This window comes from Bos mutus, chromosome 14 (genome assembly GCF_027580195.1).
Source record: "Bos mutus isolate GX-2022 chromosome 14, NWIPB_WYAK_1.1, whole genome shotgun sequence".
Lineage (NCBI taxonomy): Eukaryota > Metazoa > Chordata > Mammalia > Artiodactyla > Bovidae > Bos > Bos mutus.
In genome coordinates this window covers 20,668,524-20,812,702 of record NC_091630.1, presented here as the reverse complement: position 1 = coordinate 20,812,702, position 144,179 = coordinate 20,668,524, and the positions used below count along the sequence as shown (strand labels likewise).

The window sequence follows — 144,179 nt, the reverse complement described above, 5'->3', positions numbered from 1 at the left end:
ATCCCGGCAGTTACTAATCTCTGTTACCTCACTGTCCCTGCTTTGCTCCTCTAACCCTTCCAATACTTTGTGACTCTTCCTTTTATTAAATTCCCTGTATGAAATATCAAGAATGTTTCTGACTAGATTTTGATTCTAAGTTCTTAACTTAAGCTATGGTAGAAAGGAAATGAGGATAGAGAATGATTAGTGCATCTCCCAGATGGCACTAGTGTTAAAGAACCCATCTGCCAATGCAGGAGACATAAGAGACACAGGTTTGATTCCTGAGTCAGGAAGCTCCCCTGGAGGAGGGCATAACAACCCACTCCAGTATTCTTTCCTGGAGAATCTCATAGACAGAGGAGCCTGAAGGGCTACAGTCCATAGGGTCACACAGACACGACTGAAGCAACTTAGCACAGGAGCACATAGAATGATTACTATCTAGACTAAAACTAGAGTGATTACTAACTAAAGTGAGTGCTTACACTATGAAAAATAATTTGCCTGAGAAGGGAAGATTTAGGTTTTTTTCCTACGATAAGTGTCATTACTTACATTATTTTAAAACATTTAAAACTTTAGTTGACTCATTGGAAAAGACTCTGTTGCTGGGAGGGATTGGGGGCAGGAGAAGAAGGGGACAACAGAGGATGAGATGGCTGGATGGCATCGCTGACTCGATGGATGTGAGTCTGAGTGAACTCTGGGAGTTGGTGATGGACACAGAGGCCTGGCGTGCTGCGATTCATGGGGTCGCAAAGTGTTGGACACGACTGAGCGACTGAACTGAACTGAACTGAACTGAAAGTTTATAGATCTGCCCTTGAATTTAACTCTTACCCTCAACTTATTTACCAAAAACTAAAACCGGATTCTTAGGAGTGGTAAAACAACTAATTAGGCTAATTCTGTGATGAATCAGTTAATCTTAGCCCCAACAACAACATCCACAACCTACACCTACTGCAGTTAATATATTCAAAGTTAACACTACTCCCTAGTGATCGAATGGGCTGGGGGTACAGAAGGTGTGAAGTCTTAAAATGTGTCCCTATTATTTATAAGTCCCTACCGTACTACCGAGGCCAGGGGCTGTGGCCGGGAGGACCAACCCCATGTCCAAGGAGCCGTGGCTGTGCGGGCACAGGAGGGCCTAGAGGAGCTGTCCCACATTGAAGGCCAGGAAGGGCGGCGGTGAGGAGATACCCCTTGTCCAAGGTAAGGAGCAATGGCTGCACCTAGCTGGAGCAGCCGTGAAGAGATACCCCACGCCCAAGGTAAGAGAAACCCAAGTAGGACGGTAGGTGTTGCAAGAGGGCATCAGAGGGCAAACACACTGAAACCATACTCACAGAAAACTAGTCAATCTAATCACACTAGGACCACAGCCTTGTCTAACTCAATGAAACTAAGCCATGCCCGTGGGGCAACCCAAGACGGGCGGGTCATGGTGGAGAGATTTGACAGAATGTGGTCCACTGGAGAAGGCAATGGCAAACCACTTCAGTATTCTTGCCTTGAGAACCCCATGAACAGTACGAAAAGGCAAAATGATAGGATACTGAAAGAGAAACTCCCCAGGTCAGTAGGTGCCCAATATGCTACTGGAGATCAGTGGAGAAATAACTCAAGAAAGAATGAAGGGATGGAGCCAAAGCAAAAACAATACCCAGCTGTGGATGTGACTGGTGATAGAAGCAAGGTCCGATGCTGTAAAGAGCAATATTGCATAAGAACCTGGAATGTCAGGTCCATGAATCAAGGCAAATTGGAAGTGGTCAAACAAGAGATGGCAAGAGTGAATGTCAACATTCTAGGAATCAGTGAACTAAAATGGACTGGAATGGGTGAATTTCACTCAGATGACCGTTATATCTACTACTGCAGGCAGGAATCCCTCAGAAGAAATGGAGTGGCCATCATGGTCAACAAAAGAGTCCAAAATGCAGTACTTGGATGCAATCTCAAAAACGACAGAATGATCTCTGTTCGTTTCCAAGGCAAACCATTCAATATCACAGTAATCCAAGTCTATGCCCCAACCAGTAACGCTGAAGAAGCTGAAGCTGAATGGTTCTATGAAGACCTACAAACCTTTTAGAACTAACACCCAAAAAAGATATCCTTTTCATTATAGGGGACTGGAATTCAAAAGTAGGAAGTCAAGAAACACCTGGAGTAACAGGCAAATTTGGCCTTGGAATACGGAATGAAGCAGGGCAAAGACTAATAGAGTTTTGCCAAGAAAATGCACTGGTCATAGCAAACACCCTCTTCCAACAACACAAGAGAAGACTCTATACATGGACATCACCAGATGGTCAACACCAAAATCAGATTAATTATATTCTTTGCAGCCAAAGACGGAGAAGCTCTATACAGTCAGCAAAAACAAGACCAGGAGCTGACTGTGGCTCAGACCATGAACTCCTTATTGCCAAATTCAGACTGAAATTGAAGAAAGTAGGGAAAACCACTAGACCATTCAGGTATGATCTAAATCAAATCCCTTATGATTATACAGTGGAAGTGAGAAATAGATTTAAGGGCCTAGATCTGATAGATAGAGTGCCTGATGAACTATGGAATGAGGTTCGTGACATTGTACAGGAGACAGGGATCAAAATCATCCCCATAGAAAAGAAATGCAAAAAAGCAAAATGGCTGTCTGGGGAGGCCTTACAAATCGCTGTGAAAAGAAGAGAAGCGAAAAGCAAAGGAGAAAAGGAAAGATATAAACATCTGAATGCAGAGTTCCAAAGAATAGCAAGAAGAGATAAGAAAGCCTTCCTCAGGGATCAATGCAAAGAAATAGAGGAAAACAACAGAATGGGAAAGACTAGGGATCTCTTCAAGAAAATCAGAGATACCAAAGGAATATTTCATGCAAAGATGGGCTCGATAAAGGACAGAAATGGTATAGACCTAACAGAAGCCGAAGATATTAAGAAGAGATGGCAAGAATACACAGAAGAACTGTACAAAAAAGATCTTCAGAACCCAGATAATCACAGTGGTGTGATCACTGACCTAGAGCCAGACATCCTGGAATGTGAAGTCAAGTGGGCCTTAGAAAGCATCACTACGAACAAAGCTAGTGGAGGTGATGGAATTCCAGTTGAACTATTCCAAATCCTGAAAGATGATGCTGTGAAAGTGCTGTACTCAATATGCCAGCAAATTTGGAAAACTCAGCAGTGGCCACAGGACTGGCAAAGGTCAGTTTTCATTCCAATCCCAAAGAAAGGCAATGCCAAAGAATGCTCAAACTACCGCACAATTGCACTCATCTCACATGCTAGTAAAGTAATGCTCAAAATTCTCCAAGCCAGGCTTCAGCAATATGTGAACCGTGAACTTCCTGATGTTCAAGCTGGTTTTAGAAAAGGTAGAGGAACCAGAGATCAAATTGCCAACATCTGCTGGATCATAGAAAAAGCAAGAGAGTTCCAGAAAAACATTTATTTCTGCTTTATTGACTATGCCAAAGCCTTTGACTGTGTGGATCACAATACACTGTGGAAAATTCTGAAAGAGATGGGAATACCAGACCACCTGATTTGCCTCTTGAGAAATTTGTATGCAGGTCAGGAAGCAACAGTTAGAACTGGACATAGAACAACAGACTGGTTCCAAATAGGAAAAGGAGTTCGTCAAGGCTATATATTGTCACCCTGTTTATTTAACTTCTATGCAGAGTACATCAAGAGAAACGCTGGACTGGAAGAAACACAAGCTGGAATCAAGATTGCCGGGAGAAATATCAATAACCTCAGATATGCAGATGACACCACCCTTATGGCAGGAAGTGAAGAGGAACTCAAAAGCCTCTTGATGAAAGTGAAAGTGGAGAGTGAAAAAGTTGGCTTAAAGCTCAACATTCAGAGAACGAAGATCACGGCATCCGGTCCCACCACTTCATGGGAAATAGATGGGGAAACAGTGTCAGACTTTAGTTTTCTGGGTTCCAAAATCACTGCAGATGGTGACTGCAGCCATGAAATTAAAAGACGCTTACTCCTTGGAAGGAAAGTTATGACCAACCTAGATAGCATATTCAAAAGCAGAGACATTACTTTGCCAACAAAGGTCAGTCTAGTCAAGGCTATGGTTTTTCCTGTGGTCATGTATGGATGTGAGAGTTGGACTGTGAAGAAGGCTGAGTGCCAAAGAATTGATGCTTTTGAACTGTGGTGTTGGAGAAGACTCTTGAGAGTCCCTTGGACTGCAAGGAGATCCAACCTGTCCATTCTGAAGGAGATCAGCCCTGGGATATCTTTGGAAGGAATGATGCTAAAGCTGAAACTCCAGTACTTTGGCCACCTCATGTGAAGAGTTGACTCATTGGAAAAGACTCTGATGCTGAGAGGGATTGGGGGCAGGAGGAGAAGGGGACGACAGAGGATGAGATGGCTGGATGGCATCGCTGACTTGATGGACGTGAGTCTGAGTGAACTCCAGGAGTTGGTGATGGACAGGGAGGCCTGGCGTGCTGCGATTCATGGGGTTGCAAAGAGTTGGACAAGACTGAGTGACTGATCTGATCTGATCTGATTATTATTGGGCTTCCTGCAGTAGCTCAAACAGTAAAGAATCTGCCTGCAATGCGTGAGATCTGGGGTGGATCACTGGGTTGGGAAGATCCCCTGGAGAAGGGAATGGCAACCCACTCCAGTATTCTTGCCTGGAGAATCCCATGGACAGAGGATCCTGATAAGCTGCAGTCCATGGGGTCACAAAAAGTCGGACACGATGAGCGACTAACACTTATTATTTGCTCAAGAGAACCTTTACACAAAGGGAAGACATTTGACCACCAACTGCCTATTTACCCATGGTCCTCCCACCAGTGCCTGTTAAGGGATGAAAAAATGAGAAGGGAGCCCAAGGCTCCCAAAATTATTATTCCAAAATAATAGATTAAGGAGCTCTGAAGACCCTTTCCCAAGGGAAGCAACAATATCACTGGTAGTTCAAAGCAATAACCCGATTGTTAATATACCCTGTACTTGCTAATTTTTAAATAATATGGACAATAGTCAAAAGAGAATACCAAAAGAAAAAAAAATCAAGTACAAAATTGTATATATAGAATGATTTCAGTCGTATGCACATGTGGCTCAGTGATTAAGAGTCTGCCTGCAATGCTGGAAATGAGGGTTCAATCTCTGGGTCATGAAGATCCCCTGGAGAAGGAAACGGCAACCGACTCTGCTATTCTTGCCTGGGAAATCCCATGAATAGAGGTCCCCGGAGGGCTATAGTCTGTGGAGTCACAAAGAGTTGGACGTTTAGTGACTAACAACAAATGTACACATAGACACATATCTATAGAAATATGGAAGGAAAGATACCAAATGTTTACAGTGGCTATTTCTGGGTTTGATAATTATCTTAATTTTTCAATTTGTCCAAGGTACACTGTACCGCTAATGATTAACAAATCATTATATGTTAGTTTAGATGCTTATAAAATACTTTGCTTTCATTTCTGTTAAATTTACCTTATCACAGCGTAAAGTAATAGTTCTCAAAGAATGGTCCCTGGACCAGCAGTATCAGCGACACTGGGTAACTTGTTGGAAATGCAAACTATGAGACCCACCCAGGACCTCCTGAGGGCAGGGCCCAGTAGATCTGTGTTTTCAGAAGCCCCACAGGTGGTACTGACGCACACTGAAGTTTTCGTTCATGCGTGCCAAGTCACTTCATTCGTGTAGCCTGCCAGGCTCCTCTGTCCATGGGATTCTCCAGGCAAGAACACTGGAGTGGGTTGTTATACCCTCTTCCAGGGGATCTTCCCCACCCAGGGATCAAACCTGTGTCTCTTATGTCTCCTTCATTGGCAGATGGGTTCTTTAATTCTAGCACCATCTGGGAAGCCCTGAAGTTTGCCTAGAAATTGAAAGTAAAAGTGTTAGTCGTTCAGTCATGTCTGACTCTCTGTAATCCATGGACTATAGTCCACCAGGCTCCTCTGTCCATGGTATTCTCCAGGCAAGAACACTGAAGTGAGCTGCCATGCCCTTCTCCAGGTTACCACCCATCTAAAGACAACTTCTGTTACTCGTACCTGTAAATCCCCCTAGTGTTTCATAAGTGAAGTCCAAAACCTTCAGTCATTTAAAGTGCAAGATTGCATTATTGTGGGATTAAGGAACTGATTGGGGTGAGCCTGCTGATGAGAATGAAAACTGATAGAGTTGTGCTGTCTGAATTCATTGTGGGGCAAATTATGCTGGGATTTTATGAAAAATGTCAGCCTAGAGAGTGCCCTCTATATTGAAATCCATGGTGCCTTTCATAGATAAAATGTTAGACTGATTTAAATAGAACTCAAGTTCATGGAGGCCACTTGACATCTGCGATATTTTACAGAATTGGAATAAATTAAAAAAAAAATTCCTATCTCTGCTTGTCTGATGGTTTCACCTTCTCAAGTTTGATTTCCCCCCCCAATAATTCTTCCTTCTCTCCTCCACCTGTACAAAGATAGCTGATTTCCTCGTTTTGTGGGAAAGATCCATTGGCCTCCTGGATTGGAGAGGTTCCTATCTCACCTCCCCCATGGAGTCTTTGTTTAGCCCAATGTGTTACATTTAGTTGCTTGTGGATCTGTCATCCCCCCACTAAATGGAGGACCTGAACCCTTGTGAGAAGAGATAGTTACTTGCCCCTCCCTACATCTCTAGTTTTTTTTTAGTCACAGGGCCTGGCAGACAGCCAGAGCCCAAAAAGATGGTTCAATGAATGAAGCTATGAATAGAATGTTACAATTTATGAAATATACCCATCTATTCAACATCAAATGTTTTGCATAGCAAATTTTAATATAAGAAATGCAGGCCAGGAATTTTACCTACATTAATTTTAGTCTGGAAGGAATACATGTAGTACTTAAAATATATGTACTGTGCTGCTCATCTGATTCATCTTAACCTCATCAATTTTTCAGGAACTTCCAGCAGATGGCACCAATAAATACTGTCAGGGGACTGAATTGGAAATTGGTTGATATTTTTCAACATGAGCTTTAAAAAAGCAAGATAAACACAATTTCTTTAGTTCAACTGATAATAACTAGCATCTGTTTAGTATTCTCCAGTTAGCAAAGTGCTTTCATATCCTTGTCTCAATTCTGTCTCAGATTCTGTCAAGGTACTGAGAAAATTTTATTATGTACTTTAGATTTTTGTTGACATGTCGTTTAGTCACAGTAGCAGGATAATTTATGCCAGTTAATGACTCCATTAGTAGTTTATATTTATAACACACACCAGTCTTTTAAAGATCAAAATTTTCTTAGGAAAAAAATAAGTTCTTTGGAATATTTGGGCATGATCCTACTCATGAGAACTGAACAGTAATCCAGACCACTAATAATTTAGTGAACTGTTTCCCTGGCTCATTAAACAGTAATGATTCCTTTCATTTATATGGTATACTGTGAATAAAAGCACTTGCTTACACATAGATTCTTTGATCCCTGCAACAGCTGTATGATGTGATCCAAGCAAGTATTATTTTGTAGGTGAACAGACAGTAGTTCTCTTCCCCTCCTTCTTTCCCATTCCTCATCCCTCCTCCTGGGCCCCATTGCTGCCGTTCCCAGCTTGACCAGCTCAGGCTTAACATGTCATAAACCCAGTGATGCATGAATTGCATATAACATTAGCTTCCCTTATGTGAATGGACCTAGAGTCTGTCACCCAGAGTGAAGGAAATCAGAAAGAGAAAAACAAATATTGTATATTAACGTATGTATATGTAGCCTAGAAAACTGGTACAGATGAACCTATTTGCAGGGCAGGAATAGGGACGCAGGCATAGACGATGGACATGCGGACACAGAGCAGGAAGGGCAGGGTGGAGTTGAGAGTGTAGCACTGACATACGTGTCCTACCATGTGTAAACCAGGTAGCTAGTGGGAGGCTGCTGTGTAGCACAGGGAGCTCAGCTTGATGCTCTCTGATGGCCTAGAAGGGTGGGATGGGAGGGAGGCTCATGAGGGAGGGAATATATGTATACTGACAGCTGATTCACTTTGTTGTACAGCAGAAACTAACAACATTGTAAAGCAATTATATTCCAATTACAAAAAAACACATTAGCTTCACTTAGAAAATCTCAAGGAAATACTTAGAAAGGTTAAAACTCGGTTTGGTGTTTTAAGGATAATCCACTATATGGGAAAAAATAGGAAACAAAATAGGAGTCACAGAGTCTTTATAGTGTGAGTAAACACTTATACGGGAGACTCCAGTTTGATCCCTGGGTTGGGAAGATCCCCTGGAGAAGGAAATGGCAACCCACACCAGTATTCTCACCTGGGAAATTCCATGGACAGGGGAGCCTGGCGGTCTACAGTCCATGGGGTCTCAGAGTCATATACAACTTAGCAACTAAACAACAACAGCAACAATCACGCATAAACTTGAGATGTGTATTAGTTCAGGCTACCATAACTAAATATCATAGACTAGGTAGCTTAAACAACAAAAGTCCATATCTCACAGTCTGGAGGTTGGGAAGTCCAAGATCAAGGTGCTGACTGATGCAGTTTCTGGTAAGAGTGCTCTTCTTGGCTTGCAGACTGTGTTACTCACATGACCTTTTCTCAGTGCACGTGCTGAGTGAGAGAAGGAGGAGGGGAGGGGGGTTCCCAGGATACCCCCTGGGAAACAAGCTCTCTCATGTTTCCGTTTATAAGTTTCAAGGGCACCAATCCCATCATGAAGGCCCCACCCTCATGACCTCATTTAATTTTTTTTACTTCCCAAAGGCCACATCTCCAAATATCATCCCACTGGGAGTTAGGGCTTTAACATATGAATTTGGGGATGCTACAAACATTCAGTCTAACAAGATACAAACATTCCATCTAACATTCAACCCGTAACAAGGTATTACTGACTTTAAGACAGACAAGGGCTGATTTGGAATCCACAGATTCTCCCCCATTATTTTCCCTTGTCCCTTTAATACTCAACTGTTTTCTTCCTGGTGAGCTTGTTCTGCAGAGTATTCCTCTCATTTTAGAAATGGACCACTTTCTCTTTCACACTAATTACAAAACCAGGACCATAAAGTCACCTGACAGGAAACACAGCCCTTAGTAGAGCATTATCTGTGCCATATTTTGAAGTCACACAGTTCAGACCTAGTGCACACCCAGGCCCTGGAGTATTACTGATTGTTTATTGATTACAGATACAGCACGTACTCACAAATTCCAGAAGTAGAATGAAACCGCTCACCCAGGAAGACTTTGCGTGCTGTAAAAGAGGTAGAGCCAGCTGTTTATCATGTTACATAATTTTACACACCCTCTCCCCTCTTGTTACCTGAAGCAATTTGGAGCCTAACAGACCTCAGTTCAAATCCTAAGTCTGAATCTTAGCCCTTATGTGGCTTATGTAAACTCTTCAAGTCCCACATTCTACCAATATAAAATGGAGACAATTCTCAACTTTGTGGACCTTTGAAAGATTAGATGAGCTGACACAGGCCAAGTGTTTAGTAGAATGCCTAGTCACTTAGCCAGGGTTTAATAAATGAAGTTGTTTTAAGTTATTTTTCTCTTTCTCCTTCAATATTAATTGTTTCCTCTATGTACCAAACATACACTAAACGTAAGTGATGAACAAAGCAGATGTCTCCTTTCCCAACAGAGTTTAAAGGTCAGTGGGAAAGACAGACACAAAAGTTATAAAACAAGTTATCCGTTACAAATAGTCCTCAGCATGCAGAAAGAAAAGACCCTGGAGCATGGGGGCCGACTGAGACCAAGTGAAGGGGCTTTTCTGAGGAGGAGCCAGTTAAGCCTAAAAGACTAGAGGGAACCACCTGGAAGAAAGGGAGGGAGCAGTTGGGAGGAATGTTCTGAAATGGGAAAGAGCTTGACGTTCTGGAGTGCGGATGCAGCGTATGAAGGAGGGAGAAGGTGGCTGAGGCGAAGGACAGAACCCAGAAAGCGCTGTCACGTGAGAGGAAGAGGGTGAGGAGGGAGGGGAAGGATGGCTGAGATTCACGGGCACTACATGTGTGCAGAGTTCTTTTGTTTGTTTGTTTCTTCATTTTTTTAAAAAATTAAAATCTTTTTGGAGTATAGTTGTTTTAAGCACAATTCTAAGTTTTACAATGATTAACTTACAAAACTGTAGAGAAAGGTCTGATATTATAGACCACATAAAGGAGTTTGTTTTAATTTTGAGTGTGATGGAAAACCCACTGAGAGATTCTAAGCAGGAAAGATATGATCAGATTTAAATTTCACAAAGGCTCTCCTGCTATATTGAGGAAGGATCAGAGATGTGCAGGAGTAGAAGCAAGTCATTAAATATCCACCCACCCAAAATTTTGCTCTTCCCCCATACCTTAATGAGCTGTTGTATATAAAGTGCCTTCCAAAGGATGGGTAAAATTATCATAGGAAGTTTACTGCTAGTACAGCAGAAAAGTAGAAGTAAAAATGTAAAAAACTGCAACATACGATAATTTTATTACCTTCTATACAGCCCTGTGGGTGAAAAGTTGCTATTGGGATAAGAAGCCAAGTTTTGAGAGGGTGAAAAAGAGGATGATGTGAATTCTTTGGTCTTCTAAGAATGCGACCTTACAGAATAGTAATCACATTTACATAAAGAGGCTGAATTGTACTTCTTTTGCAAGTCAGAAAAGAATTTTTAAAATGAATCAAAACTGGTGGTATAAAGTACCTACAAAGGCATGAGAATCAGGTTAATGAAATATACAGAATTTCCAGGATCTCATGTATACAGCATTATGCCTATAGTTAACACTATTGTATTGTATACTTGAAAGTTGCTATGAGAGTACTACTACTACTAAGTCACTTCAGTCGTGTTTGACTCTGTGCGACCCCATAGACGGCAACCCACCAGGCTCCTCCATCCCTGGGATTCTCCAGGCAAGAACACTGGAGTGAGTTGCCATTTCCTTCTCCAATGCATGAAAGTGAAAAGTGAAAAGTGAAAGTGAAGTCGCTCAGTCATGTCCGACTCTTAGCAACCCCATGGACTGCACCCTACCAGGCTCCTCCATCCATGGGATTTTCCAGGCAAGAGTACTGGAGTGGGGTGCCATTGCCTTCTCCGAGTAGATAGACCTTAAATATTCTCACCACACCCACACAAAATAGTAATTATATAAAGTGATGGAGGTGTTCACTAAATTTATTGTGGTCATTTTGCAATATGTATAGGTGTATCAAATTATCACATTGTACACCTTAAACTGACACAGTGTTGTATGTCAGTCATATCTCAATAAAGCTGGAAAATAAAATTTTAAAATAAATAAAATGGAAGAAACAATGTGTGGCACTTCCCCACGAGTGTCCATGCCACTGCCAGAGGCTGGGGCTTATCAGTGTGTGCTAACCAGCGTACTGAGTCTTAGCAGAAGTGCTGCTAAATCAGGAGAAATATTCACTTTAATATCTAACACTGGTTCCTTACACATGCATAATCCAATTTAAAGAATTTAATGGGCATGTCTGAGTTCACATCAAGGGCTGCCTACACTGAGATTTCATGGTTTACTTTCCTCCCTCCATGCTTGATTTAGCAAATTAGTGACCTTAGCCTGCCATCTCTTTTCCTTTTCTACCTTTCATAGTGAATTAATTTTTAAAGGCTTAAACAAAAATCCAAAAGGAATGGCTTTGAAGTTGATTTCTTTGAAGATGCATGAGAATTTGAAGACTCCGTTCTTCTAGATTGTCTTAAACCTCTCAGTATGGCAGGACCTGGGCCTCTGATTCTAGCAATCTTCACGAGGCTCAGGTGGTTTTGCTACGTCTAGTGTTTCAGTTTGTAATCGATTAGGGTGAGACATTGTACCGGGGATGGCTAGGATGATCACCATGAGTTTAAAGTCTGTTTATTTCCATCTGTTAGAGAATCAGATTTTGCCTCTGTTGTATACAGTTAGAGCCAGGCTTATTGTTATGATGGAAAATAGGATGACATCATTTTCCTGCTGACTAGCAACTATTCAGGAATGTATTGATAGAGTTTTCTACAGTTGTTTATAAGTGTTTTGCTTGTAAATGGTTGAGGTGTACAAGAGCATCTTTGTCCAGACAGGCTTTTGCACCCATGGGAAATTTCTCCTTTTCTTTCTCTCCTGGTCCCTGAGATATGCACAGACTCTTTTCCCACTTCCTTTACCATTTCTCAAAACCTGTGATCCAGTGTCCTAGGATTTATCAGTCAGGATTCAGTTATTAGTAAACAGGACGCACTTTCATTGGCTTTAGCAGACAGGGATTTAATATTAAAAATTGGGCTTCCCTTGAGGCTCAGCTGGTAAAGAATCTGTGTGCAATGAGGGAGACCTGGGTTGGGTTTGATCCCTGGGTTGGGAAGATCCCCTGGAAAAAGGATAGGCTACCCACTCCAGTATTCTCAAGCTTCCCTGGTGGCTCAGCTGGTGAAGAATCCGCCTGTGATGTGGGAGACCTGGGTTTGATCCCTGGGTTGGGAAGATCTCCTGGAGAAGGGATAGGCTACCCACTCCAGTATTCTGGCCTGGAGAATTCCATGGACTGTATAGTCCATGGGATCGCAAAGAGTCGGACACAACTGAGTGACTTTCACTTTCAGAACTTCTGGAAGGGCTGGAAGGGTAGATTCTAGGCTAAGCCTCTCAAGGATGAGCTCTAGCTCAGAACTAACGTGGCCAGGGAATCGCTGTAAAAGAGGAGAAAAAAACTAAACTCTTGGTCAAAGCATATGCCATGAATTTATCACTGATTAAATATATGGCCCAACATGTTTTATTATGGTAACGTTGGGAAAAAAACTGACCTGACTCTTAGTACAACACGGTCCACAGACCTGTAGCATCAGATCCCTGGGAGCCTGTTACAAATGCAAAATCTTGGGCCTCAACCCCCATCCCTACTGAGTTAGAAGCTCTGGGGTAGCCCAGGAATCTTGCTTAACTCGTCCTCCGAGTGATTCTGACGCAAGGGCGACCCACCCTCCTGGTTTCCCAGGGACTACGGAAAGGATTCCCAGGACACAGGACTGCTATTGCTAAAACCCAAAGAACCCTGGGCAAGCCAGGACACACTGGTCACCTTCGATGCCAGCTCACATTTGAGAAATACATCTCAGGCCATCTGTGGAGCCACTTGTAGACGGGGGATGGGGAGGGTGTTTGTGAGTCATAGATAGGAGCCACAGTATAACAATGTGGCATTGAAGCAGTGTAACAGCAAAATCCTGCTCTCTCAAAATAACTTCAGTTGAAACAGCAAAGCACTCCTTTGTCACTACTTTTCAGGCACGGATGAAGAAACAAGGTGCCAAATTTCTGAGCTGAACGACTGCCGAGAGCGAGACATGCAAACTGAGAACGCGTGTGGCAGATGAATTTTCACAAGTCATACACTCATTTCTTTTTTTATAACTGAGCTTAATTTTCATCTCATGTCCCCATTCTGCCTGACAGCAGAAAGTAATCCTCACCGTTTTAAAGACAGACTTAGTCAGATCGGAGTTTTCTCATTCAAAGCAGGTGTTTTTCAGTCAGTTCGTGGTTTTCCCCACCACCCCATTCCCTGGATTCAGTCTAAATTCTGGAGACCGTTCACAGAGCCACAGTGTTGGGAGGAGGGGAGGCATAGGTTCCTGCTGGCATCTATAGAGATGTACCTCATCCCTGCAGGAAATATCTAGGACATCTGGGTTCTCCATCTGGTTTCTGGTGGTTGGTCCAGGAAGGTCACCCTGAATCCCTCTCATCAAAGTCTCAAAGCATCTTCAGGCCTGCTGGCCTCCCTCAGGTGTTCCTCCCCTCATCACCCAGTCCAAAGGAGGTTTCATCTCATCTGGGGTGAGAAAAACTCATTTCTGCATAATCAAGGTCCATTCTCTATTTAGATTTATGGTTTCAACTTTACACCTTGAGTTCTTCAGGAATGTGGCAGAGATTTCTATTTGCAAGCTTTTATCCATTCTCCCTTTCTACTTCCCTAACAGTGTTATTTTATTTAGGTCAGTTTTGTGCCCTACAAAAGATTATATTTTTCCAGGGTCCCTTGCAGCTAAGCATGGCCATGTGATTAAATTCTGACAGTGATATATAAGCCTAAGAGTTGCGTGGGACTTCTGAGATGGTTTGTGAGTTGACTCAGTGGGAAGGAATATTCTTTGCCTTTCCCTAGTTCCTATTTCCTCACATGTGGATATAATGGTTGGAACTCTATCAACCATCTTGTACCAGGAGGTAATCCTGCAACTGCAAGGAACAAGGACTAGGAGGGAACTAAAACATAGATGAAGTCTGAGAATCTGATAACAGTACCAGTCTTACACTATCAGACTGGTTTTATAAGAGAGAAATAAATTTCTATATTTACAATGTTTTATTTTTTATTTCATGTAGCTTAACTAACTCTAACAAGGGACTTGGTTTTTATTCTTGAAAACCCTTTTCAAGCTGTTTTCTCTGTCATGCATTTCAAAGGTCTATATAGCTAAGCTAAAATCAGATTCCTTTTGCTTCTTTGCATTTATCTTGTAACAATCTTTTCCTAAGAGCCATGCAGAGGACATCTTGCTGCCTGAAGGAATAGAAAGAAAGAAGCAAATGTTAATAATATTTCCAAATGTTACCTTCATACATGAAATTTATCCAAATAGCTACCATGCCTTGGGTTAAAGCCTATAATTTAGAGCTTTATGGATCTAAGAGATGCCATAGAGAGAGATGAAAGATTTTCAATAAATTTGACAATGTCTGAAACTTTTTCAATAAATTTGACAGTGTCCATCTCTACAGGAGTTTGGTTGAAAACACGTGTCTGCAGATAGCATATTCTGAGCTTTCACTTGCAGCTGCTGCTACTCAAGCCTAAGAGTTATCCCCTCAAGAGTTGAAGAGTCAATATCTGTATCATATTTCTTTGTATCTCCTGCAGAATTTCACAGTAAACCCTTAGTTAACTTTTTAAAATTGATCTGGGGCCTGTCAGGTTGTCCCTTCAGTGAATGGCACCAACCTCATGAATAACTCTTGAATAACTGCTGCTCCTCTGTGTTGATGAGTGTAGCAAATTCTGTGCCTTCTTAAGGAAGTAATGGTTATTCCACCATGGTTAACTAAATTAAGTTTCCTGAAATAGATATGTATCACAGAGCATGTCTGTCATTCTTAATTTTATTTTCCTGCAAGGTTGTAATTAATTTGGTTAACTAAGTTGATAGAATGGATGTTGATTTAGCGCAGGAATCTAGAGAAGTAGAATTAATTCCAATAGATATTCAATTTGTACTAGGATATAATCAAATAAAAGTAAAGATGTTTATGTTTCATCACCAAGAATACATTCCCCTTTGAAGATCTACTCCCTTTCCTTTTATTAGATATTTATAAGACCTAACTTCAAGTTTTTTGTGTGGTGTTTCATTTTTATTATTTATTTGTTTTTTAAATTATCATTATTATTTATTTTTGACTACACCCCTCGGCATGCAGGATCTCAGTTCCCCGACCAGGGATCGAACTTGTGCCTTCTACAGTGGAAGTGTGGAGTCTTAACCACTGGACCACCAGGGAAGTCCTCACTTTAAATTTTATACTATCAATTTATATGAATTAACTTGATTCTTTGATCAGGCACCTGTACTGTGACCATGTAGACAAGGTGGCCACGTGATATATTTTTTCAGGGCAGTCCTGATTTTTGTTTAATTATTATACATTCTGCCCCAGTCCACAAAGAATATGACACCACTCACAAGAATGTACACAATATTACCAATAAAATTCAAATACAGAATCAGGATCAAGGAAAATAAGGAGAAAAATCAAGATCAGATAAAAGAAAACTTAAACATATAAAACCCAGGGTCCTGAGCCAGCAATTGTCCCTTTTGTCTTTGAGCTTCCGGAAAGGCAAAGCTAAAGAAAAGGCACAGTAAGTCAATAATCCTCATTATTAGAAAAAAGGAAGCAGACAACTTCCTCAGGAGGTGCATATTTTATCCTGGAACCAGATTCTCAGAGAAATTTATCTTTGGGAATTTTTTAAGGGGCCCTGAGTTGCATGATGGACAAAACCCTCAACAGTATTCACAAAGTAACAAATTGTTTATGACTCACTTTGTTTTACTTTAAATCAAAGCTGAGGAAATAGTTAAAATTCTGCAAATGACCTCCTGAATTGATATTCTAGGGAGCAATGTTCTGAGGATATTAGTAGGAATGTCACTTAAAAAAAAATGTGTCCAGGCTCAAACAAGTTAATCAAAGTCAAGTCGATCTTTTTGTTGCAGAATTTCTTGCAAACTTTGATATGTAGATATGCAATGTGAGTCTCAAAAACAAAACAAAACAAAAAAGAATACACAATATAGCAGCTCTCATTTTTGGAAGCTTTTCTTTTGAGGTTCACTTTAGCTCTGTGCGTCCAAGTTCTGTGATGTGTGGTTTGGAAGTAAACTGATAGAAATCCAATGATGCGAGGGTAAGGCAGTTACTTTTGCGATTAAGAGCATGTGCTTTGATGTTGGGCAGATTTGGGTACAAATCCTGTCTCTGACACCTACTGGTTGTATGACTTTGAAAAAGTTACCCAAACCCACTGCATTTTAGTTTCCTCATTTATCTTAACCCTAACAAGTGCATAATTAGAAATACGTTTGGCTACATGAACAAAAAACATTTGTCAGAGTTACTAGGTATTTATTTTTCTGATCTAACAACTCCAGGATTGGACCATCCAAGAGCCAGTAAAGCTATTAAAGAGTGTTGTCTGGGTTCAGGCTCACTCTGTCGTTCTGCTTTGATATCGTTAGCATGAAGGCCTTTGTCTTCGTGCTTGTTGCCTCATGGTTGCAAAACAGCTGCTGTACCCTCATCCTCAAACCAGCATTTCCCTCATGGAAAACAAAGGGATGTAAATTACTTTGGAGTAGCCATTCCATAGTGTCAGCCATAGGGAGATAATAAGACTCTCCCTCAAAGAATTATTTTGAGAAGTGAGATAATGAGTGTAGCATGCTTATATAGTGCCTGGCACTAGTTAGTGCTCAATAAACATCCGTTATTAATATTCATATATAGCCTTGGAATATATAATGAATATATGAATATATAATATTCATTTTTCACCTTCAAGGTGATACAATTCTAGCAATTAGAGTTCTGAGAAGGTTGAAGAACACATACTTCAGCCAGTGATGAGGGGTCATCTCTTTTCTCAGTGGGGCTTAACTAGAAGCAAAAGATCAGACTGACACTATTCTCATAAAGCTCTGGATTACTGGCAGGTACAGAGGCTGTTTGAGAGCAGATACTCTAGGAATTAGACAAGTAGGAGGAAAGCAGGCATCCGACTGCACAAATAAGGAATCTACAAGGACTTTCTTCAAGGCTGTGTCAGGTCTTAGTTACAGCACCCAGACAGGTGGGATCTTTCTTTGCAGGGCACAGATTCTCTAGTTGTGGTGTGAGGACTCAGTAGGTCTGAGGCAAATGGAAACTTACTTCCCTGACCAGGGATTCGAACCTGAGTCATTCGAATGATGTAATCCATCATTACAAAATGGATGCTTAATCACTGGACCGCCATGGAAGTCCCTCCAGCTAAAGGCACCTTATGTGGTTCCTAGGGCAGAATTTGATTACAAAGCAATTTTGATGACAAAGCTTGGTGGTGGTTTAGTTGCTAAGTCATGTCCAATTCTTGCAACCTCATGAACTGTAGTCCACCAGGCTCCTTTGTCCATGGACTTCTCCAGGCAAGAATACTGGAGTGTGTTGCCATTTCCTTCTTCAGGGGATCTTCCCAACCCAGGAATCAAACCCTGGTCTCCTGCACTGCAGTCAGATTCTTTACTGACAAGGGAGACTTGACAAAGCTTGGTCACGTCCAATAACTACCTAAAGCACAGTATGTAATCAGGATGATTTTGGGACATCTCAGTTCTAAATGTTCTGGCCCATTGTCAGATCATGTTTATAATGATGTATCCTGACTTTTGGGTCACAAAATACAGTAACTGTAGAGATAAGATTTTGAAATGTTAACTGACAATTATGTATTGAGTATTTACTGTGAATCCAATGTTGTCTCATGGTCACGGAACTGATGAATATTTTTTGAACCATTTAGGGAAATATTGGGATAAATATAATACCTATTAGAAGAAACTCATTGGCAATTGGAGGGAAAAGTAAGAAAAGCACCATAGGAATGGCTTAACTTGGGACTAAACATTGTCATAGGTAATGAAATCCAAGCTAGTAGAATGGTGAGGAGGAGGCTGAAGACCGTGATCACAGCGAAGGCTTAATCAGCAACTATTATGAGTCAGACACTGTTCTTAGTGCTTTGCTTTCCATATGTCATCAATTCTAAATGTGCAATTTTCTTCACATTTGAAACATCAATAACTCACTTGGAGTGTCCAGCACCAGCATTTTATCCATACATCAAATCTATGATGTGGATTTGCATAATTATCACATGACTGGATTTATCTCAAGCATCGAATCATACTCTTTCTTTCCATCTCTCTTCCCCAACCTGCTCTTCCTCAGTCCTCTGCCCACTGAATTCTTTATCCCTACTGCCAAGGAATCCTCAAAAATGTAGGTATCGTGGAAGGTGAGTTATATTCTTGCCTGCAAACCTTTTGTGGCTTCCTGGTGGCCTGGGTGGCAGCACCTTCCTTCACAACTTTTACTTCAAGGCATTTAGAGAGCAATTTCAGGGCCATTTCCACTTAGGTGGACAAAACAGGAGTTTAGAGCAACAACGAATAGCTGGAGTATCTTAGATACATTATCTCTTGCCAAAATAAAAAAACAAAAGTTATCTTGTTCCACTAGATATTTTCAAATATTGTTTTGTTCCTTAAATTTGTAAAATTCCTCCCCCTCTGCTGCAGCAGGGGCCCCAGTAAAGCCTTGACTGGAAAAAAAAAGTTGTAAACTTCCTACTGATAGCCACCATCCAAGAATAAGCACATAAAAAAGTACATGGAACAGAAAATCCGAGTAATTTGTGATATTGAAAAACACCTCAGAAGAACATTGTTAGATGTGTAACCTAAAATATGGATGCTCTAGCATGGTGCCAGGCTTCCCTTGTAGCTCAGTCAGTAAAGAATCAGCCTGCAATGCAGGAGACCCTGGTTTGATTCCTGGGTGAGGAAGATCCCCTGGAGAAGGAAATGGCAACCCACTCCAGTATTCTTGCCTGGAGAATCCCAAGGACAGAGGAGCCTGGCGGGCTACAGTCTATGGGGTAGCAAGAGTCAGACACGACTTAGCGACTAATCGCCACCACAGTATGGTGTCACATAGCAAATGCTCAGCAGACTGTGTTCTATGGAGCTGAGTCCCTTATGATAAAATAAGTGTCCAGACGACTTCACAGACAAGCACAGGAGCGTTTCTAACATGGATAGACTGGTTCCAGAAGCTACGGAGATAAAGCTGAGGCTCTCAGAGGAGCGAGGGATTACATTGGTTTAAGAGGATTAAAAAATTTCATTGAGGAATGAGGTAGCCCTGGAACTGACCCTCAGAAGGTAAGAAGGATTCCCGCAGCAGTGGAGAGGGAGGCTCCAGTGGAGATCTGGGTCAAAGGCGGAAGGCTAGGCATTCAGAGGGCTGCAAGCAGCCTGATGGGGAGCACACAATGTGTGCAAGTTAGTCAGAGCTGCAGACAGCCAAGGCTCTGAAAACCAGGCAGACCAAGAAGTTCATTCTGAAGTCTGGCAATGAGAGCTACTGAAAATTCAGTAGCAGGGAAGGTTCACATTGAACTAATGTTTATTTACTGAGTGCATTTTTTTACAGATGAGGCAAATGAGGCTTGGACAGATTAAATGACTTGCCCACAGTCAAATGGATTAGAAGGAGCAGACATGGGGTCTTCCCTGGTGGTCCAGTGGCTAAGACTCCATGCACCCAATGCAGGGGGCCTGGGTTCATTCCCTGGCCAGGGAACTAGATCCCACATGCTGCAACTAAGAACTGGTGCAGCCAAATAAATAACTATTTAAAAAAGAAAGAAAGTGGCAGACATGGAATTGTACCAAGTCCCCTCACTTCAGTACTTGGGACATTCACTGTGCTGCAAGGTATGAGCCAGACTAAAGCCAGGGACAGCAGCTGAGAGCAAATGAAGGATGTTTCCTCTGCATCGACCCACCGAGTCACTCCCACAAATGAAGCATCTCAAACGTAAGCTCATCATGGCCCACCTTCCCAATGAGAAGAGGCAGAAAGATTTTCTGATCTGAATGTAGAAACTGACTGAAGATGATGGAAGGAGCCAGATGTTCAAACAACTATTTAGTCAGCTTAGCTTTACTACAGTCTAAACCTTGAGGGCAGCAAGTGCTCTGATCAGACTTGCATTTTTGAAAGATAATTTTGTTAGCAGTGTAGGATCTGGATTAGAGGCAACATGGGAGGCAGAGAGGTAAGGAGACTTGCAGAGATCCAGATTTGGTGGCCTTGGGCTAAGGAGTAGAAAAGACAAATATGAAGCAGCTAGGAAGTGTACGAGACGAAATTTGACAACAGAAGGAGAGGAGATAGTCAGAAGTGACTCCAGAGTGTCTGATTTGAGCATTTGGAGAAGAGTCATCCATTGATTGTTGGATGCAAGGCACATTAATGAGGACAAATTTATAGAACTAGGAAATGGTTATTAGGAAAGGAGAAATAAAGACAAGAGGATGGGAGAGAAAAGATGTGACAGCCATACAAGCAGAAGAGTCAAAAGGAGTCACTGGTCAGAAACAGCAACTTAGCTGGGGCAGAGGCTGAGCTCTGTGTGGGGATCTTACTTCTCTTCTGCCCTCTCTCACCAGCTTAGACTTCAACATTGTCTTGAGGGTTAATCATGTGTTACCATCAGAAAGTTTCTCTTTCCTGCTCCCTAATTTCCTCTCAGGAAAAGCTAAATCTCCTTCAAAACGAATATATTCCGAATGACATAAAAAATTGAGCAAAATGAAAACAATCTTCCTTTGAAGACACAAATAAACAAAGTCCCCAGCAGTAAACACTTCTGTCACCAAAGGAGAAAACATCTGGAAGACTGTTGGTTTAGGAATAAGGTGATCAACTTGTCCCCAAATCTAGGAATCATCTTTGATCTCCTCACTTGTTCTCTGACACAAATCTAGGCCTAAAACCAAATTCTGGGAGCTCAACCTCAAAAGTGTATCCAAATCCATTTACTTCTCCAATCAGTAGCCGGGGCCGGGGGGCGGGGTGGTGGTGGGCTTTGAAAAATAACTCCCAATTTCTTACCACGGCCCATGAGGCTTTCCAGACCTGGCCCCGGCCTGGCTCTCTTATCTCATCTCATCTCCCTCCCTCGGCTCCAGTCACATCCAGAGCCTTCTCACTTGTCCTTCACTTCTCTGGACTCCTCTCTGCTCTGAGCTCCAGGAGGCTGGCTCCCTCTGATCACTCTGGTATCAGCTCAGATGTTTCCTCAGTAGAGAGACCTGCTCTGACCACGTGTCCTGTACAGGACAGATGCTGCCTGGGGAGCAAGAGCTGGACTGGAGCCTTTTGGACCCTTGCCCGGTAGAACAGCTTGGGAGGGTAATGGGCTTCAACAGAAGGCGTCTGTATGGAGGGGAGCCCTGGAATCAGGGGCAGAGAGGCGGGGAAAGGCAGCCACATAGCCCCCAGCACAAGAGTGGCAGCTGGAGAGGCCCAGCGAGGGGGTTTATGGAGACACAGAGAAGTACTCAGGTAACAAAAACAAGGAAACAAATAATAAGAATTTAGTGTTCGAAGACCCTGACAACTGGAAGCAAGCTTCTGACTGCCAAGTAAGAACTCTTGATTCCTTTTCTCTTGAAAGTGAAAGTGAAGGTCACTCAGTCATGTCCCACTCTTTGCAACCCCATGGACTCTACAGTCCATGGCATTCTCCAGGCCAGAATACAGGAGTAGGTAGCCTTTTCCTTCTCCAGGGGATCTTCTCAACCCAGGGATCGAATCCAGGTCTCTGGCATTGTAGGCAGATTCTTTACCAGCTGAGCCACCAGGGAAGCCCAAGAATACCGGGGTATCCTTTCCTCTTATTCTTCGGCAAATTCCAGAATGGAAGATGGAGGGGGTAAGCAGAGAAGGGATGGTAAGTGCTCAGAACCCCTCCCTACGGCAGGGTGGCCACTTCCTGCAGGCCCTAACAAAGGACAAGACCAGAAGAAATCTCTCTTGGAGTGCAGGCTGATGAGTTGATACATTCATAGGACTTGCCATTCTGATTTCTGAATTGAGAGATGTTGCCTGTTTGTAAACTTTCAGTGACTGCAGGGCTTTCTGCTACCTAAGAGTACTCTGAAAGATCTTAAGAGCTGCTGGAAGCATCAGGTGAAAACCTAACTTAGAGATAAAAATAAAGCCATACTGTGATCATGTCCCAGGAGCCGTGCTACCACCAAGCTGTTTACACTGACTAGCAGCCCAGCCTGGAGCTGAGCCTGGATCTGTGTGTTTCCTGGGCCCTCAGCCTGAAGCTGTAAAATGTGATCAAGTCTTCAATAGTAAGTATAGGGTGACCAGTCTCATCTACTCCATCTGTTTTGTTCAGAGGCATTCCCATGTTTTAAACATTAGCCTTGATTTTGCTCAAGAAATGGTAGATGAACTGACTCTATTCTTCTTTAAGAATTCTCAAAGCTGTTTTGGAAGGATCTTGTCATTTTTTTTTCCTTTTCTTTTAAAGGATTTGATTTTCTGTGCTCATTCAAGTGATGTATTTGAATATACACATTTCTTTGAGTCTTTCCTGTCTGAGCCATGAGAGGGTCTTAAATCAGACCCCTGGGTTTGGATCCTGATTTCACCACTTACTACTTGTGTGACCTTGGATAAGTCATTTACCCTGGTTGCCTCTTTGTGAAATGAGGCCAAGAGTATCTCATGGTGTAACCAACCAGGGTTCTTGGCCTCCTTAAAAATAGAAATTGATGAGGCCAGACAAGAAATTCAGGCAAGGCTTTATTGGGGCTCCTGCTTCAGCAGGGAGGAGTGAAAACAAATACCAGGTTGCTTTGCTCACTCCCAGAGTGAGGGCAAGCTGGTCCCTTAAATGGGGTGAGGGTGGGAATGGATTATTGGGTGGGCTTGGAGGGGTAGTTAGGTGATTGGCCCGCCCTCTTAGTGGTGGTGGTGTGTGCAGGGTGCATGCATGCTGCTGCTGCTGCTGCTAAGTCTCTTCAGTTGTGTCCGACTCTGTGCGACCCCATAGACGGCAGCCCACCAGGCTCTGCCATCCCTGGGATTCTCCAGGCAAGAATACTGGAGTGGGTTGCCACTTCCTTCTCTAATGCATGAAAGTGAAAAGTGAAAGTGACCGACTCTTAGCGACCCCATGGACTGCAGCCTACCAGGCTCCTCTGCCCATGGGATTTTCCAGGCAAGAGTACTGGAGTGGGGTGCCATTGCATGCATAGCACCCTACTTTTGCACTCAGCTCCTCAGAAGTGGCAGTTGGATGTTTTGTCTTTTTGTATCTTTTTGTACATAATTTAGGCCAATTGTGCATGCACAAAGTTATTCTTACCCTTAAAGTTTCTTTGTATCCTGTTGCTCAAGCAGACATTTGCACAGATACAAGCACTGCCGCAAGGGATCCCAGGTCCCATGTTTCAGGTCCCAACCTGACTCATGATAGCGGAAGGATTTAGTAACGATGTGTATCTAAAGTGCTTAGCACTGTGCCCAGCAATGAAGATGAACACAAGGTGGTTTGTTACTGTTGAACTGTTATCCAACCCTGAAATTTCCAGGATATGGGCAAGACTTGGCATATAAAATTCAGCTCTTAAGGGTAAATGTACCAGAGAACTGGCTTCTTACTTGAGTAATTTGTTTATGTACCACAAATATATCTTTTTTCCAAAATAAGCACTTCTTATCCAATACAGAATGTACCATGGGCACCATGAGATGAAGACAGCAACCATTCTCACGAATGATTTCTCACAAAACCTTACTAAGAAGCTTGGGCATTGGGCAGATGCATGGACTCAGGATAATGCAGAGGAAGAAAGCTTGCTTAGTTATTGATAGTTTGGGGTTCTGGAAACTTTATATTGTCCCTTTAAACATGTCTGAGATTTTGTTGGCAAATTCTCCAGAGGGTGTGTGTGTGTGTGTTAGTCACTCAGTCGTGTCTGACTCTTTGCGACTCCATGGACTGTAGCCCACCAGGCTCCTTTGTCTGTGGGATTCTCCAGGCAAGAATACTGGACTGGGTTGCCATTTCCTTCTCCAGAGGGGGGCTGTCCCCAAACTGGGGATTTTCAGAATTGCTGAGATAATTTAGGAACTCACAGCAAGGGAGACTGGGAAATACAACCCAGCTGAGAGAATCACCTGCCCCTTCAAAGAGACCCAAACAAAATTTTTCACTTCATCTTATAGTACTTTGCCAAAACCCTGTTGATCAAACAAAAAACTTAGGAATCACACTGATTTCCCCCCTTCTCTTCATTCCCTAAAACCAGTCCATGAGCAACTCTTAATGTTTCTATTTCTGAAATGTTCTCAGCATCCATTCACTTCTATCCATCTTCAAAGCCATTCCTCTGCTCCTTGCATCTCTCTCCAGGGCTGCTGCAGTGCTTCCTAAATGGTTCCTGCTTCCATTTCTGCCTCCTTCCAATCCATTCTCCTGTTAACTCCTGTCTTCTTTTCAGCATTCATCACCATCTTAAGTTACTGTGATCATTTCTTTATGTCATTATTGTCCGTTTTCTCCATTAGTACACGAGGGCACGGGACAAGTCTGTTTTATTCTTCACTGTATCTCAACTTTGAACACATGGAAGCTTCTTGAGAAATTCCTATGGAGTAAATGAAAGAGGAGGTGAATACAGAACTTTAAAAATGAAATCACGTTCGGAGTTTGCCTACTCAGAAAATTTTCCCAAGTTTGACTTCCCAGAATGGTGGGAATGCAGTAAAAGGACCTTGTATATTTTGACGACTCCTGAAAAGAACATGAAAACGATATACTGGAAACACAATTTGGAGCAAGGGTTGCAAACACAAATGTCTCAGAGCTCAAGCAGGTAACAAATGGGGAGGCTGCAATGTGTCAGCCACAGTGAGTGGTGGGGGCCCTCACAAGCTGGAGACCCCCAACTTCAGCTAACACAATCTTATCAACTCCAGCTGACTGTATGTAAGCAACAATAAGGACCCAGGGATGAAAGATCTTCCAAGTTTTCAAAGATGGGAAGTTAGTATATTATTTAGAATTAGGTTTGGCTGGGAGTAATGACCTGCAAAGCCCATCCAAGTCTTTCCCCTCCAAGTCCATCTCCTGGCCATGCTAGACCTTCTGGCTGGGAAAGCCGTCCTGTGGAAACCACTGGATCTGCAGGCAAACTTCCTCTCTTGAATCCTTGTTCTGCCACGTACTGGCTGAACAGACCATAAATACTTTTTAAACTGTAAATGGGAACAGTGTTCCCTTTACCTGTTTCATGAGGATTTGGGGAGGACTCTCAGGCATCACTTATGTAAAAGCCCATTGTTTATTTATTTTAAAAAATAATCTATTTGTTTGGCTGGGCTGGCTCTTCCTTGCTGCGTGGGGGCTTTCTCTAGTTGTGGAAAGCAGGGCCCACTCTCTCGTTGTGGCGTGAGGGCTTCTCATTGCAGTGGCTCCTCTTGTTGCACAGAACGAGCTCTAGAGCGTTCAGATTTCAGTAGTCGTGGCACGTGGGCTCAGTAGCTGTGGCTCCCAGGCTTGGTTGCTCCGAGGCATGTAGGATCTTCCCAGATCAGGGATTGAACCCAGGTCTCCTGCACTGGCAGGCAGTAGTTCATCTACCAATGAGCCACCAGGGAAGCCCAAAGCCCTTTGTTTAAAAGAAACAAGATATCTAAGCAGCTATGTACACAAATTTGCCTTTTCATACTGTTCAAGGGGTTCTCAAGGCAAGAATACTGAAGTGATTTGCCATTCCCTTCTCCAGTGGACCACATTCTGTCAGACCCCTCCACCATGACCCATCCAGATTGTTCTGGAGCAGGAAAGATCATGTAATGCCCTTTATTCCCCTCTCCTCCAGAAGTGGAAACTGTTTTTGATAAACCAGAGACATCCTCTCAAGTTAATAAATTCCAAACAACGTACAGTAGTTAAGTGATGCAAAAAACAAGGTTGCAAAGAGGAAGGGGGCTCAGCTGGCAACTGGCAGGGTTGCTGGTGCAGGAACACCTTGCACAGAAATGCAATGCATGAGCCCTTGAGTTTGCTGGGTCGATGAACACCAAGCTTTGGCAGTGGGTGGACGAACGCCAAGCTTTGGCAGTAGGTGGCTTCTGCTGAGTAATGCCAGAGGGGACGCCAGAGTCACAGGTTTTGCTTTATTATTATTTCTAAAAGTTTCAGAACCTAAAGTTCCCTAAAAGCCCTTTCTCAAAGAATCACAAAATGATAAAGACTTGGTAAAACTGTAGTTTTGTGTATGATGGAGTCTTGTAGAGTGATCGGAAGGAAGCCCAGATCTGTAGTTTGAGAGAGAAACCTAGCTTGACCATAAAAATGAGGTTACACTGCAGAACAGTTCACACCACATATATCTCAATGTCTAAAAACCAGCCTCTTAGTTATTTCACCGTGAGATTCAGGATATACAACCATGACAGTGCGGGTATGCATGCTAAGTCACTTCAGTCACGTCTGACTCTTTGTGACCCTATGGACCACAGCCTACCAGGCTCCTCTGTCCATGGGATTCTCCGGGAGAGAATACTGGAGGGGGTTGCCATTTTCTTCTCCAGGGGATCTTCCCCATCCCAGGATCGAACCCGCATCTCTTCATCTCCTGCACTGGCAAGCAGGTTCTTTACCACTAGTGCCACCTGGGAAGCCCACGGCAGTGACTGGCCAGACTCTAAATCTCTCAGCCTTACACAGGGCTGTCATTTAATGTTTAATGAATAAATATACAGTCCACTGAAGGAAGGAAGGACACTGCCCGCTTGTGTTTGAGGAATAACACAGCTGGCAGGTAACGAGGCCAAGGATCTGAATTTTTAGCCAGCTTGTGTCAATTCTCTGGACTATGTTAGATAAACATACACCATCAGACTGTGCATTTCTGCTAAACACGGAGTTTATTGGTATCATTCAGTACAACTTTAGTCCTGCCTTTCCCAACCCCAGGCATGTTGACAGTCCTTTAAAAATCAGGCTACATTATTTTGGAGGAAAATACGTCCACTTAAATGTTTAAAGAATGCTAGAAAATTTTATTCCTATCAAAAAAAATTTTTTTATTTACCCCCTCAGCTACTTGACTTCTAACAGACTGCATGTTGATCTAAAGTCCATGTGACTTCACACCAACCAGGTACTAACTTCCTAAAGGGATTTCTTTGCAGATACCAAATGACACAGTCCTGAGCTATGCAGAGAGGCCTAAGGGAAGCCGACATGTCCCAGATTTTCTCCCTCTTGTGAGCCCAGTCTTTGACTGGGCCAGAGGTCTTACTGGAGAGAAAAAATACTCAAGAAAACAAGCAAAGTGGAAAGCTGGAAAAATGCAACATCTGCAGAGCCCTGAAGGCGTCTGAAGTGACCAAAATTGTAATACCGTTGTTCAGAGGCTGATGTGGACCCCAGCCTGGGGGGATGCTGAAGACAGGTGAGAGAGAAATGGGTGTGACTGTATCACCGAGGCCTCCTTGGGACACACTAGTTGTTGGTGGGGTTAGTTCCTATAAAATTGGATCTGAATCTGTGTCATAGGGAGCTAAGGAAACAAGAGTAACAGTTTTCCTGTTTCTTGATTCCTCATTCAAGAAAGCTGGGTGAAAGCCAGCTTTTAAGTAAGCTTTGTGATAGTAGTATTTTAAAATAAAGGAATAATGAAGGAATAAGCTGGCCTGAAACAGTGCATATTGCCGTGGCCAGGAGAGCACAGAACTGACCATGACTCAGCCGGAAATCCACCCCTCCCATTTTTCTGTTTCCTAAACTGGCCCGTGGCTTTTGCTCACCATTTTTCTATCAGACCACACTGGAGGAGTTACAAGAGACAAACTGAACACACATTTGTGGTTTATTACCCTATGGGAATACTGTGCCAGTGCATTTATGTGATATACAGGAGGCTGAGAATGTCTCAACAGGCGAAGACAGCATCCCAAAGCCCTTGGCCATGCTCCCACGCAGCAAGAGCAACCTCTTCTTCAAGGTTCCTCAACAGTATCCAGAATGTGAGGGGCACCAAGGAAGTCCCTCTGCCCTTCAGCTGGTGGAACACTCTGCTAGTTGATGCAGTTCTTTGTGATTCTTCGACTTCTGTCCACCTGTCGGATGCTGTCTGCGACATTAATGGTGACTTCTTTTGCAGACATCCGCTTAGTCTCCCTTTTAGCCTGTTAAAAAGTTTAATGCAGTGAATTGAGTTACTAAGAAATATCCAAAGGTCCTCATATTGGCATTAATCTCTTGAAGTTGTTACACACACACACACATAGAGACAGGAAGAATAACTCATAAGGACACATGCACATATACTCCTTTTCATAGGCTGTTCTGTTGAATCTCTTTTACCAACCTAGTGCAGAGCTTGGTATAAGAGATGCTTGGTAAAGCAGTGTTGAAGGAATGAATGAATCAATTAGCAAAGGTCCATCAAAGGGCAATGTGAAGGATTTCACTGTTGGCTTTGGTAGAATAGCTAAGGGTTTGAGCTTTGGAGTCAGACAGACTTTGGTTCGAACACTGACTTTATAATTTCACTGTAGGCAAGTTTTTTCCTAACCTCTCTAACCCTTAGATGAGTTTCCTCATCTGTAAGATGGAAATAATAATAGTACCTAACTCATAAGGTTATTATAAGCACTGACTAAGAAAATGAATATAAGATACAATGCCTGTCACTAACCAAAATGAGGAAAAAAAAAAAAGACCTGGTAAGTATGATAAATAGAAAATAAGATAAATTGTCCACTTCTTTTTTCTTCAATTTTTTAATTAAAAGTAAGATTCTTTAAATTCCACAGTGCCTTACAATTTTTGAAAGTGTCACACACATGATTTCATATAATCCTATAATAACTATTTCCCCCCCAAAACCTTATTATTGCCTCCTCTCTCCTTACCTCTCTGCACAAGTTTGTTCTCTAAATCTGTAGATCATCCACTTCTAAGTGAAGACACACCAGTGAGATAACTCCAGGATTCATATTAAGTACTAAAGCACTGACTAAATTGCAGATTCCTCAAGCATATGTATGTGCACAACCCTGGCATTTCCCCTCAAGAGAAGACAACGTTACCCAGTCCGGGGGGGAGGGTAATTCTGCGCCTATTCTTCTCAGTGATCACGTGCTGACGTCAAGTGAGCAACAGATGGGCCTCCCAAGTCGTCGCCATCTTGGACAGAGATGTGTGTGCCCCCAACCCCCACGCCAGGGAGGCCCTCTGCCCAGATGCAGAGAGTGCAGCCATCAAACAGCCTCAAGCTGTCTCTTCAGGGCAGCCTCAGCTCCAGAAAGCCCCCTCACCCTGGGCCCTCCTTCCCTGAGGTGGCCCAACGAGAGGGTGCCACAGGGGTATACATGCCTAGCTATCTGACCCAAAGCAGGCCAGCCCTGACCAGCCATTTAGCTCCAAGGCTCCCCATGGGGTGGGGTCACTGAGGCTGTGGTCAGAGCTGCACTGTGGCTCCACTTCCTCTGCCCTACTCCTGCTTCTGGCTCCCTCTCCTGCTGACTTCCCGAAGAATATCCCACAGGATGACATCTCAGAGCCGGCTTCCTGGAAAACAAGTCTCAGAAGTGTCAGAGCATCTCTCACGGCATAAGCATCTCCCCATTCTGGGTGTGAGTCTAGTGTTGATAGAAGCCTCTTTTTCATACAACATGGTCCCTGAACATAAGCCAATGATTTCATCTGTAGTGCATCCTAAGATGTGGTAGCCTGTTGCCTCACTGGATAATAACTGCCCTGTTGTATTTAAAAAGGTGAAATGCAGGTTTCTAACAGACGCTTACTCCTTGGAAGAAAAGTTACGACCAACCTAGACAGCATATTAAAAAGCAGACATTACTTTCCCAACAAAGGTCTGTCTAGTCAAGGCTATGGTTTTTCCAGTAGTCATATATGGATGTGAGAGTTGGACTATAAAGAAAGCTGAGTGCCGAAGATTTGATGCTTTTGAATGGTGGTGTTGGAGAAGACTCTTGAGAGTCCAAGGGATCTGCCAGGAGATCCAACTAGTCCATCCTATAGGAAATCAGTCCTGAATGTTCACTGGAAGGACTGATGTTGAAGCTGAAACTCCAATACTTTGGCCACCTGATGCGAAGAACTGACTCACTTGAAAAGATCCTGATGCTAGGAAAGATTGAAGGCGGGAGGAGAAGGGGACGACAGAGGGTGAGATGGTTGGATGGCATCACCGACTCAATGGACATGAATTTGAGTAAACTCCGGGAGTTGGTGATGGACAGGGAGGCCTGGCGTGCTACAGTCCATGGGGTTGCAGGGTCGGACACGACTGAGTGACTGAACTGAACTGAACAGGTCGCATAAATCCTGTGTAGTGGCTGTTGGCGATGCTGCTCTCAGATGCCCTTTACTTGGCTGGTGCCTCCATCCCTCAACTGTTTTGAGTTCTGGCTGCTAATCACTCAGAGTTGCACCCTTCTTTTGAGAATTGCCCTTATCTGATTGGAGCCACCTCAGCCAGAAATACCAAACAGGTTATACCTGAATTTCTAGAGATAACCCAAAGCTAATGCCTGATCATGGGGAACATAAAGACTGGCCCTTTTGCCTCAAGGGGGTATAAATCCACAATGCCATTCATGCTTTGGAGCTCCCTGAGGGATCAGGCTGAGGCTGCAGCTACAACTCTTCAGCTGAGCTTAGTATTTGCAGAACTTGGTCCTCTGCCCCACCCTGCGTCCCACCACCTTAAGGGTTTCACCTGAGACTACGCTTTTACTCACTTACTTGCACAAGAATCCTCATGTCAAGCTCTGCTTCCAGGGAATCTGACCTAAGATAATACTTCATGGGTGATTTGAGGAATGTTTATCGATCATTTTGACTATATGCAACTTTAGCCTTATTCATTGATTTCATGAGATAGGATTTCAGTGTTTTCCTCATCAAGTTCCCAGCACCTAGCATAATCTGAGATATAGAAGGCCTTCAATTTAACTTTGGTTGAACAAATGGGTGAATGAATGAATAAACACCACATATCTGAGAATGTACCCTTTCTTTAACTATCAGTAGTCAATACTGTCTAAGAATTTAGTCTTGCACTTGGGGCTTCCCAGGTGGCTCAAATGGTAAATAATTTTGCCTGCATTGCAGGAGACCCAGGTTTGATCCCTGGGTCTGGAAGATTCCCTGGAGAGGGGAATAGCTACCCACTCTAGTATGCTTGCCTGGAGAATTCCATGGACAGAGGAGCCTGGTGGGCTACAGCCCATGGGGTTGCAAAGAGTCAGACACAACTGAGCGACTGACGCTTTCACTTTTCACTTAGCTCCTCCACGCCTGAACTGGCACTAGGGCCTAGCAGTGACTTATGGGTTTATTTTTTCCCTAAAAGCAGAAAGCCCATAGAGTCCCACAACCATTTTTGTTTCCGAAATATAGGTTGATTCCATCTGACTTCAATTTTGGGTGTTATTGCATAAAAGCTCAGAGGACTGCAGCACGGAGGAAAGACACAGAGGCCTTATTTGAAATGAGCCAAGTGGAGGGCGACATTCCCATCAAACCAGTAGGCAGTAAGAGAGCTTTCCAGAATGGAAATGTAAACTTTCTAAACTGTAGAACTGCTTTTCTTTAGAGTTATTGGCAAGGTTTCACAAAGTTATTAAAAATTCTACACAGAAAGTGCTCTTGCTCCATGGTTCAGTCTGCCTTCATAAGATTAAAAAAATCCAGGCAACATTTAATAGTTAGATGATCGTTAGTTTTTCAGCCTGTTTAAGAGTTAAAGGCTACAAAACAGTCATTCCCAGAAAAGCCGCAGAATATGCACAGTTTGCATCTCAAGTACACTGGAGCAATTAAAAAAAATTTATTCGGTTGTGCTGAGTCTTCTGTCTTTGTGGTGGCATATGGAATCTTTAATGGCAGCAGTTGAGGCAGGTGGGATCTAATTCCCTGACTAGGGATCAAACCCGCCCACTGCATTGGGAGCCCTGAGTCCCAGCCTCTGGACAACCAGGGAAGTCCATGGGGCAATTTCTTAAATCTGTAAATCAAAAGCCTGACAATGAAGACGTTCAAAGGACAAGCTTTGGGAGCCAGATAGACTTGGCATGAGGCTTTGCCATTATTAAGAGCGGGCTACAGTCCACAGGGTCGCAAAAGAGTTGGACATGGCTTAGCAACTAATCAACAAGCTGTACAAGACATTGCTTTAACCTCTGAAACTCACCTCCCTTATCTGAAAGGAGGAATAATGCTTGTTTCTTAGTGGTTTTTGTAAGGAGGGTTTCGGAGAGAATTAAGCATGTCACTTAGCATTAATAGGGTGATCAACTTCTCCTGGCTTGCCCAAGACCGTCTTCAAACAAAATCCCACATTCTGGGAATCTTTCTTGTTCTACTGAAACCATCACTACTGGTGAAAGTGAAAGTCGCTCAGTCGTGTCCAACTCTTTGCAACCCCATGACTATACAGTCCATGGAATTCTCCAGGCCAGAACACTGTTGGTGGGGCTACTTCTAAATACCAACAATAATAATAACTCTATAAGATCTGTCTTTGAATAAAGGACAAACTGGAGTTCTGCATTCTAATAATGGGCACAGACAATTCCAAGCCATAAACAAATCCACTTTCAAATAATTACAGTATATTTAATATGACAAATGAAACAATTAGAACAACAGTGCATTGACTTAAAACAGCAAAGAGAAGTCTGAGACCTCAGAGAGGCAACCACCCTTTTTATAATGGCACAATTATCTAGGAGGTTGGCAGTTGCTAAAATGTAGTTACAACTTGGAAACCTCAGATTTGAAGCCCAAATGAGAGGGACAAAGAAGATGAATGAGAAAGAGAACCACAAGGCCAGGGAGTTTGTCTAGAAGTTCCAAGAAGCAAGCCCCCTTCTGAGAAGCGCTATAGAGATACACAGAATAATTACACCACTTGTGCTTCTGGGACCATGGCGTTTTGTATGACACAGATATTTCCACCTCTGATGAGGTTTTTAGCCATCTGAGCCTTTTAATTTAACAGCCAACTCTCTCTATTCAATGACAGGAAAGCAAAATGTGTCCCTATTGCAATTATTGGCTTAAAAAAGAAAATCTTATGGTCTTCAACTCAATGCTGAGAGAAGCCTGTTTGGCACCTTTTCCTTCTGTGGCTGTCTGTTAATTCAATCCTTCCACTTTTAAAATTCTTGTCTTGTGAGTTTTATCACCACTGGCTTTTGTTAATGGCCACACTCTTGTTTCTTGCCCAGTTTTACAGCTTTTCTATTTTCCCCTCGCCTCGTTTCAATTTCTGCAGGTTTAGAATCATAGATTATAGTCCTCTCGATATTGCCTTTTTAATTAATAGTAACTTACTGGCTGCCATTTCTCAAGGGTAACCAGACTGACTGTGATAACTTCCTGGCAGATGGATGTGTTTCTTTCAGGGTTTTAAAAGTCAATGAGCCAGCTCATTCCCACAAAAGGAGACCTGAACTCAAGAGGGCAGCTACGTCTCCTCAGCCTTTTCTCACTTTTCTCCCAAATGGAAATGGTGATGTTCTTTGCTTTAATTTGACTCCACGAATATACCTACCAGGGCTGTACTGACCTTTTTGCAGGTTCTTGTAGACAATGAAGAAAAACAAGGCTTCCTGAGATCAAAATGTTTTTTGAAAATGTATTTATTGATTGGTGACTGTGCTGCGTCTTCACTGCTGTGCACGAGCTTTCTCTAGTTGCAGTGAGCAGGGCTGCTTTTTGCTGCAGTGCACGCGCTTCTCATTGCACTGGCTTCCCTAGTTGCAGAGCACAGACTTAGTTGCTATGCGGCCTGGTTCCCCAACCAGGGACCTAACCGGCGATCCCTGCATTGGCAGGTGGATTCTTAACCACTGGACCACCTGGAAGTCCGTGAGATCACAATTTATCAGACACCAATGTTCTATGTAACTAGTATTTTTTATAAATTATAAAAATGATATGTAATTATGGTAAAAAGAAATCCACAGAGTAGGGAAGGGCAGAGTGACGAGCAACACTTGCTCCCATGCTGGGGCCACACCGTGCTTTCGCCAGAGGTGATCACAGCTAATCATTTCTTAAGGGGTGTTGAAGGGATTTTCTAAGCAGACACAGTATGGGGCTGTCTCATTTCCTCTCCTGGTACTCTGTACTTTCTTCTTGGCCTTTAACCAGAGATTGGGTTATCTATTTATCTGCTTGTTTACATGCTTATTTTTACATCTTCATTAGATTAAAACTTCAAGGGGTAGTGACCCAGTATTCCCAGCATCTAATTTAGTGCTTATCACATAACAGACACCTGACAATCTGATAAAGGACGTAAGTGTAAAGATACATCTTCAGAAAGAAAGAGGAAAAAAAATCCCTGGCAGGAGAACCTGTTTGCATTGCCCTGCCTAAACATTCTAGAACTTTCCTACAGGATTTCAATCATGCTCATTATTAATTGCTCCTTGGGCCATCCCTGAAAGACGGCCAGCAATGCAGCTGTGTTCTCTTTTTCTGAGGAGGCAGCTGAAGTCACTCAGGCTAAAGCAATTTGCCCAAAGTCAGCGTCAACAGGCAAAGAATCTGCCTATAATGCAGGAGGACCTGGGTTTGATCCCTGGGTTGGGAAGATCCCCTGGAGAAGGGAATGGCTATGTACTCCAGTATTCTTGCCTGGAGAATTCCATGGACAGAGGAACTTGGCAGGCTACAGTCCATGGGGTCACAAAAAGCTGGACACAACTGAATGACTTTTACTTTCACTTTCTTTCACAATGTCAACAGGGGTGGTGAGTTGAACTAAAGATGGTAGGAGGGTAGATGTGGGCTTTGGGTCTCACATATAGATTCCTGCAATTGTCAGCACTCACACTAAATTCTCCACCATTTTGTTTCAGGAAATGGGACGAAGATCGTAGAGTTTGGAGGCAGACAGACCTGGATTTGAACTCCAGCACAGCCAGATACTACTCCCTGTGCCATGCTGGCCTTACCTTTCCAAGCCTGTTTTCCCAGCTGGGGAATGAATGATGCTACTGACCACTTATCACTGTGAGGGTTAAAGATAATGCCATGTATATACACAGGGTGTCTGGTTCACAGTAGACACTGAAATGTTGGTTCTTCCTCTCCACCTTCCCAAAAGATGAAAGCTCGAGCCTTGACAGCTACAACTCAAGACATTTTTCTTCTTTTCCATCATGCCCCATTAAAAGGAGACACACAAGAACAGACTTCTAGCTGTTCCCCCAGTTCCAGGAATTTATTTGCTGCTGCTTCACTGGCATTAATGTGAGGTTGTTCAGAAAACATTTGATCTCAGCAACTCCACCAAGAGCCAAGATACTAGCCTCCAAAGACAGGAGTCAGACCATGTCTTGGGCAAAACTCTCAATATGTTATGTTATGTTAGCTGCTCATTCGTGTCCTACTCTCTGCAACCCCATGGACTGTAGCCTGCCAGGCTCCTGTGTCCATGGAGTTCTCCAGGCAAGAATACGGGAGTGGGTTGCCATTTCCTTCTCCAGGGTGGCATTAACACGAGCTTGTTCAGGAAACATTTGATCTCAGCAACTCCACCAAGGGCCAGGATACTAGCCTCCAAAGGCATGGGTCAGACCATGACTTGGGCAAAATTCTCAAGAGCTCCCCAAATCTAAAGCAAATCCTACACAGAACACAGCCACTTGCGCTAATTTAGGCTAACTAAGTCTAGGGGTTTTTATTTATCAGGTATCTGGTGCCAAAAGAAGTTGTTGCTTTTCAACTTAAACCTCAGATAGATCAAACACTAGGAGGGCAGTAGAACCTGCTTTAGAAAAGCAGCTGGCTCCAAGGGAACAGTCATCAATCATATGATGGTAGCACAGGGGGTGGGGTGGGGTGAGTTGGGAGTGGACCCGTGGGAAGACTTTCTAGTCTTAATGAAGTCCCAGGCCAACCACATTCATCAGCAATCGGTGAGTTAATATACCATATTTGTTTTTCTCTTTCTGACTTACTTCACTCTGTATAACAGCCTTGGGATATTGTTGTATAGCACAGGTACTCTGATGATCTAGAGGAGTGGGGTGAGGGGAGCGGAGAGAGGCTATATACGTGTACTTGTGGCTGATTTGTGTTGTTGTAGGACAAAAACCATCAAAATTTGTAAAGTGATTTTCCTCCAATTAAAAAATCAATTAAAAACCAATCCATGAGTACATGCTAGGTGCACACTCCTGAAGCAGGCTCAGGGGACAATGGAAGAATACAAAAGAGAATAAGAAGGTCTCTGCCCTGCTGCTGCCGCCGCTAAGTCGCTTCAGTCGTGTCCGACTCTGTGCAACCCCATAGATGGCAGCCCACCAGGCTCCTCCATCCCTGGGATTCTCCAGGCAAGAATATGGAGTCGGCTGCCATTTCCTTCTCCAATGCATGCATGCCTGCTAAGTTGCTTCAGTCGTGTCTGACTCTGTGCAACCCTGTGGACAGCAGCCCACCAGGCTCCTCCGTCCATAGGATTCTCTAGGCAAGAATACTAGAGTGGGTTGCCATTTCCTTCTCCATCTTTGTCCTGAGAGTCTTCTAATCAAATTGGTTTCTCTGCAGACCCTTAGGTGAACAGCGAGTCTTGCAATTCTTCATCTACATAAGGTAGCAGCTAATATATACATGCAATTGTGGAAATCACCACACACACACACACCCCCACCCCTAAACTGCTACTTTGCTTCCTTTTCCCAGGCTCAAACTAGAACATGCATCAAAGGAGGCCCCTTCTACAGGGTCTTCCTCTCTTGTTGTCCTAAATGTGCCTTTTTTTTTTCCCTCTCTCTCCTTTTAACATCATATTTTTGTTTCTCTAAGAGAAACTCACATTTCCTTTCCAAACTCTCCTCATGGATCTTACATTACCACCACCAGGAGAGATTCTGGGTTGGTTTCATCCTCCTTTCGGGATTATGCCCCCCCACCCCCGCCTCTGGTCACATCCACATCTCTGAGGCTTCACCTACCTTTCCTGGACCATGCCAAGCCTTGCTGACAATTAGACACTGGAGAGAGGAGGGGGCTGGGAGCAAAGAAAGGAGAGGCTACTTAGCCGAGAACCAGTCCAGGCATCGGCTAATTTGTTTGTCAAGGTCTGGCTACTCTGCCGAGAATAATAAAGCAAACCCAAAAAGATGAAGCCTCTGAGGATGTGAAGGCTCCACTGGGAGGCCGGCCACAGACCAGAGTTTCGTGTGCCCAGAGCTACATCCATATTCACTTCTCTACCTTAGCTGAATACTTGAGACAGCTCTGTAGGAGGAAAACAGGAGTCCTCAGCCTGAAGAAATGTGTTGGAGAGTCATGTCTGGAGGTGGCCCTGAGCTCCTGAGCAATTCATTGGCAGGAGAGAACAAGCAGCTACAGAGCTCCCCTTGTGTTGTCTGCTGGGCTCAGGGAGGGGTGGGGAGGAGACAGCCGATGATCTATCAGCTGCTCTTCAGTCGAAAAGGTCCCAGGTGACTGGAGCAAATCAAGGTTTAATAGAGAAAGAAAGAGCGCCCCACTGAGACAGTTCCGACTCGTGAAGCATCACTTCTGTCACATTCTTTCTGCCAGTTATCACCTATTAACACCAGGCATGAGACAGAGGCCAGCGGGAACTGAAAGAAAGATGTGGTTGGTCTGATGGGGCGTGGATTGGAGCAGGGCTCCGAGTGCGAGGTGCGGCTGCTCATAGGCGTCAGCTGCCCCATCACCCTTCGGAAAGCGATCTGAACTGTGGGATCACGTCTGCGTTAAATCGAGTAGCGAGGAGAAGGGGACGACAGAGGATAAGATGGTTGGATGGCATCACCGACTCGATGGACATGGGTTTGGGCGGACTCCGGGAGTTGGTGATGGACAGGGAGGCCTGGCGTCCTGCAGTTCATGGGGTCTCAAAGAGTCCAACATGACTGAGCGACTGAACTGAGCTGAACTACCATCCCCTACCAGTGACCTTTCATGTCCTTCGCAGCACCATTTCGAATCCGTAAGGCTTTGTTCATTTACCCTGTATTATCTGCCTCCCCAGGCTCAGTGCCATTAAAATCGGCAGCTGCCTCTTCCACTCCTGGACCCTTGGCATCAGAACAGCGCCTGGCAGGCACCCAGACAGCACTCAGTGGGTGAGCATCAGATGAATGAATCCAAAACGTTCTTACACGACCCAGTGAGGAAATTTTCCAGACCAGGGGAGGATTGCCTTTAACCCACAAACACGGTCTGTCAGTCTGAACCGGAACACTGAGTAGACATGGGCATGATGACGCATGCTTCATGAACAGGTTCTTCTGGAGAGGGGAAGCTTTAAAAAAGTGCCCAAGAACCATTAGCTGGTGGCCCGATGACGTCCAGGGGAATGCTGTGAAGTACTAACAGGTGGTCTTGGGGGAGCCAAAGGCAGATTGGAAGAGGCCAGTGGATACTGCCTGAGCCAGACACAGAAAACGCAGGAAGCTCTAGCCTGGTGTAGGAGACACGCCAGGAAGAGACAGTGTGTCAAAAGCCCTAGATGGAATAGGAAGAAAATCGTTTTCTCTTTATTTAAAAGATTTATGTATTTGTGTATTTTTTGGCTGTGCTGGGTCTTTGTTACTGTATGCAGGCTTTGTCTAGTTACAGCAGCTCAGTCATTGAGGCACACAAGCTTTAGTTGCTCTCTGGCATGTGGGATCTTCCAGGACCAGGGATCGAACTGCCGTCCCTTGCACTGGCAGGCAGATTCTTAACCACTAGACCACCAGGGAAGCCCAATCTTTTTTTTTTTTTTTTAAGCAGATTCTACTTTTTTTTTTAAGCAGATTTTTTTTAGATTTTTTTTTTTTTAAAGCAGATTCTGTTGACACAGCTCTCAGCTGTGTCAACAGAAGCTTCAATCAGAAGTGGGCCTGTCTTGTAAGCTGACACCTTTGGTAGAAACCTTTGCCCTTGAGGAAGTCAGGACAACTTGTAGCTGGTGAGGTCTCAGGACAGGAAGAGCACTGATACACTTCAGTAATTGTCTGAAGCTTAAAACTGAAGCTATCTGCTCCTTGATCTTATTTTGGAAATACTTAGTACACAGCACTGTTCACTGAATCTGAAAACACAAAAGCTGTGTGTTGGGCTTGTCAGTGTGTGCCATCCCCCGCCTCCCCTGGTGCTGTGTTGGTCCTATTGCTCAGATGTGTGGTCCTTACTCCCAGCGACACAGTTTTCAGTACGGCTGGAGCCTAGGGAGGTGGGCTCTACCCGGCCCCCTTTTAACTACCACACGGTGGGGAGAGCTCTCCTGAAGCACCCGAGGCTCCATGCTTATCTGTACAGTGGAGACAACAATACCCACACTGTGAGGATCGAGGATATGACGAGGTGCTTAGACCCCAGGCTGCATGTAGAAGACCTAAGAAAGATGGGACTAAGCACAGCTTACTGGCCTTACATTCTTATGGTCCCCAACTGGAACTCATCTGCTGCCAGTTAGCATGTTAAGTGATATAACCACTTTTGGAAAACTGTGTCAGTATCTGTTAAAGTCAAATATGTACCCATCCTATGAGCCAGGAATTCTACTTCTGGGTATATACCCCAGGGAAGGGAATGCCTACCAAAGGGCACAAGCATGTTAACAGTTGGGACTTCCCTGGTGGTCCAGTGGTTAAAACTCCCAGCTCCCAGTGCAGGGGACACAGGTTCAATCCCTGGTCAGGGAACTAAGATCACACATACCACACGATGTGGACAAAAAGAAAAAAAGAATACAAAAAAGACTAAATATATGTGTATATATGTAACATTCACTTTAAGCAACTATCAGTCAGTCCAGTTCAGTCGCTCAGTCATGTCTGACTCTTTGCGACCCCATGAACTTCAGCACGTCAGGCCTCCCTGTCCATCACCAACTCCCAGAGTTCACTCAAACTCACGTCCATTGAGTCGGTGATGCCATCCAACCACCTCATCCTCTGTTGTCCCCTTCTCCTCCTGCCCCCAATCCCTCCCAGCATCAGAGTCTTTTCCAGTGAGTCAACTCTTCGAATGAGGTGGCCTAAGTACTGGAGTTTCAGCTTTAGCATCATTCCTTCCAAAGAACACCCAGAACTGATCTCCTTTAGAATGGACTGGTTGGATCTCCTTGCAGTCCAAGGGACTCTCAAGAGTCTTCTCCAACACCACAGTTCAAAAGCATCAATTCTTCGGTGCTCAGCTTTCTTCACAGTCCAACTCTCACATCCATACATGACCACTGGAAAAACCATAGCCTTGACTAGACGGACCTTTGTTGGCAAAGTAACGTCTCTGCTTTTGAATATGCTATCTAGGTTGCTCATAACTTTCCTTCCAAGGAGTAAGCGTCTTTTAATTTCATGGCTGCAATCACCTTTGCTCTAATAAAAATTAATTTTAAAAAAGAACATTAACAGCTGTATTGTTCACAACAGCCCTAAACTGGAAACAACCCAAATGTCCTTCAAGTACGAGTTAAATTGTGGTGTATTCATTTAACAGAATATACATGGTAGTGGAGATGAGGAAATTTTTGCAACTCACAGCACCATGGATAATTCCCACTAGCATAATGCTGAACAAAAGAAGCTGGACCCAAAAGAGCACATACTATATGATTCCATTTATAAAAGTCAAAAATAAACAAAACTGATCTCTAATGCTAGATGTCAGAGAGTGGTTATGTTATGGGGCGGATGGTGACAGACACATCCGAGTCCCTATGGTGAGGGGCACACGGGATACTTGGAGTAATGATACTGTTCTGTGTCTCCTTACAGATGATGGTTACATGTGTGTGTCGCCTTATTAAAATTCATCGCACTTAGGACTGACTTGAGCATTTTTCTATACGTATGCTGCATGTAGTAGATTGCTAATCCTTTGCTGTCTATCCACTGCAGACAGACTCCACTTCCTTGTCTTGCTGATGTTGGGTTTGTCTGTGTGACTTACTTTGACCAATAGGAGGTTGGAGGGTCTGATGGGAACAGTGACATGAAATGGGTTTGCCCTCTTGGGTTTCCCACAGGCATAATAAATCCCAGAGAGCTGCTGCTCTTTTAGCCTGATTCCCAGAATAATATACACGGAACAGACTAAGCTAGACCTGGAGCCTGAAGTCAGGTCTAGCCATTCAAGTTGTGGTTGATTGAGAGGAGAAAGATTCCTGTTTTAAGCCACTAAATGTTGACTTGCTTTGTCATGCAGCATTATTGTGGCAATAGCTGACTAATACATTATTCTTCAACAAAAAAAGGACTTTAAGATCTATCTGCTCTATTTTTCTTATAGTCACTTGTTTCAATTTAATGTTACTGACACCCATCTCTAGCACTTATCAGACCTATTCATGTTCTCGATCAAGTGAATTTCAGTTTCCTTGTCTATAAAATGGGATGATGCTTACTTTACACACTCTTGGGTAAAATGAATGAGCCAGTAGACCTAAAGCGTGCGTGCTCAGTCGTGTCTGACTCTTTGTGACCACATGGAGTATAGCCCACCAGGCTCCTCTGTCCTTGGGATTCTCCAGGCAAGAACACTGGAGTGGGTTGTCATTTCTTCCTCCAGGAGATCTTCCTGACCCAGGGATCAAACCTACATTTCCTGCACTGGCAGGTGGATTCTTTACCACTGAGCCACCTGAGAAGCCCAGAAGACCTAAAAGCACTGTATAAACTGCACAACACAATTTTAAAGTGATGGATTTTAAAGTGAAGGCACACTCACACTGGGCGAAGCTGCTTCCTCCCTTTGGTGCTCATCTTGGCTCAAAAGGTGAGGGTGCGGTGTGGGGAGCAGGCTGGGGAACAAAAGTCAGGGCCTGACCGAGAGCAGTGACTGAGCTTCTGGGCGTCATTCTGTGGGACCCAGATTGCCTTGGGAGATGGCAATGATGCTTGGGCCTCTAGAAGGTCAGCTTATGCACAAAGAAAGCAGACCATACAGGACCCCAGGAAGGCCACCGCTGCCCTCAAATCTACTCCCCAGCCAGGACCCTCTGTGTGTCTGAAGAACTACCATCAGTGTTTCCTTTCTCGGGGTTGTGGTGCTGGGTGTCTCACCAGCCTCTGTTGAATCCTTACTGCCCTTCTCACTGCACTTCTCAGTTCCCAAAGAGCAGGCCCGTCTGTTCTCTCATTTTGGTATCATTTCCATTGTGTGGATAAGGATCCTGAGACTCTGGGAAACTGAGTGATTTCTGCAAAATCACTTAGTCCAGGAGTATTTGAGCTCAACTTGCAACAGGTTTTCTGACTAAAGCTTAGAGAGGCAACTCACTGATATGGGCAAGAATTCTATCATTAGATAATCCAGTCGGATCTTCAGACATCCAATAGATGGCACTGGCCTGAGGGATAGGACCAGTAAGTTTTGACAGAGGAGACGGGAAAGACAGGTATTGAGTGAGCAGGTAAGTAGTGGACTTTGAAGTGGGTTATGGGGGATGGTGAGGAAGTGAGAGGGAGGAATGGAGTTGGGGGCAAGGGGGGAAAGACTGCAGACCCCCGTGCTGGTCTGCTAAGGAGCAGTCAGGAGCAGCAGCAGGAAGAGTCCTTCCCAAGAACGGCTCTGAGAGAAAAGAAAGAATCAGAAAGGATGCCAGCTAGGTCCAGGGACTCTGCAGCCCCACTCCATCTCCAATAGCAACAGTGTGGGGTGGTGCCGTCACCACATCATACAACAGGATCCCCCAGGGGACCCTTCTGCTGTCTGCCTGGCTGGAGGGTGAGGTAAGACTCCAGGCTTGTCTCCTACATGCTGGGCTCTGGTCTTGTTCCCTGCCAAGCCCTGTGACGCCGACTGCCTGGCGTGAGACTAGTTCCTGCAACCAGTACAGTCCTCACTATCAAGATGAGACGGCAAAGGAGACCCTTGAACAAAGCTGTATTTAAACAAACACACACTTCCTCTAGAGCCCAAATATCAAGGATCCATTTCCGCTGATTCAACCAAACACAGCAGCCCTCAAGGCAGGGGGTGGGAGGTGGGGCCCTGCTGTTTTCTTTACAACAATTTTCACACGGGTGGGTGGAGAATTTCCTTTGGCAAGGTGAGCCATCACGGCCGCTTCCGTGGGTGCAGTCTCAGCATGGCTCTGCCCGAAAGCAACCTTCTCGTCCGTTCTGCGGCTGTGACCTACCTCTGCGGTCCGGAGGCCGTTCTGTTTCTGGGCCAGGGGGCCTGAGCTGAGGCTCTGAGGATTCGGGCACTGGGTCCCACAGCTCATCTTCTTCTCTGGGTTGGATATTCCACTCGGGGCTGTCGATCGGGGCACGCCGTTGGAGGTCACGCCATCTTCCAGCACACCTGCGGGGAGGGAAGCAGAACATGGGACTAGAGTCTTGCCCATGGCAGTTGCTGCAAACAATCCCCAAGACAGCAGAAATGAAGAAATAAATGTCACCTAGAAGTCCCATCATGCAGAGCTACATTTTCTGTAAGAACATGTGTGGGTTTTTCCTCTTCTTTTTTAAAAAAATTTTAAAAATAATTTTTGACCACAAGACCATGTGCAGTCTTATTTCCCTGACCAGGGATCGAACCTGTAACCCCCGTGTGTTGAAAGCCTGTAGTCTTAACCACCAGGCAAGTCTCTGTTTTTACAAAAATGAGACTTTAAAATAATTTTGTAACCTCAAATTATTACTTAATAATACATCATTGACATTTTCCCACACCCTTAAGTATTCTGCCATACACCTTGGATATGTCACTATTTATTTAACTAATGCCCTCTAATTGGATATTTATTTTTACCTTTTCATATCAAATGTTACAGTGATGAAAGCCAGTGGGGCTAAAGTTTTATTCTTAGTTATCTCCTAGGATAAATTCCTAGAGGTGAAATTACTAGTTTGAAGGTAACACATTGTTTTTTTACATAATTCCATTTCAAGGTGTTGGACTGAGTATGTGGTTCCTCCCAGGGAAGGCCAAGAAACGACAGAATGAAGTTTAAATATGGCCTCAGTGAAAAGCAAGAGGGTGGAATTCCCTGGTGGTCCAGTGGTTAGGACTCCGAGCTGTCACTGCTGAGGGCGAGGGTTCAATCCCTGGTCAGTCAGGGAACTAAGATCCCACAAATTGTGTGGGGAGGCCACAAAAAAAGGAAAAAGAAAAGCAAGAGGAGGACTACAGAGAGGAATTCATGGATAAAGAGTATTTAATTGAAAAGACAAAAGTGGTCCAGGGAGCACTGGGGGTGGGGGTGGCAAGGGGGAGACAGGAAGACAGCAGAGGCTGTGATGACCACAGGGAGGCTGAGGGCAGCCGGGCAGGCCAGTCATTCTACTCCTCCAAGGCCAGTTGGCAATGACAGAGCGGTCTGTGAGGGTAGGACACTGTGATACAAAAAGAAACATATATTTGTTCTTTGTCCCCAGTTCCCGGCACAGAGCTCCTAAAACCCTTGTCATTTCCCAAGTAATAACGGGGGATAGCAGCACCTTCGGTGACAGCATTTTGTATTTGCTCACATTTCATGACACAGAGCTCCCAAATTCCTTGGAATTTCATGAGTGACAGGAAAGAGAGGAGCACTATTTGTTATAAGGAGGCAACTCCTGGTGGCCCCCTAGGTCAGGGTGAGGGCTGGTTGCCAGGAAGACCTGACCTTGAGTAGGAACTTGGAACTTTCAGCCCCACCTTCCAACCTCTGGTGAGGGGAGAGGGACTGGAGACTTGAGTTAGTAACTGATGATGCCTACATGATTAAACCTCCCTAAACATCCCTTTGTGACAGCGTTTGGGGGAGCTTCCAAGTTGGTGAAAGCATACAGATGCTGGGAGGGTGGCAACCGCAACTCCACAGCTCAGATCCTGTGCTTAGAACTCTTTCAGATTCTGCCCTGTGTACCTCTTTATCCAGCTGTTCATTTGGATCATTCATAATATCCTTTACAAATAAAATGTAAACATAAGATATATGCCTATTGGCTAATTGTGTGTGTGTGTTTAAATTTTCGAGTCATTTGCCTGTCTTACTTTTGGGGTGTTGGGGTGTTACTTTGGGGTCTTTTGGGGTGTTTGCTTTCAAACTTAAGGAAAATAAACAAAGTCCTTTCCCAGAGTGTTGAGAAATCTGGCTCGAGGCAGGCATCAGAAGCCGTGTATCAGATACACTAAGAGAGGGAGGGGCAGAGCTGAGGAGGCTGCAGTCTCCGTGCAGCTAAGGGAGGGACCTGAAGGACACACACGTCCACATGCCCCCCACCTGCTCTGCAAAGTGCTAGGAGGCTCCTGACCATGCCCACAGGATAGAAATCCGCATTCAAAACACTGTTAGTCAAAATGGAAGATGCCTGATCGAAAGTTTCCTGACTGGCAGGCACTCTGGATAAGGTCCAGATGTGTCGAGAAATGGCTGGATTCCTTCAGCTGGGCTCACTCCAAATCTTTGTGCTCCTCTTCCTCCACCAGCTGGCAGCCTGCCCCCCTTCTCTTCCCATCCTCCCTCCATCCTGCACCAGCAGTGCTTCAAATGCATATGTAGACACCCCAGCATACATATTCAATCTCCATCCCCACTGCCCCCTGCAAACAGCTGCCCCTTGGCCTAGGGAAATGCAAACCGGGAGAATGACTCAGGTGAAGAGGCCCATGAAGACCCTGGAAGCAGGTCTGTGTGATTTGGACAGGTAATTCCAGGATCCTGACACCCACAGAAGAGTCTAAAGCAGAGCTTTTTATCATGGTCCACTGTTGTTACTGGTCTGCTGTGGGATAACTATAAGAACTGAACACAAGCATTTGGAAATGTACGGATGTGAGAGCTGGACCATAAAGATGGCTGAGCATGGAAGAATTGATGCTTTCGAATTGTGGTGCCAGAGAAGACTCTTGATAGTCCCCTGGACTGTAAGGAGATGAAACCAGTCAATCCTAAAGGAAATCAACCCTGAATATTCATTGGAAGGACTGATGCTGAAGCTGAGGCTGAACCTCCAATACTTTGGCCACCTGATGTGTAAAGCCGACTCACTGGAAAAGACCCTGATGCTGGAAAAGATTGGGGGCAGGAGGAGAAGGGGATGACAGAGGATGAGATGGTTGGATGGCATCACCGACTCAATGGACATGAACTTGAGCAAGCTCCGGGAGATAGTGAGGGACAGGGGAGCCTGGCATGCTGCAGTCCATGGGGTCTCAAAGAGTTGGACACAACTGAGCGACTGAACAACAACAACAAATGACAATCTGACATCACTGGAACCTCCAAGGGTGAACCTGTCTGACTGAACTTATCTGGCTGAAGACAGTATTAGACCAGTTTCAGTGTTGTCAAACTCATGAGGTGAGTCACAATTGCTGTGAGCTGGGTGTTAATCATATACATAGGACCATTTATTTGTCTGTGATGGACTGGGAAAAAGAAAAGTAACTGGCCAAGAACAGACAGTGGAGACCACAGAAGCTGAGAGGCAACAGGAAGTGGGACCGAGCACAAGGCAGAGCTCCAAGCTCCTGGCACATGTTCTACTGTTTCATAGTATTTCACTTACAAAACGCAAATTTAGACAAAACTATTAAGAATTTCAGGATGGCACCTGCAGGGCACTAAATCGTATGCACAGGCCCCTTCTGAGCCTGGCAGGCCCTGTGGGGCTGCCCTGGTGGCACACCCAGGAAGCCAGTCCTGACAACAGACAGATCGAGGCAGAGCTGCTGTGGCTGCGGTGCATATGGTCAGCCCTACCCTCTCAGCGGCCCCTTGACTCCCTGGGTGTCTCTGCTGAGACTCACGACTCCTAGAAACATGGCCATTCATTTGGTCTAGTGTTTTCAGTTTTCATTGGTGGCTGAACAAAAGTTAGAGCTCCTTCTTAATCCCCAGTCTAGGGACTTCCTCAACGATTAAATGAGAAGAATAATTCCCACTTCCTGGGCTATTGTAAGGGCTAAACGAGACAACATATATTAAGGTTCTAATATGTTTGCCACATGGGCTTCCCAGGTGGCTCAGAGGGTAAAGAATCTGCCTGCAATGCTGGAGATGCAGGCAGATGTGAGTTTGATTCCCAGGTTGGGAAGATTCCCTGGAGGAGGGCATAGCAACCCACTCCAGTATTTTTTTCCTGGAGAATCCACATGGACAGAGGAGCCTGGTGGGCTACAGTCCACAAGGTCGCAAAGAGTCAGACACGACTGAAGTGATGAGCATGCATGTCACTTTGCACTTATTATTATTTAAGGTCCAGCACCAGCTGCCTTGACTCCTCAGGTGCCCCCCTCTATTAGCCATATTAATTACATTCTTGATCTATGAGTCATACAAGCAGGGCCTATGAAGAGCTCAACGACTGGCCCGCTGAGCCTGATGCGTGTGTGTGTGTGTGTGTGTGTGTGCTCAGTTGTTCAGTTGTATCTGACTCTTTGCGACACCATGGACAGTAGCCCACCAAGATCCTCTGTCCATGGAATTTTCCAGACAAGAATACTGGAGGGGGTTGCCACTTCCTGCTCCAGGGGATCTTCCCAACCCAGGGATTGAACCCGTGTCTCCTTCACTGGCTGGCAGACTCTACCACCAAGCCACCTGGGAAGCCCATACCGAACCTGATGAACAAGAAAATCCCTGATCATAAGCAGTGAAACAGGGCCAAGCTTGGGCCTGGCATTGCCAGTGAGCAGGACCATCTGCTCAGTGTGGTCAAGAGGTCACTGCAGGGGTCAAGAATACGGAGTCATTTACTGTTACTTCTGCCTACAATCGATCAGGTGGTTTCACTGCGTGGATTTAATTTTATGTGTCTAGTTCCAAAAAAAATAAGACTCAATATTAGAAAACCTGTCAACTATAAAAGTGCACAAGGGGAAAAGAATTTTTGCCTCATCATGCAGAGATAACAAGGAGGTGATGTCCTTCTGACAGATGCTACTGGTGCCCCCACCCAGGTTCAGTCATCTGACCCCAGCTGCGGTGCATGCTGGTGGCCAATAGCTCATGCCTGCCCCCTTCTCCTAAGGCCTGTCCTTGGCCAAAGGAGGCCCCCTCACTGGGAGAGGCTTGGTTGATTATGTCAGGTATAGCCCATGGCCAATAAAAAGTGTGTAGCGGTGTGTGTATAAGAGCCCAGCTGAGCAGGATAATTTCTACAAAACAACTTTTCTCCAAAGTAACTCAGGGGAGGAAGCTGGGACTAGGCTCATCCTGAAACTAATACATCTTTGCCTAGTTCCCTTCCCTGGCCCATCCTGCTTTCCGGGCTCCCCTCCTCATATGGTTCTCCCAGGAGTATCTCCAGGAGTCAGTTGCATACAAACCCCATCTCGGGCTCTGCTTCAAGGAACCAAACCTAAGACAGCATATATACCCTGCATGCTCAATATATTCTTTCTGCCTCATCACACTGATCTTCCCTTCATCTTTACCCTGTTCCAGGCCTAGAACTCTGACTTGAAAAGCGTCATATTCACAGGCTCCCTTGCCCACTGGCTTCTAGTTGGGTTTGCTGGTGGACATCACTAGCTATTGAGCTGGGGTCTCTGCAGTAGCACACTGAGGCAGGGTCTTTACTCTCCTAGCTCCCTTCCAGTAGAGTTTCCATGGGTGCCCTGTGTCCTCTACACACTCCTCCACCAGAAAAGGGTATAGAATCAAGAAAAGCCAGAGAGACTGTGCCATTAGGAGGCTCCTGGTGGCTTCAAGGGGAGCTCAGAGGAGTGATGGTAAGAGAGAACAGATGGTAAGCTGTTGAGTAGGGAGTTACAGACGCTCTATCAGTCAGAGCGCATAGCTGCAAGCAACAAAAATTGACGTCAGTGAATTAAAGTTGAAAAGTGATTCATTTAAATAATCTGAGAAGCTCACAGAATGTCTGGAAGGGCTGGAGACTGAAACACAGATCTCAGCTGTCAATCAAGGAACAATGTCCCAAATCCTTCTATGGAGCTTGTCCTAGCAGCCCCTGGGCCCTGGAAACTCACCTTGGCATTGTTGCCACAGTTACACTGAAAAACTATTGTTGTTTTTCTGAAATTCAAGTTAACCAGGTGTCCTGAATTTTATCTGGCAACCCTACAGGGTGCCAAGTGACCCAGACTGGGGGGACACTGTTGTGAAAGTTGCATTGTACTAGACCCCGAGCTTCATCCACATCCCTACTCCAGGCCAGCCCTTTTCTACCTGGGACCTGGGGAGTGAACCTTATTTTGTAGGAAAAGAAACTGACGTTTAACTCTGGTTCTGTATATTTCCAAAGCTGGTGATCTCAGCAAGTATTCATTCACATTACCTTTGAGGAAAAGCTCCCAAGGAGGCAGTTTTCAAATTTTAGTGTTTGTGAGAACCACCTAAGTGAAAGAAAAAGTCACTCAGTTGTGTCCGACTCTTTACACAGTCCATGGAATTCTCCAGGCCAGAATACTGGAGTGGGGAGCCTTTCCCTTCTCCAGGGGATCTTCCCAACGCAGGGATCGAACCCAGGTCTCCCTTATTGTAGGCGGATTCTTTACTAGCTGAGCCACAAGGGAAGCCCAAGAGAGCCACCTAAAGTCCCTGTTAAAATACAGGTCCTTACATCCACCCCCCGTCCAGAACTTCTGATTCATTGGCGGCTCCGGAATATACATTTTAACAAGTTCTTTCCATCCTTCCCCCACCTCCAGTGATTCTGAGGCAAGGAATTCTAAAGACTACACTTCTACGCTCCTGGCATAGAGATCAACACTCCTAGTAGTTTTGAAGGTTCACTGAAAAATGCCTACCTCCATTTCTTTCCACAGTGAATTCTGTAGCAGTAAATTGAGGGACATTTGTGTGCCCCTGGGGTATGTCCTTTTTGGACACCCTTCACAAAATGTTCATTCCATCCAGAAGACAAGCCAAATCACTGACTTTGCCAGAAGAGGGGAAACAGCTGTGTCTAAAGCTGGATGACAAATTGCAACCCGGGACTTCTTGCCAGTTTCTTGCTATTTTTGGAAATGGAAATGGGAGAGGGGCAGAGCATAGAAGTTAAAAAAGATAGCCGGGAACTTGTGGGGAGCAGGACAAAGGGCCATTTCTCCTTAACCCTTGTTAAAGGTGATCACAGATTTCAGTCACTGAAACCACCTGCAAGTCATTCCCTCAACGCTCAGAATCCAAAATGTTGAGTCATTAGCAGTCTGTTTGGGAAGAATCTTCTAAAGTCACATCAGATAAAATTCTGGCTCACCAAACACTATCTGGGCTCAGGCTCTGAATACGTGGCTGATAATAAGTCTGTCTGAACTGAGTTATAAGTTAAATAAACTGCAACTACTGAGAATTTGTTTCCTCAATTTTTCAAAATGAACTAGAATAGGAAGGTGTCTGTCATTTCTTCATCCTTGTGGGTAATTTTTGATTACACACATGACGTGTAAGAAGCTTATATGTGACTTTTGGAAAATATTTATTTATTTATTTGGCTGCTCAGATTGCGGCAGGCAGGAGTTTTCGTTGCAACACATGGAACTCTCTAGTTATGGTTCGAGGGCTTAGTTGCTCCCAAGCCTGTGGGATCTTAACTCTCCGACCAAGGATTGAACCAGAGTCACCTGCATTGTAAGGCAGATTCTTAACCACAGGATCATCAGGGAAGTCCCTACATGCGACTTTTTGTGTGACTGGTATAAGAAAATCCTTAAAAATGTTTAGCAACCCTTACAATTACTGTCAGTTGATTTTGGGGAAGGATGGGGAAAGAATTGCTTTTTCAAGTGTATGGGATAACTGAATATCTACACAAAAAAGACTGAAATTGAACCCTGTTTCTCACGATATACAAAAGTTAACCCAAAGTGGATCAAAGATCTAAATGTAATCGCTTAAACTATTAAACATTTAAAAGAAAACATTGATGTAAATTTTCACGACCTTGGATTAGGCAATGGTATCTTAAAAATGACCCCAAAAGCAACAAGAATAAAATGTAGATACATTACAGACCATCAAAATTTTAAACTTTTGTGCTTCAAAGGATACCATGTGTAAAGTGAGAGGACAATTCACTGAACAGAGGAACAATTTTTGAAATTAGATATCTGGTAAGGGAGTCTTACTACCCAAAATGTACACAACTCAACAATAAAAAGACATACAGCTCAATTAAAACATAGGTAAAGGAGGTGAATAGACGGTTCTCCAAAAAAGATACGCTAACAATTAATAAGCACATGAAAAGATGTTCAAGGACACTAGTTAACAGCAAAATACAAATCAAAACCACAATATCACTTCAAACCCAATGGAATGGCTATAAAAAAAAGACAAATAATGACAACTTTTGATGAAGGTGTGGAGAATTTAGAACACTTTTATACTGCTAGTGGGAACATAAAATGGTCCAGTCACTTTAGAAATCAGTCTGGCCGATCCTCTGAAGGTTAGACATAGTTGCCACAGACCCAGAAATTCCAGTCTTAAGTATACCCCCAAGAGAAATGAAAACCTATATCCACACAAAGACTTGTACATGAATGTTCATAGCAGCATTATACCAGCCCCAAAGTGGAAATACCCTAAATATCCACCAGCTGATGGATGAATAAAATATGGTTTATACCTACAGTAGACGGCACCCCACTCCAGTACTCTTGCCTGGAAAATCCCATGGACGGAGGAGCCTGGTAGGCTGCAGTCCAAGGGGTCGCTGAGGGTCGGACACGACTGAGCGACTTCACTTTCACTTTTCACTTTCATGCATTGGAGAAGGAAATGGCAACACACTCCAGAGTTCTTGCCTGGAGAATCCCAGGGATGGCAGAGCCTGGTGGGCTGCCGTCTATGGGGTCACACAAGGTTGGACACGACTGAAGCGACTTAGCAGCAGCAGCAGCAAACTATTACTTAGCAGCAAACACAATGAAATATTGAGACAAGCTGCAACATTCATAAACCTTGAAAACATTATGCTAAGTGAAAGAAGCCAGTTACAGAAGGCCACATATGGTATGATTCCATGTATGTGAAAAGATCAGAAAAGAGGCAAATCTATAGACAGAAATGTAGATTAGTGGTTGCCTGGAGCTGGGGAGGTTGGAGGGGCAATGAGGAGTGCCTGTTAATAGATACAGGGTTCTTTTTAAGTGATGAAAATGTTCTAAAATTGTGGGGACGGCTGCAGAGTTCTGAGAATACATGAACAGCCATTTAATTGTACACTTGAAATAGGTGAATTGTATGGTATGTGAATTATAGCTCAATGAAGCTGTAATTTAAAAAATGGTGAGCAACACATTTTAGAATGGTATATCGTCTTGAGAAAACACAGCATGTTTGGATTTGAACAGCAACAGTCAGGGAGAGAGACTGAACGATGGACTTCAGGTCCATAAGGATGCCTGCAGTACTCACTTCACAGTCCCCGAAGGTCATGAGTCCCACCAGGAGAGCCCCCGAGATGGATCTCTAGCCTGTCACACCTGCCCTTGCCTGTGGGGCTTGGTGGTGAAAACGGCTCCCCTCGTCCCCAGCCGTGATACCCAGCAGCGTGCAAGACAGACACCTGCTGAGAGCAGCGGACCCCAAGAAGGAAGGAAAGTCTTATCTGTCCCCGGTGAAATCACCCCTGAATTCTCTCCCCAAAGAGACACTCAGGAGACCACAAATAAGCAATGAACTGGGAGCGTGAATTCTCTCCCCGATGAGACACTCTGCTGCTGCTGCTGCTGCTAAGTCGCTTCAGTCGTGTCCGACTCTGTGCGACCCCATAGATGGCAGCCCACCAGGCTCCCCTGTCCCTGGGATTCTCCAGGCAAGAACACTGGAGTGGGTTGCCATTTCCTTCTCCAATGCGTGAAAGTGAAAAGTGAAAGTGAAGTCGCTCAGTCGTATCTGACTCTTAGCGACCCCATGGACTGCAGCCTACCAGGCTCCTCTGCCCATGGGATTTTCCAGGCAAGAGTACTGGAGTGGGTTGCCATTGCCTTCTCCGAATGAGACACTCAGGAGACCACAAACAAGCAATAAACTGGTAGGTAGCCAAAAGGAAAACTCACAGTTTCCCTTTTCTTCTCCCTACCAATACCCTTAGAACCTGTCTGTCTTAGCCTCTGCTCTCACTTTGATCCCTTCGGTGGCCCCTCCCTTCCTTGAAGCTTTCACCTCTGCTTAGAGATCATTACAGAGTAGATACTCCAGGGAGGGGACGGCCATATCTCTGAGTTAATTACCGCGGGGCTGTCTCAACTCTGTAATAAAAACTCAGCTCTCTCTCCCATCAAAGAGCTTATTGTTTCGAAGGTACACAATACTGCTATGCTAAGAACATAACAACGCCATATGCTTTTCCATAGTCTTCCTCCCAAATTGCCCAAAACACTTCTCTGATATTATTCCCTGTCCATTTTGTCTTTCCTTGAAAAATTTTCTATTTTTTGGTCGTTATGAAGTTACAAAGTTATTTTTGTCTGTATCAAAGAAATATTCTTTAATTGAAGTATAGCTGAAGTACAATGCAATATTACATAAGTTACAAATGTACTGAGTAATTATCTTAAACTTTAAAAATGTCTCCCTTGTGTATTAGTTGCTAGGGCCATCACAACAAAGTATCACAGGCTGCCTGGTTTAAAACAATAGAATTCATGACCTAATTTTACCTTAATTACCTCTTTAAAGAGTCTGTCTCCAAATATAATTGTATTCTGAGGTACTGGGGGTTGGGATATCAATATCTCAATTTTGAGGGGACTGTATCACCTCGCTTTTCCTTTTATAAAATAATGTTTCTATTTTGCTTGTATGAGAAATAGATATTTCATATAGAAAATTGACTATATTGGTAAAAAAAAATAAGAAAATGAAAATTATTCATAATCCCACCAACCAGGGATAGCTGTTAGTTGATGTTTTGCCTACTATGTCCCCAAACGTGTTTCACTGCTTAGACATACAGCTTTTAACAAATGAGACGAGGCCCTAATCCTGCTCCATTTCCCCCTTACCTATCACCATTTCTACTCAGCCTTATTCCTCCTTCATCTGCTTCTTCCTCTTCATAGATCACTTACACTTTTGTCATCTGTCTTTCAATTAGTCAATCACTTGAAAAATATTCAGTGCCTACTGGGGCTTCCCTGGTGACTCAGATAGTAAAGAATCTGCCTGCAATTCAGGAGATCTGGCTTTGATCCCTGGGTCAGGAAGATCCCCTGGAGGAGGGCATGGCAACCCACTGCAGTATTCTTGCCTGGAGGATTCCATGCACAGAGGAGCTTGGCGGGCTGCAGTCCATGGGGTCGCAGAGAGTGGGACGCAGCTGAGCGACTGACACACAACACAGTGTCTACTGCGTGCCAGGCGCTACGCTGGGTGCTGGGTTACACCTGAGGCTTAGAGCCCAGTAGGGTTGTAGTCTGTCAGCTCAGGCCTCCCCCAGCCCACCTTCCTTTTCTTACCACCCCTCCCCGTCGCTTCTAAGTCCCCCACTTCCACACCACAGGGAATACCAGGGATGGAGGGAAAAATTGAATTCTCATTGGTGGGAGAAGGAAGACAAGAAATTGAACTGGTGTAGACATAATTCTCTATGAGGGATGGAGGGCGCAGCAAGGCAGAGGTCGTTTGCAAGACAGTAAGTCACGTATCTGACGCCCCCTTCCTCTCCCACGTGGCCTGGTCTGGAGCCCACCGTCCTACTCAGGCTGAAACTGCCTCTTTAGAGAATTGTTCATCTGAGCAACCCCAGGAACCCTGAACAGCGGTGTCATTATAGAACAGGGTGACGAACCGATGCCCCAGAAGGAAATCCTAGGAGTCAGGTGGGACAGGTCCCCTCCAAGGGCTGTGACATTCCTTGGCCAAGGCCCTGCCCATCATGGTCCCATTTTTTGGTAAGCAAGCTTGAAAGGGGAGGCTTACTTTGATCGTTTTTTCTTACCCCACATCCTTATGTGTTCAGACAACGTATCGTGCTTGTGGCCTGGCCTTTTTCCACAAAGTCTGCAGATCTAATCAGTCAGGGATTTAAAAACACCCCAGGGGTTACCTCTCACATGGCTCCAAAGGTGGCTGGCTCCATGCTTGTCTCCTCAGCCTGCCCTGGACATCTGCTTAGTTGGTGAAATTGTCCTCAGGGAAGAAGTCTTCCAATGCAATTTTCCTGCCTGTTTTCTTTTTGCCTTGGTTCAGTCACTTTGGGGATGGTTAGCCCGAAGGCAATGGCACCCCACTCCAGTACCCTTGCCTGGAAAATCCCATGGACAGAGGAGCCTGGTAGGCTGCAGTCCAGGGGTCTCGAAGAGTTGGATACGACTGAGCGACTTCACTTTCACTTTTCACTTTCATGCATTGGAGAAGGAAATGGCAACCTGCTCCAGTGTTCTTGCCTGGAGAATCCAAGGGATGGGGGAGCCTGGTGGGCTGCCGTCTGTGGGGTCGCACAGAGTCGGACACAACTGAAGCGACTTAGAAGCAGCAGCAGCAGCCCCTTAAGGAAGGGCAGCTGGTTTCTTGCTTTTTTTTTTTTTTAATTCCTTGACATTTCTAAATTTAGTACAACTAGCTTTTTCAGTAGGCTCTTGTCAGGCCAGCTTTAGCTGGTACTAAATTTTTCTCTTAGGTGGACATTAGACGTTTAGTGATAAAACCTCATTAGATATAAGAAATATATTTGGGTCAATCAGAATCAGGAGATTTAGGTCAACTGAATAGAAATTTTAATTCTTGGAAATTTAAAATTATCCAAAGCAATCAATCAATGCTCTAGCATCTCTGAGCGCCTCCTCTGTGCCTATCAGCACTGGGCTGTCCCTGGAGGATGGAAAAGACCTGCCTGCCTGAATCCTTCCTGCTTCTGTAATTTAACTGGAAATTCAGTAGCTTATTTAAGAATTACTGGAAAATAGACCCATGCAAAATTTAAATAACAAGGTATCATTTCTCACCCTTCAGAGTGGCAAAAGTTAAGAAGTCTGATAATATTAAATGTGGAAAGGTGTCAGTAAGTGAATTCTCTCATAAGTTGCTGGTGGGAGTACAAATAGAACTATCTATTTTGGAGGACCACTGGTAGAATTTAGGCAAGTTTAGAATTGTGCACATCATGACTCAGCAATTTCCTTTTTTCTTTCTTTTGCTGGCTGCACCTTGAGGCATGTGGGATTTTAGTTTCCAGAACAGGGATCGAACCCATGACCACTCCCCTCCCACCCCCCACCCCCTGCAGTGGAAGCCTGGATTCTTAACCACTGGGCCTCCAGGGAAGTCCCCCTTGACTCAGCATTTTCAGTCTGAGTCTACTACTCAGGAAGAGTCGGCTGCTACTACTTTCTACCTACTGTAGAAAATCTCTTTACCATGGCACCCAGGCCTGTTGAGAACATTCTTTACACCCCTATAACAGTGAAAAGTGGAATCAACATAGCCATTCATTAGGTGGATAATTACTAAGTTAACTGTGTTTTACCTACACTGTGAAATTCTATACAGTAATCTAAAAAGCATAAAGATTTATGTAGGTAGAAGTCCAGTATATAATCTGTTTCTTTGCAAGCTCAGTGGTGTTTGATTCTCTGCGACTGCATGGACTGTAGCCTGCCAGGCTCCTCTGTCCACAGAATTTTCCAGGCAAGAATACTGGAGTTGGTTGCCATTTCCTACTCCATCAGTATTTAATAATAAGTGGAATAAAGCAATTAGATGATAAATATGTAAGAATGAGTTTTTGTATAGGAAAGAAAAACTATATTACATACTATGCTATCGTTGTTATATTTTTGCATGATACATACACACACGTGCATGTCAACACAGCATTCATCACTGTTGGGATTTTTTGTTCCAGGTCTGCCTGCTCCACTAGTCTGGTTGTTCCACAAAGCCAAGGATCATACCTGTCTTGTTCATGACAAGATCTGGCATGTATTAGGCATTCAAGAAATGTTTGTTGGAAGAGTCCTGAACCGTTGAGCAGGTTGCCAGAGCTAGAATCATCACTTAGAAAGAAGCTGTCATATAGACCTCTGTGTGTTCAGTGTTTCCTCCTGTGAGGGACTGAACAGCTGAAATCCCAAAGAAGCAAGTGCAAAGGTGCAACCTGCCAGCGGTTCCCATGACTGTGGTGGTATCAGGAAGTGGAGGAAAGAGCTCACATAAACAGCATAATGATTCCCCAGGAGAGACCTGTTAAAGGCTGCTGGCCACTCACCCCACACCCCTCTTCAGGTTACTGTGACTCCCAGGAGCTCCCAATCAGGGCAGATGTCTTTCCAGGATTTGGGGCTGCATGCAAACCCTAAGTCCACTTGCCCTTTAGGGGCTCATGCTGCAGGAAGGAGGGATGGCTTTCCCTCATCATGAATGTCACGACCCTCTGGCAAGAGCAGTTCTCCCACAAACTCAGCCCAATAAGGTCATCCTGTGCCCAGCTACAGGAAGGGCTGGTGACAGGGCAGTGCAATGCTGCCTAGGGGCTGGCAATGATAAAGTGAGAGGTGAGTCACACTGGCCTTTCCTTTCATTTCTCTACAGATGGCTGCCTCGCTGCAGGAAGGGGAGCTTTGATGGGGGTTGGTGTGGGGCATGGGAAAGGTGCCAAGGCCCTGACCTCTGGGCATTTGAGTCCAGGCTGAAAGGTCTACAGGGTCAACTTTGTGCAGAAGAACCCCCCAGCCTCCACTGATGCTTAAAATTCCTTCCCCAGTATCTCTTATACTATGATTAGCACTAAGGTTTAAATTTTAGTTAGTTCCAGGAGAGAGAGCATGGTAATTGAAATTCACCTCTCTCCGCCTCTCCTAATCTTTTAAAAGCAGAGAGGATTCTTGTACACTAGAATGACCTCATGCCTTGCTTCTGAGTTGAAGAATCCACTTAATTAACTGGTGGAAAGGAAATCAAAGAAAAGGGAGACATTAGGTTGACTTAGGATGACTGCAGATGGTGACTGAAGCCATGATATTAAAAGATGCTTACTCCTTGAAAGGAAAGTTATGACCAACCTAGACAGCATATTAAAAAGCAGAGACATTACTTTGCCAGCAAAGGTCTGTCTAGTCAAGGCTATGGTTTTTCCAGTGGTCATGAATGGATGTGAGAGTTGGACTATAAAGAAAGCTGAGTGCCGAAGAATTGATGCTTTTAAACTGTGGTGTTGGAGAAGACTCTTGAGAGTCCCTTGGACTGCAAGGTGATCCAACCAGTTCATCCTAAAGGAAATCAGTCCTGAATATTCATTGGAAGGACTGATGCTAAAGATGAAAGTCTAATACTTTGGCCACCTGATTCAAAGAACTGACTCATTTGAAAATACCCTGATGCTGGGAAAGACTGGAGGCAGGAGGAGAAGGGTTTGACAGAGGATGAGATGTTGGATGGCATCATCTACTCAATGGACATGAGTTTGAGTAAATTCTGGAGGTTGGTGATAAACAGGAAAGCCTGGCATGCTGTAGTCCATGGAGTGGCAAAGAGTTGGACATGACTGAGAGACTGAACTGAACTGAAGGTTGACTTATTTATTAGGGCCTAGGTGGAGAAGAAGCAGGAAGCAAAAAAGCCATGTCAGGGACAGAAAGAGGAGGGAGAGGGAGCCACTGCCAGATTTGTAAAAAAAAAATATCTGAGTCAGAGGATTTCAAAGACGTTTAGTTATGTAGCAAAAGTAAACTCCTTCCAAAATCCTGCCATTTGTGACAATGTGAGTGAATCTGGAGGGCATTGTGTTTAGTGAAATAAGCCAAAGAAAGACAGATACTGCATGACATTCCTTATATGTGTAATCTTCCACTCCAGTGTTCTTGCCTGGAGAATCCCAGGGACGATGGAGCCTGGTGGGCTGCTGTCTATGGGGTAGCACAGAGTCGGACACAACTGAAGTGATTTAGCAACAGCAGCAGCAACAAAAACAACAACAACAACAACAAATTGAATGCATGGAGATAGAGAGTAGACAGGGCTTCCCTTATAGCTCAGTCGGTAAAGAATCTGCCTGCAGTGCAGGAGACCCGGGTTCGATTCCTGCGTTGGGGAGATCCCCTGAAGAAGGAAATGGCAACCCACTCCAGTATTCATGCCTGGAGAATCTCATGGACAGAGGAGCTATAGTCCATGGCGGGCTATAGTCCATGGGGTCTCAAGAGTTGGACACGACTTAGTGACTAAACTACTACTAGAGAGTAGAAAAGTGGTTGCCAGGGGCTAAGGGTGGGGGAAATAGGGAGAGGTTGTTAAAAGGGTACAAGCTATCAGCTATTAGATGAATAAGATCTGAGGATCTATAGTATAGCGTGGTGACTATAGTTGACAATACCATATTGTATTACTGAAATTTGCTAATAGAGTAGAACTTAAGTGATGAGTATATATTAATTGCATGGGGGGAAATTCTTTCACAATGCACATATATATCAAGTCAGTGCGTTAGTCACTCAGTCATGTCTGACTCTTTGCAACCCCAAGGCCTGTAGCCCATCAGGCTCCCCTGTTCCATGTAATTTTCCAGGCAAGAATACTGGAGTGGGTAGCCATTCCCTTCTCCAGGGATCTTCCTGACCCAGGGATCAAACCCGGCCTCCTGTATTGCGGGTAGATTCTTTATCATCTGAGCCACAAGGGAAGCCCATCATGTAGTATACTTTAAGTATCTTACAATTTTATTTGTCAATAGTGACTTTAATTTTTTAATGAAAAAATTAAAAATTCCTTCTTTTGTGATACTTTTCTTGTAAGATAAAGCAGGAATTGAATTGTATTTTTTCCTTTATTCCATATCTCTGAATATGCCTCCATTTTGAGCCTGTACCTCTTGGGGCCCTAAGTGTCTGTGAGCTGAATGACTTAAATACACATTCATTCAACAGGTGTGACTGGCGGCGGTGTGTCCAAGAGGCGTGTGCTACAATGGGCGGCACCGCATCTGCAGCCACGCAGGCCTGGGTTCAAATCCCAGCTCTGCACCTTACAAGCTGTGTGACGTTTCTGAAGTGACTAAATAATAACATTTTCCATTTTTTTTTCCCTTTTGGGCCGCTGCTGCTGCTGCTGCTGAGTCGCTTCAGTCATGTCTGACTCTGTGCGACCCCATAAATGGCAGCCCACGAGGCTCTCCCATCCCTGGGATTCTCCAGGCAAGAACACTGGAGTGGGTTGCCATTTCCTTCTCCAATGCATGAAAGTGAAAAGTGAAAGTGAAGTCACTCAGTCATGTCCGACCCCCCATGACCCCATGGACTGCAGCCTACCAGGCTCCTCCATTCATGGGATTTTCCAGGCAAGAGTACTAGAGTGGGGTGCCATTGCCTTTTGGGCTACCAAGTATCAAACTCTCTGCTATGATTATTCCCATTTTACAGGCTAGGACACTATCTCAGAGAGGCCAAGTAACCTGCTCAAACAGTCTGCCAATGGTGGAACCAAGACTCAATCCTCAGATCTGTGTGACTCCAAAGACATCTTGTCCCTATCTTCTGTCTCTGTCTTTGCTCCACTACTCAGCATCATTAAGCTTCAATTTTCTTGGATAAAGAATGAGAATTATGATATCTGCATCAAAGATTGGTGATCAAAGGTAGAAAGGGCAGGTGAGACCGGCTCTGGGCCTGGCACACAGTCAGGGCTGATTTCTCAACTTTCTACCCCCAGGCACAACAAGATATTGATTCCAGATCTTTACTCAAGAGTAAAGGGATGGGGTGGGGGGAGGGGTACTAGGTGGGTGACAGAAAATGGAGAAAAGAGATGAGGACAAGAGAGTATTATCAAAGATCAACTTTGCCAAGTCCACAGCTTTGTTTCAGATCCGGTCAGGGCATAGAAACCCCTAAAGAGTCCAAGACTTCCTTGGTGGCTCAGATGGTAAAGAATCTGCCTGCAAAACAGGAGACCTGGGTTCGATCCCTCGGTTGGAAAGATCCCTTGGAAAAGGAAATAGCAACCCACTCCATTATTCTTGCCAGGAAAATCCCATGGACAGAGAAGCTTGGCAGGCTTCAGTCCATGGGGTCAAAGAGTCAGACATGATTGAGCCCGCATGCATGCAAAGAGTCTAAGACCCAGAGACTATGGGGCCCCAGGAGATGCATCAAAAGGTCAGAAGGTTGAGCTAACATAGGAGCCCCAGACGACAGAGCACATGGCTGGCAGATGAGGGTCTCTTTACTATACTGTCATTAGAGAGCTGTTATGTGACACATGTGACAGGGTAAAAGATAAAACTCAGTATCCCCAAGCCCTCACTGGCCCCCCTTCTTTAGAAAGACAGATCATTTGGAGCTTGGCCAGCTATGGACCTTTGTTGTCCTGAAGAGAAATGGCTTTCTCTGTGCTGAGCCAGAGAAAACGGAGCATGGGCCAGACGGTCACGAATATTTACTGCACTCCGATGTGCTGGGCTCTACTCTAGGGCTGGGAGTCAGCAGTGGAGGAGAGACTCAGCCCTTGCCCTTTGGTGGAGATATTCGGGATGTGGGCAAGAAAGATATTGATGGTGGCAAAGAACAAAATCGGCCAGAGACGCAGAGGCCAAATCACAGGTGTCAAACCTTGTCAAGGAGTTTGGATGCCGTCCTGTGGGCAGTGGCAGCCTGAGAACTGTATGGAGGATCCATTCAAAGGGCTTAAGCCTGGAGGCAGGGAGTCCAGCCAGGAGAGCCTTGCCTTTGGGGCTCTGCCTGCTTCTGGAGTGTCCCTTAGCCCTTTGAATGCACTGTTGAGGTGATAATCTTCCCAGCTGGGATCACCAAATTGGAAACCACTCTCAGAAGACTGTGACTGATAATAACGCCACTTCAGAAAGATAGTGTCTGCCAAAATACACACCTGATAAATGCAATTTAATATTTAGAAAGAAAGGCGAGAAAAGGAAAACAATCGTAAATTAATTGGAATAATCATCTGTAACCATGATCTAGATGAAAGGATTTTCAATAATTTCAAAAGGACACAGACAGAATGGACAGAATTAAGCTTCCCAGGCCACTCACTACAGTTCGCTATGAATGCTTAAACAGTTGGTGAGATCTAAAACCCCTTCTGTAGCATCACATAAGACAGATACTGTGAGTTTTCTATCAGAAGCAGAAAAAAAAAAAAAAAAAACCCTCCAGTTGGGCTGATTTGATTTTCTATCTCTGAAATGCAGTAATTGGCTCTTATATCCCCAGTTCCTGTCTCTGAGGTCTCCTTGGATAGTTTTTAAAGCAGGTTTAAGCTTAATATTTTCTTCTGAGAAGTCAAGTTCAAGCTCCCCACCCTCAACAAGTTCCTGCAAGAATCCAGAAGTAGGAGCAGTTGGTTTTGCTTTAAATCCTATTACCATTCTTGATATTTACAGAAGGAGGTGGCTCTTCCAACGGATGGGCTTGGACAACATTACCTGTAAAGCCAATAATCTGCTTGTGTGACCTAACTCCATCCCAAACGCACGGATTCATTTTGAAACAGGTTCTGCTGTTGTTGTTCAGTCACTCAGTGATGTCTGACTCTGCGACACCATGGACTGCAGCACTCCAGGCTTCCCTGTCCCTCACCATCTCCCAGAGTTTGCCCCCAAGTTCATGTCCGTTGAATCAGTGATGCCATCTAAACCATCTCATCCTCTGCCACCCTCTTCTCCTTTTGCCTTCAAAAAGTCAGCTCATTGGAAAAGACCCTGATGCTGGGAAAGACTGAAGGCAAAAGGTTCTGCTGAGTTTGGCATAACAGAACCAAGGGATGTGAAGTCTGAGAAAAATCAAAATCCCTTCTAGGGATTTTCTTCATTGTAAGAAAATATCGAAACTGATTTTTCTCCAAATTTCACTGAGTGTCTGGATAACACCTCAATGATATACAAGGAGGTAGGTAGGCAGCCCTGTGGGAAACTTCAAGAGCCCAAGGGCATGCAGGGCCTTAGACAGACGCAGTCCCGGGACTGGCTTACTCAGGGCCCACACTACTGACCCCCTGGCTCTGTAGCTGCTGTTAAAAAAAAAAAAAAAAATCAGCACATGGTGCCCCATACATTTCTGAGAAGATAGCCACTCTAAAAGTCTTTTCCCTGCTCTTTGTTCCCATTCCTCTGAGACTACAACCATCTTCACCAATTTGACTCATATCTGACACTCAACCCACTGCTTCCATCAGTTCATCTCAGCCAGTATCTGCTGAACCCAACACATGCCCAGACACTTCACCAGACTCTGGTATCTCACAGATACATAGTTACAGTCTTTACCCCATAGGCACTCACATTTAGTGAGAGAGTCAGATACAGAAATCACTACAGTCCTTATAAATCAAGTCATCCTTGTGGTCCAGTCTCAGAATAACATTCAGTTCAGTTCAGTCGCTCAGTTGTGTCCGACTCTTTGCGACCCCATGAATCGCAGCACGCCAGGCCTCCCTGTCCATCACCAACTCCCAGAGTTCACTCAGACTCACGTCCATCGAGTCGGTGATGCCATCCAGCCATCTCATCCTCTGTCATCCCCTTCTCCTCCTGACCCCAATCCCTCTCAGCATCAGAGTCTTTTCCAATGAGTCAACTCTTCGCATGAGGTAGCCAAAGTACTGGAGTTTCAGCTTTAGCAACAGTCCTTCCAAAGAACACCCAGGACTGATCTCCTTTAGAATGGACTGGTTGGATCTCCTTGCAGTCCAAGGGACTCTGACAGAAATCATGTTCAACACTTGTAAGTTATTAGAAACTAATTAAAACCCTTTACTTGATTTTTTTTAGAGATAAGCAAAGGCAGTTCCATTCATAATCCGCCACACTTTACAGTCTCCCTAGAGCCATACTGAATTAGTAATCTGGAAAACCAAATTATGGGCATATGAGAAATAAGAGGAAAAGTTCAATGACGTGGAAGATGATGGATTAAAGAGGATGAGTCTGGAGGAAGGAAACTTGGTTAGGACTATTATACTCTTTGAAGGCAGGAGGGGATGAAAACCTCAACTCAAACAGTAGGGTGGGGATGGGTTGAACAGGATGGATTCAAGACACAGTTAGGGGAGAAGGGAGGGAGAGATTCGGGAGGAGATGCCTGCAGTCCTGCAGAATCAACGGCAGTCCAACTCTTCCACATGGAAGTCGCTCAGGTCACCTTAGACTCAGCACGTCCAAACTGAGCTGATGTTACCTTCAGTCTTCTACCTGGCTCTGTCATGTATGTCATGAGCCCATGAACTTTCTAGCCTCTGGTCTTAAAAAATGTTTGTGAGTTATTTCCTTTCCCTTTTCCTTCTTTCCCAATAATCAAGTCTGATGCTAAGCTTTGCCATTTCTTCCTTTTATACATCTTCCCACGTAGCTCTTTACCGTCCTTTTATGCTCCCCTTGGTGAGGTCCAGCTCGCCTCTCCTAGATGATTGCAAAGGCGACAGCTGGCCTCCTTGACTGTAGTCTCTCACCACTGTCCAGAACATCCATATCATGACAGAAAGACGAATCTTCCGAACGCGTGGCTTCCTTCCTCGCATCACATTGCCACACTGCATCAGATCCAAACACCTCTGCTGGCTCTAAAGAGCTCAACCGTGTGGGCTCAGTCATTATGCAGCTTGGTTCTAATTGCGCATCTTATCCTCCAGACATGCTGGTGTCCTTCTGTTCCTCGTAAGTGCCAGCCTCATGCCCACCTCGGTGACACTGCTGGGGATGATCTCTTCCCCGCAGGGGTCTCCCTCACTCCTTCACCTTTCCAACCTGGTGAGGGGGCAACACAGACCTGTGCTTGCCCAACACCACCCACACTTGGTGTCAACAGCACCCAGCTCAGCACTAAATGACTCCTTCTCATTTGGCATGCCAGAGGTTTCTCTCCCTTTCCAGGGAATGAATTCTGCCACTGTGCCCAGCTACCTCTGCTAACCTAAGAAGAGGAAAGATCTCTTTGGCGTTTTCATTTTTGCTCTCATTTTAAGAAAAACACTATGTTTTTCTTATATAAACCATGGGAAATATAACTAATTTTGGAACAAGTTTGCACACAATTCTAATTCATTTTTAATTATTAAATTACATACTTTATTTAAAATGAAACTATAACTTAAGTTTAAGTCATATAACCTCTTGGAAAACATGAATATCGCAATCTCTGCAAACTATAGTGGATATGGTCCATTTCTTTTCCTTTATCAGAGTTTTTAAAGGTATTAAAAAGAATGGGAAGGGAGTTTCTATTTATAGAGAGCCCATCAATGTCAGGCACTGACTAGTTGCTTTCTTTTAAGCCTCCCTACTCCACTGAGATAGGTACAAAGATTTTTTTTTTTTTTAAAATTGACTTCTATTTAAAAGATATGCTTACAAATAGCACTTGGGTGTGAAGTTGAAGAATTGCAGTTTAAAGTCTAATGGAAATTAAAAGTACTTCAATTGCCACATTTTGGCTTTTAAAAGAAACTAATGAAACATTGTTTTAGAAAGTTGCTTAGTAAAACAAAGATGTGAGATTTCACAAGCAATTTTAGGAATAAATCTGAATAAATTAAGATACAGAAAAATGTAAGTGTTCATCACAGTTGAATACACCATGGCATATAATCAGGCAAATATCAAACAGTATTTATATATTTCATGTATTGAAAGGTTGAGGCAGGGCGCAGTGCGTCAAATAGGAGCCTACAAACAGTATAACAGGAGGAACATGTAGACAATATTTCCTTTCTATCACAGGTTACTATAGAGTTCCCTGCACCTTCCCAGACCCCATGCTCCCTATACCCTGCAGTCCAATCTGTTTTAAGCATAAAACTATCAACCCTTTCTCATTTTAAAATGACATATTCTTCATTAGAGATTCTCTTCCTGACCTACCTAGTAGCCCTGTAGCTCCTTTGATAGAACCTAAGATTCTAAACCACTGCAGCGGGCTTGTCCCCCTCTACTTCAGTATTCTTTTTCCCAGCAACCTCACCCTCCCCCCTTCAGACTGGGTGATCTGAGTTAAGATCACCCAGTTAGAGATCTGAGTTAGAGATCTGAGTTAGAAAACAAGGGCAAAGCCAGTCAGCACTCTGCATTCTCAGGGACCATGTGATTGGCTCAGGGGCATCACATGACCCAGGTCAGTAACTCTCAGGACCCATTAGCAGGAGCTAATGGAAGAGGCTCTTTTTCCCACTGGGCTGGACTCTGGGAGCATTGACGTTGGGCTGTGCCAGTCCTAGAGAAGACGCTTTCTGAGAATGGAGCCCACACAGAAGAAGGGACTTGAGACGTGGAGAGGGAGACATGGGGTCCCTGACATCATGTGAGCCTTGAACCCAGCCTCACCCCAAGACAGTCCTACACTTGGCCTTTCTGTTACCTGAACCAATACAGTACTCCCCCTACTATTTTTTTGGTGGGGGGAGAAGGGCAGAACAGTTTATTTTATTTATATATTTTTGGCTGTGCTATGCAACATGTGAGACCTTAGCTCTCTGATTGGGGATCAAACCCGTGCCCTATGCATTGGAAGTTTGGAGTCTTAACCATTGCACTGCCAGGGAAATCTCCTACAGTCCTTTCTTTTGCTTAAAGTTTTATCTTGGTAGATGTTGATTTTTTATTACTTGCCACCAAAAGTGTCCTAACTGATTCATAGTGTAGACCACAAGCTTTACACTTCAATAGCACTCAAGTTCTGCAGTACCTGGACACCAACTCATAAAAGATTCTCTCTTGTTTGAGCTTATGCTAGGATCTGCACTGGAGTTCAGACATGTCAGGACAAACTGGTGTGGTGGGGGGGCGCGCAGCTAGCAGGATATGTGTATTATCCTCCCCAAAATAACCTGCCCTAAGGGGAGAGGAGCCAGGCTCAGTGGGCGTCACCCAGGAAGGAGAAGAGCCAAGCCTCACGGCTCGAGGGGAGGAGAGGAGCAAAAAAAGAATTCATCCTTTATCCCTGAGCTCCGTCTTCTGTCCCCAACCTGACCCCAGAGAGCACAAGCAAAAATTAAGAAAGCTGCTGGTCAAAAACTTATCTTAAGTCATAGGGTACAAACCACACCACAGGGGGCCCCTCTAAAACTACAACATAACACAAAAAGGGGAGAGAAGTCTTCTTTCCTACTTTGTCATATAACTCTGCTCATTCTGGACATCCCGCTAGAGCAGAGTTTCTCAAGCTCAGTACTATGCCGTTTGGGGATGGGTAATCTCTGCCTGTTGGGACTGTCCCGAGCTCTGCAGGGTGTTCGGCACACCCCTGGCCTCTACCCTCTAGATGCCTACAGCACCCGCCCCCTAGTGGTGACATTCCAAAATGTCTCCAGATCTTGTTCCCAGGGCAGTGCTGTGCTTAGTTGCTCAGTTGTGCCCGACTCTTTGCAACCCCATGGACTACAGCCCGCCAGGCTTCTCTGTCCATGGGTAGTCCCCAGCCGTTTTGGCACCAGGATCTGGGTTTCGTGGAAGACAATTTTTTCACGCATGGGGGGATGGGGTGGAGATGGTTTCAGGATCATTCATGTCATTACATTTATTGTGCACTTTATTTCTATTATCATTACATCAGCTCAACCTCAGATCATCAGGCAAGAGATCCTGGAAGCTGGGTAAATTGCCTAGTTGAGAACCACTGCTTTAGAGTCTCAGTGGTTGTGGCAATAACTAAAAGGGGACTTCAGTGCCCACTAGAAGTGACAGTGATGCCCAGTTGCAAAAATAAAGGTGCCTGGAAGATATGCCAGTGCCTGCCTGGGATAAGAGTCGGACATGACTGAGCAACTTCCCTTTCACTTTTCACTTTCACGCATCGGAGAAGGAAATGGCAACCCACTCCAGTATTCTTGCCTGGAGAATCCCAGGGACGGGGGAGCCTGGTGGGCTTCCGTCTATGGGGTTGCACAGAGTTGGACACGACTGAAGCGACTTAGCAGCAGCAGCAGCAGCCCAGGATATATGCCCAGGTGTGGGGAGGGTGGGGACAGCAAGTGAGGGGGCAGTTTCTAAAACAGAAAGTAAAAAAAAATCCCAAACAAAAATAGGACCCCATCTTAGCAGAATAGCAGCTGGCTAGTCCTACCCTGAGGATCCCCTGAAATACTCTGGGAGATGACAAAGGGCTGGGGGACGGAGAGAACAAGTAAGCGGTGGTGAGAAGCAGTGAAATATGCTCTTTGTTCTTCCTGTGAGCCTCTCTGTACCAAGAGGCCAGTGAGATCTAAGGACCTTTGGATTAAATCTGGAAAATCCTATAACTTTGAATTATACCAAATACCTTTGGCTCAGGATGACCCACTACTGTTCTCTCAGTCACAAGTAAATTTACCTACAACCACAGGGAATAAACTCCAGCCTCTATTTCTGGGGCTTGGATGTTCCAGTATGTGTACTGAAAGGAGAGAATGCAGGAAGGTATCTCCTTGGAAAATTTAATCAATAGTCTTCAGAAAGCAGGAAGATTAGCTTGTGTGTAAAGGAGGCATTGAGACAGACAGAAAATAATCCCTGCTGGTAATAGAGTTTAGTGATGAGCAGAAAAGCCTCTTGGGATTTTCAAAAGGAATCAGATTCACTGATTCACCACATTTTCCTTGGCCTCTTATGTCTGATGATGAGGTGTCATGAGAACTGGCTTTGCCATCAGACAGAGCTGGGATCCAAGCCCTTCACCTATTTGTTAAGTGATCTTGAGTAAAGTTACTTCTCTAAGGGTCAGTTTCCTCATCTAATAAAGCAGCTAGAGCAGGCTGGACACTTAGGAGGTGCCTTACCACATGCTAGCTGACCTTCCACAAAGGGAAGTGGAGGGTGACTCCTGGACATTCGCTCAGTGGACAGTGACCACTGGGCGCATTAGTTGACAGCCCTGTAGTGGGGATCACAGACCGATGAGGCTGGTCCCCGCCCTAAAGAAGCTTGACATCTTATTCTTCAATCCCACTGAACAAACATTTAAATTACATGCAAGTACAGAACTGGGCATGTGGGCTATAGTGAGTGCTAACACAAGACCCTGGCAACAAGTAGAAGAAAGAAAAGGAGAAAAAGCAAAGTGAGGTTGGGCCCCACTCTTCAGGCATGTAATAAGTGGCAAAGGAGATAAAGTGGTGAACTCAAAAATGTCCATACCACAGGGTCTTGTATTTCAAGTTCAAAGCCCTTTGCACATTTGTGTCTATTTTACTAATGACTTGGCTACTGTTTGTCTCCAGTGTTAAAGGATATTCCCCATAAAGGCAGAAGCTGTGTCTCACTTGCTCTACACTATATTTTAGCACCAGCATTTAGCAGACACTCAGAAATAGTGTACATCTTGATATGATACTATACACAGAAAATCCTAAAGATGCCCCTGGAAAACTACTATGGCTCTTTAATGAATTTGGTAAACTTGCCAGATACAAAATTAATATAAAAATGTTGCCTTTCTATACACTGACAATGAACTATCAGAAAGAGAAACTAAGGAAACTATCCCATTTACTATTACATCAAAAAGAATAACATACCTAGAAATAAACTTACCTCAGGAGGTAAAAGACCTGTACTCAAAAAACTACAAGACAATGATGAAACAAATTGAACATGAGATGAGCAGATAGAAAGATATACCATGTTCTTGTATTAGAAGAATTAATATTGTTAAAATAGCCATACTACCCAAGGCAATCTAAAGATTCATTGCAATCCCTATCAAAATACCAACAGTATTTTTCACAGAACTAGAACAAATAATTTTAAAATTTTGTATGGAAACACAAAAGACCATGTATAGCCAAAACAACCTTGAGAAAAAACAAAGCTAAAGGAATCACAATCCCTGATTTCAGGCTATACTACAAAGCTACAGTAATTAAAACAGTATGATACTTAAAACTCCTAAACATTCTCTGACATAAATCATACCAATGTCTTCTTCAATAAGTCTCCCTAAGCAACAGAAATAAAGGCAAAAATAAACAAATGGGACCTAATCAAACTTACAAGCTTTTACACAGCAAAGGAAACTATAAACATATGAAAAGACAACCAATGGACAGGGAGGAAATAATTGCAGGTGATACGACTGACAAGGATTTAATTTCCAAAAGCTCACACTACTCAATGACAAAGAAGCAAACAACCCAACTGAAAAATGGACAGAAGATCTGAATGGACATTTTTTCAAAGAGGAAATGCAGATGGCCAACAAGTACATGAAAAGATGCTCAGCAACTCTAATCATCATGGAAATGCAAATCAAAATCACAACGAGATATCACTTCACACCGGTTACAATGCCTTTCATCAAAAACAGTGCAAATAACAAATGTTGGCAAGAATGAGGAGAAAAGGAAACCATCATACACTGTTAGTGGGAATGTAAATTGGTGCAGCCATTGTGGAAAACAGTATGGAAGTTTCTCAAAAAACTAAAAACAGAACTACCATTCAGTCCAATTCAGTTCAGTTGAGTTGCTCAGTCATGTCCAACTCTTTGCGACCCCTTGAATTGCAGCACGCCAGGCCTCCCTGTCCATCACTAACACCCGGAGTTCACTCAAACTCATATCCATCGAGTCAGCGATGCCATCCAGCCATCTCATCCTCTGTCGTCCCCTTCTCCTCCTGCCCCCAACCCCTCCCAGCATCAGAGTCTTTTCCAATGAGTCAACTCTTCGCATGAGGTGGCCAAAGTACTGGAGTTTCAGCTTTAGCATCATTCCTTCCAAAGAACACCCAGGACTGATCTCCTTTAGAATGGACTGGTTGGATCTCCTTGCAGTCCACTCAGCAATTCCACACCTAGGTATATATCCAAAAAAACCTGAAAATATTAATTCAAAAAGATACATGCACCCAATGTTCATAGTCACATTATTTACAATTGCCAAGCAACCTAAATGTCCATCTCCATCAATAGATGAATGGTTAAAGAAGATGTGGTGTGTATGTGTGTGTGTGTGTGTGTGTGTACACATATATATATGGAAAGGAATACTACTCAGTCACAGAAAAGAATAAAATTCTGCCATTTGCAGGAACATGGATGGACTTGGAGGGCATTAGGCTAAGTGAAGTAAGTCACAGAGAGAAAAATAACTGTATGATATAACTTATATGTAGAATCTAAAACATACAGCAAACTAGTAAATATAACGAAAATGAAACAGATTCACAGATATAGAGACCAAATTAGTAGTTATGGGGAGAAGGGGGGAGAGGCTATATAAGGAAAGGGTAGGCGCTTAACTGGTACTATTATGTACAAAATAAGCTACAAGGACATACTGCTCAACACAGGGAATATGGCCAATATTTTATAATAATTATAAATGTAGTATAATTTTTAAAAATTGTTAATTGTGTTGTACACCTGTAATTTATATTAATATTATACATCAACTATACTTCAATAATGAAAGCCAAGTGCTGAAGAACTGCAGTTCATGGGGTCACTAAGAGTCGGACATGACTGAGCAACTGAACTGAATTGATAACTTCAATTAAAAACAAAGAGAAATAGTGTACATCTTGAATCCCAAATAGCACATTTCTGTTTCTGAAATTAAAGTATATTTAAAAATTGATGTCATATTTAATCTGCTCAACGTCTTCTCTTTTTAAAAAAGAAAATTTATTTGGCGGCACCACACCTTAGTTGCGGCATTTGAACTCTTAGCTGCCACCTGGGGAATCTAGTTTCCCAGCCAGGGATCGATCCCAGGCCCCCTGCACTGGGAGCATGGACTCAGCCACTGGACCACCAGGGAAGTCCCTCTCCTTCTTAAAAGCCATTATCGAACTGATCTCACAACGTGCAGAGTTTCTACAACTGTGGAAAGGTGTTTGCTAGCTAACTGAACAATGCAGGCAGGGAGAGGCACAGTGCTGCAATCTCCTCTCCCCGCTTCAGGGGTGAGGGATGGGCATCCACCCCAGTTCTAGTGCCCCCCAAAATTCAGGGATTGAGATGCCCCATCATTCAACCCTAAGAAAGACACTTTCCCACAGGTGAATTTGGAAGAAGGAAACAGACGCATATTTAAGGCAGGTGTACCTCATAAAATAGACCTCGGGGAAAGCCCATATGGCGGCTTTGGAACTGCCAGCCTGAGATAGTCCCTGGAGGTAGGATATGCTCCGTGAAATGCAGCTGACCTTCAAGAACAGAGTCCCAGCAGGGGAAGAATGCACACCTGGCTCTTGATGGAAGGCAATCTGTTTTCCCAGACCAGGTGTGAGGCAGTAATGCAGGCCAGCTGGGTGCAGAAGCCCTGGCATAAACTAAAATAGTATGCCTTATTAGGGAAAAAAATTCTTCAGTAAATCATACTGGGGGAAAACTGGATATCCACATGCAAAAGAATGAAACTGGACCCCTGATTTACTTCACTCACGAAATCTGAAATGGATTAAAGACTTCAATGTAAGATCTGCAACTGTAAATCTCCTAGAAGAAAACATGGGAGGAAAGCTCCTTGACATGAGTCTTAGTTATGACATGTTGCATTTGACAGCATAAGCACAAGCAATAAAAGCAAAAATAAAGAAGAGAGATTACATCAAGCTAAAATTCTTCTGCAGAACAAAGGAAAATATCAGCAACACGAAAAGGCAACCTACAGAATGAGAGAAAATATTTGCAAATCATGTATCTGAAAAAGGCTTAATATCTAAAATATATAAGGATTTCACATAGCTTAATAATGAAAACACAACCCAACTTAAAAATGGGCACAAGATCTAAACATTTTCCCAAATGGCCAATAGGTACATGAAAAGGGGCTCAACATCACTAATTATCAGGAAAATGCAAATCAAAACCACAGTGAGATATCACCTCACACCTGTTAGAATGGCTATTATTTTAAAAAAATGTTGGCGAGGATGTAGAAAAAGGTAACACATGGGACTGTAGATTAGTGCAGCCAGTCAGGAAAACAGTATGGAGTTTTCTCAAAATATTGAAACTAGAACTACCATATATTCCAGCAATTCCACTTATGGTTATAGAGCTGAAGGAAATTAAATCACTGTCTTGAAGAGATATCTGCACCCTTGTTCACTGCAGTATTACTCACAATAGTCAAGATATGGAAACAATAAAACTCTATTGCTAGATGAATGGATTAAAAAAATGTAGTATGTTTATATATATATACACAATGGAATATTATTCAGTCATAAAAAGGAAGAAATCCTACAATTTGTGACATGTATAAGTCTTGGGGGTATTATGGTAAATGAAATAACTCGGAGAAAGACAAGCATTGTATGATCTCATTTACATGTGGAATCTAAAAAAAACATTGAATTCATAGAAACAGAGAGTAGATTGGGAATTGTCATGGGTGGGGGTGTGAAGTAAATGTCAAATTTCCAGTTATACAATGAATAAGTTCTGGGGATTTAATGTATATCTTCATGACTATATAGTTAACAATACCATATTATATAATTGAGAGTTACTAAGAGAGCAGATCATGAAAGTTCTCACCACAAAAAAGTTAACTGTATGATTAGATGAACATGTTAACTAACTTATTGCAGTAATCATCTTGCAATATATACATATATCAAATCATGTTGCACACCTTATACTTGTATGTTACGTTGGTTTATGTTATACGTCAATTATATCTCAATAAAGCTGGAAAAAAATGTGCTTTGTTAGTACTACTGAGGTTAAACCCTACCTTTAAAAGTACCCATCAGATACAGGATATTTTCACAATGCATTAGAAAGAATCAGTATACTTATTATAGTTAAACCTATTATGCTTATCAGTATATGTACTATAATAGTATAATGAGTTGAATTGTGCCCCCCCCCAAATTCATATACTCAAGCCCTAATCCTCAGAACCTCAGAATGTGACCTTATTTGGAGGTTGTGGCAGACGGAACTAGTTAACTTAATTAGTTAAGATGAGATCATTGTCCTAATCCATGATAACTGGTGTCTTTATAACAAGGAGAAATTTGGACACAGACACACACACACAGGGAGAAGCCAAACAAAGGCAAAAGTCAAGGTGATGCTTCTGCAAGCCAAGGACCCCAAAAGGTCATCAGCAAACTGCTAGAGGCTAAGACAGAGGTACGGAAAGGATTCTCCCTCACCGCCCATAGGAGGAACCACCCTACCGGCACCATGATCTTGGACTTCAAGTCCCCAGAACTGGGAGAGAATAAATTCTTCTTGCTTTTCGGTTTTGGTTTTTAAACTTATTTAATCTGTGGCTGCACTGGGTCTTCTTTGCTATGCATGGACTTTCTCTAGTTGGCACGAATGGGGGCTACTCTCCAGTTGCGGTGCATGAGCTTCTTCTTGCAGAGGCTTCTCTTCTTGAAGAGCAGGGGCTCTAGGGCACGTGGGCTTTAGTAGTTGTAGCACACGGGCTCAGTTGCCCCTCGGCATGTGGAATCTTCCTGGACCAGGGATCCAACCTGTGTTCCCTGCACTGGCAGACAAGTTTCCCCATCACTGGGCTACTAGAAGAGAAAGTGAAAGTCCCTCAGTCGTGTCCGACTCTTTGTGACCCCATGGACTGTAGCCCTCCAGGCTCCTCTGTCCATGGAATTCTCTAGGCAAGAATACTGGAGTGGGCAGCCACTCCGTTTCCAGGGGCTCTTCCCTACCCAGGGATAGAATCCGGGTCTCCTAAATTACAGGCAGATGCTTTATTGTCTGAGCCACCAGGAGTGATGGACCACCGGGAAGACCCAATTCTTGTTGTTTTAAGTGATCCTGTCTCTGGTACTTTGTTTCAGCAGCCCTGGAAAATTAGCACACTTAGTATCAAAGAGAAAGGACTAGCAGAAATCAGAGGTAGTGACAGGTAACTGAATCCTTTCTCAATGGCCCTGCTTGGGGAAGAAAGACATGAGGTATCAACAGAGTAAACTCCCCAGTAAATTCACTCACTGAGGAATCTTTGATCACAGTGTCACCACTTGATTTTGAGGCCTGGGACAGAGCCCCATGCGCAACTCTCAAGCACAGTTTTTTGTTTGTTTTTAGGAAGGAATTTAGCCCACACAGGAACAAGGAAAGGTATTGACAAACTTCAGACTTTGATCAATTAAGGAGATAGAGCAGATATGTTACAACTCTGGGATAATCACTACAATAGAAAGAGAATGCAAAAGCTCCAAACTAGAATTCAGGAAGACATCAGAAGTGATAAAAACAACAATCTAGAAGCTGAAAAGAGGTGGGGGAAATAGAGAAGCTTGGAGAAGAAAATTTGAAGAATTCCACTGGTCCATTTCTCAGCAGAAGTAGGAGGCGCCATGCTCCCCTGAGAGGAAGGGGCCCGAGACGGACGGGAATGGCGGCCTGCAGAGGGGGGTGAAGGTTTGGAGGGTCAATGAAAGGAATGGGAGATGAGGCTAATCTTGACTGAGTCAGAGGATCGATTTGCAGTCATCAGGACCTGGCTGAGGATTAAAATCACGGTTTTGGAGGACAGCCAATCAGCTATAAAAGACTAAATCAGGCAGAAAGCTGCTTGGTGCAAACAGAATCGGAGCACAAAGAAGGTGTTGAGGCTGTTCCAGCCAGGCTTTGGAGCTGTGAAGCCCAGGACAGGAAGATTGCTCTAGTCTGTGTCATGACACGTGTGCCCTCCCTTTAGAGAGAGCTGGATAATAAACTGAGACAGTCTTATGACTCAGATCCTGCTTTGATCATTCTCTAGAGGCAGCTCTACGTCGGGCAAGTTACAAATCAGCGGAGCAAATGACAGTTCTCTGAGCAGATGGGTCTGCAGGCCTGCCCCCTCCCCCCACAGCCTTCTATTGTTGGCAGCCCAGCAGTCACCAGTTGTCTTGGGATGAGTCACCACTTCTGATTGTCCCTCTCATCTAAGTTGATTCTCCTTGGCTTCAAGTTCAGAGGTGACTTCTTACTGTGTTTTTTGTCCCTCATCCCTAGGTACACTTCATTTTGAATCCTCTGGGCCTGTTTGGAAGGAACAAAGGGTGGCAGAAGGTAGGACGGACTGAAGGACATACGGACAGAATCCCACAGTCCCCAGCTGTGTGATTAAGCCTCTGTGAGTCAGCATTTTCTCACTCCTAAATTAGGGCTTGAATGCTGGGAGACTGAATGAGATAATCTATAAAGCACCTATTTTACTGTCTGACACATCGTAGGCACTCAGTAAATGGCAGATCTCTTCCTCCGTAGCTCTCAAGGTTTTGACCAGAATTCTGACTGGGGCCATGGTGTGGTAGGCAGAATAATGCCCCCGCCCCCAAATATTATTTAAATAATGCTCTCTTTTTTTAAGATTTTTTTTTTTGATGTGAACATTTTTTTAAAAATCTTTATTAAATTTGTTACAATATTGCTCCGGTTTTATGTTTTTGGGTTTGGTTGTTTTTTTTTTTTTTTTTTTTGGCCACAAGACATGTGGGATTTTAGCTCCCCAACCTGTGATGGGACCCACACCCCTGGATTGGGAGGTGAAATCTTTTTTAATTTTTCCTTTGGGAGATGAAGTCTTAACCACTGGACCATCAGGGAAGTCCCTGTTCTTAATCCCCATAAGTAATAGGGTGTTCCCTAATACATATAATTCCATAATACACTTAATCCCCTGTAAATGTATTAGGTTACCTGGCAAAGGGGAATTAAGGTTGCAATGGAATCAAGGTTGCTAACTCCAATTAAGGTTGCTGTTTTAAGATGATTGTAAAGTAGATTATCGTGGATTATCCAGTGTAATCACGAGAGTCCTTAAAAGTAGGAGGAGGCAGAAGAATAAGACTTAAAGGATGATGTGTTTGCAAAAGGAAGGCAGAGAAATGCAATTTCATTGACTTTGAGGGTGGAGGAAGAGGCCATAAACCAGGAAGTGTGGGCAGCCTCTAGAAGCTGGAGAAGGAACTCTCTACCAGAGTACCCAGAGAGGAACCCAGCCCTGCTGACACTTCAGTCCAGGAAGACACCCTCCTCTCCACCCTCACAGCTTTTAACTTACAGACTGGAAGGTAATAAACTATGTTGTTTAAACTGCTACATATATGGTAGTTTGTTACAATAGCAACAGGAAATGAATATACCTGGTGTCATGGGAGTTTTTCCATCCAGACTACATAAAGGAATTCAGTTAGTATCCAACAGTGCTCTGCAACCTTAGGTATTCCAACACCACCACCATGACTTCTATGCCTGGGACCAATTTGAGTCATTAACTATACACTTAGTTTAGTGGGGAGTATGGAGCAGGGGTGATGGGGCTGGGTAGGTAGTCACCCCAAGATCTGTGTTGTAAAAGAATTGACCACTGCTAGCGATTCTGTGGTGACTGTGTTGTTGTTCAGTCACTAAATCATGTCCAACTGAAAACCCATGGACTGCAGCACATCAGGCTTCCCTGTCCCTCACCTTCTCCCAGAGTTTGCCTAAGTTCGTGTCCATTGAATCAGTGATGCCAAGCAACCATCTCATCCTCTGTTGCCCCCTTCTCCTTTTGCCTTCAATCTTTCCCAGCATCAGGGTCTTTTCCAATGATTTGGCTCTTCACGTCAGGTGACCAAAGTATTAGAACTGTACTGAACCCTAAACGGCCCACCTGCTGCAGGGACCTCCTGACACCCAGGCCAGGGAGGCTCTCCCACTGGTTCTTATTTTCTACTTGACTTCTCCCTGGGCCCTGCAGTGAGTCACAAGGAAGGAGGGAAGAGCTTGAAGGGTGCTGAAGCTGGAAGCCTCCTTCCTTGAACTGCCTCTGTGTGCGAGGCTGATGCTCTGCATCTAAAATACTTTGGAAACAGCCCCTGTGCCAGCCAGGCCTGCACTCTGCCAAAATGTTTTGGAGGTTAGCATTCAAACCACAGTTCCAGAGGCTGTATCTTCCCTGTGGCCAAGCCCGTGAGCCCTGGAGCAGACAGCCTGGAAGACCCAGATGCAAGTTCGTGTGCAGTCAGCTCCCTAAGGACCCGTGATGACTAGTACGGCTCTGAGCTCTGTGTGGTCACTTCCTCTGCCTTGGGCTTCACTGTCTTCCATTCTCCATCTTGTAACAATGGCATTCCTCCTGCTAACCCATCCTATCCTATCTTTGACTTTATCTCTTAGTTATAAATCTGCTCCTCTCTCTCCCTTGTTTTGAACAACTTCCCAATTCTGCATCCCCTTCTCTTATCATTCTCTCCTGGGCTGCCAGGAATCCCAGGACCTGGCCTGGGCCTCACATTCCCTCTGGCCAGGAGCAATGACTCAGGGCTCCTGCAGTGGGTACAGTTGTCCTTCCTTGATCAGGAACTGAGAATTCTGCAACAATGGAAACAGTGACAGACTTTATTTTGGGGGGCTCCAAAATTACTGCAGATGGTGACTGCAGCCATGAAATTAAAAGACGCTTGCTCCTTGGAAGAAAAGCTATGACCAACCTATTCAGTTCAGTTCAGTTCAGTCGCTCAGTCATGTCCGACTCTTTGCAACCCCACGAATTGCAGCACGCCAGGCCTCCCTGTCCATCACCAACTCCTGGAGTTCACTCAAACTCATGTCCATCGAGTCAGTGATACCATCCAGCCATCTCATCCTCTGTCGTCCCCTTCTCCTCCTGCCCCCAATCCCTCCCAGCATCAGAGTCTTTTCCAATGAGTATGACCAACCTAGACAGCATATTAAAAAGCAGAGACATTACTTTACTGACAAATGTCCGTCTGATCAAAGCTATGATTTTTCCAGTAGTCATGTATGGATATGACAGCTGGACCATAAAGAAGGCTGAGCACCAAAGAATTGATGCTTTTGAACTGCAGTGTTGGAGAAGACTCTTGAGAGTCCCTTGGACTGCAAGAAGATCAAACCAATCAATCCTAAAGGAAATCAGTCCTGAATATTCATTGGAAGGACTGATGCTAAAGCTGAAGTTCCGATACTTTGTCCGCCTGATGCAAAGAGCTAACTCGTTGGAAAAGACCCTGATGCTGAGAAAGACTGAAGGCAGGAGGAAAAGGGGATGACAGAGGATAAAATGGTTGGATGGCATCCCCGAGTCAATGGACATGAGTTTGAGCAAGCTCCTGGAGTTGGTGATGGACAGGGAAGCCTGGTGTGCTGCAGTCTATGGGATCAAAAAGAGTTGGACATGACTGAGGAACTGAACTGAACTGAATAGAGACATCCCTAATCCCCGAGACCCTAAGGCCACCCTCTATCGCCCCCATCCATCTCAGTACCACTTCCAACTCTCACTACTGAATATTCATCTCACAGTAATGATTGGCCTGCAGCCTCACCTGCCCAGTAAAACCATCAGCACCTTGAGGGCAGGAACTCCGTGTTAGTCATCTTCCAAGCCTGGAGCCCACTACAGCACCTGGCATATAACTGATGTTCACAAAGTCATAGTGACTCTGCGGTGATTGCCTCAGATCCATTCTGGAACAAAAGAGCTTAACCGCACACACTCTGCCAGGAACCAGCTGTCTGCCTGTAGAGAAACCACCTCTACTCGTAGCTGGAAAATAACGGGGTTGGGCCAGGCCTAGGGCATGTCTGAGGCTCCTGTTCTGCTAAAAGTCTGTGACTCCTGGTAGAGCTCATTGTGCTCCTGTGACCCTGTAATTGGTAGTTTTATTTGTGAGGAACAATTGCCCCAAAGCTGGGAGGAGATGGTAAATGTCATCCTAGGAACAATTCCTAACAAGCTCACCTAAAGGTCTTCAGGCTCCAGGGCCCCTGAGAGTCTAGACTAGTGGTTCTTAAGTGGAACGATGTTACTCCCTGAAGATGTTTCGGTTGTCAGCTGGGGGTTGTCTACCCCATTGGCATCTAGTGCGTAGAGGCTGGGGATGCTGCTAAACATTCTATAATGCACAGGACAGCCTCTATAACAAAGGATTTTCAGGCCCAAAGAGTCAACAGTGCTGAGGGTGAGAAATCCTGCCCTCGAGCGTGCAATTGTGTTCCCACACTTGGTCTTAACCCCAACATTTTACAATTCTGAGAACAGACAATGTGCGATGAGTTTCTTTTCCACTGGCTAGACAGGATAACCCCAACGACTATGCTTTTATTTTCTTTTTGCCCCGTAGGCTATAACAAGTTTTATATTTAATATCCTTACTTCAGCTTTCCTTCTATCCACTACCTATTAAAAACAACCTCCACCACCAGTTTCGAACTTCCCTGTTGGCCCAGTGTTTGGGACTTGGCCTCCAGTGCAAAGGACGTGGGTTTGATCCCTGGTCTGGGGAGACTGCACATGCTGCAGGCAACTAAGCCTGTGCAGCCAGAGCCCGTGCTCCACACCAGGAGAAGCCACCGTGAGGAGAAGCCGCACACCGCAGCTAGAGAGTAGCTCCTGCTCGCTGTCACTGAGGAAAGCCTTCCTACAGCAACAGAGACCCAGCAGAGCCAAAATAGAGACAAATCAAAGAAAGAGACGGAAGGGTCTTCCCTAGTGGTCTAGTTAGGACTCTGCACTGCAGAGGACATGGGTTCAAACCCTGTCAAGGAACCAAGATCCCATGTGGCACAGCCAAACAAAACAAAAACCCACTTTCTCATGTATTTTTCGGAGCTATTTTTAAAATTATATTTTGTTTTTAAATTAAACTTTTTATTTGTATAGATTCATAAACAGCTGTAATGCCCAGAGCTCTCTGGGTCCTTTACCAGTTTCACAAAGAACCATATACAAGATCACAACCAGGGTGCTGACGTGGGTACAATCCTTCCATCTTACTCAGATGTGCCCAGCTGTACGTGTATCCATTTGTGCATTTGCATTTAGTCCTAAACAGCTTCACACATAGGTAGGTTCACGAAGCCATCACCATAGTCAAAACACAGAATAGTTTCACCACCACAAGGATTCCTGCCACCCTTTTAGTGACCATACCAGCATGCTCTCTTCTGACTTGGATTTATCAGCCTGCTGTGACCCTTATTAATGAGTTAGTAACACCTGTTTACTATTTGTATGAGAATTTAACATATATGGTTCTTTGAGAAAATACACTTTGGGTTTTTTTTTTTTTTTTTTTATATTTTGGCCACACCTTGCAGCATATGGGATCTTAGTTCCCCAGCCAGGGATGGAACCCTGAATTGGAAGCACAGAGTCTTAACCACTGGGAAGCCAGGGAAGTCCTGAGAAATACACGTTGACATATTCCTTTGCCATTATGAAGTTACCCTACCTAAGCAGCAGCTCCAGGCTGAGCACCGATGACAATGGTAGACCAGTGGTTCCTAATTTCTCCATCATTGAGTACATTAATGAAAACCATCATCCTATATGCCAGGAACACAGAATGGCCGTGAGAAAGCTACTTCTCTTCTCTGTGATTCAATTTCTTCTTCTGAAAAATGGGAATAATAACAGCCCCTACTTCAAAAAGATCATGGAGAATTCAACAAGTTAATACACACAAAGCACTTAGAATAGTGTGGCATATAAATCCTTAATAAATTTTAGTTACAATATGTTCTCTCACCCACAACTACCCTATTAGGTAAGTGCTCTTATTATTCCAGTACAATAGAAGAAAAAAACGGAGCTCAGAAAGTCCGAGTAATTTCCCCAGAATCTTAATCTAGTAAGAGACAGAGTCAGGATTAGAACTCTGGGCTCTGGGACTCCAAGTATCACCTTTGCCCCACTCTGTGGGAATATCGTGCTTCTGGGCTAAGTCACTTCAGTCGTGTCCGACTCTCTGTGATTCCATGGGCTGTAGCCCGCCAGGCTCCTCTGTCCATGGGATTCTCCAGGCAAGAATACTGGAGTGGGTTGCTGTGCCCTCCTCTAGGGGATCTTCCCGACCCAGGGATGGAACCCACATCTCTTACATCTCCTGCATTGGAAGGCAGGTTCTTTACCACCAGCGCCACCTGGGAAGCCTCCTGTGGGAATATTAAGCAGGTGTTTTCAGAGTAAAAACTAGAAACTTGGATCCCAGAGGAACACAGCTTGCTGAGAAGGTGGGGATTTGGTATAGGACAAGTGGCTATCAAAAGAAACCAAAATTCTGAGATCCAAATACCCCCAACACCTTATTTCTAGAGTTTGAGGACTATTCCTCTGAACAACAGAAACCCAAAAGAAAACCTTTTGTAAAACGAGTGAAATAATATTTTTTCTAAAATTTCTTCCCACACGAAGCTGCATACACATGGGGGAAAGAAATCACTATTGATCAGCTCAAATTTATTCAGCACACCTAGCAAAGGGAAGCTAGACAGCAGAAAGGCAGGAGGGGGACCCTGAGCCTCCACCCTTAGAAAGGAAAAGTTTTTGATTCACAGTTCTTTCTTTACTGACGTATTGATTTACACTGAGGCATAATGAAAAACTTCCTGGATCACGACTTAGGCAAGATAAAATCCCAGCCAATCAGTAGCCTAGGAATTGAAAGCCAGGAGTTGGGAAAGGCTGGATCGTGAGCAGAGATTGAGTCATCCTCACCAGTCCCTCCCATCTCAGCTTCCTGGAGCTGGGACAGCACAGAGCAGAGGTTCCCAACGTTGCTGGGTCACAGGAACGAGATCCCCGGTGCGCTGCACCGTGAGAAAAAGGCTGTCATGCAGCAGGTGCATGCGGGTGCTAGGAGGGTCCACGTCCCTTCTTAGGGGGGAGCTCTGCCTCCTTCCTCAGCAATGACTTCCTCCCCCACATACTCACATCCCTCTCCCCCACTTTATTTTCTCCCCATAGCGCTCATTTTTACATACCATGTGCTTTCCTTATTATTTTTTTAATCTATCATGCCTCACTTAGCATTTAAGCACGAGGGCAGAGGTTTTTGTTTATTCTGTCACTCTAATATTCTCTACTGCCTAGAATAATACCTGGCACACAATAGCTTCTCAATAAATACTCATTGAATTAATTTAGAAATGGTTTTTTGTATATGTGTATGTGTGTGAAATATCCTTCTGATGAAATGGTAATAACAACAAATGACAGGCCTTTTTCATGCCCCGATGGAAAAATTAAAAATTAACAACTCTACTTGGGGAGAAGGGATACATGTATATGTATGGCTGAGTCCCTTCACTGTTCGCCTGAAACTATCACCACACTGTTAACTGGCATACCCCAATTACAGGCTTGCCAGGTAGCTCAGTGGTAAAGAGCTTGCCAGCCGGATGTACGTTCAACCCCTGGGTCAGGAAGATCCTCTGGAGGAGGAAATGGCAACACCCTCCAGTATTCCTGCCTGGGACATCCCTTGGACAGAAGAGCCTGGCAGGCTATTTTCATGGTGTCTCAAAAACAGTCAGACACGTGTTAGCAACAACAATAAATACTCCAATACAAAATAAAAAGTTTTTAAAAATGGCAATGTTATATTACCATTCATGCACTCTTACACTTTTTTTCTTTTTTAACTTTACACAAAACAATTTTACTGGTCAATGAATTCTTAAAGTTTAGGGCCGGGGACTCAGAGAATCATTTCAGAAAAAGGTAGGCTTGGTTTGAACCCGGCTCTACCAGCCATTTGATCTTAGGCAAATTCCTCTATATATTTAAGCCTCAATGTTCTCACCTGCAAAACAGGAATAGTCATTGAGAGGATGATATATATAAAGCAGGGACCCGGTACAGAGTGAGTTTAGCTCAGTGAATGATGCTCACCGTGTGATTCAGCTGTGCTCAAGGCAGGCCTTCTGCACTGAGGCCGCATCTCAGAAATCCGTTTGGGCTTTGCTCTCTTCGCTCCAGCTACACTGCTGACACCTGGGCCCAAGCCAGAAACGGGCCACCCAAAGGCAGTTTCCTGACATTCAAAGGAGCTAATCTTAACTCAGTATTTAACTCCCTTGCTATAAATGATAAACATTGAAAGGTTTCGAGGCCCTACTTCCAAGTTGCTCAAGTCCACTTGCCTGGAGGTGGTGACTTCTGAGATCCATATAAATTAAGAGATTGATAAATGAATTCTTTTCCCCAGTATGACTAGAAAAGAGAGGAATCAGGTCAGAAACCACTGCCAAAAGGATATCCTTCAGAAATGATGACAAAACAATTCTGAAATTAGAACATAAATAACTGAGGACATAGAAATCATTTCCTGTCAATTTGATTTGCATACATTTTTAATCTTTTGCCTTCATTCAAGCACAACTTGCCTTTTGTTGGAGTCCATGGTATTGGAAAGCTATGTTAATGAAGAAAAATGAGTGTGAAACTGGGCGTTGCGAAAGCAGAGAGCTGTCTCTGCTGCTTAGCCTTGAGAAAGACGGAGCTGAGTCCGAGCAGAGACCGAGGAAAGTCTCTGGACTTTAACTGCTTAGGGGGAGGGGGGTATGATGAGTAACTGGAGAGGGTGAAACAGTTCTGCCACATCTGACAGGCTCTGTCCTGTGTAATTCCATCCACGGAGATGGATGTGGGCAAGACTCCTTCAGCAGCGGTTCTCATATTTTCAAAATGATCTGAAAAAATTGGGGGAACCATGGCCAGACTGCTAGCTGCCATCTAACATTGCTGTCGTTCAGTTGCTCAGTTATGTCTGACTGCGACCCCATGGACTGCGGCATGCCAGGCTTCCCTGTCCTTCACCACCTCCCAGAGTTTGCTCAAACTCATGTTCATTGAGTGGATGATGCCATCCAACCATCTTGCCCTCTGTTGAATGTTAGCCCTTTGTTTTTACTTTAATAACAGAATCTTGATTTTTAGCATAGCATGTTACCACTCAGCTAAAAGACATTTCCCAGCTTCACTTGCAGCTAAATGTGGTCATGTGACTAATTCTGACCAATGACATAGAAATGACGAATGATGCTACCAGGGAGTTTCTTTAAAGGAATGAGGCAGGTCCTTCTCCATTTTCTTCCCCCATCTTAACATCTGGAATGTGGATGCCATGCCTGGACCATAAGTTCAAAGGCCACCCGAGCATGGCAGGGCAGTAAGCTCATGGCAAAGCATTGAGATAGAGGAAGCCTGGGTCCCTAAGGACTTGGGACTTGCCATATTGGCCCAGGAAGGAAACAGAGATTTATCATGTTTTAAATCACTACTTTTTCAGGTTTCTTCTTCACAACTAAACCTAATCCTAATTGATAAAGGTTTTGACTTTTTATTTTGCCAAATAAAACTTTAAAAAATCAAACTACTGTATATCATCACATGATGAAATACCAGAATAAAGAATTGTCTTCTGAATTGAATACTTTTTTTTAATTCATCCAATAATCACTGAACATTTACTATGTGGCAGGCACTGTCATAGGGCCTGGAAGCCAGCAGTGACCATATGAAGAAGACACAGCACTTACCTTTGTAGGGCTAACACTGCGGTGACACTATGTAAAGCTTGCCAGGGACTTCCCTGCTGGTCCAGTAGTTAAGAATCTGCCTTCCAGTGTTGGGGGCGGGGGGTGGCAGGCGCATGCTGGATCCCTGGTCAGGGAACTAGGATCCCATACGCTCCAGAGCAGCTGGACCTGTGCACTACAACTGGAGAAGCCCATATGACTCAGTGAAAGATCCCCCTGTCGCAGCTTAGACCCAATGCAGTCAAAAATAAAATTCATAAACAAATATTTTGGCTCTGTTTCTCATTTTACTGCAAGCCAATGATAACTTGAAGAAGTTCTTCTGATAGAAGAACTGTACAAAAAAGATCTTCATGATCCAGATAATCACGATGGTATGATCACTCACCCAGAGCCAGACATCCTGGAATGTGAAGTCAAGTGGGCCTTAGGAAGCATCACTATGAACAAAGCTAGTGGAGGTGATGGAATTCCAGTTGAACTATTTCAAATCCTGAAAGATGATGCTGTGAAAGTGCTGCACTCAATATGCCAGCAAATTTGGAAAACTCAGCAGTAGCCACAGGACTGGCAAAGGTCAGTTTTCATTCCAATCCCAAAGAAAGGCAATGCCAAAGAATGCTCAAACTACCGCACAATTGCACTCATCTCACATGCTAGTAAAGTAATGCTTAAAATTCTCTAAGCCAGGCTTCAGCAATAGGTGAACCGTGAACTTCCAGATGTTCAAGCTGGTTTTAGAAAAGGCAGAGGAACCAGAGATCAAATTGCCAACATCCTCTGGATCATCGAAAAAGCAAGAGAGTTCCAGAAAAAAAATCTATTTCTGCTTTATTGACTATGCCAAAGCCTTTGACTGTGTGGATCACAATAAACTGTGGAAAATTCTGAAAGAGATGGGAATACCAGACCACCTGACCTGCCTCCTGAGAAATCTGTATGCAGGTCAGGAAGCAACAGTTAGAACTGGACATGGAAAAACAGACTGGTTCCAAATAGGAAAAGGGGTACATCAAGGCTGTATATTGTCACCCAACTTATTTAACTTATATGCAGAGTACATCATGAGAAACGCTGGGCTGGAAGAAGCACAAGCTGGAATTAAGATTGCCAGGAGATATATCAATAACCTCAGATATGCAGATGACACCACACTTATGGCAGAAAGTGAAGAGGAACTCAAAAGCCTCTTGATGAAAGTGAAAGAGAAGAGTAAAAAAGTTGGCTTAAAGCTCAACATTCAGAAAACGAAGATCATGCCATCCAGTCCCATCATTTCATGGCAAATAGATGGGGAAACAGTGGAAACAGTGGCTGACTTTATTTTTCTGGGCTCCAAAATCACTGCAGATGGTGACTGCAGCCATGAAATTAAAAGATGCTTACTCCTTGGAAGGAAAGTTATGACCAACCTAGATAGCATATTCAAAAGCAAAGACATTACTTTGCCAACAAAGGTTCGTCTAGTCAAGGCTATGGTTTTTCCTGTGGTCATGTATGGATGTGACAGTTGGACTATAAAGAAAGCTGAGCACTGAAGAACTGATGCTTTTGAACTGTGGTGTTGGAGAAGACTCTTGAGAGTCCCTTGGACTGCAAGGAGATCCAACCAGTCCATCCTAAAGGAGATCAGTCCTGGGTATTCATTGGAAGGACTGATGTTGAAGCTGAAACTCCAGTACTTTGGCCACCTGATGTGAAGAGCTGACTCACTGGAAAAGACCCTGATGCTGGGAAAGATTGAAGGCAGGAGAAGAAGGGGATGACAGAGGATGCTGTGGTTGGATGGCATCACCAACTCAATGGACATGGGTTTGGGTGGACGCTGGGAGTTGGTGATGGACAGGGGGGCCTGGTGTGCTGCGGTTCATGGGGTCGCACAGTCGGATACAACTGAGCGACTGAACTGAACTGAATGATAACTTGGTCAGGACTGATACTGGTCCACATGACATATCTGAGAACCACTGCCTAAAGTGGGATTATGGCATTGTCTGCAAACTCAGATACATATTAAGCATTGCCTGTAGCTCACATATTAACTACTGCTTCCAAAATGTAGGTAGACTCAAAAAAAGGAAATTCATTTAAAAGCATTACTGAATTCATAATATCTTTCTGTCAATTTGGTGGGGGGTGGGGTCAATTTTTCTCAATCACTGAACACTGAAACTTTGGGACATTATACTGAATACTGAAATTTTTTGGCATTATAAAATAATCACTGTACTCAAAATGTGAGAAAACAAGTATCTTTTTTTCTCATAACCATTTTCATTCCTAAGGATTGTGAAAGATCACTGAATCCTGTTTCCATAGTTTTCCCTGTGAGCCCTGAGAAGACTCTCCCCTTTAAAATTCTTGGCTTAGAGACCCTGATAGTTTCTCCCTATTCAGGGTACACTTTCTAAGCTATTTAGAGTCGCTTGTCCCTTAAGGATTCCCCTGAGATACTGCCTTTGCTAAGATCTAATGGCATTAATCCATACAGGTTGGAACGGAGCTGAATAGTCAAAACCTCTGTCCTCATAACCCATAGGACAGTGTTAAAAGGGACAAGTTGCTGAGCAGGTGAGGCAGAAATCATCTGCCAAGGTCTCACCGTGGGCACAGATTCCCACTCCAAGAAAGAAACACCGTAATGGACCTTGGGACCACACGGTCCTTTGAAGTGACCACCTCTCGGCAAAGAGTTGAAAGCAATGCAGTTGACCTCAGAACAGTCTGAGCACTGAATTTCACAGGGAATAAAAGACCAGGTGAAACTTTCAGTTCCCAGGCATCCTGACAGACAGTCCTTGTGCAGTCCAGCCTTAGAAAGAAGATCCTTCCAACCAATTACCTTGGGAGAGATTGCAAGAACACTTATAAAGCAAAGACGGCAGGCAGTTCTGGGAGAGCATTTATGGTCTGTGTGATAAACAAATGTCAGAAGGATCTGATGTTATATCTCATAGATGTGTGTGTGTGTGATCATATATGTAAAAGAGCACAAACAGGCAAGATGGGTGAGAGGCAGCAGGAAATGGGAGGTGCCCTTTCTGATGGGAGGACCAAAGAAACACCTGTGTGGCATGGCCTGTAGTTCTGGCCAGTCTGTGGACTCCAGTAACCTCAGGATGGACCCAGACTTGTGAATTTCCTCAGTGACACCACTGAGATTCAGTCACTCCTGAATTCATCTCAAGTGTCGTTTCCCAGAGTGAATTCTTCAGAACATTACGTTTCCAGAATGCTAACTGGGATTCTGTTATACCCAAGCAGGAGGAGAAGGGGATGACAGAGGATGAGACAGTTGGATGGCATCACCGACTCGATGGACATGAGTTTGAGCAAGCTCTGGGAGTGGGTGATGGACAGGGAAGCCTGGCATGCTGCAGTCCAAGGGGTCGCAAAGAACTGGACACGACTGAGCGACTGAACTGACTGATTCTGTTATAAGTTTGGGCAACTCTTCATTAAACAAAGGTGTCTTTGTTATTATTTTCTTTTAAAAAGTATTTACTTATTTGTTCGGCTGCACTGGGTCCTCGTTTTGGCACGCAGGATCTTCCATTGTGGGGCACGGACTCTCTGGTTCAGGCACACGGACTCCAGAGCAGTCGCGGTATGTGGGCTTAGTTCCCAGACCAGCGACTGAACCCATATCCCTTGCACTGCAAGGCCCTACTATACAGCACAGGGAACTATATTCAATATCCAGGGATAAGTCATAATGGAAAAAACTATTCAAAAGAAAGTTTATATATGTACATGTATGTATAACTGAATGTTATATATGTACAGGTACATACACATATAACTGAATCACTTTGTTGTACAGCAGAAATTAACACAACACTGTAAATCAACTATATTTCAATTAAAAAAAAAAAAGAAATGGGTTTCTGTATCCTCAGGTCTGTTACAGGTTCAAACAATCACGAATCATCCTTTGTACATCATACATTTCCAGGGTTTCCTCTGGCTCTCTTCCACACCTTTGCAGTTCATAAGGTGAGCCCAGAAAACCAGCAAGTTGATATGCCCATAGCAGATACCCAAGGTCTTGGCAGTGGTGCCATGAACACCAGGGAGGAAGCCCCGCCCAGGGCTTGGAACGAAGCCTGCTCCTGGCTGTGCCTGACATGAGAAAAAGCGACCTTGTTTCAATTTGTTCTCACCACACAAATAACTTTCTCCTTTATTCCCAGAACACGCTGGCATTTTTTCAAGGGGTGATATGCCAGAGGGGTTTCCCCGACAACCGAACTAGAATTTGTGTGCTTGTCCTTTCCTGCACCAAGTCCATCTTGAAGCAGGAGGCTGGAGGGGTAGCTTCAGGGTCTCGTCCCCCTTCAGACTTTAATGAACCATCAGCTTCTGGGGTCCAGATTCTTTTGAAGCTGTGCTGTGTACTGGGTGCAGAATTTTCATCCTCAATTGTTTACGGATCAAAGCCATTTTTCCAACAAAAAACACATTTAATTGTGCCAGAAGGTGGAATTTTCGTGTCTCTATTCCATAGTTAAGGTCAAGTGGATTTAAGTGAGCTTCATGAAAACAAATACCAATATCCCCACATTATCTGAATAGGTGGAAAAACAACTCCAGGTTCTAGTAGTATAGGGAGGGCCATTTTTTTAAGGTGTGACTTTTATAAAGAGTTTTTGAGGATGTACCTGCTTTTGTATATTTTCTAGCAGAGAGACTGCAATGTTCAAGCATCGTTGTGTATCTGGGAATGTCTGGCATGGATTCCGGGTGCCTCATGTGGCCCCAGGGTGTCTAGCATAGATCCTGGAGACATCTGCTGTGGATCCAAGGCATCTGGCACAACCTGGGATTGTCCAGTGTGGATCGGGGTGTCCGAAATGACCCCGGGGTATCTAGCATGGACCCTGGCGTGTCCAGCACAGAATGTGTCCAGCATGGGCCTTAGGGTATCTCTGCTAGGATAACTCTTGCTCATTGTAAAAATGGTTTTCTTTTCATAGCCTCTTCCTTCTTCATGTGATAAGTTTGAAAAGTAACTCCTTTTTCTGGTTCCTGTGAAGATTGGGGATTGGGGCAAGGATCATAACTAATTTTGCATTCTTCATCTCATGCTATTCATTTCTGGCACCACTGTTACTAGTGACTTAGACTCGAACTGTTAAGGTTTACATTGGGTAATATTTTTCCTGCTCCTTTAGAAATGTTTGGAAACGAGATTATTGAAACCAATTGATTTAACTTTAGATACACAGTTGGAAACCTCTGGCCTTAGTGGATGGTTTTGGCATAAATATCATTCACACTCGCCTTTATCCAGGGACGACTGCACACTTTCTTTAATCTGTGTCAATGTGCCTAAAAATGCAGGGGTCAGCACAGTCCTGGGGAGACCGAGGTCATATTCTTGTGCTTCCATTTGGATAATAATTGTGAAAAAATATTATATGCATATTTGTGATCATCCAGATGATTTCAGCTCAGTAGAATTCCATGATTTGGTGACCATGTTTGCATTATTTTTAAGGCTCTGTTGGTACCAAGTGCTTTAACAGTCTTGAAGTACGAAGAAAGGAATGTACAAACAAGACCTCTGCACTACGTATGTGAAGGGGAAATGGCCTCGTGGAAGAAGAGTCATTTAAATGGAGAAAAGGTAAGAGATCTGAATCATCCCCCAACACAAGGAAATACAGGGGGCTGATCTGGAAACAAGGGCATCCCAGCATAAGCAGTTGTGCTCCCGTCCTTAGAGCAACCCACCTGCAGTAAGAGTACTGCATGCTGAAAGCTGGAATCGCTGTTAAGATGAAGAGTAACTGTGACAGTGACCATGACTCAAATGATGGTCCACTGTGTTCCAACATCAAATGCATCAAGTGGATGAAAGTGAAATAGAAAATAAGCAAACGTATCTTTCTACCATGAAAACTAACAGTCGTGAATCAGCTTCTACAAAATTACCTGTGAAATTAATGCTATTATTCAGAATGCAAATGAATAATAATTATTCATTATTTTAAAATTTAATAATTATTCAGCTATTCTTCAGGCTTTCTTGTTTGTGAATTTCTCCTTTGTGAATTATTCTTTGTCTTACGACTGTGTATGAGTTGTAAGGAGTGGCTCTACCTAATTTAATGTGTATATATTTAAGCATATTTTAAGTCTGTTATCCACAGGTCAATTAATCTTTAAACCTGTGAGGTTGGCATTATTTTTCCCATTTCTATAGGGAAACGGGAGCTTAGAAGATATACAAATTTGTCTCAGCAAATACGCAATCCAGAGTAGAAATCAGGTTATTATAATTCTCACAACCTTCTACAGCCTTCCTAAAGCCAAAGATGCATCCTTGGATAGGACATGTGGCCTTTGGATCATTTGGTCAAAAAAGAATTCACCCAAAAGCAATTCACTGGAAGACCCATTTGCCAAAAGCTAATTAGTCAAATGGGCTTCCCAGGTAGCTCAGTGGTAAAGAACCTGCCTGCCATTGCAGGAGACGCATGTTCCACCCCTGAGTTGCGAAGATCCATGAAGAAGGAAATAGCAACCCATTCCAATATTGTTGCCTGGGAAATCCCATGGATGGAGGAGCCTGGTGGGTCTCAAGAGAGTCAGGTTCACAGGGTCTCAAAAGAGCCGGATATGACTGAGTAACTAACCAACAACAATTAATCAAATACTCTTTTCACTGAAAAACAAAAAAGCCAAACAATCAATCCCCCAAGTACTATCAGTCAATTATTTTAAAGGCAGTTCAGAAAAGTCTGCTGGAACAATATGCTGTCCACGCAGATTCAGAAAAAGGCAGGGCAGGGGCTGGAAGTGGAACAGGGGCAGAGTGGAAGTCCAGCAAAAATGGATTTAAAGGAAAGTCTCATCATTGACACTTAAAAGAATCCCGGACTAGCAATTCTGAGATAAAGCAGCCACAGCAAAGTTGAGGTAGAACCCAAACTAGGGGCAAAGTCTTAGGTATTCAGTGGATTCACTAACAGGATTCATTTATTTGTGAAGAGTTGGGCTTTGAACTGATAGTTCTTTCCTGTGAAGTCTCTATCTTGAGTGGGAAGCCCATCTCACCTGGGCTTCCAGAGTTCAGCCAGGTCCTCACTCCAACCTGAGAGGTAAACAGAGGTGGGGGAGGCAGGAAGTCTGGTATCGAGAACTTTCCTTAAGGCTCCTGTCTCCCCATTGCTGCTCTCTGCTCTGCACAGGTCGCATGGTCGCCCAGCATTTATTAATGTGCCTTTAAGAATTCATGTTCCCAGGGCTTCCCTGGTGGCTCAGTGGTAAAGAATCCGCCGACCAATGCAGAGAACACAGGTTCAAACCCTGGTCCAGGAAGATCCCACATGCCTCAGAACAACTAAGCCCATGCACCACAAGTATTGAGCCTGTGCTCTAGAGCCCATGAGTTGCAACTATTGAGCCCACGTGCCACAACCACTGAAGTCCACATGCCTAGAGCCCATGCTCTGCAACAAGAGAAGCCACCACAATGAGAGGCCTGAGCACCGCAACTACAGAAAACCCACGTGCAGCAATAAAGACCCAGCACAGCCATAAATAAATCAATCTTAAAAAAAGAATTCATGTTTCCAGAGCAAGGGAGAAAGTCCGAGCAATGGCCACCAGCAGAGGCAAAGGATTTAGTTACCAGGGGAGGATGAACTGATCCACCCAACAGGAGGTCCTTAGAAGAATCTATGTGATGGCACTACTAAGTCTGGGTTGCATGGAACAATTTGGGGGACCCAAATTGGATTCTGGAGAGTCTCAGCGATTTCAGGAAAAAGAGGTGGCAGGAGATAAAGGAAGAAGTCATACTTTGTTCACTGTTGCTGGAAGATTTTTCAGTGTTTGGGTCAAAATGAATGGGGACATATTTGGATTCTTTTTTTTTTCTTCCCTGATTGGCTTTCCTAAACTTCACCTGGCTCTGCTTGGCTTGATGATTTTCCAAAGAAATCAGATAGGCATCTTAAAAGTCAGCCAGAAAAATAAGACACAGATGTGTGCTACATAATGACATTTCATAGTGTTCAAAATTAAGACATACACTAAATGAAACTTCCAGATAACAAAATGGCATAGAGAACAAATTCTTCTTTCGGGGAGAATCACCTTCTGTTTCTCAAAGCACATTTCACTTTTAAGAACACTATGCCACATGGCAATGTTCATCTGTGTTAGTTTCTCAGGGCTGCAGTTAACAAAGTACCACAAACTGGGTGGCTTGAAAGAAACAGAAATTTGTTTTCTCACATTTGTTTCAGAGGCTGGCAGTCTGAAACGAAGATGTTGGCAGAGCTGGTTCTTTCCGGAGGCCCTGAGAGAGAAAGCCTGTTCTATGTCTCTCTCCCAGCTTCTGGGAGTTGCTGGCAATCCTTGGTATTCCTTGGCTGGTAGAGGCATCACTCCAGTCTCTGCCTCTGACTTCACATGGTATTCTCCTCTTTGTGTCTGCATCCAAATCTCCCTCTTATAAGGACATTTGTCACTGGATCAGAGTTCCCCTTAATCCAGTGCAAAATCATCTTAACTTGATTATACCTGCTAAGACCCTGTTACCAAATAAGATCACATTCACAGGGGTTAGGCTCACTGGGGCTCAGGACCTGAACAGATCTTTCTGGAAGATACAAGTCTATCCACTATCTCATCCAATACAAAACCATCTGAACCAGCAAATCCTTTTTCTATACTATAACTCAAGGTTTTACTTTTTTTAAACCAGGCTCAGTGAACTCCAATTTTCCAAATGGAAAATGTTATAACTGCAATTGCAACTAGCTCTGTTCCACTCAAGCCCTTCAGTAACATCTACTTCTATACCATCCCAACAGAAAAACCTGCACCAAAGAAAATTAAAACTTAGGTAACAAAATAAATAAATACTCATGGCATCATTTTGAGGCATAATTAGGGAGTCAAGTGACTCATCAAGGCAAAAGGATTACACTTCATCCAGAATTAGATTCTCGATTTGTTGTATGAACCAATCATTAGAATTAACCTCTAAGACATGTATTTTCAGAGTGCATTGGATTTAATCATCCTAATGTGTCCTGTGACTATGGCAAGCTAAGTCAGTTTGGGCATTGTGGAATACAAATCCAGTTCAGATGTGTATTCAGAATTACACCCAGAGAAAGAGATTAAATAGATATGCTTTTCTTTTAAGAGGACTGTTACCAGGCTTTTAAAGATGCCCAAGCACTTCATTAATGGTTAATGTGTTCACCGGGCTTGTACAAATTCAACAACCCAGAGACACATTCAAATATGTTTATTTAACCACTCTGGAGATTTAAAAAAAAGAAAATTGGGTCTTTCTGGATAACAATAAATCATTAGCTCCCCCTCCCCACCATGCTGGCTATGGAAGAGCCCCTTGCCAGTGCCCTGCCCATATTCCAAAACATGGAGGGAGGTGGTTCCTCTCCACTCACTCGCAACATCATCTCCACTTCAAGTCCTGATTCAAGGAGGTCCCTGGCAACACAGAAAGTGTTCTCGAGGCCTAAAAGAGCAGCCTGAGAAAGTAGGACTCTCTCCTCATTGATGAAGGTGTAGTTTCTGCCTCCTCCTTGTTTATCTTCCTCCATCCTCTTTTATTCTCCCAAGGCTGATCAGAGTGCAGTGGAAATAATGGTCAGAAGGGGAAAAAAGTAACATAGGGAAATGGGGAAACAGTGATTGGTTCCGCCTGGGGAGAACCTAGGGAGTTTTAACAGAGGGCATGGCTTCGGGGTTGGATTCGTACAAGAACGAGCAAACGTGAAGGTAAAATGTTTCATCTGAGCAAGTGAGACTCGAGACGTAGAAAAGAAAGGAAAGGGCAGACCGAGGAAGCATGTGAGGACTCTAGTGTGGAGCTGGAAGGACAGAAGGTTCAGGCCAGAGGGCCATGGGCCTGGAAGGCCAGGCTGAAGTTTTCATCATCCGTCCAGTAAGAAACAGAGGTCACAAAGCACCCGGGGGTGTGAGTGACAGGATCACATCCATGCTCCAGACAGACTCTGGCAGGAGCGTGTGGAATGACTGAAGAAATGAAAGGTCAGAAGTAAACGAGAGGACTTCCCCAGTGGTGCAGTGGATAAAAAAACCCACCTGCCTATGCAGGGGACATGGGCTCAATCCCTGGTCCGGGAAGATTCCACATGCTGTGGAGCAACCACACGCCTAGATGCCGTGCTTTGCAACAAGAGAAGCCACCGCAGGGAGAAGGCTGAGCACAAGAAGAGTAGTCCCCACCCCCTGCAACCAGACAAAGCCCGTGCACAGCAACAAAGACCCAGCACGGCCAACGTAAATAAATATAAACGTGTTTTTAAAACGAAGTAAACGACAGGCTCAGAGCCTCCATGGAGGTAATCCCAGTCCTGCTTCCCCTGCCCCTGGAGCGAAGCCCACACTCTTGCCCATCACCCATGAGGTGGGGGCTACACATTCCGTCCCCTACAAGCTCATTCCAGCCTTAGGGCCTCTGCACTCGCCGGGGCTGTCCAGGAGCCCATCGGCCCCGAACGTCCACAAGGCCCGCCCTGCTTTCCACTCACAGTTGAACTCACATATCACTTCCTCAAAGAGGCCTTTCCTGAGCACCCAATCTGTTAGCCCCATCCTATCCCCAGTCCCATCTCTTTCATTACCTAGGTTTGTTTCCCCCCCACCCGCCACGGTGCTTACAAATATCTAAAATTACCTTGGTAATTACCATTACTATCACCATCACACCCCATCTGAACATAAGTTCCAAGAGCAGAGTCTTGTCTGTCTGGTTCTCTTCTACAATATCTAAAGCAGTGCCCCCTACCACCCACAGTGGGTGCCGAAGAGTATTTGTGGAAAGGAAGGAAGGAAAGGAGAAAGAAAGTTGCTCACTAGCTGAGAAATCCAAAACAATTCAACTGAGCTTGTGGTCTGGGGAGGGACAAGCCTGGGGTGATGAGAGAAGTGCCTGCCTTGCCACCAGATTGCCCCACGTGCAGGAAGGTCAATGGGAGGCTATTCAAAGGGGAGAATGCAGGAGGCCCTGAATTAGGGCACTAGTCGGGGCCTAAAGAAACCAATTCAATCCAAGAGGCATTTCAGAGACAGTCTGTGGGATTTGGTTCCACATCAGATATGCAAAAAGAGAGATAAAAGTGGGTGTAAAACAAAAATAACTCTGAAGTCTCGCACCCAGATAACCAAAGGATGACTGTGGTAAACAGAGAGGGAATGCACAACAGGATAGGCAGGTGTGTAGAAGAAGAGGTTAATTTGTTTGTGGGAAAACTGAATTGGAAGCACCTGGCTGACAGCAGGGTTTCCCCGGTGGCTCAGGGATAAAGAATCTGCCTGCAACCTCAGAAGACTGGGGTTTGATCCCTGAGTTGACAAGATCCACTGGAGGAGGGAATAGCAACCCACTCCAGTATTCTTGCCTGGAGAATCACATGGACAGAGGAGCCTGGCAGGCTCCAGTCTAAACAGTCGCACAGAGTCAGACATGGCTGAAGAGACTTAGCACGCATGCACAGCTAACAGCAGCCAGATATCTTTGGAGCAGTTGGAAATATGATGATTTCCTCTTAATGAAAGAGAGCCTGGAAAGGACATGAAGAGCCACATACCTATAGGAGGAGGGTGAGGGGGAACCAGGAAAGAGGAGTCAAAAAGGGAAAACGAGGCAGAGAAAACATAAGCAGAGGTAGAAGGGAAGCTCACCAGTGGTGGGGGTGCTGAAACCAAGGGAGAAGGTTGATTTTGATCTTTGATGTGGGCAGAAGAGATTAGCCAGATCAACGCACTGCATAGAGCTCCGACTCTGCATTTACAATACCACTCTTTGTGAGAAGAGTTTCAGTAGATTCCCAGGCACATAAATCTCCTGTAATGCAATCTACTGCCTGTGAAGGAATCCATGTGGACCCATGGGCATCACCCCTGTGAGACTTGGGAAAAGGGGAAACTGCTGCAAATAGTAATTCCCATGAGGCTCACTGCACCACAGTGATCAAGCCCTTTGTTTCTGACCCAGGAATCTCCTGTCTTAACAGCTTCCAAGACAGTGTCACAGGCTAACTAGCCAGGTAAGACTCAGAATTTCCACAGTTGTTAAAACTGCCATGCTCTTCTAGACCCTTGCCATTCCTTCTTCAAGGGGTGGTGTATAATTCCCTCCCTTTGAACCTGGCCAGGCTTGTGACTCACTTGTAAGCAAGAGAATGCAGGAGACGTGACACCCCCATGAGTTCCAAGGCTAGGTCGTGAGAGTTAATACAGCTTCTGCCTTTATAGCTGGGACATGCGCTAGAGCTCAGAACAGTTATGTAAACAATCTGACTGTCCCGAGGCCACCATGCCATGAGGAAGCCCAAACTAGCCCAGGCAGAAAGACCATATGGAGAAGCCCCCGGACTGTACTCAGAGGGAAATGCCCAGCCAGCTCCAGCTGCTCCACCCGAGAGCAAAACCCCAACAATTTCATTCACTAAATAACTATAGGGACTTTTTGCTCTTCAAATATTTTGAAGAGCATCCTCCAAGGATGAAGATTTGCAACTACTGAATATGGTCAAAAAAATAGGTCTAGAGATGTAAACAGATTGTATATGTCTGGGAAAAAGGCAATTTGCCCATAATCACATGAAAAGAACAGCAACCTCACTCACAGAGATGTACATTAAAACTACCCATTTTCTTACCCATTAAAGTGACAAAACTCCCTATGTTGGACAGTATACTCTGTTGGCAAAAATATGGGACAACAAGCACTTTCAGACACTGCTGATGGGAATGCAAAATGGTAGAAATCCTGTGGAGGGGGATCTGGCAATACCAGTTTGCATTCAGCCTTTGGCCGAGTCATCCCACTTTTAATAATCTATCTAAAGATACATTAGAAGAAGTGAAAAAATGCATGGACAAGACTAGCTGCCTAGTAAAAGTCTAGGGACAACCCCAGTGAACTGTGACACAGCCACAGAACGGAGTACTATGCAGTTACAAAAAAAGAACGAGTAATTTATATACTGCTTTGAAGTGGTCTCTGGAGTATACTGTTAAGTGAAAAGGCCAAGGCACAAAACAGAGGGTATAGTATGCTACCTTTTATCTTTAAAAGGGAGAACATGTGACTGTATGTGTTTGTGTGTGTGTACATATTGTATAAATACATCAAAGTGAAAGTCGCTCAGTCCTGTCCGACTCTTTGCGACCCTATGGACTATCCAGTCCATGGAATTCTCCAGGCCAGAATACTAGAGTGGGTTGCCTTTCCCTTCTCCAGGGGATCTTCCCAACCCAAGGATCAAACCCAGGTCTCCCACACTGCAGGCGGATTCTTTACCAGCTGAGCCACAAGGCAAGCCCTAAATGTAGAGGAGGGCAAAGGGTATAGAGGGGTAGAAATAGAAGTTGGACTTCTTAAATGGAGCTTGTTGTGCAGATTTGCCATTGGACCCACGTAAAATTTTTACCGAAGTATAAAACAAATTAAACTAAAATTTTCAAAAGCAACAATTTGGCCACAAAGTTTACAAATGCACTTACCTCTCTAATAGCAAGTTGATAGCTTAACCATATACAGCAAGAAATTATTTCAAATTACTGTTAAACATAGCATTATAACTATATAGTTCTATTATGCTATACCCTAAGGACAAAACCCCACAAAAATCTAAAAATATTTTCAGTAGCATATTGTTAGATATACAAAAAGTAAATAAGGACTTATAATGTTGTTAGGAACCAAGACTTTCAGCATTTAAAAAGAAAAGAATATAAAATAAATAAGGAAAGCCCTACAATTGAAAATTTTGAACTGATAATATCAATACAAATATCTCTTTAAAAAAGAAAACAGGGAGGAGGGTTCAGGATGGGGAACACATGTATACCTGTGGCAGATTCATTTCGATATTTGGCAAAACCAATACAATATTGTAAAGTTTAAAAATAAAATTAAAAAAAAGAAAAAGAAAACAACTCCTAGCTCTGTCCACTGCAAAGGTTCATAAACAACAAACCCAATAGCAATGAACACTCCAAGTGCCCAAGCTGTAGTCTCTAAATATCATATTTCAATGAAAAGAACCAGGACTCCTCAGGGAAATGGTTAATTCCAAGTCTAGCACAGGAAAAAATACAATATAAGTCTAGAAAAAATATCACAGCAGAAAGCAAGGACTATCAAAGACCGAGTTGTGTATAAAGGAATTGAACTGAGAAGCTCCCTTTCATCAAAGATGGAACCGTTTAGAAACATACACATACATAGATAATAATAGGTGCAACAAACTAAAACTCATCAAATATGCTAAAAATCCATGAATTCATAATGATATTTCCACTTTCGGAGGAAACCAGGAAAAAAATTCAGTTCAGTTCAGTTCAGTAGTTCAGTCGTGTCCAACTCTTTGCGACCCCATGAATTGCAGCACGCCAGGCCTCCCTGTCCATCACCAACTCCTGGGGAAAGAAGTGGACATTTAACTGCCTTTTCAGGGAAACCAAAAGGGCAACAAGGAAAAGTTATTCTTTATAAAATATCTAATGAATGTTGAAGAAATGTTAGAATGTCACCATTTTGCAATTCCTAATAAAATAACTGATGTGAGCAATGATTATCAATGACTGAAAGCTAACAAGGAACTTAACAGTGGATGGTTATTAGATTGTCACAGGCAATCTTAACAACAGAAAATTGAGAGATAACCAGATAAACATCAACCAAACACAACGTGTGGACATTGCTTGCATCCCAATTCAAACCAATTGTAGAAAAAACATTATGAGGTCATGGGTGAGATTTGGCCAGTGAATGAATCTGGTTATATCAGAGGTATTTTCATCAATTTTTTAGGTGTGCTAATGGTATTGCAGTTCAGTTGAAACATAGAATTGATGATATTACATTTCAACCTACAAAAATAACAGTTTCATATAATTCAACGTTGTATCTTTTAAAAAGAATCCTTATGTTTTAGACAGCCATACTAAAGTATTTACGGATGAAGTTACACGACTTCCCAAACTTGCTTCAAAATAATCCAGTGGGTGAACACAGATGGATGCATAAAGGAGACAAGATTTGTTGTGTGTTGATAATGTTGAAGCTGGATGATGATGGTACAAAGGGGTTCATTACACTATTCTCCCAGTTTGAAGTATGTGTATTCATTTGTATAGTTTTAAAGTTTTAAACTTTTATGTAAGTTGAAATGTTAATGTTAAAAATGCCTGAGGATACTTCAATAAAAATAAGTAAACAAAATTTTTTAAAAAGAAAAAAGAAAGTGCCTAAGGCTATGATTGTGGGGTTCCAGAATTGTTTTGAGCAATTGCAACCAGTTGGTATCTGCTGGGAAGCATCCATGCTCAATTGAAACTATAATCGGTATGTGGGTGTCTGCTGCTGCTGCTGCTAAGTCGCTTCAGTCGTGTCCGACTCTGTGCAACCCCATAAACGGCAGCCCACCAGGCTGCCCATCCCTGGGATTCTCCAGGCAAGAACACTGGGGTGGGTTGCCATTTCCTTCTCCAATGCATGAAAGTGAAAAGTGAAAGTGAAGTTGCTTAGTCGTGTCCGACTCTTAGCAACCCCATGGACTGCAGCCCACCAGGCTCCTCCATCCATGGATTTTCCAGGCAAGAGTACCAGAGTGAGGTGCCATTGCCTTCTCCAGTGGGTGTCTGCACACATGTTTAAATCACCTTGTCATATGAGATTTTATTACATTTCCCACTGCTGTCAGTGCAAGAGACCTGGGTTTGATCTCTGGGCTGGGAAGATCCCCTGGAGAAGGAAATGGCATCCCATTCCAGTATTCTTGGCTGGAAAATCCCATGGACAGAGGAGCCTGGCGGGCTACAGTCCATCGGGTCACAAGAGTCAGACATGACTTAGCGACTAAACCACCAAACCACATGCGATTTGGGGATTCCACGAATACTCAGTGTTTGACTTTTGAATTCACATGCAAAAGAAAAAAGGCTATGGGCAAACTCTCCCTGGATTCCTTTTTAACATTTTTGGCAGCTTCTATTTAAATGATGCCTTTTCTCTAAGTTCACTGCATGTTTTCTGAAGCCATATGTAATGGCTAGATGCCCCTGCCTCTACAAAGGAAACACCTGATTCAGAAAAGTAAACATCGTAACAGCAACCAGCTGCCCAGAACTATCATCAACCATATGGTGAGCAGAGCTCAGAGAGACACAGCAACTTTTTAAACACCCCAACTCTGGCCTTACAGCCCATGGCAAGAATGGGTGTTAAGGAATGGTGAGCAGAGCTCGGAGAGACACAAGGAAATGACTGATTATTCCTCTCACCTCCCAGCAGCAGCTCCGCACCCACAGAAGAAGCACAGGATGCAGCTGGGAAAAAGCCTTTCATGCCGCAGCAGCTGCCTCTCGGCTCTCAATCAACAGCGACCCGTGATGAAGGGACAGAAGGATTCCAACATTCCTGGAGACCCAAGGCAGGGACACCTCCTGAGAGAACCAGGAACCCCAACTTTACTCTGGGTGATGCTGTGACAAGGTTTTCTTCCCAGATCCCACTCAACCCAAGAGGGCGTGTGTACATGCTAAGTCACTTCAGTTTTGTCCGACTATGCAACCCCATGGATGCAGCATGCCAGGGCTTTCCTGTCCTTCACTATCTCCCGGAGGTTGCTCAAACTCATGTCCATTGAGTCGGTGATGCCATCCAATCATCTCATCCTCTGTTGTCCCCTTCTCCTCCTGCCTTCAATCTTTCCCAGCATCAGGATCTTTTCCAATGAGTTGGCTCTTCACATGAGGTAGCCACAATACTGGAGCTTCAGCTTCAGCATCAGTCCCTCCAATGAATATTCAGGGTTGATTTCCTTTGGGATTGACTGGTGTGATACTCTTGCAGTCCAGGGGACTCTCAAGAGTCTTCTCCAACACCACAGTTCGAAAGTGTTCAGCCTTCTTTATGGTCCAACTTTCACATCCATACATGACTACTGGGAAAACCATAGCTTTGACTAGACAAACCTTTGTAATGCCTTTGCTTTTTAATACGCTAAGTTTGTCAAGACTTTTCTTCCAAGGATCAAGTGTCTTTTAATTTCATGGCTGCAGTCACTGTCCACAGTGATTTTGGAGCCCAAGAAAATAAAGTCTGTCACTGTTCCTGCTTGGCAGGCAGATTCTTTACCACTGAGCCACTAGGGAAGCTGCATAATAAGATACCTAATACCTTAATGACCTAATGTTATCAGGGACACCTTACTAGTCTTTCAAAACTGCCTTCCAGGTGAGAAAAGCACTTAATCCCATTTATTCACTCATTCCACAAACATTGTTTCAGGGCTTATTGTATATGCTGAGCTTGCCAGAGGTGTGCTTGAGGGCAAGGACTGCTGCTAAGTCGCTTCAGTCGTGTCCAACTCTGTGCAACCCCATAGACGGCAGCCCACCAGGCTCCCCTATCCCTGGGATTCTCTAGGCAAGAATACTGGAATGGGTTGCCATTTCCTTCTCCAATGCATGAAAGTGAAAAGTCAAAGTAAAGTCACTCAGTCGTGTCCGACTCTTAGGGACCCCATGGACTGCAGCCTATCAGGCTCCTCTGTCCATGGGGATTTTCAGGCAAGAGTAATGGAGTGGGGTGCCATTGCCTTCTCCAGAGGGCGAGGACTAGTAACCGCAAACCTTGTTCTTTTCTCCCTTCCACTCTGCCTTTGGGATGAAAGACACTGGCTCCTAAACCTGACTCAGCCTCAGAATCACAGGAGTGAGCATTGGTACATGGCCACGCTCACTGATTGTATCTTTTCCTTTGGCGGCTTCAGTGCTAAAAACTGCAAAGTTGAGTAGCTGCAATAGAGATCAACGGCCCACTTAGCCTGAAATGTTTACCATCTGACCCTTCACAGAAAAGTTTTCCCAGCCTCTGATCTAGAATCTCCCTTCTCTCTGAGAGGTCCAAGCATCACTCGGGAGCTTATTAGAAACGCAGGATCTTGGCCCCACCACTGACAGAGGGAACTCCACTCAGTGCAGACCTAAAGAGGCTATTAAACGTGCAGGAGTTCTGGCCCCACCCGCCTACCATGTCTGAAGCCCCAGGGTTGGGGGGCAGGCTTTATTTTAGGTTCGCCAAGAGAACCTGATATGCAGCCCTTGGGCAAGATGCCTCACCTCCCTGACTTCCCCAATCTGTAAGATGGGGTAGTAGCACTAGGTACCAAATACACAAGGCCTGGCATGTCCTCTGCACACAGTTTACCAGAAGCCACACTCACAGGCAGGGGTTGTGACTGTGAGTGTTGGCACGCATATCATTTATCTCCCAGCAAGCAAATCTGAGCCTGACTGCTACGATGACTGTCCTTGAAAAGTGATTCTTGGATGTAATAATCAACTGTGGCCTTGTGGTCAAACACGGCTATTGTTTATGGAGATGTTTAAGCCTGAACGGTCCCTCCTGTGATCGGCACCAGCCCATCGCCACTTCCCTTGTAACTGCTGCTGCACCCTGTTGCTATGACGACCAGTTTCACAAACAGCCCTGCCATTTTCTACAAATCCTTTCGGTTTCCCCATGCCCTAAAGTCCAGCAGCCCTAGAGATAATAGCGGGGTGATTTTTTTTTTTAACTTTCACAGGAAATACTGTCAATTCTTTAAACGAGCCAATTGGCTGTCTGCTGCTCCCCTAGCAGGAGCCCCCGGCCTGGGCCTTAGAGTCACCCTGCACAGTGAACCTGCACAAATGTTCCCACTCATTGGAAACGGGTGCCACAGAGGATCTGTGGGCACATCAGCTTCCGGCTGGCATCAACTTTACAAGAAAATGAAGCAGCAAAGAAAGAAGTGGCCACCACATATCTCTGTACACAGCAGAGTCTGATGTCAAGAGACCATTTTAAAAGATTTCAATTTGAGTTATTGCTGCGTTATTTCTAAGATTAGCTCAATATTGGCACACGTAACTTTTTCAGCAAATATTCACCTTTATGAATTCATTTGACACGGGGGAATGCTGAAAACAATTATTATTAGAATGTGTTATTATTACAGCAAACTCTTAATGCTAGTCATTATGTTATCTGGGTTTCTGGCAGACCTGCCTCCCCCTCACTTCCTCTTCTCCTTTCCCTTGGCTCCTGCTAATCCTCTCTCCTCTCTGACACAGTCTTAGGATTAAAGGGACAGCACCTGCTTGCAGTCTACCTAGTCTCTGCTCTCCCCTTTTTTCTCTTGGCACAAGGACCCGCTACTTTTAAGGCGTCATGAACCCAGCTAAAAGTTTTGACTTCCTAGACTCTAGAAGCCTGTGACAGCCATATAATAGGCTTCTGGCCAATGAGAAGTGTAAGCAAATTTACTGGGTCCTGAGAAATCTACTGTTTTACAGATTAAAAAAAAAAAAAAAAAAACTTAGGCGGAATGCTTCTTTCTACATTTTCCCCTTCTTCCTACCTAAAATAAGATGTCATAGTAACTTGCAACTATGAGGACGAAATCCACACACCAAGGATGGCAAAATAATAAGCTCAAAGAGCCCAGGTCCTGGATAGCAGCCTTAAGTGGTGGTGTGGCTCCTGACCTCCAGACTTTCTGTTAAGTGGGAAAGATAATGGAACCACCTGTGATGGCCTCACCTATTGTTACATTAAGAAGCAACCCCATCAGTGCGCTGAGAATCCAAACAGGCAGATGTGAGGAGAGAGGATGGCTAAAGACGTTTAAAAATGCTGAAGTGGCAAGAAGGATGCACAGCAGGTGACTGGAGGGAAAGATGAGAGAATTCACAGCAAGTCTTCGATGTTTTTAGCATTCAGAGGGCAAGAAACAATGTCGGGAGTGTCACATACAGACTAAAACAGCATTTTAATAAGGAATTAATAGAACTGCCAAGAACTGGTAAGAACACTGAGGTTCCAGGCATGAACCTGGATGCAATCACCAACACTCATCACTTTCAACAGCAACTCTGGGCAACACAAAAACAGAGGAGGGGTGACCCTGGCTTTGAAGTTGGCACAGTAAGCTCAGGGCAAGACTGAGGAGGTAAAGGGATCCTGGGTGCTAGGAGAGGCAGTACGTCCTTCATATTTGTGAGCACATTAATTCTGCAATGATTCCCGTCCTACAACGTGGAAAGCGAAACCCAGAGAAGCTAAGAAACTTGCTCAAGTCACACAGCTGGGATATGTCTGTTGTTAAAGTCTAATTCCTTAACCACCAAACTATACCATCTGCAAGCAAAATAATGAGGAGGAGGAGGATGAAGAAGAGAACGGTCAGGACATGGTCACATGAGAAGGACGCTGTAAACAGACAGATCTGGCGAGGTGGTGTGGTGTGTGTGGCTGTCTCACAGGCTGCTGCAGGGACTGAGAAGAGAAGGGCAAGAACTTTGGGACTGGATTTCCAGGCTGAAGGGCATCTGGTTAGGAGCAGCTGACTCAGCCTTGCCCAACTGGCTGTTAACATGCCCAGAAGACAGAAAAAGACCAAGACTCACAACAATCCCTAAAGTGAAGACTAACAGACAACTTAATCCAGAATCTGAGAGAAATGGGCACTATTCATAGAGAAGATGGACTAGATTAAGAAAAATCTACTGCTTCCTGGCTTTGCTTCATTACACAGAAGCCACACGGCAAGATGTAGGCAGACACTCAGTACCTATCCCATCTGACACAGAGACCCAGAGCTGGAGCATATGGGGTTGGAGCAACCCCAACATTGGGCAGCCAACCTGCATGACCTCGTGGGCATTTGAGACTCACACAGAGAGCTGGTCCACATACACATCATGTTTCTACATCCATAAAGCAACCACAAATCCCAGAAAACAGCTGGGCAGAATATAAAACAGCATCCTCAACCTGAGCGAATTGTAGGGAGGTGGAAGGGAGGTGAAAGGGACGTGAAGGGATTACATACAATGGATTCACACTACACATCAGCCTAGTATGTAATGTGTTGTTGTTGTTGAGTCTCTAAGTCATGTCCAACTCTTTTGCAACCCCATGGATTGTAGCCTTCCAGGCTCCTCTGTCCATGGGGATTCTCCAGGCAAGAATACTGGACTGGGTTGCCATTTCCTTCTCCAGGGGACCTTTCTGATCCAGTGATCGAACTTCATCTCCTGCACTGGCAGGCAGATTCTTTTACCACTGAACCACCAGGGAAGCCTGCAGTATGTAATTAACCTGAATTCAACTACATTGCCTAGAAAAATAAAGGGAGAAAAATCCCTTCACCTATCCATGGTCTTCACTGCTTGCTCTTCCCTATTCCATCTAGACCTTGGCTGTCACCATCTGTAACTAAGGGGCTTCCTAGGTGGCGCTAGTGGTAAAGAACCTGCCTGTCAATGCAGGAGAACTAAGACACAATTCAATCCCTGGGTCGGGAAGATTCCCCAGAGGAGGAAATGGCAACCCACTCCAGTATTCTTGCCTGGAAAACCCACGGACAGAGAAGCCTGGGCAGGCTACAGTCCATGGGGTGCCAAAGAGTCGGACACGACTAAAGTGACTTAACACAGCATCTGTACCTAAATATTTTTTTGAACACAAGGAGAAAAAAGGTTTTTTACCTCCTTGGCCTTTGGGCTTCCAAGCAACTTGAAGGCTCTTTTACATATCCCCCAACCAAACTTTAAACATAACCCCTACAGAAGATGCAACACACACTATATACACCTAGATTCACGACCTAAGGATGAAACCTAAATGCTATGGAGACGTGTTTCCTTCTGTGTGCTTCTCTGCACTTTTTAAATTCTCTGAAGGAATATCCATTGCATTCGAAACCAGGAAAAATTATTCTGCCCAAAGACTGCTCCATCTGTAACAAGCCCATCAAGTGAGTGGGATGCAGGTGATTCTCTGGGCAGCTCCGGCAGCCCTGCTCAGGGGCACTCAGCACCGGCAGGGGTGGCATCTGTGCCATAGGGCTGTGGGCATCACTTCAAGGACTCATGTCCTCGCCTTGAGAATGCTGGCAGGAGGCTCCCACTCCAAGTGGTTCGCATTTTCAAATAAGCCAAAGGCAGATGGGGTGGAGGAGAGCCCTAAATTTGTGCTCAGTAGTTAGCACTGCCCTGGATTTAGAAACAAGAGATCTGGATTCTGACCTGGGTGCTTCTATTTCCTGGATAGGTGACCCCACTCAATCTCTTTTATTATTTCTATTGTGATTTTTTTAAATTTTCTTCATAGTTGATTCACAATGTTGTGTTTAAACCACTCAGTCTCTTAAGCTCACTAAGCCTCAGTTTTTCCTCATCTAGTAGATGTTGATAGCAATGATGTATGAGGTTTAGAGAGTTATGAATACTAACGTCTCTTATTCGTGTCCAACTCTTTGGGACCCCATAGACTGTAGCCCAGCAGGCTCCTCTGTCCATGGGATTCTCCAGGCAAGAACACTGGAGTGGGCTGCCATTTCCTTTTCCAGGGAATACTAATATCCCCAAAGAAAAATGCTCACTTATAGTAGATGCTCAGTAAATGGTATTTGAATATAAATGACAAGGAAAGAGAGGCAATCTCAGAAGGAAGTGTGAGGTAGTGACCACAGAAATCCTCTTGCTATTTCCAAATGTTCCGTGCGTGTCTGGGCTCACAAGAACATTTCTATCAGTTTTCTGTGGCTGTAACAAAGTACCACAAGCTGGGGGGCTTAACAGAAATGTCTCGTCACAGTTCTGGAGGCTAGAAGCCTGAGACCAAGGTGTTGGCGGGGTTCATTTCTTCTGTGGGCTGTGACAGAGACTCTGCTTCACGCCTCTCCTGCAACTTCTGCTGGGTGGCTGGCCACCTTTGGCCTTCCTTGCTTTCAGTGTCTGCCTTGGTCTTCACATGGCATTCTCTCTGAGCGTTTGTCTGTGTGTTCACATTTCCCTTTTCATAAGGACACCAGTCACATTGGATTATAGCCTACTGTAATGACCTCATTTTAAAGTGATTACTTCTGTAAGAACTCTATCTCCTGAAAAGGTTACATTTTGGAAGAGAACATAGGCAAAACATTCTCTGACATAAACCCATAAATTGTACCAATGTTTTCTTAGCTCAGTCTCCCAAGGCAATAGAAAAAAATAAAAATAAACAAACGGGCCCTAATCAAACTTATAAGCTTTTGCACAGCAAAGGAAATCAAAACCAAAACAGAAAGACAACCTATGGACTGGGAGAAGATATTTGCAAGTGATGCAACCAACAAGTACTTAATTTCCAGAATATATAAACAGCTCATTAAACGCAATAATAAAAAACCAAACAACCCAATCAAAAAATGGGCATAAAAAGATATTTCTCCAAAGAAGACATTCAGATGGCTTGACAGGCACATGAAAAAATGATCAACATCACTAATTATTAGACAAATGCAAATCAAAACCACAATGAGATACCACCTCACACCAGTCAGAGGAGCCATGATCAAAAAGCCTACAGATGACAAATGCTGCAGAGAGTGTGAAGAGAAATGAGCCTTCTTACACTGTTGGTGGGAATGTGAATTGGTATAGCCATTATGAAGAACAACATGTGTTGCGGTCTTTTACAGACCGGGACCTGGTGGACTTGAGTCGACCAAAAGAAAGAGAGAAAAAGAGAGAGAGAGAGCAGTATCTCTTGGGTTACATAGAAAACCAATAAAGCCCCACACACACAGGACTTGTACCACTCGCAAAGGCACAGGGTGTCCTCTCAAGGAGGTCTTGAAACCCCAGGCGAGAAAGTGAGCTTGGCAGGTTTTCACAGTCCGACGAGAATGAAGACAGAAAGGCCACGGGGGACCCAAGTCTCTAGTGGAGCTCCCAGGCTAATCCAAAAGATGGAGGTGGGAACAAGCCAGTGTGACCGCTGCTCTCACCGGGCTGGACAAAGGGCCTGGAGAACCTGGGGCAGGACGAGCGGCCACCCAGGAGACCAGGGTCATGAGAGGTGAGATTCCCAGATGTTGATGAAAAGCCCGGGTTTGTTGCCACCTGTTTCTTGAAGTGATTTTGCAAAACCACCCTTATAACAAATGAGCTTGTGTTTGGCAAAGCCAGTGTAGAGAGGGGGGAGGTTTTCTTACTATGCAACCCACCAGGTGGACAAGAACCTGAAAAGGAAGAGTGGGTAGAACTCCTGAGGAAAGGAAACATCAACTCTGGGGACTACAGGAAGAACGAAATGGATACAGACAAGTTTTAGGAGATGTATTCATTCAAGAGAGGTAGCTTGAGGTCCTACTGTGGCCAGGCCCAGTGTTAGGAGCAGGACTACAATGGCCAGTGGAAAGACCCCTTCCCTGTCATTCCCAAGAGTACATGCCTTAACCAATAATTATTTGACTGTCTTGTAATAACCTAAATGGAAAAGAATCTGAAAAAGGATATATACACACACACATATATGTATTATATATTAGGTTGGCCAAAAAGTTAATTTGGGCTTTTTTGTACCATCTTACGGAAAACTTGAACAAACTTTTTGACCAACCAAACATATATAAAAAGTCACTTCTCTGTACACTTAAAACTATCACAACATTGCAATTTAACTATACTCCAATTCTAAAAACTGTTTGAAAATATTACCAAGTGGTACTATCTGACCTGCCTCTTGAGAAATCTGTATGCAGGTCAGGAAGCAACAGTTAGAACTGGGCATGGAACAACAGACGGGTTCCAAATAGGAAAAGGAGTATATCAAGGCTGTATATTGTCATCCTGCTTATTTAACTTCTATGCAGAGTACATCATGAGAAACGCTGGACTGGAAGAAACACAAGCTGGAATCAAGATTGCCGGGAGAAATATCAATAACCTCAGATATGCAGATGACACCACCCTTATGGCAGAAAGTGAAGAGGAACTCAAAAGCCTCTTGATGAAAGTGAAAGAGGAGAGTGAAAAAGTTGGCTTAAAGCTCAACATTCAGAAAACAAAGATCATGGCATCCGGTCCCATCACTTCATGGGAAATAGATGGGGAAACAGTGGAAACAGTGTCAGACTTTATTTTTCTGGGCTCCAAAATCACTGCGGATGGTGACTGCAGCCATGAAATTAACAGACGCTTACTCCTTGGAAGGAAAGTTATGACCAACCTAGATAGCATATTCAAAAGCAGAGACATTACTTTGCCAACAAAGGTTCGTCTAGTCAAGGCTATGGTTTTTCCTGTGGTCATGTATGGATGTGAGAGTTGGACTGTGAAGAAGGCTGAGCGCTGAAGAATTGATGCTTTTGAACTGTGGTGTTGGAGAAGACTCTTGAGAGTCCCTTGGACTGCAAGGAGATCCAACCTGTCCATTCTGAAGGAGATCAGCCCTGGGATATCTTTGGAAGGAATGATGCTAAAGCTGAAACTCCAGTACTTTGGCCACCTCATGTGAAGAGTTGACTCATTGGAAAAGACTCTGATGCTGGGAGGGATTGGGGGCAGGAGGAGAAGGGGACGACAGAGGATGAGATGGCTGGATGGCATCACTGACTCGATGGACATGAGTCTGAGTGAACTCCAGGAATTGGTGAGGGACAGGGAGGCCTGGCGTGCTGCGATTCATGGGGTCGCAAAGAGTCAGACACGACTGAGCAACTGAACTGAACAGTCTACAGGTCCAGCTGGTGGAGAGGGAGGCTTACCCACCACGAAGTCAGAGGTCAATTCCCCACAGGCACCCTCACTCAGGGAGTGGATCGGGGTCATCGGCTGTGTGCAGCCTGCAGGGGCAGTCCTGTTTACCAACGGAGGTCTCCTGCAGGGGTCTGTGCACACGGGCCCCTCCCCAGGCAGAATGAATGACTCAGTCCTCTGCACTCCCCTAGCTCCCTCCCCTCCTGCTGTTCTAGAGGGCTCTCCTCTGCCCTTGGAGGAGTCTGCTGCTGCTGCTAAGTCGCTTCAGTCATGTCCGACTCTGTGCGACCCCATGGATGGCAGCCCACCAGGCTAGGTTAAACTTATTCAGGTGAGCAAACATCAGCAGCGAGAGATGTAAGGCAGAGAAAGCAGGAGGCAACTTAGGAAGACTGGACAGGAGGAGGGCAGGTTTAGATCAAGTGCCTACTCATTCAGAGGACCCCAACGGGCGGCTCCATAGTTTGCTAAGATACAAAGATGAATGAGTCCACTCCCTGCACTCAGAGCTCCTGAGGCTGGGGTGGCCAGAAAAAAAAGTGGTTTCAATGTGATACTAAAAGAGAGTGACCAGAGGCCCAGAAAGAAAGGACTCTTGAGGACTGAGGGAGCTGGGGGCAGGAAATGTGAAGGGACAGGGAGGCTGTGCAGTGCAGACTGGACAACTTACCAAATCCCATCTGCCTTGAACAGAGACCCTCTCCAGCTCCAGAATTCTAGCCATGAAGCCATTAGTGATGATTTTGTTGTTGTTTAGTCACTCAGTTGTGTCCAACTCTTTGCCACCCCATGGACTGTAGTCTGTCAGGCTCCTCTGTCCATAGGATTTCCCAGGCAAGAATACTGGAGTGGGTTGCCATTTCCTTTTCCAGGAGGTCTTTCCAACCCAGGAATCGAACCTGTGTTTCCTGAGCCATCAGGGAAGCCCAGTGATGTTTTTACAATATGAATTATCCTAAATCCTGGTTTTCCTTTTGTCCCCCCGTCAGAAAAGAGTTGATGGGAACAGGAATATGTGTCGTCTGGCTTCTTACCACACAATCACTGTGGACCAGTGCAGTGCCCCCAGAAGCCTGGAACTGAATTAACAGGTGGCTAACGGGCAGAGGGTGGGTAAGACCCGGGGAGTAGGAGGGAAGAAAAAAATAAACAACGCTGGCTAATCTCCCAGGGTGACTGAAGCCCAGGGAATGCTTGGTTCCATGCTGACCTTCAGAAATGTTTCCTCTCCTCTGAGGCTGATGGAAATTTCTGGGGAATTGAAATGATCCTGCCCATCTAAAAGTCTTGCCAATTTTAGGGCTCTGCTGTTCTGAGACAGCAGTTGAGCCATTCCTGTGAATGACTCAGGTCTTCAGGACCACCTGCCTGGCAGGGCTGTCCCACGTATGGCAGGGTACCACGAATGAGCGTGATTGTCCCAGGTCCCACCTGTTGCAGATCTCATGATGCATGATGGGACATGACTCAGGATGGCAGAGTAACAAATGAATAAGTATTGGAAACAAATAAATATGGACATATTTAGCCATCCCATAATAACTCTCCCACACTTGAACACATGTACAGACACACATATGCTTCCAGTCACCAAGGCAACCATTCCCTGAAGCTATATTTTGTTCTTTTCCGCATTAGATATTTTCAACCTTATTTCCTAGGAGTGTAGCTCTGGTCTTTTGAGTCTCTCCTGAGGAAGTACCTCAGTACACCTCCTTGGGACATGCTGTTACATCTAACATTTTCCAGGTCAGTTTTGAAGGCTCATGTCTTATCCTCTTTCTGACATTGAATTCAGCCAACACACCATTTGAAAAGGCACTGAAAGCATCAGCAACACAAAATGACCATTACGACTGCTACTGTGAGTCAGAGAAATTAGAGACAAAGGTAGTGTTTGCCTTGCACAGTTTTCCCTGACAATTCTCGCTTTAAAAAAAAGGGTGGGGGGGATCACAAAGTTCACGTGAAAAAGGAGCCAGTGTGGTTCCAACAGATGGAGACAGAATCTCAGGATTAAAAGGGACAGCTCTTATTTTGGAGGCAGGAATTTAGGACTAAGGATGGTTTAAGAGCAGTTGTTGACATTTCTTTCCTCCTCCTTATGACATATGTTACTCTTCAAATTAACCCCATTTTCTGTTTTAGATTTCAATATTTTAAAATGCCAGCAACACAAAGGGGTCAGGAAACAGTTAAAACATTCTTATACAAATATTAATATGGCTTTTGACAACATCCATGTAATAAGCAAGGAAGTTTTTTCCTTTTAACATCACCAACGCGTTCATGATTAAAGGTCAGTCTGTGGCAACAGTTAATCTAATTTCATCTCTACGCTACAATCATTACTCTCTGCTTTAAAAAAAAAAAAAAAATCTTATTTGTCACTGGTCCAAAAAGTTCTCTGCATATCCTTCTGTCAGATTTCTGCCAGAGGGGGAATGGTACGAGTATTTAATTTACAGTCGTAATCCACTCTCATGCGCTGCCTCTTATTAAGCGTCGGGGCACAGTGGAGTGGAGAGGTAAGTCTTCACTAGGAAACAACTGCTTGTAAAGTAGCTTAAGCGCAGAATTGGTGATGGTGCGGCCGGCGTTTATTATGCCCTGAACTAGGGCTCTGGTTTTCAAAACCCGAGACGGGAGAAAAGGTGGGAGCCGCGAGGAAGACTGCACCCAGGTAACCTGCGTCAGTCTATACATCAACGGAGAGAGGGGCAAGAGGCCAGTGGATGCAGAGCCTCGGCCGCGTGCACAGTGGCCAGAACCCGGCGAAGGCGCATCCCAGGGGCGGGAGGCGTGGGTGGGCTGCGGAGAAGGCGTGCGAGCCGGGCGCGCAGTCCTCCCACCCCATCAGTCCCTGCCAATGAGCGGGCACAGGCGGGGGCCCGGAGGTGCGGGGTTTCCCGGAGGCTCGGGGATTAACTCAGCTTCCCTGAGGGTCTCTGGTTGGCCCACCCCCTCCCTGGGCCTGGGCGGGTCAGTCACAAGGCAGGTCCCGTCTGTCTGTCTGCCTGTCTCCCGCCTCTCCCTCCCACCACTACCGCCGCCGCCGTTCCGCACCGAACGCTCCGGGGGTCTGGGCTGGCCCTGGCGCCCCGCGTGCCCCCGCCTCCCGGAGCCGGGCGCACTCACCCGCGTGCAGGCCGCCCGCCTCGGGGCCGCTGTCCGGGGCGGCGTTGCTGGGCTGCGCGTCCGAGTCGGTGTAGGTGAGCCAGGTGGACTCCGTCTCCCGAGTCCAGCTCTCGTAGTAGCGGGGCTCGATGGCATCCGCCCGGCTCCCGCCGCAGCCCATCGTCCCTCCCGCGCTGCGGGCGCGCCCGGCGGCCGCTGGGCTTTTGGTTCCGGCGGCGGCTCAGCCCCGGCGGCGCAGCCCTGGCCCGCGAAGAGGCGGCGGCGGCGGCGGCATCGGGTCCCCGTGCCAGCCCTCCCGCCCGCGCCGCAGCCAGGCGCCCGCCGCCCCCTCCGCCGCGCCAACTCCCTGCGCCCCTCCTCTCCTCCTCCAAGGCCCTCCTCTTCCCCACCTCTCGGCCCCCTGCCGCCCCTCGCCCTTGCCGCGCCCCCTACCTGTCCTCAATTCAAATTCTCCCCCGCATCATCCCTGGGGGCGCCCAGCCGACCCGGGGACTCAGGAGCGATGGCCTGGGAATGGGAGGGGACGAGGGATGGATGTCCCTCCAGGGGTTCAGCCCCTCCAGCTGGGGTTATGGCTCCCAGGCTCTTGCGCATCCATCCACTCCCCCTTATTTATTCCTTCATGCCTTCTTCCTCTCTCCTTCCTTCCCTCCCTCCCTTCCACCTTTGTTCCACTCAAACATCCCGGGGAACCTTGGAAGGGACTCTCAAGCTTTCTGGCCACTTGTTTCTAAAGCAATGGAGCTGGTGACGACCCAGAACCAGGAAAAGAAACTATTGCTGTTAAGAAAAAACTGGAAATAGAACTGCCTTATGATCCAGCAATCCCACTGCTGGGCATACACACTCAGGAAACCAGAAGGGAAAGAGACACGTGTACCCCAATGTTCATCGCAGCACTGTTTATAATAGCCAGGACATGGAAGCAACCTAGATGTCCATCAGCAGATGAATGGATAAGAAAGCTGTGGTACATATACACAATGGAGTATTACTCAGCCATTAAAAAGAATACATTTGAATCAGTTCTAATGAGGTGGATGAAACTGGAGCCTATTATACAGAGTGAAGTAAGCCAGAAAGAAAAACACCAATACAGTATACTAACGCATATATATGGAATTTAGAAAGATGGTAACAATAACCCTGTGTACGAGACAGCAAAAGAGACACTGATGTATAGAACAGTCTTATGGACTCTGTTGGAGAGGGTGAGGGTGGGAAGATTTGGGAGAATGGCATTGAAACATGTATAATATCATGTATGAAACAAGTCGCCAGTCCAGGTTCGATGCACGATACTGGATGCTTGGGGCTGGTGCACTGGGATGACCCAGAGGGATGGTATGGGGAGGGAGGAGGGAGGAGGGTTCAGGATGGGGAACAAATGTATACCTGTGGCGGATTCATTTTGATATTTGGCAAAACTAATACAATTTTGTAAAGTTAAAAAAAAAAAAAAAAAGAATGAAGGAAGAATCAGAGCCCCTGCCTCTCCTACTTGGTTTGGGAAGCAGGGAGTAGGGTCTTATAATGTCTGAGAGAGCTGGACCAGACTCTGTGTCGCTAACAGCCTTTCCAGTTCTGAGACTTTGAACTTTATTCTCAAGAAAGCAAAAGAGCATCAGGAACCTCAAGGAACTCGGAGCAGTCCCTCTGGGTCGTCTGTTAAGGCGTGGCTGGCTTCCCTCCAAATCCATTGGTGGCCTTGATACTCCCAGGGTTCGTACCCCAACTGTCAGCCTTTCATTCCGGGGTGCACGCTCAGCTCTGTGTGCTTGATGGGAGCACTCCTCGAGCTCAGACTTGGGTAAACCAAAGAATTCCCTTGTCCCAAAGGAACCAGAACACCCTGGGAAAAGAAGGAAACTGCCTTAAGGAGACAGCTAAGAAAGAAGGGTTGAAAGAATAAATCCTCAGTGACTAAGCTCTGGCAGATCTTCACAGTGTTGAATAAATACTGTTTTCATTCTTCCAAAAGTATATATATATATATATATTATTATTTTAGTCTAAATATATCTGACGTACACTAGTAGGTTAGTTTCAGGTGTACTACCTAGTATTTGACATTGGCATCCATTATGAAATGATCACCATGGTAAGTCTAGTAACCATCTGTCCCCATACAAAGTTATTAAATTATTATTGACCATATTCCTTGTGTTGTATATTACATCCTTGTAGCTCATTTATTATATCACTGAAGGTTTGTACCTCTTGATCCTTTCATCTGTCTCACCCACCTTCTCACCTTCTGCCCATCTGGTGACCATTCTTTTGTTCTCTGTATCTATGAGTCTGTTTTCAGCTTGTTTTGTTTGGCTTTTAGATTCCACATATAAATAAGATCCGGAGAAGGCAATGGCACCCCACTCCAGTACTTTTGCCTGGAAAATCCCATGGATGGAGGAGCCTGGTAGGCTGCAGTCTATGGGGTCGCTAAGAGTCGGACACGACTGAGCAACTTCGCTTTCACTTTTCACTTTCATGCATTGGAGAAGGAAATGGCAACCCACTCCAGTGTTCTTGCCTGGAGAATCCCAGGGACGGGGGAGCCTGGTGGCTGCCATCTATGGGGTTACACAGAGTTGGACACGACTGAAGTGACTTAGCATAAATAAGATCACACAGAATCTGTCTTCCTCTGATTTATTTCACTTGCCTCAATATTCTCTAAATCCACCCACATTGTTGCAAATGGCAACTTTTCATTTCTTTTTAAATGATTAATATTACATTGTCTATATACCAGATCTTCTTTATCCATTTTTCTGTTGATAGATGCTTACGTTGCTTGTACCTCTTGGCTATTGTAAATAATGCTGAAATGAACATAGGGGTGCAAATATAGTTTATTTCTTTATTTGGCTGTATCAGGTCTTAGTTGCAGCACGCAGGATCTTCACTGTGCCATGCGGTGTCTTTCGTTATGGCACACGGGCTCTCTAGTTGCAGTGTGTGGGCTTAGTTGCTCCATGGCATGTGGGATCTTAGCTCTCCCACCAGGGACTGAACCCCCATCTCCTGCATTGCAAGGCAGATTCTTAACTGCTGGACCACCAGGGAAGTCCCCTTATATCTTTTCAAATTAGTGTTTTTGTTTTCTTCCAGTAAATATCTAGAAGTAAAATTGCTGGATCATATGGTAGCTTCACTTTTACTTTTTTGAGGATCTCTATACTGTTTTCCAGAGAAGCAATGGCAACCCACTCCAGTACTCTTGCCTGAAAAATCCCATGGACAGAGGAGCCTGGTAGGCTGCAGTCCATGGGATTGCAAAGAGTCGGACAGGACTGAGCGACTTCACTTTCACTTTTCACTTTCATGCACTGGAGAGGGAAATGGCAACCCACTCCAGTGTTCTTGCCTGGAGAATCCCAGGGACAGAGGAGCCTACTGGGCTGCCGTCTATGGGGTCGCACAGAGTCGGACATGACTAAAACGACTTAGCAGCAGCAGCAGCAGCATACTGTTTTCCATAGTAGTTCTACCAATTTACTTTCCCACTAACAGTTCATAAGTGTTCCCTTTTTCTCTGCATCATCAACACTAATAATTAGTGATGTTGAACATCTTTTCATGTGCATGTTGACCATCTGTATGTCTTCTTTTTTTTGAGAATTAAAAATAATTTTATTATAGTAACATACATATATAAGTTCGTCACTTCACCCACTTAGTGTATGTCTTCTTTAAAAAAACGTCCGTTCAGATCCTCTGCCCATTTTATGCTGACTTGTATGAGTTCTCTGCATATTTTGCATATTAACCCTTTAATGGATAAATTGTAAACATCTTCTCCCATTCAGTAGGTTACCTTCTCATTTTAGTTTCCTTTGCCGTGTAAAAGCTTTTAATTTTATGTAGTACTGTTTATTTTTGCCTTTGTTTCCCTTGAGTGAGGAGACAGATCCAAAGAACTATTGCTAAGACCAATGTCAAAGGGCATACTGGCTATGTTTTCTTCTAGGACTTTTATAGTTTCAGATTTTGAATTTATTTTTCTGTATAGAGTGAGAAAGTAGTCCAGTTTCATGCTGATGCATTAAGCTATTCAATTTTCCCAACACCATCTACTGAAGAAGCTGTCTTTTTCCCATTGTATTTTCCTGGCTTCTTTGTCATAGATTAACCATATAAGCTTGGGTTTATTTCTGGGCTCTCTATGCTGTTCCACTTATCTATGGGTATGTTTTATGTCCACACCATACTATTTTGATTACAGTAGCTTTGCATTATAGTTTAAAATCAGGCCTTGTGATGCTTCCAGCTTTGTTCTTTCTCGAGATTGTTTTGTCTATTTGGGTCTTTTGCATTTCCATACCAATTTTAGAATTATAGCTCTATTCTAGCTCTGTGAAAAATATCATTGGTATTTTGATAGGGATTGCATTGAATCTGTAGATTGTCTTGCAGAGTATGATCATTTTAACAATATTAACATTTCCAAAAGACATGAGTGTGGTATATCTTTTCATTTGTTCATAACATTTCAACTTCTTTGATCAATATCTTACAGTTCTCCAAGTCTCTTATCTCTTTGATTAGAATCATTCCTAAATATTTTATTCTTTTTGATGCAATTGTAAATGGGATTTTTTTTCCTAACGTCTCTTTCTGAAAGTCCACTTTTAGTGAGTAGAAATAAAGCCGATTTCTGTATAATAATTTTGTATCCTGCAACTTTACTGAATTCATTTAGTAGTTCTAATAGTTTTTTGTGGTGTTTTTAGGATTTTCTATATGTATTATATCATCTGCAAACAATGAAAGTTTTACTTCTTCCTTTCTGATTTTGATCCCTTTTATTTCTTTTTATTGCCTAATTACTATAGCTAGGACTTCCACCTCTGTGTGAAATAAAATTGGTGAGAATGGGCATCCTTGTCTTATTCTGGATCTTAGAGGAAATGGTTTCAACTTTTCAACACTGAGTATGATATTAGCTGTGGGTTTGTCATATATGGCCTTTATTATATTGAGGTATCTTTCCTCATTCAACATATATTTATTAAATACCTATTATGACAAAACACTGCCAGTAGATATAATACCCATCTAATACATTTTATTATCAATTGTATATATACTATAATGTGTATTGTTTAATATATCTTATAAAGTATACAGAATATAGGTATAGTATTCATTATATACTATATAACATATAGAATATAGACTAGGTTACATTGTCTATAGCATTCAGTATGTATTAACAGCATCCAGTAGATAGGCCAAGTTCAGGGCATTCCTGGAACACAGTAAAAATGAATAATGTAGGCTAAAGAAGATCTAGTTTAGGGCAGAGCTCTTAGATGTCCCTCTGGCAGGTTCTAATCAGAATCCATAATGCAGAAGTGAGCAAAGACTCCCTGAGCTAAGATCAGGGACTCCTCCTCATGCTGAGTCCAGAGCCTGCCAAATCCAAGGGCCCAGGCTGGCCCTTTCCCTGCAGGGTTTGCAGGGGAAGACACCTTTTAAGACACACTGGCACTGTCTTCAATCTGGTTTCAGCTGTGAGAGGCAGAAGAGGTGCAGTTATTTAGGATACAGAGGTTTCCCAAGCCCATTGGAATTCAGATGCCCTGTGTCCTTTTTTCTTAACCTTAAGATTTTGGTTTAAGAAGAATGAGCCCTCTGGAACAGAGAATTCTCAACATCTGTAACAGAATTTCTGCTTCCATCAGTTCTAGTGCGAAGTGGCTCCTTTAATAACCAACTACTTTGTAAAAGTCACCACCCAAAGAGCCGTCCAAACAGAAAGAGTGTCCAAGCTGGGAAGGTCCCAGGGAGTTCTAGAAAAATTTAAAAGGCCCCCAGAGCTGGAGCACCGTGAGCCAAGGAAATGAGGTGAACATGAGAGGAGGTGGAGGAGTGGGCTGGACCAGCTCGGGCACGGAAACAACCAGAGAGAGAGATTTGGACTTCATCTTAAAAGCGATGGGAAGTGTTGCAGAGCTTGAAGCCATGCACTGTTAACATCAGATCTGTGATTGTGAACTGTCACTCTGGAGGGAGGTGGAGAATATGTGTCAAAGAGGCTGGAATGGGTCCTGCGAAAGCATTAAGAGGCTCTTAGAGACAATGATATTGGAGAATGCAAGGAGTTGGGTGGACAGGCTTGCCAGTTGCTGAGAAGAGGAATCCTGGAGGTGAATTAAGATTGTATCAGCATGGGGAGGTCTGGAAATGGCAGATAGATGAGGAATACTGTTTCAGTTGAATTTGCGATGCCTCTATGGCTTGAGTTCACATAAGTAAAGCACTTAGCTTAGTTGCCAGAATGTAGTAAGAGTGACTTTGTAAGTGATGTGTGTGTGTGTGCTCAGTCATGTCCAACTCTTTGTGACCCCATGGACTGTTAGCCCGCCAGGCTCCTCTGTCCATGGGGATTCTCCAGGCAAGAACACTGGAGTAGGCTGCCATTTCCTCCTCCAAGGGATCTTCCCAACCCAGAGATCAAACCTGTGTCTCTTGTGTCTCCTGCATGGGCAGATTATTTACCAACTGCGCCACCTGGGAAGCTGGTTGTAAGTGCTGGTTTTTCTTATCACCTGGCTCCAAGTCTAGAACTCAGGAGAGAGATCTTGGCTAGAGAAATGAGTTTAGGAGGTATCAGTATATTAAAAATATCTGAATAAATGTCTTCCCCAAATATCTTGGCCTTCTCTGTTCTTGTTTTCTAGTAACTTCCCCAGCTCCTGCCTCCTGCACCCTGTCCCTTAAAGCTCAGTCTCTTCTGTCCCCAGTCTTCCTCTCTTTCTATAAAAAGCAACTTACCTCTGTTCCAGCATCTGACTCCATATTTGATATTTCAGCCACAACTTAACAATTTCTTCAGGCATCTCAAAAACTTGAAGGATGAAGATATTGTCCACACCTAGCTTTGAAAAATCCTCTATTACTAAGCTGTGGAGGATAATAAATAATAATCAATTTTTATTGTCACATATTCAAATTCTAAATAAGGTATCTAATACATGTACGAGTTGGAAATAGGGCCTGCTGACATTTTGCCAGTGACAGGAGACAGGAATGGAAACCTGCATGAACCAGCATCATGTTTATGACTGATTCCAGCAATGTTTCAGCACACCATGTGAATTAGTGCCTCAGAAAGTTACTCTGCCAGCCCAGCTTCCTGAGGCTCTTAGAGGAGGAGAATTTTGCTGAGCTGGACTGGTGAGTATGGAAAGACACAGGAATATGGGGTCATCAGAGCCAGATTAGGGAGCAGAGGCAGTGAAACTGTGAGATTGTTGACTTCGAGCTGCCCAGATGGCATCTGTAGGAAGATGTCAAGTTGGCAATAGATAAATATAAAGCTGGAGCCCAAAAGAGAGGTCTGGATGGGGACCACGGGAGTTAGTGAGATCCCAGGGAGAGACCATGGGAAGGGAAGGCTAGGAGTGAACGCAGAGGATGTTCAACATTTGCAGGGTGAATAGAGAGAAAGAGCCAGGAAGGGAAATCAAGGGGAAATCATCAGAGGAGAGTGGCACATCAAAGATTTTGAGAGAGGAGACCTCTCCAACAGTGCACCTATACAATGCAGATTGCATCACATGGGGACCAAGAAGGGGACCATGGGCTCTAACATCAAGGAGGTCCAGTTTATTGGAATGTTGGCAGTGGAAGCCAAACTGACTCAGGTCAAGAGTATAGGAGGGGTGAAGAATGAGACCACAATGCAGCAGCTGGAGGGAAAGTCCACATTAGAACTTTTGTTTTAATAGAAGAAACTAGAGAATATTCAATCTTAAATATTCACTGGAGGGACTGATGCTGAGGCTGAAGCTCCAATACTTGGGCTACCTAATGCGAAGAGCCGACTCATTGGAAAAGATTCAGGGCAGGAGGAGAAGGGGGTAACAGAGGATGGGATGGTTGAATGGCATCACTGACTCAATGGACATGAGTTTGAGCAAACTCCAGGAGATGGTGAAGGACAGGGAAGCCTGGTGTGCTGCAGTCCATGGGGTCGCCAAGAGTTGGACATGACTGAGCAACTGAATAACAACAACAAAAGAGCATGTTTATGGCTCGAGAAGGAGGCGAGAACACTGAAATCTGGGGATAAAGAGGGAGAGAGCCACAGCAGTGGGATGCGATTGGCCCCCGTGGGAGGAGGGCACCCCGCCTGCACTGTTGTAACAGAAATGCACGAGGAGGGCTGAGAGGATTCCAGGTTAGAACTAGGATGTTGAGGGTTCTCCAAAGGGATGGGTTTTATTTTCTCTGTGAAACAAGAAACACAGTTAGCCACTGAGAGTGAGGTAAAGAAGGGTTTCAGAGACTGGGAAAAACAGAGAAGGATTCCATCATTATTATAGAGACTGGGAGACTGAGCTGTACGTTTTGGGGGACCAGTCTTCAGCTCAATTGAGACTGCTGACTGTGGAGATTCCTCGGCAGAGTTGAGCCACCGGGGTGCAAGTTCCAGATGAATGAGGGCTCAGCCAAGACTGGGGGAGGTAAGAGGGACAGAGGGACTGGGAAGTGACTGAGATAGTGGTGCGTGGAACCCACTGGATGGGAGGAAGCTGATGGGGAGGAGGATGTGGTGAGGCCCCCAGTGGCCAAGGAGCACTCATTGTAGGGGCTTCCGTGGCCAGTTGGGAGAAGTAGGGATGATGGCAGAGAAAGCAGAGGGACTTTGAAACCCCATGTGGAACGAATCCTAAAAAGTGCTGAGATTGGACAACTGCCCATTCAAAACCTGTGAACAAGCTTGTGGGGCCTGGGTAAGAGTGCAAATGGAAACCGTCATACCATATATCTACTTTTTAAAGGTTGATAAAAAAGTTAGTACACTTATGGAAAATATGTTCTCTTATCTCAACAGATTATCTTCTTAACAACCTGAAAGGCTGGGTTCTAAGGTAGGATTTTTCTCTGGATCTTTGGAGATCTATGCTGAACATGGCAGAGTGGGCTGCCCAGTCTGGGACTCCTCTTCCTGCCTCCATGTCAGTCTTGCTCTCCCTGAACCCACAAGTCCATGTTCCATTTGCGCTCTCCTCCTCCAAATCAATGCCCTTGGCCCCTCCTCTGGCTGAGGAATCTGTAGCTGGGGGCTGAAATCTGCCTCGAAGGGGCTTGCTTTCCATGCAAGCTCTGGAAGTAGGGTCAGGGCTTTGCAGGGAATTGCAAGTTCCCGGGTACCCAGCAGGGAGGTTAGAAGGGAGGGGTTGGGGCCCAGATTCCAGGTGGATGAAGCCCATGGCCCCTGAATTCCTTACCCTCAGAGAGGAACAGAGTAGGGCCTCTAGAACAGAAGCCAGGAGCAGGGGGTCCCTCTTGCCAGGTGCTGTCCAGTGATTTGAATGGAATTGTGAACACTTCCAGGAAACAGGAGCTAGTTGTAAAGTTCTTGGGTTGAATGTGGTCACTGATTGCATGCACATTCCTGAACATCTATGTATATTTTAAGCTTCTCAAGGATAAGAGCATTATCTCATTTGGCTTAGAATCCTTAAGAAAGAATAATGGCTTAAGAGAGTCAATACTCATCAAATATTTGCTTAATGAATGAATTGCCTCTTAATGACAAGAGGCAGTGTGGGGATGTGGTTAAGAATATGAATTCTAGAGCCCAGCTTTCTGAGTTTGGAACTTGACTCTGCCACTTACAACTAGATAGCCTTGGACAAGTTGCTATCACCTGTGCCTCAGTTTCCTTATCTGTAAATGGGGATAGTGAATTGTGTGAGTATATGTAAAGGCTTGGAAGAGTGCCTGGGACATAGAAAACACTCAATCAATGCACGTATCTCTGCACTTGGGGGAAAGCAGCAACAATGGCATCTCTCTCCCTTACAGAGGAAATCTCTGAAATTATATGTTTTCACATGAGATAATGTCTGTGAATTTGGGGGGTTTTGTTTAATATTTATTTGTTTATTTGGCTGAGCCAGGTCTTAGTTGCAGCATGCGAGACCTTCACTGTTTGTCTCGGCATGCAGGATCTTTAGCTGCTGCATGTGGGATCTAGTTTCCTGACCAGGGATCAAACCCAAGCCCCCTGCATTGGGAGCATGGAGTCTTAGTCACTGGCCACTAGGGAAGTCCCCCAATATCTGTGAATTCACTTAGCACACAACAGAAGTTTGGTAAATGGTAGTCTTTTTTCTTTCCCTTTCTTCCCTTTTCTTTCCCTTTATGATGTTACGGGGGCTTCCCAGGTGGCGCTAGTGGTAAAGAACCCACCTGCCAATGCAGGAGAGCTAAGAGATTCGAGTTCGATTTCTGGATCAGGAATATCCCCTGGAGAATAAGGGCATGGTAACCCACTCCAGTACTCTTGCCTGAAGAATCTCATGAACAGAGGAGCCTGGCGGGCTACACAGAGTCCACAGAGTCACCGAGATGTGGACACAACTGAAGTGCCCCTGCTCCTCCATGCTCTTTTAATTACAGCTTTCCAATTGGTATTGAATTTTCTCCCCAAACTTCAAGAATAACTGTAATAAATTAAATGTCACTATGTAAAGTGTAATAAATTATGTTAAACCCTCTGTTCAGAATCTGGAACTCAACTGCCACGAATTAGTCATCTTTTTCCATCAAGTTTAAAAACAACAACCACAAAAATGCATTATTTTTAAGTGGGTATGATTGCAACAGGGAACTGGAAAGTCTTAGCCAAAGTCACCCAGATCAATGAAGTCAATTATGCCTTCAGAAAACTTTTGCTGAATTTTCACAGAAAAATAATTTTACATGAGTTACCCAAATCATGTTCTGACCAAATCCTCAATGTTCAAAAAATTTCAAAGTGTGTTTTAACCTTTCCTCCATTTGTCCTGATCTTTTTGCCACAAAAAGAGCAATGCCACTCTGGAGATGTCTGCAGTAAATTAACAAAGTACTTTACTAGGGTGTGAGTATCAAGAGAAAAGTGATGGAAGTAGAGCAGGCTACCAGTCTACTGGCGCAAAGTGTAACTAATGCAGAAAGGCAGACACTGCAAGTCATTGGCATCCAGCTGTGGATTACAAATGTTGCCTACTGTATAAGCAAATAAAGGACGTTGCAACCATCAAGCCATCATCCACTGCAGCCACAAACTGTGCACCCAGAGGGGATTTAGGATTGAGGAAAGCAGGATACTGGCCCCAGATAGTTAAGATGCAAAGGCATGATTCCAGTGAGTCCAAACTCTTACATCTGTGCATATATAGAAGAGCGCTAAATTCATTAACTTGAGATGCCTGGTTTTCTTTAATTAACAGTAATCTTTTGATATTCCTACCACCTTGTTTTTGTTGCAAAAATCCCTACCTTACCTCTACCTGGCCTCTACCTTATCTATTCAGAGCAGTCCCTCAGAGCTATCTGAGGGGCTGTCTTCTGGCGTAAGTCCTCTGTTTTGTCCACCAAAAGAAACACATAATTCTCAACTTTAAGGTTGTGCTTTTTTTTTCAATCGACAGCCATCTCCACTAAAGGGTTCAGTGACCAGTCTGTCATGAGTAGATAGAGGAGACAATTCCTGTACTCCGCCCCCTCCAACTTTCAGCTTTCAATTGGAATAACAAGGTAAGAATACAATTATTTGTATGTGTGTGTGATAAGAACACACTTCAATAAAGTTTTCTTTTAAAAATGCAAAAAAAAAATCCACTTTTGCTGAATATTACATCATGTGTTACATGATGGGATTCTCAAAATAAAGTCTCTAAGACCTTTAAGACCTCTTGTAGTGGTTATTCCCCTCACCCCTCCTCCCACACACACTCATTTCTATGGAAACCAGAGCAGAGAGCTTGAGGACCCAAATCCATTCTACCTCCAGGTCACATTTCTGGCCCAGTATCACAAGGCTCTGGCCCACTGTGAAGAGTCAAGGAAAGGAGACCTTTCGTGAGAAAGTCAGGATCCAGGGCAAACCTCCCACCAGGATCAGTCATCTGAAAATGAGTAAAGATAGATTCATTGCCTTAGAAGTTTCCATTTTGCCAAGTGAAAAAGTAATACAGATGAACAGCAGTAGCAACAGTAATTCTGGCCTTCGGGTGCAGACTCCAGGTCAGTCTCTTGGGCACCATTTACTAGCACCCCACTGCTCCAGAGTGAGTGGAACAAACCAGAACTCTGGTCCCTGCCCTCCCTCTGGCGGGTATTAAAGCATTCCACTGAGCACACCTCCTAATCCCCAGTCTTGGCTGGCTGACACATCCTCAATCTACGAATTGTAATTTTGTTCTAAAGTAAGAGAGCTCGGGATTAGTGTCCCAGAGCACAAAATCTGAGTCCGTTCCCTGCATCTGGGTGAATAACCAGCAAGTGTCATTTGATCATTTGACGTGGGCCAGTTCGTGCATCCCTCCCGGTTGAAGAATGACTTCGTGCCCTGTGGGAAGGGCGCAGTGCACCTGGAATTTAGGTGATGCAGATGATGGGGTAAACATGACAATTAGAGTGGAAACAAGAAAGGGAAACTGAAATTTTTGGCAAAGGGAGACATGAGTTTTTGACTTGGTTGAAGAGGCTAGAAAAGGTGAAAGAGAATTTGGGGGTGGGTGGGGGAAGAAAGCAATTAAATATGGTACCACAAAACATTTATACAGGAAATGAAACGTGAAGTAAAACACTATAAATTTTCCCTCCACTAATCTTTAAACCAAATAATTCTCATGAGAGGAAAGGTCTGCTCCTTTGGGTTAATTCTAAAGAAACTTAGCAAGTTGTTTTAATGTCTTCAGAAGCTATCTCAGTGCCTGGATTAATGTCTGTGGCACTTTATTATACCCCAAGTAAAAACATGAGACAAAGCCATTACATGTATTTCCAAGCTTCTGATTTCATTACACTTCCTTTCTGTAAAGTACCGCTTGTTGATAAGATGTAAGGAATAACCAGTTTGTTCTCTCACAAAGGAATATGAGACCCATTCTTCTGGAAATGGCCTGGAGAGGAAAATCTGGTGATGATGCAGTGGGCAGGTGATTTTTTTGTCAGAACAACTTCAAATTGTAGATCATGAGAGTTTGAAAGGAGGGGTACTCAACTGGAGATGAGAATAGATCCAGAGAGGCATATTCACACAGAACTAATTCCAAAGAGACTTTTGAAAACCCAGAGAAGGTTTTGATTAAGTATCCACCTAGCATTACATATTTTTAAGGACCTTTAGAGTCATCATTATCTATGTCTTCTAACATTGTAGTGGCTGAATTAATAATTGTCCTCTGCACTTCCTCTTCATCTCAAATGAGGAAAGGTTGAGTAATTCATCAAAGGTTACTCTAAATGTCAGGAAGAGAAAGATTAGATCCTGGACATTTTAGTCAAGACACACAGACTCTTAATTCTCTTTAGAAGAAAGGAAGGACAGAATGCAACTTCTTCCTGAGTTTGGAGAAAGAACGTTTTCTATGGATTTGAATAGTGCTCTATTCAGACAAATGGTCCCATTTCCATGCATCACCTCTCTCTAAGTGTGCCTTCACCTGGAACCCATGAAAGTTTTGACAGCATATAAATCTCAAGAGTGGTTTGAGTCTTGGCAGACACCTTTAAGAACATGATCTGGTGAAAAGAGAACTGAAACAGAGGGAATACATTTTGGCTGAGGCTTTTGAACAAAGGTTGCTAGTTTACAATGCTGGGAGCCCAGAGCGCGGGGCTTGGGTTTCTAAGGCAAAGCTCAAGATGTGGAACAGAATGTTTTCCTCAGCTCTGATCTTGACCCATGAAGGCAACTTGCTTCCTGGGGCTCTCGAAGGTTCTCAGAAATGTTCATGTTGTACACAGTAGACCAGATCATTGAGATTCTTTCTCTGAAAGAAAAGAAAGCACTTTAAGACCATTTTTGTTTGCTATTTGTTTAATCATATGACAGTTGACCTGGACTTCCGATCACTAAAGAAAGCTGCTGTTTCTTATTCATTTCCCTTTGCAAAGATTTGCTTGCCTATTCAGTTAGACCAAACAAACAATGAGTTCCAGGCAAGTGAAAAAAATACAAATTGATTTTCATATATATTACACTGCTCCTTCCGGTGGGGCAGGCCATTAACTAGACCTATATATACATTTAGTCCACACGACAGCAGAGCCCAGGGCAGCAGATGCTGACTTCTGTTCATCATTTCCCAGGTGAGGAACAAAGGATCATGGTCATTTACACTGTCCATGCCATTTTGGTGGCAGCTGTTGTGTTTCATGCCTTTGTTAGATAAAGTATAGATCCAGAAGAGGGAGGGAGCGAGACCCCGGAAGTCAGGTCATCTCTCAATTCAGTCCTCATAACATTAATGTGGAAATGAGGCTCAATTTGCTTTCTGCTAGTCTTCATCAGCAGAAAAATAATTGCCTTATCCTAAATGAAAAACATGACTTCCTGATTATAGGAGAAGGGAAAAAAAAAGAGCAGGCAGAGAATCAGGTCTTTCATTTGTAGTCATCTGGAGAAAGCATTGTCTCCCCAGAGAGTTGGCAGCTCTGGAGCTGATGGAAAAGAAGCCGAGGCAGTGCACCGGGCGTTTTGCAGGCGGAAATTGTTCAGATGCTTGAAGCTCCTGGTGCACTGCCGGTTGAGGGCGGCGGAGCTTCATCTGTCTTTGCCTGTACTGCGCTTGTGCTTACTAGCTCAGTCGTGTCCGACTCTTTGCGACCCCATGGACTGTAACCCGCCAGGCTCCTGTATCCATGCTGATTCTCCAAGCAAGAACACAGGAGTGGGTTGCCATTCCCTTCTCCAGGAGATCTTACTGACCCAGGGATCAAATCTGGATCTCCTGCATTGCAGGTTCTTTATTGTCTGAGTCACCAGGGAAGCCCAAATCATGTCATCTTTTTAATAGCCACAGAGTATTCCAACCTTGGTTCATTCATTCCCCTGCTGATGGACACACTAGGGACATTGTGCAAACATCTTCAATGAACATCCTTGGACACGTGTTTCCTTGAGCCCTTGCATCAGCTGGGGGATAGGTAAACCAATAATTTAGAATGTTTTGTGCATTTTCCCCTCAAGAAAACCGGTGTTCAAATTCTGGCTTTGATACTTACTAACTGCAAGACCATAGGCACCTTTCTGTGTCTTAGTCTCATCTATGACATGGAAAAGCATGGTGCCTGCCTCACAGTAGGAGAAGGGAATGGTGCATGCAGAGTTCTGAACACAAGTCCTAACATACAGGAAGTCTTCAATAGGTGGCATCTATGATTTTAATCTTTAAACATGTTTTATTCTTATCATTGTTATTCCTTGACTGGGACCACCGGGTCTTCTTTCTGTCCTGCTGTTGACATTGCTACCCGGACTTGCTCTTTCACAATGTCCTTAAAGCCCTGGCATCCTGAGAGCAGAAAAAGAGTGGGGACAAGCCAAGTTAGCCCCCAGCAGGCTCCACAAGTACAGAGGCCCTTCTCCCTTTCTTTCCATTTCCACCTCTGGCCAGAGAGGCAGAGAGCTCACAGATTTCTGCACAGATGCAGCTGCCTTTTGCACCCAGAGGTGACCATGGAAATGGACAAGGCACACTGGAGGGCGTCCATCCCCACAAGAAGATCTTTCTGATGGACGGTGGATCAGATGGCCCTTGGGTGCACACGGATGGCGTCCAGGCTAGAACAGCTATACTCAGGGGAGCAGCAATCCTCCACCCAGCTCCTGTGACTAATGATGGCCCCCCTGGGGGCTCAGATACAAAGAATCCACCTGCAATGCAGAATACCCAGGTTCCATCCCCGGGTCAGGAAGATCCCTTGGAGAAGGGAATGGCAACCCACTCCAGTATTCTTGCCTGGAGAATTCCATGGACATAGGCTATAATCCATGGGGTGGGTAAAGAGTCAGACATGATTAAGCAACTAACACTTTCACTTTCACTCTCTGTATGTCCCAATCTCTATATACTAAGCACTTTCAACATGGATTAACTCATTTACTCCTCATAGCAACGCCAAAAGTTAGGTGCCATTAAAAGCCCCAGTGTCACGATGAGAACACTGAGACCTAGAGAGGTCAAGTCTTAATCGGTGTCAACCATAGTACCAACACTAAGATTTAAACCCAGGCCTTTATGACACCCAAGTCCACACACGCATTGATCATCATGCTGATTTCCCATTTGAGAGCTGTTCTCCTGGGCTGGTGACCCACAAACAGCTGCACATGTCATAGCCCTGGGTGAAGTGCCTGCAAGGTCTTCTCCAAGGGCAATTCCATTGTAGGAAAACTACGCGTGCTCTCCTATTGTCCACGGGAGAAAAATGAAGATTAATAAAGACCTTGGGAGAAATTTTCCAATTCCAAGCAGTGTCTATTCTGTGAGTAATCCTATTTAGAATTGAGCAAAGTAGAATAGTTACTGGAAATAAGGTGAAAAATACTCCCTCTACAGTTTAGAACTCCCTCATAAACAACCATATGAGCAAACCCAGGAACAAGCCACGAATATGAGAGCAGTAATTTGATTTTGTTTATTATCTGTGTTGCATAGGGTGTTATCCTGGCAGCGCTGGGGAGAAACAAGCTAGTAGAAATTATGTGTGGGCTGGTAGAACGTTTGAATTATCTGCATTATTGATTTTACCTCCTGATAGATTCTCTCAGAAGGCTGAATGAATTGATGTGAATTTCAGGTTCTCAGCTACCAGTAAGCAGCTCACCGAAGAATCTGAGAATTGCTGCAGCACACAGAGCAGACAGCAGGTGGTTTCAAAGCACCTCAAATAAGAATAGAAATTTAGGATTTTTTTAAGTGTATTTACTAATAACCTCCATACAGAAAGAACAGTGCTTTTTTTTTTTTTTTTTGGGTCCTAAAATGTAGGCAGACATTTTAGAGGGAAAAGGCAAGACCTGAAATGATTACAGAATGTTTGAAAAGTAGGTAATGGTGGTGGGGAGCAGGGTAAAGCAAAATTGTCCAAATATATCTAACCTATTGGACATAGGCTCAGGTGGGCTCTATTTGCTTGAGAGGCTGAGAAGCCTCTTGGGAGGAAGATTTAGGGAAAGTGTGGGTGTGTGTACTCAGTCACTCAGTCATGTCTGACTCTTTGGGACCCCATGGACTGTAACCCACAAGGCTCCTCTGTTCATGAAATTTCCAGGCAAGAAACTGGAATGGGTTGCTATTTCTTCCTTCAAGAGATCTTCCCAACTCAGGGATTGAACCCTCATCTCCTATATCTCCTGAATTGGCAGGGGGATTCTTTACCACTGAGCCACCAGAGAAGCCCTCTATTTCATTTTCAACTTTTTATTTATATTGGAATATAACCGATTAACAATGTTGTGACAATTTCAGGTGGACAGCAAAGGGACTCAGCCATACACACATGTATGTCCATTCTCCCCCAAACTTCCCTCCCATCCAGGCTGCTACATAACATTGAACAGAGTTCCCTGTGCTATACAGGAGGTCCTTGCTGGTTTTCCGTTGTAAATGTAGTACATATGTGAGAGTATTCAGTGTTAACTAAGGATACTGAGACATTGTGTAATCAAGGGTGAGAGGCAGCTCACTTCATTTGAGAACATGAAGGTCACTGGTGAACTTGGTCTGAGTGACATCAGTAAAGGGGTGGACTCAGAGCCAGAGTAGAGGGTTAATGAGCAAGAGAACATAGGCATCTCGTTTTCCTCCTGGAAACCCACAAAAACAATGATAAAGTGATTGTGTTTAACATAAACCCATAAGGATGGTGAGTAGGGGACAGAATAAACTAACAACAAAAATTTGAGAGCTGGAAACCATTTAGATAAGTTTTAACTGATTGAGCAGACTGAAGAAAGCTGACTTTGAAGCCAGCAGTGAAAAAACTTAAAACCAACACAGTTTACATCTTCAAAGTCTTAGGAAGTGGTGGCACCTGGAAAAGTGGGGTAAGGCAAAGGGGCTAGAAACTAGCATTAAAACAAGGACAATTGGTTGAAAGCTGTTGAAAAAGTAAGGCTTCCCATGTGGCTCGGTGCCAAAGAATCCACCTACCGATGCAGTAGACACAGGAGACGTGGGTTCAATCCCTGGGTTGAGAAGATCCCCTGGAGAAGGAAACGGCTATGCATTCCAGTATTCTTGCCTAGAGAATCCCATGGACAAAGGAGCCTGACGGGCTCCAGTCCACAGGGTTGCAAAGAGTCGGACAGGACCAAGCATCACGCACCTGTGGAGCAGTGTCAGGCAACCTCATCTGAATCCCACCTCCACCTCTTACCTGCTCTGGGCCTCAGGCACTGGAATTCTCGGTTGAAAAAGGAATTATATCTGCAGGGTCACCACTGTACCCTGAACAGCCTTTGAACTGCTGCAGAAGCAGGATTCCAAGGGAACAAGGTCCCTGAGAAAATTAGAGGTGTGGAATCTAAACCACAGGGTCAGGGTGGGCTTTGATATGGAAGGGATACCTCCTTCATGGAAATGAGAGGGGAGGAAAAGACAGATGCAGACACAAATAGAATTGTGGGATCAGCCATGACCCTGCTTCTCCTCTTGTCAGGCCTCAACGAGATACCCAGAGCAGAAAAAACAATGCAATACACTGGCCGTTGGCTGAGCAGTAACACATGCACACGCTATAACCAGGCGTGTTCCTTCAACCCTCCTACGGTGTGCAGTGCCAAGCTGCCTGTGCTTGATGGAGTCACTCTCACAATGCATGTGTTACCCTTTTATCTCACAGAAATAAGAACATCTACATTTGAAAATAAAAGGACTTCCACTGCTAATATGTGAATTCAATCCTCTTGTGCCCCATCCCCAATTCCTGCTGTAAAACAACTACATCGTATATAGAAATATATATACATCATATATAGAAGAGCTAATTTGGGTACAGCAGAGGACTGCAGCCCACCAGGCTCCTCTGTCCATGGGATTTTCCAGCAAGGATACTTAAGTGGTTTGCCATTTCCTTCTGCAGGGTATCTTTGCAACCCAGGGATCAAACCCAGGTCTTTTGGACTACAGGCAGATTTTTCACTGACTGAGCTACCAGGGAGTATGGGGGGAGGGGGCAGAGCAAAAATGCAAACAGAAGTGCTGCTTTGAAGTTTTGTAGGTTAAGGAGCGAGGAAGTTGAGGAGGAAAGTGGAAAGTGTCTTGAGGCTAAGAGGAAAAGGGAAAGTGCCTCATTGGGCGACTGGCAATGACAGCAATAGACAAACCAAAGTCGAATGGCTACTACATGCCAGGCAGGGCGAAGTATTACAACAGCCCTATCCAGAGGTATTCATGTTATTATTTCACAGATGAGAAAAATGAGTTCAAAGAGGTGGAATAATTTGTTCAGTATCACACAGCAATAAGTTATGGAGCCAAACTCGAACCCAGGATGGCTCAACGTCATTGGCCATGTCTTAAAAACTTTTCTCTGACATGATTATTTAAGTAGGTGATTTCAAGATTCAAGCTGTATGGCAAAAGCCATCACAATATTGAAAAGTAATCATCCTCCAATTAAATACATACATTAAAAAAAAATTTTTTTAAGTTATTACCGTTCTTACAGAGAGAATTCTTTCTCTCACCATGGCTCCCCTCCTCATAGACAACCAATGTCATTAGACTATGTGTGATATTCCCAGACTATATTCCCAGCATAGTTTATGGATTGCATTTTGCTATGTAAGTGATAGATTATACACACTGTTCTGAACCTCACACCTTTCACTTGGGGAGGCATCCTGTGGATCCCTCCATGGAGGCACAGAGAGAACTTCCCTGCTCTGTTTCCAGCTGCAGTGTTGATTGCTGCTCGGAGGTGCCATGACCTTGTTTACAGTCCCCAGCAATAGACTGAGCCATGTTTCCATTCCTCGAGTAGCTGGAGTGCATTGCTCTGAGCAAACTCCCACTGCCTCTGGAGAGATCTTGAGACTCTCCCTCGACAGTTGGGCTGCTTTAAGCTGCAAGACACATCAGCACTCTCAGGTTGCCTTGTCGAGCAGGGGTTTACTGAGAAAAGAAACAAACAGCCGGAGAAGCAGGAGGCAGAGAAGCCCTGCCCCAGTACCCTCACCCCCATCAGCAGGGAGGTATGCCAGGAGCTACCCTCCCTCTGTCGCCAAGGCCGTCAGTGGTGTTGGGCTCCCTCGGTGCTCCTGAGTCCAGACCTCCACACAGGAGAGGGCAGGGCAGGCTTGGGGAGCTGCTGGCCAGCCAGCTGCCCCAGGAGCATGGCCCACTCCTAGTCCCCCCAGGTGTAGCCAGGGTGATGGGGTCAAGGGGGAGAGGGTGTGAGAGGCCTGTGTATAAGGGTTCGTTTTCTCAGAATGAGGTGCAGACCCCTTGCTCAGAGCAAAAGAGACTGCTGGGTGGTACCCCCTGTCCGGGAACCCCGGAACTGCCCAGGAGACATTTTCTTGGGCTGTAATTCCTGCCAAGTGAGTGTGGCCAGCCTCACCTCCTGCCAAGATCCTCTTGAAGTTATCTTGTTTTTAGGCCCAGGATGATTCAGTCTATAGGGGAAACCTGATCACATGGAACCACTTATAAGGCTTTTAGCTTAAAAAACAATTTCATGAAAAAAAAAAAAAAATTCACGAACCTTAACTCACCAAAGTCCACTGAGGTAGGCAGTATGGGTTAAATTTCCATTTTACAGATAAGAAAACTGAGGCTTAGAGAGTTGCCTGGGGTCACACAGCCAGTAAATGATGGAGCTGAGACTCAAACCCAGGTCTTCAGACTCCAGCTTGCCTCCTTCTGATTCCTCATCATGACAAGTCTTTTTACCGACCCTCCTCCTTCTCACCTCCCGAATGACAACACTCCCAAGGTTCTCTTTCAGAACCTTCATTTTCCTCTCCCCATACAATCTCAGGTTATTCTCATTTACTTCCTTCTCTTGGGTATGCGTGTGTGAAGTTGCTTCAGTCATGTCTGACTTTTTGTGATACGATAGACCATAGCCCACCAGGCTCTTCTGTCCATGGGATTCTCCAGGCAAGATTACTGGAGTGGGTTGCCATTTCCTCCTCCAGGAGGTCTTCCTGACCCAGGGATTAAACCTGCATCTCTTATGTCTCCTGGATTGTCAGGCAGATTCTTTACCACTAGCGCCACCTGGGAAGTCCCTTCCTTCCCTTGGTCTAATTCCAAAAGCTTGATGGCCCCTGGTTTCTCTCTTCAGCCCAGATGTCTCTCTTAAGTTCTATACCTGTACATCCACTCTCCTACTGAACACGGCCATGTGGCTGCCCAAGTCACCTCCAGTGCAGTGCTTCTAAAATGAAACTTATTGTCTTTCTCCTTCAATGGGTCCTCTGTCTCAGGAACTGTAGCTTCCTCTTCTTAAGCATCAACTATGTGCCAGTCACTTTATACTGGCGAGATGGTATCATCCCATTTCACAGGTGAAGAAACCAAGGCTTGAAGTTATGAACTTACTTGCACAAACCATACTACTGAGTAGTTGACAGTGCCAGGATGCAAACTGAGCTCTATTCTGTGTTGCTTCCTCTTTGCTAGGCTGTCTGAGAACTGCAGGGCCAGAGCTGTTCACTCTGTTTGAACAAACCAGGAGTCATGGATCATCCTCCCACCCACTAACCCCTGCTCTCACCCCCCACAGCTGCTTCAGACCCAGGTCTACCTCCTAAATGTTTCTCAGGTCATCATGTCTTCCTTCCAGTCCCATGACACCTCCACTCCCATAATGTGAGTTGCTCAGTCATGCCTGACTCTTTGCAACCCCACGAACTGTAGCCCGCCAGGCTCCACTGTCCACGAAATTCTTCAAGCAAGAATACTGGAGTGGAGTGGGTAGCCATTCCCTTCTCCAGGAGATCTTCCCAACCCAGGGATTGAACCTGGATCTACCACATTATGGGCAGATTCTTTACCATCTGTGCCACCAGGGAAGCCCCTAGGTCAGCACCTAAATGATTTCTGCCCCACTACGGAAATAGCTTGCTAACAACTAGTTTGTCTCTGGGAACACTCCCACTTTAAATTCCCTCGCCCTAAGAATGGGCTTTCTAAAATACACCTCATTATTGCCTTCTTGGGCTTCCCTTTTGACTCAGCTGGTAAGGAATCCTCCTGCAATGCAGGAGACTTAGGTTTGATCCCTGGGTTGGGAAGATCCCCTGGAGAAGAGAAAGGCTACTCCAGTATTCTGGCCTGGAGAACTCCATGGACTGTATAGTCCATGGGGTAGTAAAAGTTGGACACAAGTGAGCTACTTTCACTTTCAACTCCCTGTTGAAATCCCAACTCCCGTTCCTGCCATTGCCTGTCCATCCAGGGTCTCTGCAAATGCCCATGGCCTCACTAATAAAAATGGCTTCATTTCTTGGAGGGTTCCACTAAGCCAATATTCACAACATCCTCATAGCACATTGCACTGGTCCCAGCCATCTAAACTGTATTCCAAAGAACTGCAGAATAATGCTGGTTGAGAGTCATTCATACGCGAAACAGAGAAAGGCTGAAATATGCGGGAACTCTCGATAAGTCTACAGTCATCCATCAAGCCATTGTTTGCCCAATTGAGTGTGTTTATATTGTCTTGGGTGCCATGTAATTTGGTTTTACAATTGGGGAGCCAATTAGACCCAGGATGGTGGGATCTGAGTGTTGCCGAATGATTTATTACTCCACACCTCAGGGAGAAGTGCACTTCATAAACTTTCCAAAAGTGTTCAAGACAGAGCATCATTTGTGCTCTGCAAGCAAAGCATTCTGTTGTTGGATGCACACTAACAGATTAAAGGCTCAGAAAAACCTGGCATGCAGGAAGTGGAGTGATTTTGTTCTCAGGAATTTTGTCCACAGTTGTTTCTCTGCACATCTATCTAGTAATATCCCCTGAAAGCATTTTTGCCTCCACAGATGTTTGGGGAAGTACTGGAATGCAACGTGGAGGCCCTGGACCTGCTTCGATGTCAGGTTCAAAGTACAAACCTGCTACTGTCTGCCTGGAACAGCTCTAGTTACTCCTGCCGGTCCTTCCAGGTTTGGTTCAGGTGTCACTGCCTCCTAAAAGCCATCACACACACATATACACACATACATATACATATGTGCGACATTTAATCATATGTGACTCCATAACACCCCTCTCTCATAACACCTCTCTGTATTTTCTATTGGTTGATAGACAATTCAGCCCAGACCAGAATCTGAGTAGAAGGTATAGGCTCAGGCATTGGAGGCATCCTGACTACAGCAGCTCCTGCCTCCACTGCTCCAGGTTCAAGTTCAGCAGGAAACCAGGTTCCTCAGCAAGCTCACTAATAAGTCACACGTCCACTCGCTGTGGATGGGGAAACGAGTTCAGGATGTTAGTACATGAGGCCTAGACCACAGGTGCCATCTCTGAGGTTGAGAGGAGGCAACCTCTCAGATAGGGGACGGTTTCTAAGAGAAGAAGGTGGAGGAGGATGGACGGCCAAGGCATGGCCCCAAACCATCCATATATGGCCCAGAGCTTTCTCTTTACTCACTAATCTTCCCTGGCTGACTGTGAAGTCCCCGAAGGTGAACAAAGACTCATGTCATGAAATATTCAAAGCAAGACCCCTATCTTGAAGAAGGGTTTATGGTCTAGTCCAAGTCAGTATTGATACAGAAAAAAAAAATCAATGAACCATAGACAGGTGACAGGACTCAAGTGCCAAATGAGTGACTAGGGTGTTGTCAAAGGAATTTAAAAAAGGGACAGTTGAGGAAGGGGGCCGAGGAAACCCACTCCAGGATTCTTGCTCAGAGACTTCCATGGACAGAGGAGCCTGGCAGGCTACAGTCCATGAGGTCACAAAGAGTCAGATACAATTGAGTGACTGAGCACGCATGCATGTACACGAGGACCCACTATATACCACAGCAAACTCTACTCAATACTCTGTAATGGCCTATTTGGGAAAAGAGTCTAAAAAAGAGTGGATATATGTATAGGTATAATTGATTCACTTTGGTGTACACCTGAAATTAACACATTGTAAACCAACTATTCAATAAAAATTAAAAAAAAAATACATGTCCCTTATGTGAATGCTTATTTATCTACAGTAAAGAGAGTGGGCTCTGTTGACCCTTTTATGCTCAGGAAATGAGGTTCTAAGGTTAACTTATCTAACTATAAGCTCTTTGTTAAAAGAGTAAGATTCAGTATGGTATAAACAGAAAGACAGCTTTAGGGGAAGAAGAGGTGGGATGAATTGAGTAGCAATGAAACATATACATTATCGTAGGTAAAACAGAGAGCTAGTGGGGCTTTGCTATATAGCACTGAGCTCAGCTCGGTTCTCTGTGACAACCTAGAGAGGCGGGATGGGAGAGGTTGGTCAAACTGAGGTTCAAGGAGGGGATATATGTATACTTTTGGCTAATTTCACAATGCTGTGTGGCAGAACCCAACACAACATTTTAAAGCAATTATTCTCCAATTAAAAATCAAAAGATGTTAACCAAAAAAAGAGAAAAACATCTTGACTCTTTCAGGCCACTACTTTTTTAAGCAACTCCTGGTAAAGTTGTTTTTCTCTGTCCCCAGATGAATTCCAGGTCAAGTCCCAGAGCTTTTCCAGTCATTGTATTTATTACTGAATAGTCTCCCTTTGCAGGTACTGGGAAGTCCAGTTCAGTCTACCTCAAGGCTATAACTCCATATCCAAGTTACAACTCAGGCTTGACTCGGGCTAAGAAACTCAAAATAAGGGAGGAGGAACACGGTGGACATCTCCCCCGTTCCTCCCCTGCTCAAATCCCCTTCCGGCCCCTCCAGACTTGGAGCATGGAGAGGGGACAGGGCACTCCAGGAGAGCGCTTGATCAGTGCAGGGCCCCAAAACCAGTGCCTGGGGTGGTGGTAGGGGTGTCCCGCCCACGAGCTTACTCTCTCCCTTGGGGAGCTTCTGCAGTCCCGAGGAGATCCCTCTGCGGGGACATATTTGACATTCGTGCTGTTCCTCAAGATGCCCACTTAGCCCCCAGCCTTGGCTTCTGCCGCCCACCCCACCCTGAGTCTCTGCTGGGGTCACATTGCCTTGCAGGTCATCCTTTGGGGCTGAGTCCCTTTCAAGGTAACTCCACGCCAGCGCACTTTTGCAGGTCCTCCCGCCACCATGGAAACTCGCTCCTGAGCCCACATTCCTGAGTTCAGCTCACTGCCATGCACCCCTCTCCTTGTCCCACCACCCTAGGGGGCCACTCCAACCAGGCTCTGCCTCTGTGGCTTGAAATGTGGCTCAGGCATCAGTCCCTTTGTTCCTCCAACTCCAGAGGGTACCTGTTGAGCTCTCTGCAGGCCTTCTGAAGCCTCAGAATTTCACTTGTCTTCCTTCGAGCCATGCCAAGTGGCACAATTGGTTAAGAGCCTGCCTGTCAATGCAGGAGACGTAAGAGACGCTGGTTCCATTTCTAGATTGGAAAGGTCCTCTGGAGAAGGGCATGGCAACCCAGTCCAGTATTCTTGCCTGGGAAATCCCATGGACAGAGGAGCATGGAGGGCTACAGTCCATGGAGTTGCACAGAGTTGAACATGACTGGAGTGACTTAGCACTCTTGTGGGGATGGGGGGGTGGGGTAGAGACAGTCAGAGGTGTGAAGGGAAAAGCACCACCTCCCATTCCTGTACAGCTCTCACCCTTGACAGCACCTCCCCACCTGTCTCTTACTGGGTGCCCCAGCCTTGTCTTAGGTAGTCTCCAAGCAGGTGATGAATTAACGGTCTCAACACTGACTTCACAATATCTTAGTAAGGCCTAGACAGGCAGCTCCATATTTTTGTTTCCCTTTGTTGCAGGGGTTGGGGGCAGCGGGGCAGGTCTCTGATGAAACTCAGAACCTACAGGAGTAGTTAGTTACATCTAAAATCCTGGTACGTGGTTCACAGCAGACTTTCCAATAGTATCTGCTGTTTCCAGCTAACACCCTGAGAGATGGACTGACCAAGCATGTCATGAGCATCTTCTTGTGTTACAGACAGTGAAAGCAGAAATGTGAGTTACATGGCTCCACGCAGAGGGAGGGGAGGCTGAACCCAGCTCCTGTGACTCAATCTGAATGTTCTTTCTGTGACAAGACCCTGAAAAGATGCCCCGAAGGCCCCCTGGGGGCAGTCACCAGCATACTGGTCACTGTAGCCCGCAGCCCAGCCAGAGCAGACCATGATGGCCTTCTCCTCACCCAGCACCTCCAGCCACGTTGGCCTTTTGCCCTTTCTTAGGACGCACGAAGCTCGTTCTCCTGCTAGGCCTCCTGTATTCACTTCCCAGGGCTACCAGAACAAAGTACCACTAACTGGGTGCTGAAACAACTGAGATGTATTCTCTCAGAGTTCTAAAGGCTAGAAGCCTGAATCAGGTTGTCCGCCGGGCTGGTTTGTTCTGGTGCTCTGAGGCTGAACCTGTTGCCTGCTGCTCCTGGGGACAGCTAGAAGTCCTTGGTGTTCCTTGGACTCACAGATGCATCAGTCAGATCTCTGCTGTTACTTTCTTCCCTCCACACCTTCATGGAAGCCCACACACTTCACACAGATGGAGGACTTCCCTGGTGGCCCAGTGGTTAAGAATCCACCTGCCAGCTGCCAATGCAGGGGACACGAGTTCAATCCCTGGTCAGGGAATGAAGACCCCACATGCCTTGGAGCAACTAAGCCCATTCTCCATAACCACTGAGCCCGCATTCTAGAGCCACAGGTCACAACCACCGAGTCCAGGCACTGTAGAGCCTGTGTTCCACAGCAAGAGAAGCCACCGCACTGAGAAGCCCAGGCACTGCAGCTAGAGAGTAGCCCCTCTAGCTCACTGCAACGAAAGAAAGCCCAAGGAGCCCCAAAGACTCAGCACAGTGACCCTCTCCACAAAATTTTTTAATTAAAAAAAAAAGACAGATGGAAATTTGATGAATGCACAAAGGCCTCTAATAATCTCTCTGAAAGCATTAGTTGCTCAGCCGTGTCTGACTCTTTGTGACCTCATAGACTGTAGCCCACCAGGCTCCTCTGTCCATGGGATTTCCCAGGTAAGTTTACTGGAGTGGGTTTCCATTTCCTTCTCCAGGGGATCTTCCTGACCCAGGGATCAAACCCAGTCTCCTGCACTGCAGCAGATTCCTTACTGTCTGAGCCACCAGAGAAGCCCAGATATCAGAATGGGATCCTAGAGATATTGTCCGGCTTCACGATGTCTATTTAAATCACTGAATTACCATTCTGGCCCATCTTCTTCTGCCCGACCCTTGACTGAGGCTGGTAACCCGGTCAGAGAAGGACGACGTCCCTGCCTTCACCTAGCAGGAGTGATGGCTTGAGTGACCGAGAGTGGGTTTTCTCTCTACATTAAATAAACACTAACAAGAGTTAGGTGATCCCCCTCACCCTACACTACCTTGTTCAGAGAAAGGATCTGACTTCACCAGACATAAAACCTGACAGGTATTTCTCGCGAATGAATCAGTGGGGAGGAGCTGAAGCGACTTAGTTTTTTATCTAAAGAAATGTAATATTTAAAGAAAGAGTTCGCTATCCCCCCTCTTTGGGGAAGGGAGCCCTTAATTTTCCCATCAACTCTGACACATGTGAATCACAGCACTTTCAGTCCTATAAAAGCCTCATGATTCATCAACAACCCTTCTAGCTGTGGGCTGCGCTTTATTCTGACAGGGCAGGCTTTCCCCAGAGAAGGGATCTGGGAACACACCCCTCCCTCCCAGCTGAGCGTCATTGCGAGCCAGGCCCCTGTTTACTTCTCAGAGACTGGAGACTAGGATAACATTAATGCCCTTGTAAGCCTGTGACATATTCAGAGGGCCCTGCAGGAGGGCCGTGCTCCCATCTTCATAGGGACCAGGTCACCTTGACTGATTCAGAAAACTGCATCTTTTTAAATTTCAAATTTTGTGCATAAAAGGGAAAATGATTTTTCCCTGAAGAAACCTGACTGAAGTGTATGTTATATATAATTCAGTTCAGTTCAGTCAGTCAGTCATGTCCGACTCTTTGCGATCCCATGGACTGCAGCATGCCAGGCTTCCCTGTCCATCACCAGTTACTGGAACTTGCTCAAACTCAGGTCCACCAAGTCAGTGATGCCATCCAACTGTCTCATCCTCTGTCAACCCCTTCTGCTCCTGCCTTCAATCTTTCCCAGCATCAGGATCTTTTCCAATGCCTATTTTAGTTCCATACAGTCAAAGCTATGGTTTTTCCAGTAGTCATATATGGATGTGAGAGTTGGACCATAAAGCAAGCTGAGAACCAAAGAACTGATGCTTTTGAATTGTGGTTTGGAGAAGACTCTTGAGAGTTCCTAGGACAGCAAGGAGATCAAACCAGTCAATCCTAAAGTAAATCAGCCCTGAATATTCATTGGAAGGAATGAACATTTTCAGCCACGTGATGGGAAGAACTGATTCCCTGGAAAAGACCCTGATGCTGGGAAAGATTGAAGGCAAGTGGAGAAGGGGACGACAGAGGAGATGGCTGGATGGCATCACCAACTTGATAGACATGAGTTTGGGCAAACTCTGGGAGATGGACAGGGAAGCCTGGCATGCTGCAGTCCATGGGGTCGCAAAGAGTCGGACACAATTTAGCAACTGTACTGAACTGATTTTAGGTATTCGGGTTATTTTGATAAATGGATACACTTGTGCAACCACCATCCTAATCAAGACATAAAACATATCCACCATCACCCAAAGTTCCCTCATTCTCATCTGCAGTCAATCTTATCTACTTCCATCCAGGCAACCACTGAGATGCTTTCTCTCACTATAGATTAGTTTGGCTTATTATAGAATTTCACCTAAGTGAAAAGCATATAGTGTTTTTGGGGCTATGTTTCTGAGACTCACTAAGGACTCACATGTATCATTTATTTATTCTAATGGCTCAGCAGGACTCCTTGTACAGAAAGATCACAATTGTCTTCTCTACTCACCTGTGGATAGGCGTTTGGGTTGTGTCCAGGTTTTGGTTCTCATGAATAAAACTGCTACAAACAGGGATGTACAAGTCATTCCGTGGAAATATGCACTCATTTCTCTCACACACTTACCTAGAAGAGGATCAAACTGCTTTTTTTTTTTTTTAAGAATTCATCAAACATGATGAAGCAGACCATGATCAGGAACTTGGGGGAAAATTTGAATATTGCAAGTGACTATAAAAGAAATTATATAAGAGTGCAATACAGTGACAATCCAAACAATGTGGGCTTCTAGGGATGGGTGATATGGCAGTGGAGAGTCCTGGAGTCCAGGAATTTAACAATCCCTTGTTTCTCTCCAGTTGTCATGAGCCTGGACAAGTCTCTTACCTTCTGAAACCACCACAAATGAATATCTGATCCTTCACTGAGCTTTAAGATCATCCCTTGGAAAATGTTAGCTCATTTGAGAGAACTTCAGCTATAAAAAGCCAAGCAGTGTAGACTGTACTTAGAAATATGGACTTAATTCAGGAGGTCAGGCACATACCACATATATGGTAGGTACTCTTTGGGGAAGTATGAAAGTGAGAGCATTAGCCAATCAGTGGTGCCCAACTCCTGGTGACGCCATGCAATCCAGCCTGCCAGGCTCCTCTTGTTCATGGGATTCTCCAGCCAACAATACTGGAATGGGTAGCCATTCCCTTCTCCAGGAAAGCTTCCCCACCCAGAGACCAAATCTGGGTCTCCCACATTGCAGGCAGATTCTTTATCATCTGAGCCACCAGGGAAGTTAAAGGCAAAATCTTCTCCCAACCCAGAAATTCTCTTCCCAAATGTAGTAGAGAACAAAATTGGTTTTGTTATTGAATAAGCACTGAACCAGAATGTGAGGCACTGCACAGACAATCCATCAAGAATTACAGAAGCAGAAAGAAATCTCACCCTTTTAGAGAGCCATGCAGATGCAACCCATTACATACAGGTTCTCAGGATAAACCCCACTAGTCCTGAAGTCAGGGGACTTGCCAGCACCACCGGTCACACACAGCTCATCCTAACTTTACCTGGTAATTGGGGTAACCATCTGTGTAACCTACATGACTTTATCCAAAGGAAAAACAAACTTATACTTCATGACAGGAGGGTGTTTTGCAACTCACCTATGCTGGGAGACAGGTGTCATCTCCCTTGGCATTCACATTTCAAAGAGGTGCCTGATGAAGACATCCCTGGGTCATAAAAGGGACAAAATGCCAATCTAGTCTTCAAAAGGATTTAGGTCTTTCA

The 144,179-nt window shown here is 44.5% G+C and overlaps 1 protein-coding gene across 1 annotated transcript; it reads right to left on the bottom strand.

Annotated features, from left to right (window-relative positions):
• Positions 1 to 27,149: 27,149 nt before the first annotated feature.
• On the bottom strand, positions 27,150 to 114,367 carry BAALC (BAALC binder of MAP3K1 and KLF4). Its single transcript, XM_070382821.1, has 3 exons — positions 114,048 to 114,367; positions 43,378 to 43,544; positions 27,150 to 28,411 (listed from the first exon to the last, which is right to left on the bottom strand). Exons 1-3 carry the CDS (start codon positions 114,205 to 114,207, stop codon positions 28,301 to 28,303), a joined length of 438 nt encoding a protein of 145 aa, XP_070238922.1. The 5' UTR covers positions 114,208 to 114,367; the 3' UTR covers positions 27,150 to 28,300.
• Between the last annotated feature and the right edge of the window lie 29,812 nt (positions 114,368 to 144,179).

What these genes read in the sequence shown, in the direction of transcription:
- BAALC (XM_070382821.1), bottom strand. Translation starts at nt 114,207, where the DNA reads ATGGGCTGCGGCGGGAGCCGGGCGGATGCCATCGAGCCCCGCTACTAC. An exon ending in GGCGGGCGGCCTGCACGCGG is followed by an intron (nt 43,545 to 114,047) that starts GTGAGTGCGCCC and finishes CCCTCCCCGCAG; the next exon opens with GTGTGCTGGAAGATGGCGTG. An exon ending in ACGGCCTCCGGACCGCAGAG is followed by an intron (nt 28,412 to 43,377) that starts GTAGGTCACAGC and finishes ACTTTTTAACAG; the next exon opens with GCTAAAAGGGAGACTAAGCG.